We start from the raw sequence: 144,179 nt of genomic DNA, 5'->3' as shown, positions 1-144,179 counted from the left end.
GGGTGGATTATGTGGTGATGGCACCGCTGTCAGTAAGCATACCTTTTGGATAGCCATGGGCAGCAAACACAGGAGGGCACATATGCCAGGGCCATGTTGGGGAGGCATGGGGGGAGGGCTGAATGACCATGCAGGCGTCTGCAGTTTGTCATGGGGGGGTGGAGGGGAGGCCATGCAGGTGACTGCAGCTTGGCATGGAGCAGCTATGGCTTGCTGGGGTGGGGGGGATGTTTCGGGAGTGAGGGGATTACTGGTTTGCTAGCACCTCCTGCTGTAACTGAGTACCAAGGAGATCAGCAGGTTAGATTGTTATATGTCTTCCTCTGCTGGAAGTTACTGGGAGTTGCACACTGGGCTTAATTTGTTATAAAGGCTAATATGTGCAAACATTGATGCTACATTTTTTAAATAAACAACTTTACATTTTATAAACCTATTTAATTTCATGAGGATTAAACCCTGTGGTGTATACAAGCACCCTGAGAGTTTACCAAATGCTATCACTATGCTCAAAAAAGCTTGTTAGAGTAAGCAGGCCTAAAAATCTCTCTCTCAAAAATATAATTTCAGATAAATTAATTCTGTCTTTTACTACTGTAGCTAACGCCTTGTGCTGAAAAACGAGCTTCATCCAATCAAAGGAACAATAAAAACTGTGGACAAAGAAGGATTGTGCAAAGAAGAGGGATGGATGAAACATTTCACCAATGTTGCAAAACTTTTGTAAACAGGAGAATTTTTAGTGTTAAAGTGTCATGGTCCTTTATTATAAACACAAACATGAGACCTTTCAAGAAGGCATAAATTATATTTTAATCTGGACTAAGCAGTAGCTTTTGTTAATAATGTTGAATATAAAGGAAATGCTCAATATTTAAACTGTTATGTCATAGCATGTAGCACACAGTCATGCAATTAAATTATACCAAAATGTGCAGAATACTACACCTTAAAAATAATATAAAAATGAAATAAATTTTTAAACAAATTCTAAATTTTTCTGAAATAAATATTTTCCAAAATGACCAATTTTTCATTGCAAAATATACTCCCCCTAGCGACTGTCATCAAAATCTATATTATATTGGGAAAAATTCAGTAAAATCAAAAAATCTTATGAAAAATTTCTAGCTAGCTCTAATTCTGATGGGGTGTAGCTGCTTGTTTTTGTGAGTAATGAAAGAACCAGGTTTTGCTGCAACATCAAATAATAATGCTTCCCATTTTGGATTTTTAATTCAATTAAACAACTAGCTTATCTATTTTAGTAAATGCAAGATTTGAAAAATATAATTTGTGTTTCTTTTAGTCAATCTTGTATATCTAATACTCTGGATATTTATTTGTGTCAACCCAGTTTAAAGCTTCTAAAACCATACAACAAAGTACCTTCTCCTTCCCCTTTAGTAATTCATCAGTGTACATTCTGGCTTAACAGTCAGAATGTTTCATAGATTCATAGATTGTAAGGCTGGAAGGGACATTGGAAGATCATTGGGTCAAGCTCCCTCCACCAAGCAGGAAAGATAAGTGGGAGTCAGGTGACCCCAGCAAAGTGACTGTCTAGTCTCCTGTTGAAGATTTCCAGGGTAGGTGATTACACCACCTCTGGAGGGAGCTTATGCCACAGTCTGGATACCCTGACTATGAAGAAGTTTTTCCTAATGTTGAGCCTGATTTGGTCTTCCAGGAGTTTGTGGCCATTACTCCTAGTTTTCCCCTTGGGTGCCCTGGTGAACAGTTTGTTCACTGAGCCCTTGATGTACTCCCTTTGTGTACAGTAAGCTGCTACCAGGTCCCTTCTCAGCCTTCTTTTCTTCAGTCTGAAAAGTCCCAGATCCCTCAGCTTTTCCTTGTATGGCTTGCCATGTAAGACTCTGATCATACAAGTGGCTCTTCTTTGGACTCTCTCAAGCTTGTTGATGTCCTTGTTAAAGTGTGATGCCCAGAACTGGATGCAGTACTCCAGCTGCAGTCTCACCAGTGCTGAGTAGAGCAGAAGAATCACCTCCTTGGCTTTGCTGGAGATGCATCGATTGATGCATGCCAGAGTATTATTTGCCCTACTGGCTACAGCATCGCATTGCCAGCTCATATTCATACTGTGGTCTATTACCCCCAGCTCCCTTTAATTCATGGTGCTAGTCAGTTTGGTGCCACCAAGCCTGTAGGTGTGTTGGGGTTGCTTGTCCTGAGGTGGATCATTTCACATTTCTTGGCATTGAACTTCAACAGATTCTGATCTGCACAACTTGCTAGCCTGTCTAGATCTGTCTGTATCTCTAGCCTATCTTCAGGCATGACCACACTTCTCCATAACTTGGTGTCATCCATGAATTTGGCCAGTGAGCTCTTCACTCCCACATCCAAATCATTAACAAACATGTTGAAAAGTACTGGACTGAGCACCAACCCTTGTGGGACACCACTGCTCACTTTTCACCAGGATGACACAGATCTGTTCACTATGACTCTCTGGGTCCTATCCTGCAGTCAGTTTCTCACCCACCTAACTGTCTCAGAGTTAAGCCCACAATCCTCCAATTTTCTTGTGAGGACATCATGGGATACTAGATCAAAGGCCTTTTGGAAGTCTAGGTATCCAATGTCAACCTGCTCTCTCGTGTCCAGGTGGTGAGTTACCTGGTCATAGAAAATGAGGTTGATAAGGCAACACCTGCCTGCGATGAAGCCATGCTGGCTTATATTCAGAATCTTACCTTTTGCAAGCTTATCGCAGATGGACTCCTTGATGAACTTTTTTGGGCTTTTCCCTAGGATGCAAGTTAGGCTGATTGGCCTATAGTTATCCAGGTCCTCCCTCCTGCCCTTGTGGATAAGCACAACATTGGCCCTCTTCCAGTCCTCAGGGATTTATCCAGAGTGCCATAAGTTGTGGAAGAGTTTCACCAGGGGTTCTGCAATGACTTTGGTCAGCTCCTTCAGCACTCTCGGATGAAGATCATCCGGTCCCACTGACTTGTATATGTCTAATTTTTTTAATTGGTAATACACCAACACTACAGCAATAGTAGTGTTGCCCTGGGGGGTCAGGTCAACTCTCAAGATCTCAATATTATGCTGTTAGGAGGGTGTGACACAATTGCACATATACAAACACACAAATCAATTAGGTGCACACACACATGCACACTACGAGCTCAGGCACATACACATCCAAATCACCCTAGGCACATACATACTTATCACCAATTCAAGCACATACGCTATACACCCCCAAAAGTTAGACACAGATCACTAATTCGTATATCATGCAGACAATGCCGTGTATATATATATTTATATACACACACACAGACTCACACTAGCAACTCAGATACACACACGTGTATTCAAAATAACCAGTCTAGGTTCATGCACACCTATTACCATTTTAAGCCCATACACACTACATACACCTTATTTAGACAGAATTAGTTACCAGTTACCAACAGCTGCACATCTAATACACATATGTGGATTACTAATTCACATACCACACACACACACAATGATATCTATATATGTGTAGTCACTAATTCACACACATACCACCCACCTACACATATACACAGATGAGTTCCTAAGTTGGGTGTTGTGATGTGTATGTATGCATGTGCTTGGTGTACTTGGAATACCTGGGGAAAAGTTAAGGTAAGAAAGTAGAAGAGTAAGGAGTTAAAGTTACCAGGACCGGGATTAGAACCAATAGACTGCAGGGGCCTGGGCTGAAGAACTGAGGCTCAGGGTTAACTTTAGGTTAATTGATCTTAATTGATTAAAAGACAATGCCCAAAGCCTGCAGAACAGGGAAGCATGCTGGCACAGAGTCTGGGACTGGAGCCAGAGCTACAGGGGAGCTGAAAAGGTAGGTGCTGGAGAGGGAAACTGGGACTAAGGGAAAGTGTGGGTGTTAAAGAGGGGCTCTGGGTGTGGGGGAGCCAGAGGGTGGCTCTGGGGCAGCTAGAGGAGTTGCAGGGAGGGGCAGTAGGTGCTGGGAGCTGGAGAAAGGCTCCAGCTGCTGGAGAAAACCGCAGGAGCTGGGAAGCTGGGGGGGGGAGCCTGAAAACAGAGAGACGGACAGCAGAAAATCACAGAAAAAGCAGCAGGAGAGACTTAAAGGTGGCAGGGGCAGCAGGAAAGCAGAGAGAGGCAGCAGAAAGTCACAGGGAAAAGGCAGTAGGTGCGTGGGAAGCAGGGGGACAGCAGAAAATCACAGGAAAAGCAGCAGAAGAGACTGAGAGGCAGAAGGGGCAATGGGAAAGCAGAGAAAGGCAGCAGAAAGTCACAGGGAAAAGGTAGTAGGAGCGTGGGAAGCAGGGGGACAGCAGAAAATCACAGGAAAAGCGGCAGAAGAGACTGAGAGGCAGCAGGGGCAGTGGGAAAGCAGAGAAAGGCAGCAGAAAATCACAGGGAAAAGGCAGTAGGAATTGAGAGGAGATTGGGAAACTACTGGAGAGGGGTGGGGGCTGGAATTGAGAGAGAGAGAGAGAGTGTGAGGCTGGAATTTGAGATAAGGAAGGGACTGGGATTCAGAAAAACATGACCCAACTTGGGGTTGCAAATGACAGTGGTTTTACTGAACAGGGGAGATGGTGACACAATGCCAAATTGGTTCCCTTGTGCGCGCGCGCACACACACACACACACACACACACACACACACACACACACAATGGCAGCAGGGGCTCGAGAGGCTTGGTGCAGGGGCTGAAGTCCACTGAAGTCCAGGAGGAGAGAGAGACAGAGAGAGAGAGAGTCCAAATTGTAGGAGGAGGTGTGCAGGTAATATCTACCATCCAGGCTGGAAGGGGTCCTTGTCCAGCAGGTGTTGTCCAGAGAGGGGTTGCTGGCAGGGCGTCTGGGTGGATAGGTGGTGTGGCAGGGTGCTGGTCCAGATGGAAAATGACGTTCCCACTGGGTCTGTCTTCACTGCCCCTTTTTATAAGGGCAGACCTTGTGTGACCCTAGTGACAGGAGGCATGCCCAGGCAAAGGTCAGCCCCTGGTGTATTGAGCATGTGTGCTCCATGCAGGGATGTGCAGTTTCAGGTGTCTGTAATGGTGAGAGTTGCTAGTTTTGCAGGGTCCTTTGTTTTTCAAATGGTGGTCTTGTCTCTGTTCCTGGGTGAGGTCCGTGGTTCCTGAGTGAATCAATGCGAGGTGATGGCCCAGTCATTACAGGCCACATAGTAGAGGCCTGCTACCATTGTATTTCAATCATTCCCAATCACACTCATTCATCGGGGAACCAATATACATGGGAGGGGTACGTGACTCATACAGTTGCAACATGGGATGCCCAGGCAGAGGACAGAAGATAGAGACTTAACATATAAAATGGAAACTTGACATGACTTTGGTTCACTTACAAACACAGGCCTAAACCATACACTATCCATATGAAACAATAAAAATCAGTAAGAAAATTATAATAATACAGTATACAACAGTAAAAATCAATACAAACCTAATAATAATACAATATACAACAGTGGACATCCAAAACCAAAAACTTGCTACCAAAATAAAAATGTTTAAAGCTTATCCTACATCTTAGCTTCCTTATACTTATCTATAGGGAAAAGAGAGGGAGAGAAAAAGTCAGAAATGATTGGGGAAGGGGAGGGAATTCATTTTAAAATAAATAAATAAAAATGAAAAAAGAAACTGGGGATTTTGCTACAGTAGGAAGGCAAGTATTCCTACTATGCTCGTCCTGTACTCTACCTGGAGCTGTTTTCCCCTTGGTCTGGTGAAAGACCAAGTCGAAGTAGTCATTCAGGAGTTCAGCTTTCTCCTGGGTGCTGGTAACCAGCTCTCCTGAGTTGTTGAGCAATGACCCCACACTCCCATTTGTTTTCCTCCTATGTACCTAAAGAAGTTGTTGAGCAATGGCCCCACACTCCCATTTGTTTTCCTCCTGTGTACCTAAAGAAGGACTTCTTGTTGTCCTTGATTCCCATTGCTAATCTAAGTTGTTCAGGGGCTCATAGACAAAAGATTGCAACCACCAAGAAGAAATTTAGTCTTGTTTTGAAATTACCTTACTTTGCTCAATACTTTATAAAGTTTTTAATTTTCACAATAATATGAACATCAACTGGAGTTTGAGCTCTTTGTATAGAATTCTGATCAATGCAAAGGATGAAGTCTTTAAAATCCACCTAAGAAACAAGACCCACAAATCTAGACAGGGGGACCAAAACAAAGTAATTTAGAATGAGGTTTGGTCACAAAATATCTGTCTGTGAGGCAGAGTACTCGAGTAGGACCCAGAAGACCTGGTCTCCATTTCTATCTCTGTCACTAGCCTGCTTGTTGACTGTTTATGAGACATAACCTCTCTGTCTGCCTAAGTTTCTCCATCTGTAAAATGGAGGGTCTATCTTCCTTCATAACCTAGATCAGGATCTGTGGGTGAAAAGTACTATATAAGCCTAGGTGTTGTTATTGAATACCAGCCATCTTATTTTGCTGCATTCAGCATCAAAGAGCACTTACCTAACAAATGATTTTTAAAGATTCAATACAGACTTATGCTGGGGCTTCAATTTAGCAGCTGGTGTTTCTAAACATACAAAGTGTAATTGTTATCAAGTACTGGCCTGCTTTGAACAAAGCTGTTGGAGGTTCACAAGCCTGTAGAACAACATCTCCTATAACATTTGAAAGGAATAATGTCCAACCATGAGGAAAAATTAATCTTCCCTGCCAACTGAAATATTACCATACTGTAGCATGGTGGTGTATAGGGGTGTGCAAAACAGCCCCTATTTGATTAGGATTCAGATTTGGCCCAAATCAGGGACAGTGATTCGAGCTGTTGATTTGGATCACTATCCCCAATTTGTTTCAGCTGAATCCAAATCTGAAGATTCGATGCTGATTCAGACGTAGACGCAACTTTAAATGTTTCTTCTACATACCTCCAGGTACTGTGGCATGTTAAGGCTGTGATGCTAGGGCAGATGGAGTGTCCCACAGGAGTGGGGGGGTCGGGGGGAGGGGCACGTGCTCAGCAGCGAACCCGGAAGTGGACCAGAAGTACTTCCAGTCCACTTCTAGGTCTGCCGGGGAGCATGCAGGGGGCCCCCCCAGTGCCCCTTCCTGGCTCCGTGATTGGCCATGGGGGGACCCTGGATGCCTCCCCCAGACCCAGGAAGCACCAGTCGCTGAGCTGGGAGGGCATGGAGGGGCCCTCCGTGCGCTCCCTGGTGGACTGGGAAGTGGACCAGAAGTGCTTCTGGTCCACTTCTGGGTCTGCTGCCAAGTGCACCGGGGACCCCCCTGCACTCCTGTGAGATGCTCCATGTGCCCCAGCATCACAGAATTCACAAGCTGCACTAGTACCTTGAAGTATATAGAAAAAACATTTAAAGCTGTGTCTATATTCGAAATGCTGAATCTTTCCAAATCTCTCCAAATTGATTCGGAGGGTTCTGATTCGATTCAGAGAGATTGAAGAGTCTCCTGATTCAAATCAGATTCAGAGATTTGGCCACCAAATTGGGCTGAATCTCCGCCAAATTGAATCAGGGACCAAAGCTTTGCACAGCCCTAGTGCTGTACTACTTCCATTTCTACTTTGAGTAAGTGGTTCCACATAGCATCAAGTAGACAAAATGTGATCAATAGAATGAATATTTTGCATTGAACTATAATTTCTTAACTGTGTGGCTCAGCTCCTCAGGTTAAAAAGACTAACCGCAAGGTTAAAAAGACATGTCAGACAACCAATAACAGCGAGTTTGACCTGAATATCATAACATTTTTTCTTTAAAAAAAACAACAAATTATACTGTGTTTTTGATCTTTAAATTTCTTTTACCAATGCTCAGGGTGTGTGTGAATGCACAAATATGTTTGCACATGCCTATGTCTGTGTGAGAGAAGAAACAATATTCTGTTACCACCTGGCTCCTGCTCCAAGAGATCTAGCTGGTTGCCAGATGGGGCTGATCTTTCAGCCACTCTCTCCCAATATTTAAAAGATATATCTATGTTCCTCCAATCCTATATCCACCCAGCCCACATGCTAGCAATTTCATACATCCCACAGCCTCAGTACTCCAATCCAAAACGTGCCCCTTGGTTCCCCCAGGGCCTCTTCACCAGGTCTCTCATGTCTGAGAGAGAAGAGCTGCAGCAGGGTCCCCTTCTCCCTCTTTAAATGCCAGGCACTCTGGGGAAAGAAAAAGGAAGTAGAGAGTACAAAAGGCCAGGGAAGAACAGTCTTTCTGAGCTGCTGGACTCCTCTCCTCCTCCTGTCTTTAAATTCCTCTTGCCAATCAGCTCCTCCTTCCTCCTTACCCCTAACCCAAAAACTCTTTCCAGTTCTAAGGAGAGGGGCACAATTATGCCTGTCTTCTGTAGCACCTCTGATTCATTGTTCTTCCTTCTTTCTAGCTTCCAGCAACCAATCAGAGGGGATTTCTCCTGGACAAGGCAGAATACTGTACAAGGGCTGTAGCTTCTCAGTCACTGGGAGACTGGCTCCAGCAGCAACCAAAATAATATTACTGTCTATTAATTCATGATAGTTGGCAACACTGTCTGATCGAACCCCACTAATGCACTGTTCTAATTTAAATTTGTTCTACCTCATCCAGTTGTGCTATTCGTGTATAACAAAATTTGCACTGTTATGGAACTGGAGATATCTTCTTGCCTATGATCAGTGACTATCTTTAGAATTACACACCAGTGTTAATTTGTTAAAGCTCAACTGACGTCATATACATGTTAATGATTCGGGCCCCTATTTCTTTTTCTACTCTTCCAATGGCTCCCTCAATTATTCTGAAACTATTTTTAAGGGACTATAATGTCTTGTTGTGTTCCCTTCTTATGAGCACTCATTTCAGTATCCAGCATCCAAGTATTTGTTCAAAGACTAAGATCTGTTTTCTAGCATGGTTTCTAGTGAGCACTGACATCACATTTGGCCAGCTGAAATACCTGTAGCCTATGGGTTTGCCTGAGGCAAAACCATCTCCAGCACAAGTAGTCAAAGCAGGATTTTTTGTCCTTATTTAAAAATGTGTTTAATTCAAATACACCAAGCGGTTGCCATGACCAACAGCACAGAAGATAAATCAAGCAAAGCCGCAAAGTTTGAATTTTGGGCAAGAAATGGATTTCAAATACCTAAAAAGTGTTAGGAGGGATGGAATTTAGATTGGCCACAATGGAAGGTATTTAGAAATGTAAAACTATAAAATTTGCATCTGGATCATGGTTTGGATTCTGAAATACAAAAACAAAACCAATATTTAGAGGCCTTCTGAAACAAGATTGAATTTAGGTCTCCATCTACTTTACAAAAAATAAATGCATCAGAGACAGTGAAGTTTTGTTAAATATTTAGCTTTTAGGCCAATATTTTAAACCTGAAAGCACTCATTGGGCATGTCCACACATGCAGGCACATGCACTTGCAACAGCTGAAACAGAAGCAGTGCAAATTTGAGCCACGGCTTTTTCCCTTAGGGCACGTGCCTGGACATGCACTTTGGTGTGGTGCAAGTTGTGCCACTTGGGGCAAAATAACCCTGCCTGGCTCCTCCCGGATCTGCAGCTAGGAGGAGCTAGAGCCTGGGGCCAGCACCTGTGCTGGCCCCAACAGTGTAAAAAACTGCTCTGTCATGGCCCTATTGGTACAAAAAGCTGCCCTGGCAAGTAGCTCAGGTCTACTCACTCTCAGGAGCTTCTGGGGGGTATGTGAATGTTACAAATAGACAGGAGTTTCTGGGGTGAGGGATGCCTGAGTTCTACCAGGACACCCTCTGGGCCTGAAGGCTTGTCCCACCTCCAGGTCCCCTGTGACACTCGCTCAGGGTGCTGACCTGCTCGTTGAGCCCCTTCTCTGGAACCCCCAGCTGGGGGTGCTGACAGCAGAGGTGCCCCGGTTGCCACAGAAGTTGATCCTGGCTGGTGTCACCCTTATCAGAGACCTCCTAGACTATGATAGGCAGGAGTGGGTGGACCCCACTGCATTAGCCCAATGCATGGGTAACCTGCCCACATGTGCAACCTGCCATCTGGTCCAGAAGGTGAAATCTGCCCTACTTCCCAATGCCCTTGTCCTTGTCGACCAGGTCCTGCATTGTGGTGGTCCCCCCGTGTCCTCCAGCCCACTGGAGTTTGTCATGGTGCCAGCGCCTTGCCCAGCCTTACGGCGCTCCCTCCTCTACCACCTGAGACAGCTGGAGGACACCAGACTGGTCCACTTGTTCACCATCCATTATCACCACCTCTATATGATCATGTGCCACATGATCCATCATGCCTCCCTCACATCCCACCCACACATCAAGTGGCCCTCACCTGCTCGGTGAGGGCATGGCTGGGGCACCCCAGTGGCTGAGTCTGCACTCCACTTTCATCACACAAGCCACTAGAACCTCCGCTGGTGGTTCCTCCATGGAGCCGTTGCCACGGACATGTATGTGACGAGCTTCACAGACAACCCAGTCTCCTGCCTCTTCTGCAGGCAGAGGAAGACCCTGGTGCACATAACACTTGAGTGTGCCAGGCTGCAGCCTCTCCACCTCCATCTCCACCTCCAGAGCCTCCGGGGCAGTGATCGGGTAACTCGGGGGGGGCAGACAGGGAATGGGGCCAGTTGGGGCAGTGATGGGGAGGTTTGGGGCAAGGCAGGGGATGGGTTTGGGTGGGGCAGTGTTCCAGGAGGGCTCAGGGAGCGGGCAGGGGATGGGACTAGGTGGGGCACTGATCGGGGGGCTCAGGGGTGGCCGGGGATGGGTAGCAATTTGGTGGGTTCAGGGGGCAGGCTGGGGTTGGAGCCAGGTGAGCTGGCTACCAGAGCGTCTCTGTGGAGGACCCGAGCCTCTGGCTGCCTCAGGGCATTGTCCTGGACTGTGCCCAACCTTGCTTTTTTCACCCAGGGTATTTTTTGACCCCTGGATATCCAGGGGTCTAATTTTGTCCCATGCTGAAAAACTGCAGTGTGGGAAACTTTTTTTATTCCTGCACATGCCTCTTGCAGCATCTCAAAGGGCTGGACATGTCCATGGAAACCAGAGCAGAATTACAATACTCAGCATCTCAGAAAACCATGATAATGGGATATCTTATCTTGAGTCCCTAAGTTGGAAAACAATGGTTTTAGCATTCACAGAAGGCAATGCTTTCCCAGAGACCTGTCACAAAACAGAACAACGCCCTCCCCCCACAAGCAAATGCATGCCTAAATTGAAAGCATAAGAGCACATTCAGCTACGTGGTCCAGCCCATTCCTAACAGTAAGTGCGTGGCATCCCACTGACTTCAACAGGGCTGTTCAAATGTTTAAAGTGAGGGATGTGCTGATAATCCTTGTTGAACTGAGGCTTCAGGATTCGTACAGCCCTCTTTTCAGGGGCTGTGGGTTCAGGCAGCCTCTCTACCTTTGGTTCAGCAGCCCCACAGTGTACCTTACTGGGGCTGGGCTGATTCAGATAATCTTTTCCTACTTGGTACAAGAGTCCTACTTCTTACTAAGGCACATTGACTCCAGCCAGCTGCAGCCTTAAATCATTTTTTCCCCCAGCTAATACCTTTGTAACCATGAACACCTTGTGCCTCCTGAGGCTGGGTGGGGTGGTATGGCGACCACCCACAGGTGGTGTTGGTGGCAGAGGCATGGCAGCGGAAAGCAGGGACCACCCGCAGATGGCCGCAGTGACACTGGCCAAGCGGGGACCACCCGCAGGCAGCTGCAGCAATCTCAGCAGCGGGGGGTGGGTGGTGGCAAGTGCCGAGCAGCATTCAGCAACCACCCACAGGTGCTGCTGGCAGTGTCAACAGTGGCCAATCTTAGCGGGTCACAGCCAATCTCAGGGGGTGCGCATGCACCCCCTATGTGTCACCAATGTTTGTAACCTAGCAGGAGCTGGGACATCAGCCCTTTACCAAGCTGAATATATACAATCCAATTCCTCAGAGCTTATCTTGGCTGGCTAGCTGGAAGAGTAGGGACCCTTCACCTACCTTCTACTACAAGGCTTGTGGTTTTCAGTCCTTAAAAAGCCAAAGACAGGTTCTTTTCCCACACTAGCTTCATACACCAGTTATTTCCAAGATTACTTTCTCTGTTCGCCAGCACCTGCTTTTGCTCTTCCCTAGGTCTTCAGGCACCCCAGAGCTTCAGGGACCTTAGAGGACTGCACTACAGAACAAGAGTGAGCCTTAGGCCCTTCTAGCCTTGAAGGGGACAGTCTCCCTAAGACCTATCAGCTTGATTCATTTAAGTACTTTTTTGCCTGCAGGAAATCATAAAATCATAGGATAATAGGACTTGAAGGGACCTCCAGAAGTTATCTAATCCAACCCTCTGCTCAAGGCAGAATCAGCCATCCCATACAATTGTTTTGTCTAACCTAGTCTTAAAATTTTATGAACAACCCTCTCACACAACTACCAGACACAATACCTGAAAAATACCAAGAAAAATTTAACTCACCACAGGTAGTCTGGGGACCAGGGCACGCTCACTGTCCTGCCACTCCAAGGACAGGAAATAATTTGTTGAAATACACTTGAGCAGTCCAAAGATGAGGACTGTACCCCCCATTACAGAGGGAGGCAAACCCCCAGCTGTCCATACTGATCTGACTGTGGGATAAAATTCCTTCCCAAATAAAAATGTAGTGATCAGTCTCTGATCAGAGATGCAAGCCACGAATTTCCAGGTTTAAGTCATAGCAGGAGAATCAGCACAGTCCATATCCATGGCCTGGGCTGCAGCCAACATGCAATGCTTCTGAGGAAGGTGAAAAAAAAAAACCTGATACCCAAAGCAACAGGGTAAAAGAAAAGTCCTTCCTGGCCCAATATAGCAACCAGCAAAGCTCAAAAACATGGGGAAACTAAACAACCTGCACTCTGCACTGCAACCTATCCTTGACCAACACTTATCCAACATATCATCTTAAGCATCTTCACGGAAGGAGATTTTACAAACTTCCCAGGAAAGTCTATTCTAGTCCCTCATTGTTCTAACAGCAAAGACATTTCTCCTAAATCTAAACCTTCTTCACTGCAGTTTCAAGCCATTGCTGTGCATCCTACTCTCAACAGCAAGGGAGAAAAGATGTTTTCTGTCTACTTTATGACAGCACATTAGATCTTTGAAGACTGCTATCATGTCCCCTCTTAATCACCTTTTCTTCAAGCTGAACATGCTATTTTTCTCTACCTCTTCTCAAACGCCTTGCCTTACAGGCCCTTTATTATGAGGTATAGGGAGCAGAGATGAACATTTAAAAAGGCCTGAGAAGGACAGGAAAGTTTTTTAAATTGCTGAGTTATAAATTTTATCAGGCCAGATCCTTGGGTTGTATTGGAGCTACGACAATTTACAGGAGCTGAGAATCTGGCCCTCACTCTTAAACAAATCAGTGCGGTTGATTTAACAGTGGTTTAATATTCATATAATACAGAGTGACTAATGATCTTCTGCTGCAAGAAAAACAAGAAGCAGAGATAAATCTTGAGGAAAAATTAAACTGATTGATTCTAAAGCAGAAAATATTTATCTTGTGGCAATATTTTTATAGCAACTTTTTTCCCCCTATTATCCATAGTGACTAATACACTGTGGATATACCATTTAATCTGATGGCTACTGGTTCAGTACACAGTGAAAGCTACTCATCATGCTACTAATGAAAAGGGGCATGCGGATGAGCTTGCAGAAGGTAGTGTCCTGAAGCTCAAGCAACTCAAATCAGCTTCTCACAGAAAAATAGCTCAAATAACTGTGTGCTATCTACTTACGAATAAACTAGTTTATGATGATAAACTGAAATTGTAGCTAAGTTTTATAATAAATTGGTACCAAGCTGGTTTTATGTCTTGCAAGTTACAATTCAAATTAGAATTGTAATTCAATACCTTGGAAATCCACTACATACTAGGGCTGTGCGAAGCTTCGGTCTCTGATTTGATTTGGTGGAGATTTGGCCTGATTTGGTGGCCAAATCTCTGAATCCAAATCAAATCCAAGGACCCTTTAATCTCTCCGAATCAATTTGGAACCCTCTGAATCAATTCAGACAGTTTTGGATAGATTTGGCGATTCGGACGCAGATAATGATTAAATGATTTTTCTGCATACCTCTAGGTAGCAGGGGCTCTGAACCCTGTGGTGCTGGGGCAGATGCAGTGTCCCACAGAAACACAGGGGGCTCCCCAGTGTGCTTGGCATCAGACCTGGAAGTGGACCAGAAGCACTTTCAGTCCGCTGGGGAGTACACTGGGGTGCTCCCTCGTGCCCCCTGGCTCGGTGACTGGTGCCTCCTGGGTCTAGGTGGGGGACACCTGGGGTCCCCCTATGGCTGATTGCTGAGCTTGGGAGGGGCATGGGAAGGTTCCCCAGCTCACTCCCCAGTGGACCGGCTTCTGGGTTTGCTGCAGAGCATGCTGGAGAGCCCCCTGCACTGCTGTGGGATGCTCCATCCAACTCAGTACTGCGGCAATCACGAGCCGCATTGCTACCTCAAGGTATGTAGAAAAAACTTTTAAAGCTAGGCCTGTGTCCGAATTGCTGTTTCACCGAATCAGCATTGAATCATCAGATTCAGCCGAATTAAATCAGGGACAGTGATCTGAATCAATGGATCGAATCACTGTCCCCAATTTGGGCCAAATCAGAATCAGAATTGAATAGGGCACGTTTCACACAGCCCTACTACATACCATTTTCTCCAGCTGGGGCTGTGCTTCAGGTTTCCAGTCTCAACACTAGGAACAATTTTTCTTTTGTTCTTGTGCTTCTTGCAGTTAATATAGCCCTCTTTCTAAGAACAGTTTCTTTATTAAAGGGTACTGGGCTGGGTTCGGTTTCCTGGTTCCGCAATTCTTGAATTGGGGCCTAAATTATTACTGTACTGGTCAGCTTCACTCATCTGTTGCCCTGTTCTCCAATGCTAAGTACAGACAGTCAAAGAGCCAGAGGCTGAATTGATTCAGTCTTCGCAGGTTAGTCTGATAAGCAGGGATTCTGGTTTTCCATGATAAAAAAATCACAAATTCTCTGATAAAAACCTCAAAATCCGTGGTTAAAATTAAATGCCCCCCACAGCCCTGCTAGTGTCCGTCACTCCCCCACCACAGTCCCCCAGCCCTGCTTTTGCCCCTTGCCCCCCATCGACAGCCCCTGCCCCCCAGCCCTGCCAGAGGGGGCCCCAGATGCCAGGGCTATGGTCTGCAGCCCTCTGCCCCCAATGGAAGGCAGTGACTGCTGCAGCAGGAGCACAAGCTGGCCCTCCCCCTGTTGTCCCCAAGGACTGTGTGAGTTCGTGCCCGGTGCGCTTTTGCCAATAAACACACAGCGGTGGAGGATCCAATTTAATCTTTATTGTTTCAAGTCTGTGCAGAGAGGGGTGCTTGGCGATCGTTCACAAAGCAAGCACCACCCACTTTGGCTTGCTTCAGCCTTATATAGCTTTCTCCCACTTAACACGCTGTACCGTTACTATTGGCTGCCTTCTCTTAGCCCATGCTCATATTACCTTAGCCACAGAACATGTCCGTACTTGTCTGGGCTTGCCTACGTGGCATTTCTTTCCCAGCGGGCAAGCATTCCTTAACATACATATACCACACCCCTCCCAGCACCAGCAAGCTGCCTTAAGTATTCAGTAAGATATAATTTGCAAAAGCTAGATATACCATAAAAAAGACTACATCACCCCTGCTGGCGGGGCCAGTTCCCAGTGGCAGCATGCACTCCCAGGAGGTAGAGGGGACATGCACCCCACAGATCTGTAGGTGGGCAGGGCCAGGGTGGATGCACACTACAGGATCATGCTCCCCACCCTGCTGCCCTCCCCCAGGTCCTCCAGAGTACAGCATGTGCAACCCAGTGCAACAGCACACAAGGGGGACACACAGGAAAGCTGCCTGCCACTGCGAGCTCCACACTGCCCTGACCACACTTCCCCTGCAGGCAGGGGCAGCAGTGAGGGGCACAACCCTGCGCTGCCCCCATGCACACAAAGGAAGCATGGCCAGGGGGCAGTGCAGAGCTTGCACCGACGAGCAGCTTTCCTGTGTGGCGCTGCTGTGTCCTGCCACGAAAGTCATACACGCTGCACTCCAGAGTGCCTGGGGTAGGGCAGCAGGGCAGGGAGCGTAGTGCTTGCAATGCAGGGTTTGCAGCTGGCCAGGCACTCCAGCCAGGGTGAGGAGGGTTGCAATCTTCCCACTCCCAGCCCAAGTACCCAGCCAGCTGCAAACTCCACCCCCCAGCCCCTAGCCTCAGCCAGCTTGGGCAGTCTCCAGCTGGGAGCTGGGGAGGTTTGCAGTCCCTGGGCACTCCAGCCAGGAGGCAGGGGTTTGCAGCCCACCAGTCACTCTAGCTAGGAGCAGGGAGGCTGTAAACCCCCTCCTGGCCAGAGTGCCAGCTGGCTGCAAACCTCCCAGCTCCCTCAGCCCTGAGACAGCTCCCCCACCAGCCCTGCCCCCTCCCCCCTGCAACCCCAAAGCCCCACTTACCTCCCGCAAAAAGAGTGAGCCTGAAGGAGCCTCCAGTAAGTGTGAGCATCAGGCCCCACCCTTCCCTGTCTCCCTTCCCCTCCAGGCAGGACTGGAGGGTTTTCCACCTCTTTTGCAAACAGCGCTTGCAGGCTGGAACTCAGCCAGCCTGCAGAGCTCTTTGCAAAAGGGGGAAATCCGTGGATTTCTCTTCTAAAAGGGAAAATCCATGTTTTCTCTGAAAAAAATGGGAAATCTGTGGTTTTCTCTGTTTTTCCATGGGAAATGGAAAACCTGCTGATAAGCAACTGAACAGATATTCACTTCTGATTCTGGAAATGCAGCCACATGCCTGCAGTGACCTAGGCCAGAAGCCGAAGGGCACTACAGCACGCAACCCTGCTTGGCTAGAGCAGACAGCTTAAGTCAAGACTAGCCCAGGTGTATCTTAAACCAGTTTCAGCCACTTTGAGAGCAGTTTAAGTGTGCTGAACTTCTGCTGTATTACAGATTTGAACTGATTTCTGATCACTTATGCTGACTTATGTGTAATTTCTGACCGTAGCCCAGGGGTGGGCAAAATACAGCCCGTGGGCTGAATCCAGCCCATGAGACCATTCTATCCGACCCGCAAGGCCCGTAAAAAAATTTGGAAAATTAATATTTCTCTGCCCTTGGTTCCTGTCAAAAATGACAGGAACCAAGGGCAGTAAGACCCAGGAGAAGCCCAGCAGGCTCCAACAATAGCGGGGCCCACCCAGCCCTGCCCCCCAGCTGGAAACCCCTTCTGGGGTTTCTGGGCTGAGAGCACATGGCTGCCCTGGTGCGGGAAGCTCAGGTAAGTGGGGGGTGGACCCAGGGCAAAGAAAGAGTGCCGGGGGGGGGGGGGGAAGTGGCCCCTCCCCGCACACACCCAGTGCCCCGCTGCAGCTGCTTGAAGCCCATGTGGGGCTGCCTGTGCCTGCTCTCGACAGCCCCATGCAGGCTGCGAGTGCCTGCAGCATGGAGCACCAGGCGTGGGGTGGGGGAGGGGCTGCTTCCCCCCCCCCCCCCCCCCCCCCCCCCCCCCGTGCTCAGCTTTTCCCTGGGCTCCTTCCCTGTGCAGAGAAAAGTGGTCCCTCACCCGCCCCATGCCTGGCGCCCCATGCTGCAGGCACTTGCGGCCCACACGGGGCTGTCCGGAGCAGGCACAGGCAGCCCCAAGCAGGCTGTGAGTGCCTGCAGCGCGGGGCACCAGGCATGGGGTACGGAGGGGCTACTTTCTCCCCCCTACCGCACTCAGCACCACCTTGTAACTGAGCCCCACTGCCAGGCTGGCAACAGGGCCAGGTTACAAGCTGGTGCTGAGCTCAGGGAAAAGTGGCCTTTGGTCCATCCCATGGCCAGTGCCCCACACCGCAGGCACCCGCAACCTGCCTGGGGCTGCCTCTGCCTGTTCCAGACAGCCCCACACGGGCTGCGAGTGCCTGCAACACAGGGTGCCGGCCATGGGGCAGGTGAGGGGCCACTTTTTCCCACGCTCAGCACCAGCTTCTTCCCTGCTGGCAAGCAGGGTGTTGGGGCTGTGCGCTGCCCCCCACCTCTACCATGGGGCTGGGGAGCACTGGGAGTGAGCGGGTGGGGAGCCAGTGGGAACACAGGGCCCGCACCAGTGTCCCGGGGCAAGTGCCAACAGGGCCCAGAGCAGGGTGGTAGGAGCATGGGGTCCCAGCCAGCAGGGGCTCTAAGGAGCCGGTCCAGCTCCACTCTCCCTGCTGGTGTAGCCCAGTCCAGCTCCACGGACCCCTGCCAGCCTGTGCCCTGCTTTGGGCCCCACCGGTGTTGGCCCTGGGACATTGGGATGTTGGTCCCAAGATGGTGACCAGGGGGCGGGGCACTTGTCAAGGGGTGGGGCACCTGTCAAGGGGCGGGGCTACCCATGCGGCCCTCAACAGCCTGCCAAAACTGGGTAAGCAGCCCTCTGCTCAAAATAATTCCCCGCCCCTGCCCTAGCCCAACTGCAGACTAGAAATAGTCCTTCCTTTCTCTCTTGTCCAGTTAGATTATAAAATCTTGGGGCAAAAATTGTCTCTTACTATGGGTAATAGGACCTTGAATTTGGAGGCTAAATATTTCCCAGGAAAATTACAGTATTTCCTGCACCAAAAACTATCTAAGTAGTTGGATCTGTTAGCTTCTCCCTCTCACTCCTCTTGTTGATCTTACCAAATTCCTCTATGGACTGGGAGAAAGGGAAGGCCTATCAAGTGACAAGCAGCCATCCCATGCACAGGAGTCCAACTTCAACTCAGCTTCTTTTCACTTCTGCTTTGCTAGGACAAGCTGCTGCTGAAAGGAAGTTTTGGTACGAAGGGATAGGAAGAAATACGTTCAGTACAGAAAAAAAACTCCAGGTGGGTCTTAGAAGTGTCACAGCCAAGGCTCTGGAAGAAGATACACTGACCATATCACAAATCTTCTGTTTCAACCACAGCAAGTATAACAGCTAGAGAGTCAGAAGAGAGAACTAGACTAAAAGAAAAAAAATGGTGGGTTCTCTAGTTCTGGATGTCCTTCCCCAGACACTTTTGTGGAAGATACATTTTGGGCAAAATACAATTTGCGCTTCAGTCAGACACAATTTATTTGACTCAATATAAATGTAAGAGGATGAAATTTAATGGCCTGTGATAATGATCCCAGTCCTATTCAGCCTTGAACACCATGTTGCTAAGGTATAATAAATATGTGGGAAGGGGGAATAGTCTACCACAGTTTAACTCAATATTAACCTCCAGTTATCAAGCTAAACTGAGAATGAGCCTGAGTTCTAACATGTGGCATCTGTTACTAAATCAAATAACTGGTCAGGTAGTGAGGATCTCCTTGCCTTTCCAAGTATACTATTCTACTGGATTCAATCCTGACCTTGTTCTGTATGGGTCCCTCACATACCAACTAATTCTTTACTGCGTTGTAATATTGTCTTCAGTTTCACTTGGGATGGCGCAAAGTCACTGTGGGGGATGCTACTCCTCACTTCCTCCATAGTCTGGAGTCAAAGAGCCACTCAGTTTCCCTTTCCACTATGTATCTCTGGTGTATCTATGACCCTTGCCTGTCCCCACTATGCAGGAGCTATGGTGCTTCCTGCAGATTTCTCCAAGCTTGGGTCTGGCTCTAGCACTGGGTAACATGTTTGGAGGACCCTGTTTTTGTCTAGAGTTAGACTAACATGTCATTCAACCCTTAGGGTAATTTTTGAATGCTTGATGAGCTCCACACAAAACACTCAAAACAGGGCATTTGGACAGCTTGGTTCAGTCCCCACCCTTCACTGACCACAGGTCCCTTTATTCCTTTTTGCTTCCAACTCTTTCAGCAAGAGGGAGATTCCTTTCTTCCTCCCTCCCTCCCTCCCCTCCTCTCCCCCCCCCCCCCGCCCCACCCTTGTGATTAAATTGCTTCGACTACTAAAAGATCCCAAGGGTCAAGCTTCAAAGAAGATGACTTCCCTGCTGTGGGAAGAATTTATACTGGTATTTTTTATACTTGCAGCTAAACTGAAGAAGCAAATCTGGATACTGATGTCTTTCATTCCTCTACTGCAAATACAAATCAGATAGTTAGAGATGAAAATATCCTGATCTTCTGTTGTAGGGAGGTACAAACATATAGATACAATTGGAAAAGTTGTGTGTCAGTCTTTTTCAAATAGGTCAGTAAAGTTCCAGCTTTCAAACGGTTGCTACATTAATCTGCTTTACCCTGTGACTGACAGTGCAAATTCCACTAAGGACCAATTGCAATAGATAATCCTGTGTCCACCTATCAATCTGTGTTTAACAATGTGTCCAGTACTGCACAAAGAAAGACACAGCCCCTGTGAAGAAAGCCTTCCAATCTAAGGTACTTGTTCTGCAAGCTGCCACGTCTCACTGAATTTCTAAAGGGGTGTACTTGTGCAAGACAGGATTGCACTCTAAAAAACAGACCAAAAAAATACTTCTTATGGGCCTTCAGATATCTGAGTGAATGAGGTATGATTTTATATCCATAGCACCGTATCTTTCATTAGTTCTGCAGCTGCAAAATTGAAAAGCTGCTAAACCACAACTACCCTCAGTGTGAATGCTTCAGACTACCAAAAGAAGTTAATTTAGTCACATGATTGGGATCTGACAGATCCCCAAAACTGCACGACCTGCTATGCCAGACTTGCAAGGGATCTGGGATCAAATTTGGAAGATTCCATCACACACCACACAGGGAAGGCTGAAGTCAGGGACTAGCAATACAGGGCTGCAGAACAATGCTTTAAAAAGTGCCCAGCATGGGAAGCCAATGGGCTCCCCCACTTCTGGCAAGGAACACATCAGGAAATCCAGAGAATGAGTACAACAGAATTTTTTGATTGGAACAGTGTGCGTGGGATAGGTGCTCTTTCACCTAGTATATGACCTCATGACATTTTTTAAATGTAGAGACAGTGAAAACTAGCAAGGTGTGATACAGAGGCATTCATGTGCCTTAAAATCATAACATATTTTAGTAATTATCTAATTTGTCCTCGAGAGTATAAGGCAAAAAAATCTCACCCAAGAATTTCTACATCAAGTCAATACTGTCTGCTATAATGTTTGGAAAGATATCTAGTCTTGACTTGAAAACTGCAAGTGATGGTGAATGAACCATGTTTCATTTGAGAGAGTCATAAAAGAAGAAGCCAAGGCAGGTACGTAAGGAAGAAATGAAGGAAACAGTAGGGCTGTGTGAGTTGGCAGCGATACAATCTGGCTTTGGATCCAGCTGCTTCAGATGTCTGAGATCCGATCTGGAGCTCTGGACGAGGTTTCCGCCTCGATCCGGCCGAAGTGGCTCCGAAGCTTCGAAGCTGCCTTGGAGATCCAGCCATAGGGTATAACGGGGAATCAATGAAAGATCTATAACTTTGTTGTTTTTTGTATGGTTTGGATGAAACTTGCAGGGGACGTAGCCTCTGTGAAGAGCATGAAGCTTGCCAAGTTTCAGGAAGATCGGTGCAGGGGTTTGGGGGAAGCTGCACCCCAAATCCTCAAAAACAAAGCTCCTGTCATGTCTGTGTTACACCACAGGAGGCTGAAAACTGCAGGAATAGTGGCCCCTGGTGAGGCCACAAGGTCTGACAAGTTTCAAGAAGATCAGTGCAGGGGTTTGGGAGGAACTGCACCCCAAATTCCTGAAAGCAAAACTCCTGTCACGTCTATGTGTTACAACACAAGGGGGGGTGAAAACTGCAGCTCTTACTGAGGCCACAAAGCCTGCCAAGTTTCAAGAAGATAGGTGCAGGGGTTGGGGGGGAACTGCACCCCAAGCTGCTGACAGGCAAAACTCATGACACAAATGACCCTGTGTGTGTTAAGGCACAGCAGGCTGAAAACTGCAGGGGTGGTAGCTCTTGCTGAGGCCACAAAGCCTACCAGCTGTGAGTGTGTGTCCTAGAGCAGGCCTGAGTGAGTGCTGGGCCCTGCCAGGCCGCAAAGCCTGACAGCTGTGTGTGTCTCACTGGGGGAGTCTGTCATTTGGGGCCCTGCACTCCAAGCTGCTGACAAGCAAAACTTGTGATGTGGGTGGGTGACACTGTGTGTGTGTTAAGGTGCACCCTTCCTGGTGCTGGGGCCTCTGCACAACATGGCAGTGTGCCCCACTGAGGCCTCCCCTCCCCTACAGCCTCACGCCCGGTCTTCCACTTTACGTGACAACAGGTCCAATAACTTAGCTGGCCCAATGCCAGTAGCATCAGCATCAAAGGTAGCCACATGGAACTGTCGCAGAGCCTGACGTTTTATAAAGGAATTGACAGCAAGAAGTAAAGATGTTGTGTTGTGTTGGACATATGATGTTATTCATGGTGTCTGATGGCTTATCTTGTGTTTTTATGTCTATATGTGTATTATGAAAAAAAAGAGTACTTAAAAAAATGTATCTTTGGAAGCTTTAGGGTTGAAAACCCCTTTGTCAGGCTGAGGAAGTCCCTGCAGTTGGTCCTGGATGGAAGGAATAGTAAAGAAGCCAGAGGCTGCCCTGCCCCACAATGCAGGCAAGAAAGCCAGTCAGTGAAAATGGAAATGGAGGCCTCAGGGAGTGAGGGACAGGCTGGTCTGAAGGGCAGGGGGGAAAATGGGATGTAGGAGCGCTGGTAAAAGTGCAGAGGTGCCTGGGGTGTCAGATGTCCAGCCCGCCTCAGTGTGCCAGAACTCCACTGTGTATATTGAGTCCATGAGTTACTGTACCTACTACTTAGGAGGCTGATGAAGTGCAGTTCATAGGCCCAGCTCTGAAAAGTGGTTTGTACATTCAAACAAGCACCTAGCCTCATCACCAGAACTGAAGCCAACTTCCTACAGCTCAAAACACAAAACCTGCCAACTATCTCCAGTACCCCCACAAATTGCACACCAGAATCTATCAAAGACAACAAAACCCAACTACTGTAGTGGTACATTCCTCGTCAAAAAACACTCTGTCTCCAATCTCTCAGGCCTGATCCTGAGAGGGAACAAATTACAATTGAAACCACTTTTCAGAGCTGGGCCTATGAACTGCACTTCATCAGCCTCCTAGGTAGTAGGTACAGAAACTCATGGACTCAATATACACAGCGGAGTTCTGGCACACTGCGACCTGCCAGACACCTGATACCCCAGGCACTTCTGAACTTTTGCCTGAGCTGCTACATCCCATTTTCCCCCCTATTCCCCACCCCAGCCTGTCCCTCCGCCCCGACACCTCTATTTCCATTTTCACTGACTGGCTTTCTTGCCTGCATTGCGGGCCAGGCCAGCCTCTGGCTTCTTTACTATTCCTTCCATCCAGGACCAACTGCAGGGACTTCCTCAGCCTGACAAAGGGGTTTTCAACCCTAAAGCTGGCATCCTAGGTAGCTAAGCTGAGCTCACCGGGAACCTCACAACTGCACTGCAACCAGCAAGCTTCAGGCCTGTCAAAGACGTGACAGGTCTGGACGTTCCCCAGCCAGGATTTTGTGTGTGCATGTGTTAGGTGGAGGTTATGGTGCCTCCTACCCACCTTTCACCAGGGGATCATTGGTCCTGGCATTTACAGGGCTGCTGCGCTACCAGCAGTCCCACTAGGTCTCTCTACCTTGGCAGGGTGCAGTTTTAGTGGTCGTGCCCAGGACCTGGGGCCTTCTCCTTCCCATAGACCCAGTCCCATACCTCCAGGTTCGTCCTGGCAGGTGAATGAGCTCAGCAGGGACATGTTCTTCCCCTGCTGGCTGGTGATGCAGTTGGTGCCCCCTCCAGCTGACAGCAGGGCATTACTTGGCTTTTCAAAACCTCAAAAAAGGAAATTGGTGCAGACGGAGTGAGGAGGGTGGCACTCAGTCTGTCTGCAGGTGGAGCTTGGGGAACCCCAGCAGTGGGAGGTTCACCTTTAGGAACACCAGCTGCTCCACCAACGTAGGATCCAAGCAGGTGCGGTGGGGTGTCACAACGTCCCCAGCAATGCTGAACACCCTCTCACTTGGAACACTGGTCGGTGGACAGGACAGGTGTTGCCAGGCAACCGTGGCCAGATCCTGCCACATCTGGCTGTGGTTTGCCCAGTAGGCCAAAGGGTCGCAGTCCAATGGCTCCACATCCTCAGTGAGATAGGTAGCCACCGAAGCCTTGGCACTACCTGCCCAAGGCTGAGGGCTGGTGCGTTTGGACCCCAGCATTGAAGCCATGCCCATGGGTTCACATTGGCAGTGGCTGGCGTGGAGAAGACTGGCTGGCGCTGGGGCTGGGAGTGCTGGCACGGGAAAGTGCATCCCCCTCTTCCACATCCCCTCACCTCTGCACTTCGACCTCCCTGACTTTGTTCACCAGCACCAGCATCCAGTGATCAAGGGTTTTGGGGCTGCCAGTGCACATGCTCCCCTTCACCCTCGGGTTGCACATGTCCACCATCATGTGGACCATATTGGACTGCAAGGAATCCAGCCATCTCCTGATGCCCTCCTTCAGCCACCTCATCAGCAATGTTCCCTCTAAGGAGCAGTGGTTCATGAGCGCACCACCTCGGTCCATGAGCGCACCGCCTCAGTCCAGCGTGGGACACTTACTGAAGGGGGCTGAGGGCCGGAGGCTGGGGGCTGGGGCCAGGGACTGGAGGCTGGAGCTGGGGGCTGGAGGCTGGGGCCAGGGGCCAGAGCCGGAAGCTGTGAGCCAGGGGCTGAGACCAGGGGCCAGTGGCTGGATCCAGGGGCCAGTGGCTGGAGGCTGGGGGGCCAAGGGTTGGAGCTGGGAGCCGGTGGCTAGGGGGTGGAGTTGGGAGCTGGAGCCAGGGGCTGTAGCCGGGGGCCAGTGGCTGGAGGTTGGGGTTGGGGGCCAGGGGCTGGGGCCATGGGCTGGAACTGGGGGCCAAGGGCTAGGAGCCGGGGGGCCAGAGGCCAGGGGCTGGGAGCCGGAGGCTGGAGCCGGGGGCCGGTGGCTGGAAGCTAGGGCCAGGGGCCAGGGGCTGGAGCCAAGAGCCAGGGGTTGGGGCCAGAGCCTGGTGCAGGCTCCCCGGCTTCGGGGAAGTGCTCCACTCCCCCGCATCAGGGCTGGGGAGTGGAGCACTTTCCCAGAGCCGGTGGAGCCCACACCAGCTGCCTGCACCAGCCTCCATCCCTGCCTTGTTCCAGAGCAGTGTCCCGGAGCCGATGGAGCCTCACTCGGGGCAGGCAGCAGCTCCTCCCTGAGGTGAGGCAAGGCAGGGATGGAAGTTAGGGTGGGGGGCTGGCATGGGCTCCGCCAGCTCCAGGGAAGTGCTCCACTCCCCAGCCCTGATGCGGGACAGCAGAGACACTCTGCTCCCCCACATCAGGGCCAGGGGGTGGAGCACTTCCTGGGAGCCAGCAGAGCCCACACCAGGCTTCTGCCCCAGTCTCTCCTGGTGTGTGGCCTTGAAAGGCTGTGCGTGGCCACACTTTTAGTTGTGCATGGCTGCACATGCACACACCTTAGAGGGAACCTTGCTCACCAGTACCTGCACATCTGGTGACAGTGGCCTGCCCCAGCCAGGAACATTGATCCCCTGGAACTTCTCCATTTGGCTCTCCAATTCCCTCATTAGGGGGATCACCTGGCTGAGGAGGGCATCGCCAGCGCTAAGGGTCTTGGTGGCCTCGAGGAAGGGCTTGAGGACCACCAGCATCTGGGAGATGGTACCCCACTCAGCTCTGTTCAGGGGGGTGCTGATCCCTATCTCCCCAAGCAAGACCATCTCATGGATGGCCTTCTGTTACTCCACCAGCCTCTTGAGCATCAAGTATGTGTAGTTCCACTGAGTCTCCATATCCTGTATGATTCTGTGCTGCAGGATGCTGAGCTCTGCCTGTTTCTCCACCAGCATCTTGCCCCTCTTGATGCTGCGGTGGAAGTAGCCCACCACCTTCCTGCATTTCGAAATCAGCTGGCTTGTAGCAGTACTGGAGGCGGCACCATCACCGACAGTCCTGTCCCCCTCCAAGGCATCCCTCACTATTAGGTGCAGCCTGTGGGCCACACAGCAGATGCCAACAAAGTTGGCATCATGGACAGCCTTCACCATATTGGCCCCATTGGCGGTGACCATGAACCCATAGGTGAGTTCGGCCTGACCAACGAGCCACCCCTGCACCATGCGGTTCATGGCCCCCATGATCTCCCTTGCCATGTGGGACTCATCCAGCACCTCAGCTTGCAGTACAGCCCACCAACAGCCTGACTGAGTGCACCAGTGCCCCGTGAGGGAGAGGTAGGCGTGATCGCCACCCCAGCTGCTCCAGATGTCAGAGGTGAAGTGCAAGGCTACCTGCGGCCCTGCCTTGTGCTCCTCCCTCAAGTACCCCCTGCATGCCTAATACAGGGAGGGCACCACCACCCTGCTAAAGGTGGTGCATGCGGGCACTTTGTAAAATGGGGCCAGAAGTGCTATGAACCACCTGAACCCTGGTCATTCAACTAGGGAGAAGGGCTGGCTATCCAGAGCAAGCATCTCCCCAATGTTCTGGGTGATCTCATACACCTTGGGAATGCGCCCCACTTTCTGTCCACCTTTCCCCCCACTGGTCCAGGGTGACCTGCCTCTGCTTTGGGGGTAAGGGGGCTTTGGAGTGAGCAGAGGATTTCCCTTTCAGCACACTTGCACTGGTGCCAGGCTAAGTAGCAGGAAGAAGGGCAAGGGGGTGGTGCCTCCTCAGATGCAGCAGGATGGCAGTGGTTGAGAAGTGTCTCACGTCCTTGCCATGGCTCATATGCCTTTGGCAGTGCTGGCAGATGGCAAACCTGGGATCATCTGCCACCTCAAAATGATCCCACACTACACTACTCCCCCACTTCTGGGTTGAGGGCGAGGATCCTGCCTTTTCCCCCTTCTCAGCAGGCTGAGGTTCAACAGCAGGAGGAGCTCTCTCAGCTGAGCCACTTGCCTCCACAACCTCAGCCTCCTCCGAGGTGCTGCTTTCTGGAGCAGACCTGGGTCTAGGGGAAACTTGAGGGGTGTGGAGCACAAACGCTGATTCCCCCTCAGTCCCCAGAATTGCCTGAGCCAGCGTGCTCAGCATCCCTAGTTCCAGCTCTAGCTCCTCCTCTGGCAGTGGGAGGCTCACACTGAGAGCTGAAATTGGGGTGGAAGAGGCAGTGATTCCACTGCTGGTGCCTACTTCTGGACTGAGCGAAGGTGGTGCAGGTGCAGGGACGTTAGGCGCAGACACTGCTCCCACCGCCTGGCTTCCACTGGCAGCACTGATGTCATGGCTGCTCAGGAATAGAATGCATCTGTGTTTGGGACGGGGGGGGAGGGGGAAGCTTGCAGCTCTAGCTCTCCCTCTACCCCCTCTCCCTCCCCTGCCAGAAGACCTAGCACCTGCCTTTCCAGCACGCTTCATATTGATCTTTCCTGTACTGCAAAAGGTCTCTGTGTAAGTGTGAATCCTTTTGTATACCTGTCTGTCTTGTTCTCCTGTGAATATCTGTGTCTATCTTGTGCTGTGAATTAAATTATTTGTGTGCCTTCTTTCTGGCTCTCACTATATTGCCTCTCTTGTGGTGTGAATGAAATTATTTGCATGTCTTCCTGTGTCTCAATATATTATCTGTGTCTTGCTCTTCTGTAAATATCTGTCTGTCTTCTTCTGCTGTGATTTTTTTCCCTATATTCTGGGTCTCTGTGTATATGCGTGTGTGTGCGTGCATGTGTGTGTGCATGCATGCAAGCAAACTGTGCCTCCCTGCACAGTGTAGATAACACTGGCTGGGAAAACACAACTGTCTTTTTGCAAGGTTTCCAAAACAAATTCCCCAAAAAATAATTTAAAGAAATAAATTGAATTGTAATACTACTAATAATTGAATTGAATAGCTAAGCTAAACTAAGCAAAGCTAAGCTAAATCCTAACCACTCCTTTATAACACAAAAAAGCAGCAGGCAGGTCTCAGTCTCAGCGTTCCTCTCTCACACAGCTGCTAACAGGGAACAAACTGCAAAAGGCACAGAAGGGCTGAAAACTGGGGCTTTTATACTTTTTTTAGTCCCACCCCACAGATGCTGCCATTGGAAAGGTAGCCAGGGAGAAATCCTTTTCATTGGTTACCTACAGACATCAGTCTTCCCTCCCACGCTCCCACTCCCTCCCCCCCTCCCACTCTCCATCCCACCCCCCACCCTCTCCCTCTTCTAATTGTCTCAAAATGGCCGAAGTGGCTCCGAAGCATCCAAAGTGGATCCGAAGTGCTTCAGATGCCCCCAACCCACTCCGGACACCATTGCTGGGATCCCGCGTTGATTCAGAAGTGCCACTTTGGACCCTGAGTCATCTGAAGCAGGTCCGGATCCGAAGCAGGATCCGAAGACTCACACAGCCCTAGAAAACAGTGAGATTTGTATTTAATGATGGAATGAAGGAGGTTCAAAGAGATATGATAGGAAACAAGGACACTTGTAGAGAGAACTAGTGTGAATTTAGAAGTGCCCTACACTTCAAAATGTCTCTAAAATTTCAGTAAGTTCCAGCTTTTAAGTGGATCTGGTGCCTCAGTTGAGCTGTTGAGACAAGTTTTTAATGCACTTTCTAATTTCTGTAAAATATATAATACTCCAGAATACTACAGATTCCCTAACTGCATTATTTTAAACATAAGTGGCTAGCTATCACATGATTTTTTAAAGATCATGTTCTGTGGCAGTCATGCAACCATTCTGATTTCTCTCATGAAAGAATCTCTTTAGTTATTTTTCTAATAGCCTCTTGCCTTTATTGGTGGGTAATACGGCTCACCAGAGCAGCTTTAGTGTCATGGTACAGTGCTAAGATAATGCCCCATGTATAATAATTTACATTAAATCCTTTTGCTAAATACATATTGTTCCCATCAGTGAACAAACAGCCTATCCAAATGTCCAGATAATTTGTTTTAACAACATGTTACTGTTCCTTGGTAATGCAACAAAGCAGGCAATCACAGATGAGTGAGCAATACGTCAATAAAATTGAAAGAAATAAATTAGTATCATGGTAACACATGTGTCTTCACAATTAATAAATTCCACTCCATCAGTCCATGATTTAATTATGCATTATGTATAGGGGTACCATGAATCATTCATGTATTCTGTTAACTAAATGGTTAGATACAAAGCATGTGATGGGAATATTTACATAAAAACCTCATGAAGTGTAGCACATAAAATGATCTGAAATTAATTTCCAGTTCCCAGCATTTTAAAAAGTTGTTTTTAATGTAAAAGGGAGACTATTTTCTCTAAGTTACATGTAACTTCTTCTGTTGTTGGGAAATGAGATGTTGTGGTACAGTAGTAACCATGGCTTTAACTGTGGACAAGCTCCTGAACAATTTTGTAACACATTCCTTTTCAGATAACTGCCTACCCATAAAATTTTCATAGTGATACACTTCCTCAGCTCTGCCCCATTCCCTGCCAGGAGAACTCTACCGGTATATATTTATCCAGCAATGAATGCTAAATGCAAGATTGCTTAAAATAACTTTTTTCCAGTCCCCTTTATACCTTATCTATCCCCCTGGGAACTATTGCTCTCATGGACAAGGGATACATTGCTATGTCACTGTTTTCTATCCCTCAGCTGATAAATCCAGAATTAAAGACAACGATTCTTCAGGAAGAAACATACTATATGCTAGAATAGGAGCATAACACTTGACCATACTGTACTTTGTTACTTCACCTTTGGCACTACCTTCTTCTGTAAACTACACGTTAGTCATTGTGGCTCATTCTCAGGTCTAATAAAGATAGGATGGCTCTCTCAGGGTTTACTCCAAAGACCTCTAAAGTCAAAGGAGGTACCTGCATTGATGTCAATGAGTTGTGAATCTTGGCCATAGCTAGAAAATAGACTGAGAAAGATTACCTTTATTGTGCACAAGTTCCATCCTGGATTACTGAAGTAATGGGAATTTTACTGTGACTTCAAATACAGTGGTATCAGGTTCCCTGGCTATCTTTTTGGCTTCAATGGAAGTTTTCCTTGAGTATTTACTGCATGATTTGACCAAGTACAATTAATCAAGCTGAAGATATTGGAGGATTAAAGAAAGATCTGGCATGTTATGCTAGTGGAAGCCACTTACTGCAATTACTGATACAAACATCAGATGGTTCAGAGATTCCACTCAGATAATAAGCAGCTGGATAATTCTATATTACATTAAAAAGTTTTTCTAGACCTTTCCCCTTTAGTAAAATTGCACAATAAAGAGTTACCAAAAGAACTTCATCATTTCTTGATTTCAGAGAGGCTAGAAATAATATGAGAATCATAGCATTGCTCCCTGCTCTTCACTTTCCCCCTTAGCCAGATCATCAGATGCATGGGACATCTCCACATTGGTGGGACACTTCTGTTATGCTAGGACACCTTATACTGATGGGCTCCTTCCTGTTGGAGCCAGAATTTCCAACACGGGTGGATTACAGGGCTTTTCATGCAAGAGGTAATTTCCTCCCCCACAGTGAGTGGGGGAGGATAAAAGGAGGATATTTTTCACATGATTACTCTCCAGAAAGATTACCTGAATACCTTCCTGTCTCTAAGAAGGTCTTATGTAGCTATAGCAGGATAGGCCTCAAGGGCAGTCATGTCGCCCACTAGCATCTGCCTTGATCCTGCCCCAGTTGCCCACTCTGGCCTCTCAGGGTAGCACCCTGCTGTCTCTCCTGCCATGCCTTGATGTTAAAATAAAGTGTGGAGGCTGCCCTCAGAAGCCAGTGAGCTTGGGGGACTCTTCCTACCCTGACCACACAGTGCCACTGTCTGCAGGGCTCCAGCCCCACTGCCCTAAATTGCCTTAAGGGCTAGAATCATGACCTCTACCTCCCCTATAGCCAAACCCATACCTCAAAGATGTTACTTTGTATGAGTCAGAGGGGGACCCCTTAGCCCCAATATAGCACTTGGCCCCTCAGGCCTCAAATCTCTGTCTTGGCTTTGGTTGGCTCAGCATTGGCCCTTTACTCTGGCTGTGCCCCTTAGCCCAGGACCACTGCCATAGACCTTGGCTCCTGGGCCCCAGTCCTGTATCTCACCCTCTCAGGTGCCAGCTTCCAGTCTCACCCTGTCAGGCTCTGGTTTTGCACCCTTGAGCTTCAGACCCTTTAGCCCCAGTCTCACCTTCTCGGTCTTCAGTCTCTGATAATGCCTTCTTGGGCTCTAGGCCCCGCAGCCTTCAGGTCTCACCCTCTCAGACTCCAGTCTCTGGTCCCTCGATTCTAGCTCCCTGGGGTCGCTGACCCAGGCAGGCTTTATTGCTGGGTGCCCCTCAGGCTTCCCTGTGGCTTCCATGCCTCCCTTATCAGGCACACCTAGTCCTCTAGTATAAACTTAAACAAAGGTATAAGCTAGCTGCTTTCAAACTGAAATTCACCACCAACCTGGGTCTGTATCACACCTCAGGGATAACAAATAAGCATACAGCTAAAGGAAGATCATTTTGATGCCTTTTGCTGTTGAGCTTCCATGAGGCCTTCTCTAGTCTGGAGCTTCTTTTCCCTGGCAGGTCAGAGTCCGTCTGAGGCCTCAGTGATAGTCCTGGCATTAGGAAGCCTGTAACTATGTCCTCCTGCATCTCCCAACCCACCACTTTCCCACCAGCCCTGTCAATGGCAGCATTGATTGTGCTTTCTGCACCAGGACCAGCAGCCATTTTTCTTAAAGGCCTCTCTGCTCTTCACAGTTCTTCCAGATCCCTGGAGCTAGCTGGTGTTCTCTGGCTCCCTCTTATTCAGTAATGGGATAGGAGCCCCATTACAGTAGCTTTGAGTCCAGTTAGAATGACCATTTCTGTGTCTATGGTTGTAACAGCCACCATCTTGCTAAAAAGTGACCAAAAAGTGACATTGTCACCACTGCGTAAGATAATTATGACAGGCTCACTCAAGACCACCATTTTCAAATGAACTGCATAGTTTGTCCATGGTGAAAAATACTTCTTATGGGCCTTCAGATGTCTAAGTGAGCAAATGAGGTATGATTTTACATCCACAGCACCTTATCTTTAATTAGTTGTGCAGCTGCAAAATTGAAAAGCTGCTAAACCACAACTAACCTCAGTGTGAATGCTTCAGATCACCAAAATAAGTTAATTTAGTCACATGATTAGGATCTGACAGATCCCCAAAAATGCATGACCTGCTATGCCAGATTTGCAGGGGATCTGGGATCAAATTTGGAAGATCCCATCACATACCACACAGGGAAGCCTGATATCAGGGACCAGCAATGCAGGGCTTCAGAGTAAGCCTTTAACAAGTGCCCAGCATGGGAGGCCAATGGGTTCCCCCAATTCTGGCATGTCTCCAAACCTTGCCATGCAATCCTGAGTCAACATGAGCCATCTGATGCTTGCCTCTCCATTTCCAGCATTAGTAATGGGTATAGCCTGGCTGCTGCACAAAGCCTGGAGAAACAGGAGCCCTCTTGATCCCTCTGTGAAGAATTGATAGGTGGCATGAAAAATATGGTGATTATCAATGTTATTTTTATAAAAGCCACATACAGCTCTGCAGATTTAGAGATTATGATGTTATGTGGAGGAGACAAGGTTAAATGCAGCTCATCAGAACCAGAGGAAGCTTCAATATAATAGCCTGGCGTTTGCCCCTACCCACTCAACTGATTCTGTCAAATACAAAGCTACTGCTGATCTGGATCCCAAGTCTAACAACAGAACTTTGAAACCTTGACTGAAGGGTCTCTGTGTGCTAAGAGTTAATGCTGACTTAGGGAAGCCCAACTGTCAGAGAGGCAGAAGCTGCAGAAAGAAATCTGCCTTCCATAGCACCAGTGCTTAGGGCAGTGAGTCTCAACCAGGGTGTCACGCACTCTGCGATGTCTTGCGAACTTTTCAAGGGTGCTGCAATGTAAGCACTGTTAGGTATGCAAACATGATTCACAAGAGATTTCAAATAGGAATTCAAAGGTTTCATAGACAATAGGGCTGGAAGGGACCTCGGAAGATCACTGAGTCCAGCCCCCTGCCCCAGGGGCAGGAAGTCAGCTGGGGTCACAGGATCCCAGCAAGATAAACATCCAATTGACTCTTAAAAGAATCCAGAGTAGGTGCTTGTACAACCTCTGGCGGCAGTCTGTTCCAGGCCTTGGGGGCTCGGACTGTAAAAAAGTCCAGCCTGAAACGGTCTTAGAGAAGTTTGTGACTGTTTGACCTTGTCATCCCATGGGGCGCTCTGGTGAATAGGTGTTCCTCCAATCCTGAAATACACCCCTTATTTTCCAAGGGATGCCTCAAGTCTAACAAGACATGCCTCGAGTCTCAAAAGGCTGAGAACCACTGGCTTAGGGTCTCTGACTTTAGCAGAGCCTCCTTGCTAGGTTAAGAAAAGATAAGACAATATGCATATAGATTTTTCTTATTTTTAAGTCCCTTTTCCCTGCTAGTGATGGTTCCTCATAGATAAATAAAGCACACCCTATTAACAAGTTATTTTCTATCAATCTTTTTACCCCACTGTGTGATAGTTGCCGGAGAAGATTTCTCTGCAGAGTTCAAGTTTAGTTGGACCTGCTAGAGGTAAATGTCCTGGGGATGCGGTATGCTACTGATTCATCTTAATAATGGCATGAACTACAGGATTTCACTCTGAGAGAAAGGCAGGGGCAAGCCTGTCACTTGGAATAAAACCCAAGAGAGAGAAACCAGAAGACAAATCATAGGTACAAGCTTTTCTTTGAACCGTACCAGATAGTTCTCAACCCTTCTCAGATTGTGATCCCATTCACCTACCTACAATCAATCTCACACTCCATTCTTCTACTTGTACTTCCAAAGAAACAGCAAACTAGGGCCATATTTTTTATTATAGGATGCAACAGAAGACTACAGAAGGGCTCACACTTCCACAGAAAACTTCTGGCAACCCATTTGTGGGCAACAAGCAATAGGTTGAAAATTGTGGCTTTACAGAGCCAATATAATTTCTTTCCACTGATGCAGCAGTCATAGACTCCCACCCACTTTGGTGGCGGAGAAAGGTAGAATCAAATAGACCCGTTGATTCAGGCTACATTTTCCAAGTGGTCCAACAAGCAGTACGGTTGAACTGGTCCCCAGATGTTGGAATTCTGCAACCCAAGTACAAGAGACTGTTTTGTTTTTTTTACTCGTCTGCATTCCCTCATTTTCACTCTGAAATTTGGAACCACAAACTTGGGTCAAGTGGCTGTATTTAGCCTTTAGCTGGTCTTGTTCAGCGATGTATGAAGAACCTTTCCTGAGGAAGAGGTAAAATCGCAGCATTCTCTAAGTCATGCATAAGGAAAATAGCATAGGCTGGGACCAGAGGAATGCCCTACAGCCAGTCAAGGGATGGTAAGAAAATCAATGCATCAGATGAAAATATCTCCATCATTTTGCTAATAATTCTCCCTCCACTAAAGAAGAATGGATGTAGTTTATATAACAGTATATATATACTGTTTATATATAAAGTTATACCTCAATAAGGAATTATCTTACTAGGACAACAGTAAGAAATACCAATGGAATTAATTGTGGAACTCCACTGAAATAGGCTTAGGGATGTATTATTGGAGCGGGGTTGGGAGGGAGAAGAGGAGAGGGTTTGAAAATACAGTGCACTCACACTCTATTCTGGATCATCATCACACAATGATGGTGAATATTTTTGTCTTACCCAAAATTTTAATAAAATCTTTTATATATATATATATATATATATATATATATCCATTTCTAAACAGCTTTGGACAATTTCATTCCTGTGCACTGAGGCAAGAAAGATTTTTTTTCCTAGACCAGTTGAAAAGACTCAATAGATTAATCTTAAGGGAAACGTCTGTAGTCGTACCAGTTCAGAAACATGGGATCTCCAGCTTCCCGGGATGCCTTGAAGCATAAGAGCAATATGTCTTAGCTTATTAAAGAAGTGAAAATGGGGGAAAAAGCTTGACAGTTTGCTGGCTGGACCCAGCCTACGTGTATTATGCCAAGTCTATTCTAGAAAATCACTTTAGTAAAAGGCTGCTTTATGTTTCTGAACTAGTTTAGTTTCATGAAATATTAAAAACCAGCCGTCAAAAAGGGAGCATGTCACCATGAACATTTCTTCCCCATACAGAAGTGTTCTACAGTAAAATGACACTACATTAATGTTGCATTCTTACTCTGTTCTTTTCCCATCACGGCATGGCTCCTGTGTGCTCAGAGAAACTGCAGACTGGTTTGTGGTGTCCATTGTTTCACTGGCCTCAGTGTAACAGGGAGGAGGAGAAGGACAAGGACAGTGAGTTAGCAAAGTTTACTAAAAACAGTAAATTGGTTCAGGTGATGAGAGCTATGAAGACTGGTGAGATTCTCCAGTTGGACAGAAACATGTTGGGGGACCAGGCAACACGGTGGCAGATGAAATTTAGCCTGCACAAATGTAAGCTAATGCACACTGGCAAAACAATCTCAGTTTCTCATGTATGCTCGTGGGCTTGGGCCCAGTAACAAAGGCTTGGGAGCCATCTTGGATGACTCAGTGAAGCTATCTGCCCCGTTGCTATGCTGCAAGAGTTATAAAAACAAGTAGGATGCTTGAGGTTGTCAAACGAGGTTCACAAAATGATACCACATACGAGAGAGGATATTGGAACAAACAGTGATTCACCCTCACATAAAATACTGTGTTCAGTCTTGCTTGCCTTGTTTTAGGAATGGAAGAGAAAAACCTGGGAAGGTTAACAGGGCAACAGTGAAAATTATTAGAACCACAGCAGGATTTAAAGGCCAGGAGAGATTGCAAAAGTGATGATAATGTTACTTAGGTCCCTGGTAGATATTAATATAATCCCACAATTGGAGAATTTTATCTGCAGAATTTTATGCCCACCTGGAGATTTTTTGGATCAGACATAAAATTTCTTAGATCTAAATCACATGACACCCAGGGGCTAGGGTGCCAATGGACTCCCCACATGTCTGGCAGGTTTCTGGCCTTGCTCTGCAGCCCCTGGGGCTGCAGGGCAAGGCTGAATATGCCACACCTTCATATTAAATCATCCTACAAATGAGGCAAAGATGTCCTAATTCAAATGTGGAATATCTTGGCCTGGTTTGTTATTTTATGGTACCATGAATCTGTTAAACATGTGCCATGTTACAATTTATCGCATGATTAACACTTTAAGCATGTAATAAATATAACATCTGCCAGGGCCTTACTTTTAAAAGCTGTCAAATTGTGTTCCCCTCCCAACACAGAGAGGTTCAAAAAACCAACTCCATCCACTAAACACTATATGAAGGGACTGTAAGCAGGCATCCCCTGGCACAAAGACCATTCCCTTCTTATACTACTAAGGTCCTTGCATAGCAAGCCAACAGGGGTAAGCAGAAAATGAGACTATGATAGGAAGCAGGAGTATGAGGGAGCGGGTCCCATACCCACAACTCAACAGAACATCCCTTGAGGTAGAAAACATGATCCTGCTGTGGGTCCGAGGCACAAAAATTAGGCAGGCTTGCCACAGGTTTTTGTATCACTATGGAGCTGCAGAGTGCTTGTATTTATATATCACATTATTGGGACAGTGCATCTAGGAACAACTTTAAATAAACTGCTACATTTCAATGAACAGAGCCTTCTATTCAGGCTGGTGCTGATCCTGACTCAGATATGTCTGGGAGAGTAGTGAATGGTTTTGATAGCAATGTTTTGAAACAATAGCTAAACAGCTAAACAAACATGCAAGGAAATAATATGCACTCCTGGTTTACAACATAGGATCTGCCAGATAAATTAATCAACTTGCCCCACAATAAACAGACAAGTTAAAGTTTCTGGAACAATCAGTAAAAAAAGAAAATGGGGCTGGGGGACAGTGTCAAAAAACCTGGGTCCTGCTCCCTGGTTCTGACTGACTGGTTCCATGACCTTGGATTACTCACTTCACTTTGCCACCACTTTCCCTCCTGCTCCATTAGATATGTATATGGCAAGTCTTTTGGGACACAGACTGTCTCCCACTATGTACTTTTCCATCGTCTGGGATAATCATCTGCTGCTATAAAAAGTTACGCAATGACAATCAAAGATAACAGCTCATGCATGACCCCACATGCCCTAGACCCACACAGTAAAAAGAAAAGCTTGGCAACCATCAATACTGCACCTTTCTCAAGTGTTAAGTCATTTGAACATATTTGGTGGATGGTAGAAATAGGGCTTAGGTGGGGGACCAAAATTTCCTTGACTTCTCAAAGCTTAAAATTTGAAAGAGCTGAGAAAAGCTTCAGAGTATGACTGTATCTTAGGCATTACAGCTGAGTAAGTTACGGTAGGAAAGGTTCACTAATGAAATTAATGACAGATAATGCAATGATGATTAGACTGACAAATTCTTTTGATGTGGAGTGAAACCTGGGACTAGAAGCAGATTTCAGAGACGTAAATCAATTCAGTATTACTGATTGCCAATGTATTAAGAAATTAGAAGTTATTAAAATCATTCCAAAAAGGTACTTGGGGAATTGGTTATTTAAATGGCAGAAGTTCTACATCATTGTGTTCATGCAAGCCCAGATATCATTGGACCAAGCCTCTTCTATAGAGTAGAGGTCACCGGTACCCACCACATCCGGAGCGGCTGTCAGTTTTATAGTTAATCTGTGCTGCTGGATCTATTAATTGTCTCAGATAACAGTGCTTGTGCAATGTAGGTCACAGTGATCTCCATGATACTGGTACAAACGGGTCAATGTTTTAAATGACCTCATGCCATAACCGTGCCTTTTAGAGCAGGGCTGGATAACTCTAGCTACTCCCTTTTTTCCCACTGAAATCTCCTATCAGAGGAATGATCAAGCTAAGGGTGGAAGTGGGAGAAGTCATTTGCTATGCTGGTAAAATGTTAGAGGCAAACACTGTACTGTCAGTTGCAATTTGATTTTACAAACTGTTTCACTGGAATTTTTATGTCTAGCAATAAGATTTCCCTCTGCACCAAAAATAAATCTGCCCATCCAATTACCACTAAATTATCTCCCGTTAACTTCATTAGTGAACAGTAAATTTTTCCTATCCTGCAGGGATAGAAGAAGCCAGAAACATCATATCCCAGCTTGGGTCTAACTCAGTAAGTATAGCCACAGGCCAGCGCTTTCAACCCACCACATCTACTGGCCCCAAAAGCACTGTGTGCCTATAGTGCAGATGCTTTAAGAACACCCTAAAGCTATGCATGACTCTGAGTGGTAGCACAAGTTAGGAACAGGTTTAGCACTTTTCAGGTCACATGCCTGGCCTCCATTCAGCTGCCCCTATGCAGGCTTCACACACACCTTCTGGATAGGCCTTTTCCTTGGCAAATAGACCATGCCCAAGGGCACAATAGCAGATAAATGGCAAAGCTGGAGTGAACCCCAGGTTCTTTGACTCTCAGTCCAGAACTGTATCCACTTTGGCAGCTCTCTCTCAGCCTGGGAGCCATTCCTGAAAAGTGGAAGTGTTAGAATTAAGAGCCACAAGCTCACTCCAGCTGACTTCCTGATCTCCCCCTCAGAAGAGCTCCTTGAGGAAGGCAAACACAATCAACAGTGGATCTGGTATTTTGAAAAGGGGCCAGGTTGCAGTCAGGATTGGGCCCTTAGCCTCCAGGCATGACAGGAGCAGATAGTTACTGGTAAGCATCCTTCCAGCTTGGGAACGGACCTGGGCAAGCCCTGCTCTGGCAGTTTCTGCAGATGGTAGGAGTGATGAAAGACTAGAAAGTGGATGCATCTGCACCCTTCCTCATCCCTTGATGCATCCTGAATATAAATCAAAGATAGTTGCCATTTGTACCACCACAGGAAACTTGATCGAGCCAATGCAACCCTGAATCATGCAGCATGTACTCCTCCTGCTGGCATGATCTGCTAGTACATGATCTGCAGCAAAGCAGGAAATGGAAACTATGGCCCAGAGCCACGGAAGCATTTAGAAGCCTACGACCTATTTAGTCACCCAACTTCCTGTTGGGATCAATAAATCAGTGGGGGACTTGAATACCTCAGTATCTTGGGCATCTCTGCCTAAATATCCTTGGCCCACAAATAGTTCTGAGAATCTCAAATTTCAATCCACAGGGTAAATAATTTGCTACATTATTCTCCCTGTTGTCTGTGAATGCTGTGTAAAGAACTCAACTTAGTACACCTAGTGTGAGGTGCTCAGTTTAAAGCATTAAAATGAGGAACATAACTGGAGACATTACAGGATCTTGCTTATTTTTTTACTTCAGAAACTTCCCAAGCAAAGTTTGCTCATGATTTTCTAACTGTCATCCCTGCAGATTCTTCCCAAGAATCAGACCCCCTTCCCCCCCACAAAAAAAACAAAAAACCTAAGTCTTGTTCTTTCCATCTTTTCCATCAGGACAATTAAAAATTGTGTACTCAAAACTTAGTTGCTGAACCTGCTGAAAATACACAAAGCAGAAAAGCAGTGAATAGCTGCTGTATAGTGCTTTCTGATCAGTCTTGGGAGCAGAATCCTGCGTGGGGAAAGGGGGAAGAATTATCACCTCAAAGACATTTATAATTTGAGCTTCAAATTGACACTTCCTGGTATAATCTCAAAGGATTTTTTTTACAAAGATTGCCAGCATTATTATCCCCATTCCATAGATGGGAAAACTGAAGCATAAAAAGTCAGCCACCTATTCAAGGTCACCCATCACGCCAGTGGCAATGCTGGAAATAAAACTAGATCACCTGAGTCCCAGCCCAGTGCTTTGTCCAGTAGGCAACACTGCTTCTTATAAAGAATATCCAGCTCATTCTTCCAAGTTTGTGGTAGCAGAGGTGACAAACTGCTCCTTTTGTCACTAAATCCAGCATAAAGGATGTAAGCACATAGTTCCTCATTCAACAAACAATCTAAGCACGAACTTCACTCCCACTGCATGTACTTAATTTCTTTCTAAATTGGGCCCAGATGGTGCTTCATGCTGAGGAAGAAGCAATTGTTTCTACTGTGTGATCCTCTACTGATTATGAGCTCAATCCTGCAGGGTGCTGAGAACTTCAACTCCCAATCAAATCAGTGGGAGGCACTTTCCTTTGCCACAGGCAACCACACCTTACAAATTCATGTCCTATGGCCAAACTTCATAAACAAAACTTGACTTTTGAGATTCTGAGGTCAATGCCCTGCACTGTTTAGCTCCATCTTTTCAGACTCCTCACCTCTATCCCTCCTTTTATGAAGTGATAGAATGGCCTGTGGGGCTGTTCAAAATGCTTGCAATTAAACCAGAAACAAAATAAAATTCACCCCATTCTGCCAGCTGTTACAAACTCAATAACCTGTTCCCTGACAGGTCTTCCAGTGAGAGATGTGTATGTAGCATGACACTCTATTGAAACCACACAAAATTCCTGGTTTCGCTATGAAACCACATATACGCAGGGAGTTCAGCTGAGGTTGCCTTGAGATCTGGGTTCACTGAAAACACAACTCAAATGGGAAACTGTGAGGGTGAAAATACAGGAGACAAACCAAAGAAAATGTTTATAGTAATCAAGACCACCTAGTTTTACTCAGCTAAAAAAAATATTTTGGATGAATGGCTCAATGTAGGTGCCAAAGACCTCAACATGACCCATACACTAAACCCTGGGTCACCAGGTTCATTCCTAAATACCCTTATATAGATACCAAGGCCCATATGTTCATACTTGAATGCCAAGAGTTTGTAACTGAACTAGGGATTTAAAAACCTCAGTAATGTGATCTGATTTTCAAGACATGGCGCCTCTGAAACTTAGACCACCAACTGACCTACAATGTCATTTTTGAGTCCATGTTTTAACTTATCCATATGTCCTCAGGGGCCCCTTTTTGAACCGAACAATTCAACAACATACTGTGATGTTCACTTAGTTGTAAGAAGTGTACAGTCCCACTAATTATTTGTAATCTCCATTTACCTTTTTCTATATATACCATCAGTTAGATGCTAGAGCCAGAAAAGCAGAAAGGCAGACAGAATTTTCTGACTAGCACAAAGGTCCATTTATAGTGCTGTTCAAAACTGAAATCGGAAAAAGGGTTTAAAAAAATAAGTTTGCTGCCAGACAGTTTGAAAGCACTTTGAATTCTTTTAATATTGACTATTCAGTAAATAGAACTTTTTCAAATATCTTGTTTCCTGAATCCTGTGATAAATTGCCTGGTATATCAGACTGTGACTTACTGTATATCACATCAGGACACAGCGGGCGCATCCACACATGAAGGCACATGTACTTGCAGCAGCTCAAATAGCAGCACCACAAATTTGAGCCAGGGATTTTTGCCTCAGCGCACATGCCCAGACAAACGCTTTGGTGTGGGACAAGTTGTGCTACTTCGGGCAAAACAACCCTGCCCAGCTCCTCCCGAATCTGCAGCCAAGGGGAACTAGAGCCTGGGGCCAGCACCTGTACTGGCCCCAGCAGTATAAAAAGCTTCCCTGGCTATCAGCCCAGGGCTACTTGCCCTCAGGATCTTCTGAGGGAGGAGCCTCTGGGAGGAATTTGGCCATACCCCTTCCTGTCCCAAGCTGCTGCTGCTGTTCCTGGTTGCTGCAAAGCTTGGTCTCAGGAGCTTCTGTGGACCAAGTGTCAGGACCTGCTCAGCGGGGGCATGGCTGGGGCACCCCAGTTGATGAGTCTGTACTCCACCCTCTTCGTATGAGCCACTGGGGACCTCACCTGGTGGCTCCTCCATGGAGCCGTTGCCATGGGCATGTATGTGGCAAACTTCATGGACACCCTGGTCTCCTGCCCCTTCTGTGGGCAGAGGGAGACCCTGGCACACATGACCCTCGAGTACATCAGGCTGCAGCCCCTCCACCCCCAGAACCTCCTCTTGAGGTTCTGGTTGAATTTCACCCCACACCTTTTTGTTTTTGGGTACCCTATGCACAGCTCTACCAAGTCCCAGGACCTCCTGGTCAACCTCCTCCTGGCCCTGGCCAAGTAGGCCCTGTACTTGACCAAGAAGGAGGGTCTGGCCAGGAAGGTGCTCGGAGACTGCAGGGCTGATTTCCTCTCACTTGTCCATGCACATCTCCAGGCAGAGCACCAGTGGCCGGCGTCCACCGGCTCCTTGGATGCCTTTGAGGACCGGTGCTTGCAGCCCGGGGGACTCTGCTCAGTGTCCCACTCAGGTGCACTTATTTTCACATTTTGACCCTCCTATCCTGCTTTTTTCATTAGTTGTCCCAAGAATTTAGTTGTTCCATTTGTCCGTTAGCCCCCATAAAAAGGAGGCTACTAGGTAGCCAGGTGGGCCTTGCCCATAGTAATCAGATGGACAAATAGACAGGAGCTTCTGGGGAGAAGATGGCCAGGCCCTTTCCTGCCTCTGGCTACTACTAGCCGCTGGCTTGGTCTCAGAGCTTTTGGGACTGAGTTGGCCACACCCCTTCCTGTCTTGGGCTGCTGTTACTGGCCCCCGCATGGGAGGGGAACCTCTGCTGCATGCTGCTGCCCCCCCTCAGGGAGAGGCCCACTGCACTGCACTGTACTCCAGCTTCTGCACCCCTGTTCCGGCCTGCTGCCCAGCCCACCACCAAGCCGCGGTCGGGGGACAGCCTGGGGAGGGAACCAGCACTGTCTGTGGGCCCCTCCTCCCCCACCATCACTGCCAGAGCCTAAAGGTGCCTTGCTGGCCCCAGCTGCCTTGGCAAGCCAACCCCCACCTTCACCTCCACTTTCACCAGAAGCACAACCTGAGTGGCTGAACTGGATGGCTTCCACCATCACTGTTACTGTTGCTGCTGCTGCCCCTTCTCAGGAGAGAGGGAGACTCCCTGCTGCACCACCTTGCACCACCTGACACCACACCTGCTGTGGATTACATCCTAATTGACTGACTGCTCCTGCCTTCCCCCATAACTACCACACTGCATCTGATCCTGCTTTATCTTCCTGCCTACTGCTCTGCTTCTGAGCACCTGGTTGGAGGTCTGAGGGACTTCTGGACAGATCTTCAACAAAGCCCCTCCACCTGTCCAGCCATCTTTTACATCTGCCTCAGCAGTCTTCCCTGAGTGTTCTTGCCCTTGTGTGGCAAGTCCTGTGGTCCACTCCCCCTGTTGTGGTGTTTGTTGTGTGGCTGAGTAAGCCAGCTCGAGTTTCCCCAGCATGTGTGTGTATTCCCCGTCCCCCACATTCTCAAAGCATAGGCCTCCCATTTTTTTTCCTGTGGGGCTGTAGCTCAGTGAGCTTCAGCCCCCTTCCTCCCTACCCACTTCTGCCCCACAACCTCAGCCTGCCCCTACTAGATTCACCAGCCCCACTGGATATTTTGTTTTTCTTTATTGTCTTCCCTGCCCTCATGTGAAGCAATGGCAGGGAAGAAACCTTCTGTGACAGGCTAGCTGGCAGTGACTTAGCCCAGGGGTTTTGAAAGGGCAAAAGATGATTGGAGGATTTGGGATTCCCTTTCCTCACCAATCAGGCACCAGAGACTCACCCTCCATGTCCCCTGATTGGCCCCTTTTGTCACCTGGAGGGGGATAAAAGGGGCAGTGTGGCTGACTCGAGAGAGACCTATGAGGGACCACAAGGAAGGAGCTTCAAAGAGCTAGCAAGAGCTGGGCCAGTGGGGCAGGAACAGTTGCCCCAGAAGCACCTGAAGGAGCGAGACCTGCAGGCAGCAGGTGGACCCTCAGCACCATGGCGTGTGGCTGGTAGGAGAGGCTCCCTGCTGGACTCCAGGATCCCCTATGAGAGGCTGTGGCCAGCAGGAGAGGCTTCCCAGCTCCAGCAAGGATCTGAACAGTGACCTGATTGGTTCCCAGCTCTGCTTCCAGCTTCTCCAGTAAGAGGCCAGGCAGCTGGATGTGAGGCCAGGGCTTCTGGAAGGTCAAGACCCCTTGTAGCTTGGAGTAGTATTAGCACTGGTGGTTGTGTGATAGTGTTTCTGTCTACCATGTGGGAGATCTGAGTTCAAATCTCAGATGGGTTGAGTGACAGAGAGAAATTCTTGTTGCAGTGGAAAGGCATCATTGCATTTCCATCCCCCCCACCCCCCCCAATACCTAGAGCTGGAGAGGCACCTGGCCACCAACCCAACCAAGCTGTCCCTCTGCAGAGAGTGTCAGGAGAGGCGGGAAGAGCTTTGTGCTCTGGATGACCACCACGTCAGCAGTACGTTTGTCCGCTTGCACGTCCAGCTCCTTTGGGAGATGGACCATGGCTCCCGCTTCTTCTATGCCCTGCAGAGGAGGCAGGGGGCCAAGAAGTACATCACCTGCCTTCTGGGCGGTGATGGCACCCCCCTCCCGGATCCAGGTGGGATGCGCCAGTGCATGCCTTCTATGAAGAGCTCTTCTCCCTGAATCTGACTGAGACCGAAGCCTGTCAGACCCTGTGGGAGGGACTTCTGCAGGTCAGCACGGGCAACTGGGACTGGCTGGAGGCTCCTCTCATTCTGGCTGAGTTTTTGGCCACTCTCCACCTGATGCCTGGCAACAAGGCACCGGGCATTGATGGGCTGACCATGGAGTTGTACCGGGCCTTCTGGGATGTCCTCAGCCCAGACTTTGCTGTGATCTGGCCTGAATCCAAGGGCTCCCCCTGTGTTGTCAGAGGGCCATGCTGACCCTCCTGCTATAGAAGGGGTATCCCCACAAATTGAGGAACTAGCATCTTGTGTCCCTCCTCTGCACGGCCTACAAGGTGCACAGTGAGATGGCCTTTGCTGCCCTGCAGTCTGTGCTGATGGACAAGATACATCCCGACCAGACGTACGTGGTGCCCGGACATTCCATCTTCAATAACCTGTACCTGGTTCAGGACCTCCTGGAGCTAGCGTGCTGGGAGGCCCTGTCTTTCACCCCCCTATCCCTGGACCAGAAGACTGCATTTGACAAAGTGGATCATGGGTATCTGATGGGAAGGCTGCAGGCCTTTGGCTTCAGGCCTCACTTCATGTGGGCTCTCCAGATGTTGTATGCCTCTGCAGAGTGTTTGGTCAAGCTCAACTGGACCCTGACAGAGCCCATCCCATTCAGGAGAGGGGTGCGTCAAGGCTGCCCACTGTCGGGCCAGCTGTACGCCTTGGCCATGGAGCCCTTCCTCATTCTGTTGAGGAAGTGGGTGGCAGGGTTGATGCTCCAGGAGCCAGCACTGTGGCTGGTCCTGTCAGTGTATGCTCATGATGTACTCCTCATGGTCCAGGACTCAGGCAACCTGGCACAGGTGGAGGTCTGGCAGGCATTGTACTCAGTGGCCTCCTGATGGAGCAGCTCCAGGCATGGGTAGGGCTCCTGAGATGTCTCTGCCTGCATATGAGAGTGTTGGTGCTGAACCAGCTGGTCCTGTCCATGCTCTGACACTGCTTATACACCCTGCCTGTGCCCCCTGAGGTCCTGGTGGGACTCCAGAAACAGGCGCTGGAGTTTTTCTGGCTGGGACAGCACTGGGTCGCAGCAGAGGTCCTGAGTCTCCCCTTGTGGGAGGGAGGCCAGGGCCTGATTTGCCTGTGCGGCCAGGTCCTGGTGTTCTGCGTTCAGGCCCTGCAGCAACTGTTATACGGTGTCAGTAGCCATGCAGCATAGGGCCACCTGGGGTGCACTTTCCTCTGCCACTTCAGAAGGCTCTGATACAAGTGGCAGCTCTGCAGCCTGCAGGGCTTCTCCCTGTAGGATCTGCAAGGGCTGCCAGATTTCTACCAGGACCTCCTCTGGGCCTGGAGACTGGTCTCCACCTCCAGGTCCCCTGCAACAGTTGCCCAGGGTGCCAACCTGGTCATTGAGCCCCTCCTCTGGAACCCCCAGCTGGAGGTGCTGACAGCAGAGGTGCCTCAGTTGTGACAGAGGTTGATCCTGGCTAGTGTCACCCATATTGGAGACCTCCTAGGCTATGATAGGTAGGATTGGGTGGATCGTGCTGCACTGGCCCTGCACATGAATCTACCCATATCAAGTACTATCTGCCATCTGGTCCAGGAGGTAAAATCTGCCCTACCTCCCGACACCCTTGCCTTTGTTGACCAGGTCCTTGCAACCTTCCCTCCCCCCATGTCATCCAGTGCACTGGAGTTTGTCGTGGGGCCGGCATCTCGCCCGGCCTCATGGCACTCCCTGCTCCACCACCTAAGCCAGCTGGCGGATACAAGACCGGTCTGTTTTCCACCGTCCAGCACTACCACCTCTACATACTCACATGCTGCACTGTCCATCATGCCGCCCTCACATCCCGCCCAGACACTAAGGAGCAGGACCTGCTCAGTGAGGGTGTAGCTGGGGTGCCCCAGTGCCTGAGCCTGTACTCCACCTTTATCCCACAGGCCACTGGGGACTTCAGCTGGTGGATCCTCCAATGGAGCCATCGCCACAGGTGTGTATGTGGCAAGCTTTATCAACACCCCAGTCTCCTGCCCCTTCTACAGGCAGAGGGAGACCCTGGAGCACATTATGCTTGAGTACACCAGGCTGCAGCCCCTCCACCCCCACCTTATTTTGGGGCACCCCATCTGTGGTCCCACCAAGTCCTGGGGCCTCCTGGTCAACCTCCTCCTGGCCCTGGCCAAGTGGGCCTTGTACATGACCAGGAAGGAGGCTCTGGCCAGGGAGATGCCTGGGGCGTACAGGGTTGCTTCCCTCTCACTGGTTTGCACATGCCTCCAAGTGGAGAACCTCTGAGGAGCGTCTACCGGCTCCTCGGATGGCTTTGAAGACTGGTGGGTGTGGCCCAAGGGGGCTCTGCTCAGTGTCCCCCTCAGGAGCACTCATTCTTACTTTTTGACCCTTTGACCCTCATGTCACCCCTGTCCTGTTTTTTTGCTTTTGTTGTCCCAAGAATTCTGTTGTATCTTTCACCCATTGGCACCACACAGCAGAGGCTGTTAGTTACCTGGGTGGGCCTTTGGGCCCACCATACTTGAAAGATATGAATAGACAGAAGGTTCTGGGGCCAGGCCAATTGGTATCTGAGGACACTACCCCTTATGTCAGACTGCTGAAGCAGCATGCCAAATTCACTTTTTAAAATACCCCAAAATTCATGCTCTTCCATAATTAGAACAAAAGACCACTATAGATAAAGAGAGAGGGGGGTAGGAGAGAGATATCAGGTGGGCAATATTTTAATGCTATATTTACAATGTTAAAGCAATTTTGAAGCCTATGAGTGTCACTATCATCATAATAAAACAAATTCTAAATATCTGTATGTTTTCATTGCTTTTTGATATCACATGATGGGAGTGATATGGGGATGGGGGTTTGCAGGAGGGGTTGGAAAGGGGCATGGGGGGGATGTGTGTGGGTAGGTGTGGAGGGGTATGGGTCAGTGTGTGGGTAGGGGTGGGGGGGACTGTCTGGGGGGGGCTGCTTAGGAGGGTGGGTCCTCTGCCCCCTCACAGGGTGCAGCCCCCTGAATATAGCACATGGCCTGCCCCTCCCTGCATCCCTGTACCTGGCCTTGGCCCCCCTCCCTGCCCTGCAGCTCACCCACAGCAGCAGCAGTGATCAGGGCTCTTGGGGCTTCATGGCACAGCCCCCCCCATGCAGCAGGGGGCAGCATAGCTGCCTGGCACCTGTGCTGCCTCTGCCATATTGTATGGGTGCAGCTTTGCTCGGCACTGTATCACCCTGCACTTTTGGTCAGCTCAAGGCCGCTTGGGCTGTCACCTGGTGCCCCACAACAGTTGTGGGAACTGCCTGCTGCACTGGGCCAGGTCGTACACGCATGGGCCCCACATGCCATTGGGCCAGGCTGGTTCTGTGTATGCAGGATCCGGCTGTGCGGGCCGGGGGCGAGCCGGGCCCGTCTTTGCGCACGCGGGCTGTGGCCAGCAGCCCGGGCACGCGGGGCCGGAGGAAACCGCGCAGCGGCAAGGCACGCATGGGCTAGAATTAGTCACAGAGGCATAATGGTTGATTGAAAGATTATTTACTTACACCCAAGATGGTCGCGGTGTAGGCTGGACAGTTTCCAGGTGCAGCTCCGCTTAAATCCTCATTGGAGGACTACGACAAATTCGGTTCTTTGGCCCCGGAGTTGTTTAGGCTCCGCAGGTTCGGCAATTTCTTTCCCACGGAGTTGTCAAAGCTCCGTGGGTTTGGTTCAGCTCTCTGGCCCCGGAGTTGTTAAAGCTCCGTGGGTTCGAAACTTGAGTATATGGAAAAGGGATACGTCTAGGATTGCGCTCAGCGACGGGGAGAGGCCAGAGGCTATTTAGACCTCTGTTGCCTGCTTAAGAAATGCATTGGGTCCGTGAGGATCCACAGCGCTTAGAGATCTTCACGCTCTCTAAGTGATTTCTCTCCAACTTGGGCAGAAGCCACCCAAGCTCTTTATATGGCTAACAAGCCAATCGCTAGCCGTTATGTGTACGTATATTAGAATCGGCCAATAATGTGGCACGAATCTTCATACAAATGGCGGGAACTCCTTTGCACCGTGCATCTCTGAGATGCAAAAGAAATGCACCATGCAAAGAAAGCTACAAATTGGCGGGAAATTCCCCGTTTCACAGGAGTTCTCTTCTGCACCAGAGAACTCCACCGTGCAAGGAAGCTGCAATTTAGCAGGAACATAATTTAGCGATGCCGAAGCACACACAAACAAAAACTCACAACTTTGGGTTGTGACACCGGCCAGGTGTAACAGGCAGTCCCCATGAGTGGCACAGGGTCCCACGTGACAGCCTGAGAGACCCCAAGCTGCCCAAAAGCACACAGTGCCGCACCAAGCTGGGCTATACCCACGCAATGTGACAGAGGCGGTGAGGGTGCCAGGTGGCTGGAGATGAGCCACACTGCCCCCCACCCCGCTGTGGGGGGTGCTGTGTCACAAAGCCCCAAGCATCCCAATTGTCACTGCAGGTGAGCTGCTGGGGGCTGGGCTGGGACTATGCAGAGGAGTGGGCGGTGGTGCTGAGGCTATGTGGGGGGCATGTGGGCCCTACGGGGGGTGGGTCACCCCTCCCGAGCTGCCCCCGCCATGTACCTGGAACAGAGCCCAGGTCCAGGTCTCTGCATCCTGCACCGCTATTTGCCCTACATGGGCAGATGACATGCTTCAGGACAGGGGCAAGGGCCACCCATAAATATGCTCTGGCTGGCTTCCAGAGTGTCTCTGTAGAGGACCTGAGCCTCTGGTTTCCTCAAGGCATGCTCCAGGACTTTGTCCAGCCCCACTTTCCCCCCTCCCCCAGGGTATTTTTTGATACCTGGATCTCTAGGTATCAAATTTTGACCCCAAGCTGTAAATATGCAGTGCGGGGAATGGTTTTTTTGTTTGTTTGTTCTTGGGTTTTATTTGTTCCCAGTGTGCCTCTTGCAGCATCTCAAACTGGTTTGGGATGCTGCAAGAGGCACATGCATTCTCATCTGGACGTGCCCAGTAGATGCCACCAGAATTTGTGGAATCTTTTTCCCTAGAAATTTGCAAGACCACATTAGATAGACACTTGATTGGGATGGTTTAGTTAGCAATGATCTTTCTAGCTCTTCTTTTCTGTGATTCTATTGTCTTCACTATGCAAAAGCTAGATCCCAAGGAAGAATCCATCCAAATTATTACACCAACAAGGGGTTATTTTCCCTTTTTAATATGAAGGCAGATTATAGAAATATATGTTCCGTTTTTATTATATGCTTTCCAACCATTTGTTTTGAAACTTAAAGACTATATAGTATATTAAGGGAAACAGTGAGATAAAAAAGAACAGAAGTCCTCATGAGATCAGTGTGTTGCACACAGTAGCTGTATCTGACCTAAACTCAAAATGGCATCTGCCTCCAGCAGACAGACTCTTTGACACATAAGGCTGCAATACATATTCACAGTGGTTGCACAGCTAAATAATCCTCCTTGATGCCACTCACATGGGCCATGGAGAACAGATTTCAAATTTATTAAATGAACTAGAACAAAAATTATTAGAAATAGACCTACTTATTACATTCAGACTGAAACTTCCTCAAAGTTCAGGGTTCTACTTCCTTACTAGTCTGATAAGAGATATAGTGAATAGTTACTGGTAATTTTTCTAGTGTTAGTCTTTTTCTATTTCCCTTTTCAGTTGTTTGGTTTTTAACCTCACAAAATTCCCCTTCAGAACATCGTAGCTCAGGCTGCATTCTTTTGCCTGTCTTTCCCATCTAATAAGACAAGCTGATGTGTGGTACTTGAAAGCTCTCCCATACATTTGGATCTGAATGTGAACCAATTTATTTTTAGAGTCTTAGGATGGAACATTCCTATATAGCCACTCTGTTTTGGAATATAGGAACAACCAACCCCTGTTGGTCTAAGCCTTGGACTGATACCACCACTCCCACTAAATATTTTGTTGTTTAATGCACTCTATGCAACTATATTCTTTTGCAGTGAACAAGCAGCATGAAGAATTTAACTGAGTCTTGTATAGAACTTACACAGGCTCAGGCTGAACTTTAGAATCCAGTCAATAGATGCAAAGCTCCATTTTTCTCTCAGGCTACTCTGCATGGAAGGCTTCCATAAGCTATGAATGTTCAAATGTTCCAGCTGCAAAATTGCTTTCATGCTACACAAGGAGGAAAATGCAATGGCAAATGGAGTCAAAGATTTGAGTCAAAGAGTCAAACTTACTAGATCCACTTGCAAATTAGGTGTTTAAAAGACAGTAAAATGTGTCCCCTATAATTACCTATTATACAAGTGCCTGAATGAAATTCCCAGGCATAAGTGATGGTCAATTCCCACACCCCTGTACATACGTACACTTCTCATGCCATTTTTGCAAAATCCTGCCACTTGCACCCCACTGGGCTCCATCCGGTCTCCAGTAGGTGACCCCATGGCAATCCTGATGCCAAGACATGTGCATCATCCGCTCCCCTCCCCCCATGATAGGAAGTAATGTAAATGAATATATGATTTTTTTTAATTGTATATATCATATCAGAAATATACAGGGATGAGAGTAGCGGGTGCTGCCCTGGGTGATTAGCAATTGCAGCTGCTGGTGGTGATGGTGAGGTGGACTAGTGGGTGGGAGGTTGGTTGCGTTGCCAAAACAGATGTGTACCATGAATGCTTATTACAAAATTGATGGTGTAGTAATAGTATAGCGGGGGGGGGGGGAGGGATTGCCATATCCGAAAGCTGTTAGTTTTCTGGTGTTTAGGACTACATTTCCCAGCATTCCCTAGCTGCCAGGGCTTGGAACAGTTTCCATGGGGACCCCTCACAGGAGCCACTTCCCCTGCTCCCCTTCCCTGCCCACGTGACACCATGAATACCTGCAGCCTTGTGTGTATGCCTGTTTATCGTGGCATACGGCTTTGTGAAATGTTGGGGTGTTGGTGGGGTTGCGGTTGAATATTGACTTCACTTCCCCCGCACCCTCCCAATCTTTCCGCGTCTAGCGGTGCAGTAAACAGAGACCATTTCTTTACTTCGAAAAGTGTTCTTTGCCATTTCATATGGAATTTGGGAATAAAGCGGCTGGATACAGTAGAGCACTGTAGGATTTCAGTCCTCCCTCCCAACAACCTAGGCAAGCAAACCCCATTCCCCCCTCCCGCCCCGCACCTGCACATACATATAAACTGCACTCCTGAAGAACGCTCATACCACTCACTCCTCGTCCATCTGCCCACCCCCCCAGGCCAATGACAGGTGTAATTAACCCTTTCACAGGACATGATTCAGGCTGACTAGGTGGTGTTGTGTAATAAACCGCACCCCCCCCACCTCAGACCAATGCCAGCCTCCAACCAACAACCCCCCGACCCCAATCCACCTCCCCCATGCCCTGCTCATCCTCCAGCCCCTGTCCGCTCCCCCCACACACCCCTGCAAACAAACACAGATGTTTATGTTGTAAATAGTAAAAGAATTTATTTTAAATCAAGAACAACCACTGCTAGTTGCAGACAGCATCCATAATATGTGCTGCCAGGCAATCCCACACAAGGGCCATGTGGCTTCTGCTTGTAGATATGTCCTCCATCTCTGCGCTTCTGCCTGCTGCTTTTTCTGGGCGCCTTTTGCATGGGGTGCTGGGAACTCATCCATGCAGAGCTACCCAAAGTGGCTAGCTGCCTGCCCCCCTGGCTTGCTAGCATTCCTGGGTGTTGGCATCGGGAATACCAAAGACATTGCAGCTACCATTCCCACAGCAGCCAAGTGCCTTGCAAAGCCACCCAAAGGGGCTGCCCCACCCAGCCAAGTCTTTTCCTGCACTTCTGCCTGCCACTTTTTCTGGGTGCCCTGTGCACAGGGTGCTGGGGGTGGCAGGGCAGGGGAAACTCATCCATGCAGAGCTACCCAAAGCGGCTGGCTCCCTACCCCCTCACAAATCTGACTTGCCAGCATCCTCGGGCATTGGCATCAGGGATAGGTACCACAAGCATTGCAGGTCCTTCCCCCACATCACCCATGCACTTTGCAAAGCCCCCTGACAAGTCTATTCCTGCATTTCTGCCTGCTGCTTTTTCTGGGCGCCTTTTATATGGGGTGGGCGGGGGACTCATCCATGCAAAGCTGCCCAAAGTGGCTGTCTCCCTACCCCCTCACAAGTCTGGCTTGCCAGCATCCCCAGGCATTGGTATCTGGGATAAATACCACAAGCATTGCAGCTCCCTCCCCCCCACAACACCCATGCACTTTGCAAAGTCACCCAAGGGGTAGCCTGCCAAGTCTTTTCTCACAGTTTTTTTCACGGCGTTTTAGGACTCTTTTTGGACAGGGTTTTTGTGCTCTTTTCCAGCCTGGTGCCAACCTGTCTGGAGTTTTTTTTACATCAAAACGTAGGCAGGGAAGGGGCTGTCCTGCCCTGGTCAAGACCTATAAATTGTGGGAGAAGCAGTCAGGGTGTACTGACAAGAGAGGTTTGAGGTAGATGAGAGACAACAGCACACCAGAGGCAGAAGAATTCAGCCCAGTGGGGATAGTTGCCCCTGGGGGGCACAGGAATGTGAATGTAGTGGTTGACAAGAGTGCAGACTGAAATTGGGTGCAGTGTAGCAGTCGTGTGCAAGATGAGAACTGCTTTGTGATTTGGGAGTTGAAAGAGGACATCAAAGCAAAAATTGCAAACACACAAACACAAGTATAGGAAGCATGAAAACAAAGACACACAAAAATACAAGAAAACACAAACACAATAACACAAAGACAAAGATCGGGATTGGGGCAGCAGCAGGTCCCCGCATGAGCTGATTTTCCCTGGGCCTCGCACCAGAGTCGATCTAAGGAGGGTGTGGGGCCTGGGGCAAATCAGCTCATGCAGGGACCTGCCCCCGCCCTGGGATCCACAGTCCAAACACTGCACTCTTCATCTCCTTCCGACATTACCTATGTATCACCTGGGATGCTGCATATCCTGGGGAGTGTGTCTGGCACGTAGCATCTGCTGGCACTATTCATTATGTTTCTGGAATGGCAATGATAAGAAATAGGAAAGGTACCCCCCAAATATTAAAGTGTTAAGAAGAGAGGGAAGTGCCACACTCCCTCATTTGCAAACTTACCATTTTCGTGCTACTGCCACTGTGCTCTGCATTGGGCGTGGGGGAAGGGGGGGAGCCCATACCAGACCACTAGTGATGATGATACCATGAGTACGACCACTACCAGGGAGCAGTACACCACAGTGTGCATTGGGAGTGTATTGGGTCGCTCCTCCATTTTTTTTTTCTTTTTATATGTACTAACTACTGCTCCACTAAAGGACAGAGGGATGAGATGCCCCCTGCACCATGCCCCGCCTGCACTCAGCTGTGGGAGCAGGAGGAGGGAGGGATGAGCAGGGGCCAAAAAAAAATAAATTAAATAACAGCAGCAATGGAAAGGGCACCTAGTGGGCAAAGGACTGAACTACAGAAATAGCACATCGCCACCTGGTGGAAAAAGAAGGTAATGACAAGTTTTTGAGTGCCTTTGTGTTTGCATGCAATGAGTCCACAGATATGATGAAGTAATTGGCGGTGACCCAAACTAAACTGTGTCCCAGCAGTTTTACTTTAATGCACTGAAAAGACTTTTAAAATGGTGGGAAATCCTGCTCATGCAAACAGAAACACAGCTGCAGTGCCTGAAAGGGCAAATCTTATGGCATGTACATGCGCCCTAGGCCTCCAGTGGGGAAACATACAAGCAGGAAATTAAGCATGCTCTGTTTCTCTTAGCTACAGTGTAGTGTGTGTCACTCCAGACTCATGGCATGCAAACTCCACCAGAGAAGAACAGATTTATCAATCATAGAGAACCACAAATAAATTAAACACATTAGGCCATGTTCAATTCTGGTGCAACTTCAATCGCTTCTGAGGGTGCTGGGGTGAATATGGCCTATCTATAATGCACAACAGCTGTTCAGAAACTGAGGCTTAGAGCTAAGCATTGCAGATCAAATACAGAAGGCCTGATTCTTCTCAGACATACACTATTTCTGTACCTGTAATACTCTATTTATTAGTGAAGCTACTTCTGTTTTACAGCACTGCAAGCAAGAGCAGTAGGGAGAACTGAGCCCTTTGTCTTCCCAAGGCAGAACCCTAGATAAATCTTTAGCTGGTAGAAATATACAGTTCATATCAATGTAACTATACCTATCAACACCACCTGAGCACCTGGTCCAACAGAATTAGCTCAACTACTCTTCTCCACCCCAGCCTAGGAGCCCTGCAAGGGTGTGTCCAAATACACACATATGAATGTAACCATTCCAACTAATATTGAAAAGCTTAATCAAATGGGAGGTTCTTCTAGCCTGTTCTAAAAGCAACTAAAGATTGCTTTGGTTTGTCATTCAGTTGTAATCTGTTCCATAGCCATGGGGTAAGGGAAGGGCTCTCCTATTTTGCATTGCTGTGGTATCCAGAAGCCTCACCTAAAATACAGGCACTTGTGCTACATGCTAAATCCTGCTAAGTTCTAAACTTAGTGGCATTATAGAATCATAATTCAGAAAAAAAAAAATATTGCAACTGATGAGAAACTAAAGTTACCTAACTGTGGGTTAGGAACTAACCAGGGAATTAATGTTTGCCTTCAGTTGTATGGGTAAGTGAGCTGGTACATGGAAGTTTTGCAGGTAGGCTGGGAAATGGATGGAAAGCATTGGGAGCGGGGAATTTGCTGCAAATCCAAGTTTTGGAATTAAGGTTCTCATTCAGTAAGTAGAGAGCCTGGAAAAGCAGAGAAGCATTGGACAGGTTGGCTTCTAAATCTAAATGATTTCACATTGGCAACTGACAGTATTTTCAATGAAGAAGCACCTGAGTACTTAATAACAGAGAATTAACGATCTGACAATAGGCAAGGCACTTGCTCAGGCATTAGTAAGGAAACAGAGTGACACCTTACATAAAAAGCTCCTTGAATGCCATTTAAACTTGTCAAATTGCAGAAAATAGAGCTGCAAATTGATAAAATCAGGGTTATTCATTATGTGAACTAATGTCTAATTTTCTTAAATTGCATCCATTTTCTAAAGTTAAAACAAGAGCAGTTCTCTGACTGAAATACTAATAAAAGGGAACGATTGTGAATACTGCAGGGTACCCAGTGCTACCAATTAACTCCTGTGGTTTGTCCATCAATTCCTAGATTCCGGGACCAGGGGTCATCACTGAGATTATCTGGTCTGACCTGTTGTATATCACAGGCTATGGAATCTATCAGAATTAATTCTTTCATGAACCACAGAATACTTCTACAAAACTTCTAGTCATGATTTCAAAATCGACAATGATGGAGAATCCACCAAACATTTGACAAATTTTAACGTGGTTAATTACTAGGGGTGTGCAAAGTGGACCTTATTCAATTTGGATTTGGCCTGAATTGGGGACAGTGATTGGATACATTGATTTGGATCACTGTTCCTGATTCGATTCGGCCAAATCCAAATCTGAAGACTTAATGCTGATTCAGAGAATCAGTGATTCGGACATAGACACAGCTTTAAATGTTTTTTCTACATACCTTGAGGTACCAGCGCAGCTCGTGAACACTGCGATGTTGGGGTGTGTAAAGTGTCCCACGGGGGGAGCACCCCCCCATGTGCTCGGCAGCAAATCCGGAAGTGGGCGAGAACTACTTCTGTTCCACCTCTGGGTCTGCTGGAGAGCACGCTGGGGGGCGGGGCCTGTGCCTCCCCAGCTCGGCAATCAGCCACGGAGGGACACCGGGTGCCCCCCCAGACCCAGGAGGCACCAGTCACCAAGCCAGGGTCTGGGGGGAGGCCCCCCCATGCACTCTCCAGAGGACCCGGACATGGACCGGAAGTGCTTCTGGTCCACTACTGGGTCTGCTGCTGAGTGCACTGGGGACACCCTCACACTTCTGTGGGACACTCCATGCACCCCAGCATCGCAGCATTCACAAGCCACCTGCTACCTAGAGGTATGTAGAAAAAATATTTAAAGGTATGTCTATGTCTGAATCACCATATCTTTCCAAATCTCTCCAAATCAATTCAGAGGGTTCTGATTCAATTCGGAGAGATTAAAGGGTCCTCTGATTCAAGTCAGATTTGGAGATTTGGCCACCAAATTGGGCCAAATCTCCACCAAATCTAATCAGGGACCAAACCTACTAAGAATTTTCCAGCACTGCCTCACTGTCACATGCATTAAACCCCTGAGTGGTGGCCTCAAGGGCACTTCATCTAAACCTCATCGAATGAGCTTTAGATAGTGTCCTGTAGCCATTTTGAAATGTGCAGGGGCTTAATACACGTGACAGTGAGCTCTTTTAATTAGAGTGGCTGTACAGGAACTTCTGTAATTAAAATGGCACCCCCACCCCTAAGCACATGTAAAGGCAGCCAAAATACCTGTTTCCCACAAAGATATACTTAGAGATTTTGATCATCTGCTGACCTTCTGTTGATAAACTAAATAAATTAAGCTCCTGGAGACTCTCAGTATGAGTCAAGTTTTTCCTTTAATCATTCTCACAACTCTTCCCTGAACCCTTTCCAGTTTATCAACATCCTTCCTGAACTAGACACTGTACAGCAGAAGCAATTGCACCCATGCCAAACACTGAGGTAATATTACCTTTCTCCTCATTCATGATATTGCCCTGTTTACATATCCAAGGATATGGCTACAAGATCACACTGGGAACTCATATTCAGCTGCTTGTTCACTAGGAACCCCACATCCTTTACAGAGACACTGCTTCCCAAGCTTGAATCCTCTCTCTCATAAACCTGTCCTACATATTGTGCAGGCTGGGAGCGGTCCGAGGTCCTCGGGGGCACGTGGCAGGCTGTGGCCAGCAGCCCTGGCACGTGGGTCGGGGAATGCAGGCCGGCGGACTAGAATTAGGCACGGACGTGTAGCGGTTGATTAAAGATTATTTTACTTACACCGTAGATGGTCGCGGTGCAGTCAGGAAAACTTGCTTGAGTTGCAGTTACAGACAGGAAAGAAGAGCGGACAAGAGTTCTAAACTCACGAACTCTAGCCCAATCCGGCTGAAGGCTCTAAAAACGCGAGCCCGTCATGTCAACCGAAGAAAACAACTCAAAGAAAGAGCTCTGGATACACTCACACGAAGTTTGCTAGGCTCCGTGGAACTTGCGCGCAGGGAAGGGGTTCGTCGAGGGATCGTTCGGCGACGGGGAGAGGCCAGAGGTTGATCAGACCCCTATAGCCTTCTTAAGGTACACGCTGAGTCCGTTAGGCTCCACAGCGCTTAGAGTTCTTCACAAGACGTGAAGTCCTCCTCCTCCAGATGGTTGTGGAGTCCTCCCTTGCGGGGTTCTCCTTGGAGTTCTCCAATTTGGGCGGAAACTGCTCAAGCCTCTTATACGGCTAGCAAGCCAATCACTAGCTGCCACGTGGGAATAATTTAGAACTGGCCAATAGTGGGACACAAATTTGCACGCGGGTGGCGGGAACTTCTTTGCACCGGGGTTTTCTCTTTGCAACTGAGAAACGCACCTTGCAAAGAAAGCTCCTCGTGGCGGAAAATAATTTAGCAGTGCCGAAGCGCGCACACACAAAATCACACCCTTGGGTTGTGACGCATATATGACTTTTCATTTGCCCATGTTCCATTTGCTTGTGTTCAGTTTACTAAAAGATGCAGACTGCCCTGGATTAATTCCCTATTACTTTTCCAATGTTTTCATCATCTGCAAGTATAGTTATATGTTTTCTTCAAGATCACTGTTAATAATCTTAAACAGGGCCAAGGACCCTGCTAAAAAGACATCTAACTTCATGATGATGCCCCACGTACAATTACACTTTGAAACCTTTCAGTTAGCATTTTTAAATACATTTAAAGGTGTCCCTTGTTATATTTGTATCATTCATACTACATCAAAATGTGCTGTGGTGCCAAGCCAACTGGTTTACAGATGTCTTAAGTAGCAACATCGACACTATTATCTTTATCAAATCACCTTGTAAACTCATCAAAAAAGACAGTTTGTTTAACAAGATCTATTTTCCATAAACCAACATTGATTGACACTAGTTACATTACCCTCTTTTAATGCCTTATTAATTGAGTTCCATCTCAGCCACTTCATTCCTGTGCCCAGGACTGATGTCGGACTGACAGGTCTATAATTACCTGGGTTGTCTTATTTACCCTTTTCAAATGTTGCCACACTATTAGTGTAACCCTTCTGCTGAGCACCTGTCAGCAGCAACAAGGACCAGGTTCAATTTTGGGGTGTATATATATATTTCACCTTGGCTTGAGCCCCAACCCAGACCATCTGGGAAACACCAAATGAATCACTAGGGTGTCCAATAAAGCCAAGAACCCTTCCCTCGCAAGCAGTATGAACACAAACCCCTAATTTCTTACAGAGGCAAACACCAGAACACAACATCCAGTCAAGAAAAACAAAAACACTGTCCTGGTTCAAAGTATACCCTGTATCACTGCTACCCCATTGGAGAGCCTTTGACTCCAGACTCAGCAGCCCGAGAGTGAGGAGTCTTGACCCAAAAGAGGTTAGTCCCTGGAAATGTGGGTGCGTCGTCTTCTTCACTGACACTGTCCGCTGTGGGTGCTGGTTCCCTCTGCATTACAAAGGGCCCTTTGGTGAGTTGATTTTACTCTGCCAAGCTGCTGGGAAGCATTGATCTCTGCTCCTGCCTGTCTGTTTGTCTATCCGATTACCATGGGCAAGGCCCACCTGGCTAACTAGTAGCCCCTTTTTATGGGAGCTAACAGACAAACGGAAGAATTACATTCCTGGGACAACTAATGAAAAAAGTAGGATAGGAGTGTCGTGTAGTCAAAGGGTCAAAACATGAAAATAAGTGTGCCTGAGAGCCACACCAAGCAGAGCCCCCTGGGCCACACCCACCAGTCCTCAAAGGCATCCAAGGAGCCAATGGATGACGCCCACTGGTGCTCTGCCCAGAAATGTGCATGGACAAGTGAGAGGAAAGTGGCCCCAGAGTCTCTGGGCACCTTCCCAGCCAGAGCCTCCTTCCTGGTCATGTACAGGGCCCACTTGGCCAGGGCCAGGAGGAGGTTGACCAGGAGGTCCTGGGACTTGGTGGGGCCACAAATAGGGTACCAAAAACAAAGAAGTGGAAAGGGGGGGGGGGTGAAATTCAACCAGAACCTTGGGAGGAGGTTCTGCAGGGGAAGGGGCTGCAGCCTGGCGCAATCGAGGGCCTCCCTCTGCCCGCAGAAGGGGCAGGAGACCAGGGTGTCCATGAAGCTTGTCACATACACACCTATGGCTCTGCTCCTGCCTGAGGGGCTGTGGAGGTGAGCTACCAGCTCCTGCCCTGGATTCCCAGTCCAAACCCCACATGGCTACTTGACTTGAAACTCTGACTCTCTCTACCACCTGGCCTCAGGCTCTAGCAAGCATTCCAGCATTCCTCCTCCCCTCCACAGGGGAAAAACAAAGAGAGAACCTCCTAGCCCAGGTGGTCTGAACCTTAAATAACTTTTCTGACCTCATCACAGCATCACTGGAACACTGCTAATGCAGACCAATCAATTCAAAGGTGGTCACTAAACTGGTTTTACAGGTTCTGCTGAGGAATTTTAAGGCAATGGTCTGGACACAATGAGGGGGATAGGAGGTGGCCCTCTCTAGTCCTAGAGGAGGCACAATATACAACAATTATGTCACACATGAAAACTTTACCATCTTTTACAGCCAAACAAGATACACAGCACCATGAAACACATTTTATAGCACAAAATGACTTGTACATTTTGGGCATGCTACATTAGCTTTCTTAGACTCTTCTGGTACTTCCCCAGTGTTCCAAGAATTATTGAAAATCAACATTAAAGCACCCAAGAGCTTCTCATCCAGATTTTAAAAATTGTTTACAAGTGCTTGGGGTAAACCCTTATAGTGCCATCTTACCAGGTATGGGGGAATACGTTATACATCTTACAAAGAACAATCAATCATGTGGGAATCCTGAGTGGAGAAAATGCAATGCCATTAAAGACTGGCTAATTCAAGGCATTGGAGGATGGGTGTTGCCTTAACATTGCCTGAATCTCAAATACTTATATTGCATCTTTCACCTCAAACACTGGAATCCGTTTACCCCTCACTGAAAAATAGCTGCCTCTGGGGTGGAAGCAAGAGAAAAAGACTATATAACATTAAAGTGAACAAAGCCATATGTAGCAAAAGCTGTTATGAAGAGAAGCATCAGCAACATCACTCTTTCTTAAAGGAAGGTGTAGGTGAGGAAGGAGACACAGATGACCACGAGCGATCCAGACTGGAATGTTACGTCTTTGAAAAAGACAGTACTTGAAGCAGTACAATGGCCTTTTACACCAGTCAGTGGGTCAGTGCACTAAATTTGGAGGAAAAGAGACCATATACTGAATCTACACTACTATGTACTACAGTATTCTCACTTGTTTGGACATACCTTGTTTGCAAGATGCAGGCAAATCAGTCCACAGGGACTGTAGGTTTCTGATAAAATGGACATGAGTCAAAGGAAGTTTGTTAGCCATTGGTTTGTCAGGTGTGGACCCTAATTAAAATCAGCGTAGGATTCTCAAAGTCAGGAGGAAAAAACTATGCCAACAAAATAATACTAATAAAAAAAGACTAGGCAAGTGGGAATCAGGCCAAAGGGAAGCCAGAGGGCCTGGAGAGAAGTGATAATTGATGTAAGAGATGCATGTCAAACAGCATGTCAAACAATGTCATCACAGAAAGGCAGCAGAAGAGAAAGAAGCAGTTAGAGAATGAGGAACAGGAAGAAACTTTGGGGATTGTACCACCATGAACTACCTGTTATTAGGGCTGTGAGAAGCTTTGGGTGGTGATTCGATTTGGAGGAGATTCGGCCCGATTTGGTGGCCAAATCTCCAAATCCGAATCAAATCAGGGGACCAATTTAAAGGTCCGAATTGATTCAAAGCTCTCTGACTCTTCAGAAAATATTCAGAGAACTTTGATAATTTGGGCAATCCCCGGTTGCTGCAGCAGGAAGAAGCAGCTGGACTCCAAGCTGGTAAGTACTAGCAGGGGAGGGAGGGCTGGGGGAGGGGAGAGGAGACCATGGGGGGACCCCTGCCAGCCTCCCCGACCTCCGCCAGCTCCCCTAGCCCCCCAATGGCTGCCCCTGCCTGCCCCAGCTTGGTACTGTAAAGAAAAGCTCCAGTGCTCACTGGGTGCTGCTGAGTGGGGGGGGCAATCCCCGCTGCCCCTCCACTGTCCCACGCTGCATAGGGCCCCCCAATCCCCACCACGGGTGCCCTGCCCAGGCCCGCTCTGGATTGCCCCTGCTGGCAGGAGCAGTGAGTCGGGGGGGGAAGGGGGATATTTTTTTCTTAAAGAGCCAGAGCTGGCCCAGGCAGTGTACCCATAGGGAGGCTGGGGGGCTCGTGTAGAGCCCCCCATGCAGCATGGGGCAGTGAGGGGCAGCAGGGATCACCCCCTGCCTGGCAGCACCCACTGAGTCAAGGTTTTTTTTTTTTTAAACAAGCGCTTGGAGCTGGGGCGAGTGAGGCTGCCGTTGCCAGGCTAGGAGAGTGGGTAAGAGATGGGCCTGGCCTGATTCGGAGATTTGGCAGCAGCTGAATCTCCAAATCAGATTCAGCAGAATCAAACTGGGACAGTTATTTGAATCATCAAATTGAATCACTGTCCCCTGAATTGGCCAAATCCGAAGAGAATACTAGCTGCTTCACACAGGCCTACCTGTTATTATAAGGCAGCACTGTCCAACTGGCAGCCTGCAAGGGTTAACATGCAGTCTGGGGTCTCCCACCTGGCCACCACTCCCTCAATGCTCCTGCTGCAACAGTGGCTCTGGTTTCTGGGGCAGGGCAGGAGGGAGCCTGGTGAGTCCACTGCCTGTGCAGAAGTAATGGGGGGGAGGGGCTGGGGGGGCTCGCACTACACATACGGCAGCACCACCAACAGAGTGTGGAGGTCACAGAGCTCACACGGTATGTGACCCCTGCAGTGTGTGGCCTACACGGTGTCCAACTCATGGGGGCCCCACAACCAGTGTGGCATACAGTCCACAGCCACTCAGAATTTGGACAGCCCTGTTGTAAGGCATGCATGGTCTTGCCTTACCATGGCCTTGCCTTTATTAGACCGTCCTGAGGCTATTACGTAGTACTTGCTTGGTACTAAGGTAACAAAGTTGTAGGAACTGAAATGCCAGACAGAGTCCCTGGTGCTTCACAGATCCAAGACCCACTGCAGAACTATACAGTGAAAATAGTCTAGGTGGAAACAGAAATAGCGTGACACTGTAGGCAGGCTAACTAGAATCCAAAAAGGCAGAGCTAATAAACATAGGTGCAGCACCATGTGAACTTGGCTACACCACTTCTAATATAGATAATTAGCACATGGCAGACCTAATTACCCTGCCCTGAGCAGCAGAGCCATTCAGAGCAACACTACCTGATACAAAGGAAGCATTTACTTGTGGGTGAGGGCAGACATGGACAGAAGAGGTTTGCAGAGTGTTACTTAAATGTGGAACAGAAAACTCTCTTACCTCAAGAACTTATTGGGAACACAGGGCATGTCCTAAGAGGTTCAGGAGGGTTGGTTCTCTTACCAAATGCTTCCTTACCTAGTCCTGCCACACATCGGTAAGCACTTCACAAAGGTGAACAAGCATTCGAGGTGGGAAAAAATGAGGCAAGGGAGAAATTAAGTCCTACGCCTAAGATCAGCATCAACTAGGAATAGAGTCCAGGCTTTCTGACTCCAAGCTAGAGTTTGTAGAAAACAGCTGCAAGGCTAGCCAATATTGTAAGAGGATCCTTACTGAGTTTGGGCTGAGGCCCGCAATAGTTGCTCTGGAGAAGAAGAAAAAGATCTCTTTGATGCAAGTCAAATTAACTATTAACATGAAACAAGGGGATAGGGAGTATAAGAGAAGGGAGTCAACATGAGAAATATATTACTTTAAAATGTCTATTTGTTCCCTTCATCCCTATTGATAACAATAGGATAGAAGGATAAATAGAGAGCAAGAGCCATTTTGGAGTGGAGATGGGGATGGCATTGCATTGCATGATATGCTCCAGGGAAGGAGCCATTTTGAGGATGGAAGGGTAATGTCACAAAAGAGATGCAAGACACTAATCAGTGGGAAACTGGGGCTGCTTCAGAAGAGAAGAGAAGAGAAGAAAGCAGTGATATATTCTTAAAGCATGACAAAAAGTTATATATTTTTTAAGTGTTATAAATCCTTCATGCCTGTAACCTGAATGCATGAGCACTGTGAATGCCAGAATGATGCTGTCAGCAGGACAGTGAATTTCACAGCTATTTCATGGTAACAGACAGATGGAAATAAATAATCTATTTAGCAGGTTTTGTAAAATTGTATTGCACCTATATTCAAAAAATTATTTGTCTGTGTATAAAACAATATTGAAGCTGCTGAAAGCTGGCCAATTTGTACGATAACATGGATGAGGTGGCATGGTTGACAGTGATCAGACTAAAACATTGGGACTGAACCGATTTGACAGTGTCCCTATAAGGGAACAAACCCAACCAAACAAGTCTATTTTTAAACCACTTTTGTAGAACATTGCTGCTGCTTCTGATGTTACCAGCAGCCAAACCAGCAGCCAAGACAGCATCTGTGGCAGGAACTTCTGGGAGACAGTACAAGTGGAGGGTTCTTTCTTTCTTCAGGGGAGGGAAAAAGAGCAGTGAAAGGATTTTAATGAATTTTGTTCCCAGCCCACTTAGAGCAAAGCAACCAGCATATGGTACATTCATCACATGGAACAGCAATGGCTGTGGCTATGCATACTCAGTGCTTTGATCTTTCATTCTTTGTAAGCTATTGTTTGTCAGACCACTTGCAGCAAACCACTCCAGAGAAGGGCAGTTTACATACACAGTAACTAGATCTAATTTTGATTTACTACTGGAATCACAGTGCCAGGGACTCTTGAATGGAAAGGGGTCCCCCTTTCACAGGCTGAACAGGTCTCAAAAAATCCATTAGGATTAGAGTTCTTTGATCTTTTTGCAGAGAGGAAAGCTGTGCTCCCCAGCAGATGGGTCTGGAGGAAACTGCAGAGTACCTGCACAGCATTTGCCTTTTTCCTCAAGCCCACTGGGACTTTTCCTGTGAAAGACACAGAAATCAAGGCCAGTGTTATGAATCAGAAGGATGACAGTGAGATTTATTAACTACAGAAGGGTCTGAAGGCAAAAGGTCCAAGCTCCATTGCATAAGACAATGGAAATTAGACTGGACAAACACTATTAAGATTATATTAATAAAATATGAAGCAATGCTGCACTCGTTCCTGAGGAATGGACAAGGTGACTTAAAAAGTGTTTCCAACCTCTAACCTCCATCAGTACAATAATTAGTATAACTGACATGTAAATGGGATCTAAACGATTCATTCAGATACAATAATCTAAAAAGGTGCTACTTACAGGAGGAAAGCTGCATTTTTAAACTAAAACTTTCATTGACCATGGCCCTTTTAAAACAGTGTTGGTGCCTGTGCAGCCCATCTCCTGATACAGCGATGTCAGAAAGCTGGTAATAATTTTCCATCTTGGCAGACTGTATGCTACAAACAAATGATTAAGACTTTGCTGTTTCTTGGTTAATAATTCAGAGTTAGAGCCTCAGCTAACTGATGTAAATTCATCAAGCCTGACTCCAAGCTCACAGAAGTGGGGAAACTACCCAGTGGCTTCAGTGGGTGCTGGATCAGGCTCACAATGCACTAGATAACCTGCCCGCAGTTCATGCCACATTCCCTTGAATGAGGACCTGGAATGTTGCAAATATCAAGTAAGATGATGGAGTTCTCAACAGTTCTTAAACTTACTTTATAGCACAGACTATAACTTATTATAGAGATATTTCGCCTGACATCTTCCTCTTCCCCCACCCTACAGCAACAATCTTGCAACATCCCTGTGGCAACTAGAGCAATTGCTTACACAGAAACGTAGTAGAAGGGAAGCATTTGAAGCATTTTAGCTGTCTTTCATATGGTTTAGCAGTGCCATGTGATCAGCAAGTGCTTTGCAGACTACCAGTGATCCATAGATCATAAGTGAATTATCTAAGACAAAACTGAAAAGTTTATAAGGGTGGTAACAGGGTACTGCAGACCTAATAAAGTGTCCTCTGTTAACCTTAAAAAGTGTTATTTCCACAGTAGAAAGTGCTCTCTTATTCATTAACATCAAAGTGTCACTAATGGTGCCACTAGACATCAAGAAGCATACTTTCAAGAACCTGGCATATTCTTCACTCTCCCTGCTTTCAGATGACTGCGGCATTCATCTGAATAGCTTTTTCAACAAATGACATGTCACAGCCTTGACACAAAAATACTTGCACCTTGTCAATCATTCACTCACCATCAAGTCCAAATGCTCATCTTCACAGAGATGGATTTGATCTGCACTGCAGTTAAGGAATGTTAAACACAGACCTTCACAGGGGAAGATGAATGCAAGTGAAGTACCGACCAAATGCGGCAAATCACAGAAAATACAATGCCATTTCTACAGTGACTAGACAGTGTGACTTCTGTAGTATGTGGAAATTCAGGCATTAGTTACAGAGAACAAGCAGTGCACCCAAAGACAACGACATAACCTGGCATGAAATGGTTCCCGATTGAAGAATGGTGACCTAAATGTCCAAGCCCAGAGGTTAGATACTATTTTAAATAACATTTTTTTTAATACTACAGCCAACACTAATGATGTACAGCATCAAGATCTTTATTGGCAGAAAGGATAGCAAACCATGTGTCCTTTGCAATACCAAAGATATTTCTTTGATAGACATGTGCAACTAATACTGTTTGTGCGGTAGTTTGCCTGTGCTGGCCATTGCACTGCTCATACCTTTTTTTCCAGCAAATTCCTTTTGGGCTGAAGTCATGATCAAAATCAGTTTAGTCACTTTTGAAGTATTCAAGGAAAACAACAGTCTGTTGCATTTGCACTGGCTGGAAATATTTCAGCAGGATAATTCCAGAAATACCAGATGTACCAAAGAACTAGAAGTTTAGCTAAACCACTAAAAGCTTAAAGATGGAGTATCCAAAGGGACCAACATTAATGGACATCAGGGGCCTTGTGTAGGTCCCTTTAAGAAATCCTAGTCTGACATGAAAAGATCAGTTAAGGAAAATCTTAGTTTAGTAAAACTAGACTGTAACCATCATTGGTTCAAGATGAGCAACTACAGATGCTCTTCTTTGGGCCAAGACTAGGATGCATGGGAACAATGGATACTTGCTCCCTCGTCTTCAGAGCAATAAGATGGGGAAGCCTTGGGAACAAGAAAGAAAATAGGTTTCTGTGGACTTTCTGAGAATCAAAAACAAAAAGTCTATTCACTTTTTTCACTAATAAACTCTATACATTCTAATAAGCTCTATACATTTATGGTGTCATATTTATCAGTCTGCATTGGATTTGCCTATACTAACTTCTACAGAACTTTTCCATAGGGTGAGAGGGAAGAGGCATGCTTTTGATTATAGGTAGACAAGATTCTTTGCATAAATGTGATCTCTTTATTACATCAACTAAATAGTTGGAAAATTTGCTGTTTGCAAGCTTTCAGGGACAAAGACCCTTCTTCAGACATAAGGAAAGTCTGCTGGTGTTTTGTGTTCTCCTGGGTATAACAGAAGCCAATGAATTAAAGGAACAATTGAAAGTGAACAGGGGATGTCATATCCTCCTGGTTCAACCACCATGCTATCAGAGGAAAGGATACAGACTTTTATGAAGGATCAGAGGGAGATTCAGGATCGGACTCAAAGAGTTCCAAGCCAAACACCTTGGAGAGCTCCCAAAAGCTAGGAGTCACTGTCACTAAGGCTCGCAAGTCATTGGCACCCATGGACCGCACTAGGACCAAGTGGATTAAGACATTGAGAGGACCAGCTCGGGTAGAAAGAACTACTGTGTCCTTTAATGCCGATGAGCTTCAAGCTCTTAGCAAACAGTTGGGACCACTTTCAAAAGACAGTTTGGTCAATTGGCTAATGGAAGTAGAACTAAGTGGAAAGAGTCGCCAGTACAGTCTTACCTACTTGGTTGACTTGGTAGAGGCCTGCATGGGATACAAAGATTTTGCAGCCCTTCCTGTCAAGGTGCGAGAGAGATCTCTGGCTGATGAACATGAGTTGAGAGATGCTCTTTTCGAATTATTTTTCCCCTGACTCTCCCTTAGAGGTTATTTATTTCAGAGAACAACAAATGAAAGACGAAAGGCCAGAAATGTATATGCCAAGAAAGAAGATGCTCTATGCAGCAATGATGCAAAAGAAAAACAGAGTTGTTAATTACGACAACCCTGAATTTTTGAAACAGCTAGTTAGGGGATTTGTTAAGAACGTTAGGGATTTATCTTAGTATGACCTGGCGCCATTCATCCTGTGATGAAATCTAGCAGAATTGATACAGACATGGACCAAGAACCTTTAGCGAAAAAACCTCAAAGACCCAAGATCGCCAAGGTTTTGTTTATGGAGAAGGTGGAACAAGCCAAACAGTCAAGCTCAGGTAAGGAGTCAGATGCTTCCAAGTCTAATAGGAAGTGGAGCTCCTGCAGGAGTTTCTCATCAGGAAATAGTTAACATGGCTCCAAAGGAGGGGACCATTCCTGGGGTCTTCCAGAGCCAACTTTAAGATCGCTCCTATTTAAAGAGGCTCTGAAGTATTATGACTTCAAGACTATTGACAGCGCTAGCAACACTTGTTTGCTAGAAGTATTCATGGAATTGGAACGGGAGTGTGAGTTGAGTAAGCCACGATGAGAGCGCTCCCTGTGCCCCCAGCGATCATTTGCTGCTGTTAGTCAGATTAGGGCAGTCTGGTATTCTCTGGTCTCCACTTCGGCACCCTGAATTCGGCTGATCAGGACCCTTCAAATTTGGATAAATTGGTTTCTTTGAAGTTTGATGAGTGGAGCCGACCTGTCATTAAGGCTCAGTTCCTTGAAGGGAAGAAAATGCTCAGGCATGAAGCCACCATGTTGGTGGATATGGGTGCCACATTTTCCCTGGTTTTGGCAGAATTTTTCCCGTTCCATGATTGGGAAGTGAGGACGTGGAAAGCAATCGAGGGGTTTAATGGAGAAAACATGAGAATTGGCTTCACTAAACCTGTTCAATTTTGAATTTGTTCTAAATTGGGTAGGGCATCATTTGGACTCACTAAATTATCTGGGGTAGGGATAATTGGCAGTGACATCCTCACCAAACTTGGGACCTTGAATGACTACCCAAACTGTTGTCTGTGAATAATCCAGAATATCATGTCTCTTGAAACATCTGCTGGACAAATGGAAATCATCCCTGCTCGACATAGATGTGCAGCTATCAAGGCACAAGAGAAGCTAGAGCTGCCAACACATCTAGAAGAAGAAATTTGCCAGATGACTTTGGAATGTCCATTAGTCTGGGCATCACACAAGTTACTATGTGGGTTGGTGCCTGCCAACATCCATGTTCCAGGTCCCGATCCACCGCCCCAGCATCAGTACGAGTATCCTCAAGAGGCTGAGTTGAGTATATGGAAAACTATTGAATTCCTCCTGGAACAAGATGTGATCACTACAGTGTGGTCTACACGTAATTCACCAGTTTGGCCCATAGTAAAATCTGATGGTGTTACCTGGAGACTTACAATACATTACTGAGCCTTAAATAAGGTTACCCTTATGCTGGCTCCTGTAATTGCAAAGTATCCTGAAGTTATGGCGCAAATTGACTATGGAGCATCATGGTTTATGGTATTAGATTTGTCAAATGCATTTTTTGCTTTGACCTTGAACCCATCTTGCTGGTATAAGTTTGTGTTCACTGTCCAGAACACTCAGTACATGCATAAACAGTTGCCTCAGGGCTTCCATAATGCTCCAATGTTATGCCATTGACATGTCTGTAACATGTTGAAATCACTGAGTGAAAAAGACAACCCCGCAGAAATTTCTTATGTGGATAATGTGCTGATTATAGCAATTATGAAGGAACAGTGTCTGGAATGCACAAGAACTGTGCTGCTTATTGTGGAAAGAACTGGGTTCGAAATCAACCCTGGAAAGGCTCAGTTGTGCCAGACTGAAGTTAAAAATTTGGGTCTGAATCTGAGCACAAAGGGAAGATGTCCTGACGCTCAGCATGTAGAGCTCATCTGAAAGATCCCTACACCATGGGATGTAACAACATGAAGAAGTTTCTTGGGCTTGGTAGGGTTTCTCCAAGATTTCATAGAAGATTTTGCTGTGAAAACTGCACCATTATATTGACTCTTAAAGAAAGGAGTTCCTTGGGTGTGGACTTCAACAGAAACCGAAGACATGAACCAGTTGAAAGCAATTGTAGAAAAGATACTGATATTGCTCTTCCCCACTATGACCAGACCTTTTTGGTTAGATCTTGCATAAACAGACAGTGGGATTAGCTCTGTGCTTTCTCAAGATCTATCAACTAGTTGTAGACCTGTAGCTTATGGGTCTCAAGTGTTAACTAAAGTTGAGAAGCAATATAGCTCCTAGCCTTAGTCTGGGCTTTAGCTAAATGTGAGTATCTAGTGGGATTATCTCTAATCACCCTAAGGACTTGCCACTTCCCACTAAAATATGTAATTAATGGAAAGATCAAAGACTTGGTAGTATCATCACCCTGGATAGCCCAATGGATATTGGCATTACTGAACCATAAAATTAAGGTTGAAAATATGAACACACCACTGGTTATGCCTTATGGAAACATTGTAAATAAACTTGATTCGGATTCATATATTGTTACCAATCACAAGTGTCTGCTTGAATGCACCAAGCCTCAGAACATTGGAATCTTTATGGCAGGTCTTGATTATGTGCCCAAGGAGTTGCAGAAATCAGATATAATATGGTTCATTGATGGCAGCTCCTACTATGTGGACAGAGTCCAAAAAACAGGCTACGTGGCTATACAAGTCGACACTGACCGGGAACATGAGATCACCTGGGTGGTCAATGGTGGATGTAACTTTACGTCTGCTCAGACAGCTGAATTAGTGGCCATTATAATACTCCTGCTGCTGCCAGCTTGGGAATATTTTCTGATAGTGACTGGGTTGTACGGGCTTTGTCAGATTGGTTACCTGTATGGCAAAGTTAAGGTTATTGCACCTCAGATGGTAAGGCAGTGAAATATGCTGACATTCTTGCATATTGCAGCATGATAGCCACTAGCAGAAGCTTGCTGGTGTGCTGAGGTAAAGTGAAGGCCAATCAGAAGAGTGGCATTGTGGCAGTTTTGAATGGACAAGCTGACAGATATGCTAAGCAAGGGACACTCTTAAATCATGAATGGAAACTGCCTTGCACAGCTAACATTTGCCCTGTGTCAAAGGTCTCACCTGATCCTGTTTCAGTTGATTTGATTGAGCTTCAGAGATAGGACTCTTCTATCGCTAAATTAGTCGACACAGAAAATGGCGAGTTTGGCAGGAAACTTCGGGTTTAGTGATGGCTCAGTGATCAGACTTGTCACCAGCGTGGGTCTCCCCGGAGGCAGTCTGGATTGATTTTATCAACCTAACACAAAGCATGGGTCATTTTGGACTATACTAGACTGAGTCGACTTTTATGGGTCGTGTGGTGGCCTAGTTTTGAGTATGATACACAAATGTTAATCAATAATTGCCTGGCGTGCGTGGTCAATATTGCTGATCCACAGGTTAAAAAGGGACCATTATGTCACCAATGAATCATAAGTCCTTGGTACACAATTCAAATTGATTTCATAGGTCGCTGCCTACCACCCAGCATGGAAATAAATACTGCTTAGTAATTATTGATACTTTTACAAAATGTGTGGAAGCCTTCCCCTTGAAGACTTGTATGGCTTTGGCTACCACAAAAGTCTTAGTCACTAAAGTATTTACCAGATAGGGAATGCCAGTGGTAACTGAGTCAGACCAAGGCCCTCATTTTGTGGGGGACATTACGAAACAGATGTACAAAGGATTTAACATAGAACAATGTTTGCACATAGCATACCATCCAGAGTCCTCAGGTTTGGTTGAGTGTATGAACCGTATGATAAAAGTGGCTCTAAGAAAAGTGAGAAACAACAATGGCAAAGACTGGGGCACCTGTTTGCTACTTATGCTAATGGCATTATGTGGCATGGAATCATTGCGTAGCCACACACCACACTTGGCTAATACCAGTAGAGAGATGCAAATGCCAGAATCATGGTTTTTAACTAATGATTTACCCATGGATTTTGTTCCAATGGTGTGCAGTCACCAATGGGTCAACTCTATGCTTAAAATGATTAAAGAAGTACAAATGCAAGTAGCCCATAATCTGAGAAGAAACCAGCAAGTTACAAATAAGTGTTTTAGCCCATTAAAAATTATTGAGTGGGACATAGGAATGAAGGTTATGGTCTGTAATTTTAAACAGCAACATCATTGCTTATCTCCACTTTGGGAGGAACCATATATCATCGTAGACAAGGCCAGTCCCACCGTATATGGTCTAGAGATGAAGAGAAACGAGAAGAGAGTATTAAACTGGTATCACTCCTCACAACTTAAAGAGTGGAAAGGTGCTTGAAACATCTATGCCATGTGGGACAAATATTGCAGAGTTATCAGCTTGAAAATGTTATATATATCTTTTACTTATAGAATAATGAAGGTCTTGATCACTGTACTGCTGATGGTACTGTCAACCGCAATTAACTCTGGGAGCATTGCAGACTTCACCACTGAAATGCTGACTGAGACATCTGTACCTTTGTCGACAGTTGACACTAACATGTCAACCTTGGCAAAGATTTTATAAGAAGTATCACAGAAAGGAATTATTAATGGACTATTCAAAAATTGGACTTCTGATGAAGTTCCTGTACTAACACTCTCAAACAGTATATCTGCTGTCATCACATGTCAATTTGACAATACTGGGGAAAGATCTGGAGTATATCTAGGTGTCACTCAATATCAATATAAATGGTTCTAAAAGGTTGCCTACAGTAAACACAGCCAGGTGCCTGAATAACTATGTTTGTACATGGTCTTCCCATGTAACTAAGCCTATGGTAATGATATGTGGTAATGTTAAGCATGGTACTATAGCCGTAATCACTATTAGGGTAGTTGCAGAAGTGGAAAGCAAGAATGTCCCTGCTCTTATACCTAACTGTGTACAATGGGTGGTACCAAAGCAGGTAGTGGATCAACAACCCAGTATGATATTTGTGAAATATCAAAAAAGAGAGGACTCAGATGTACCTGAACTAGTCGATCCTTTAAATCATTGTCACGGCGGAGCCCTATAGGGGGGCCGTGATCTCCTTAAGGCCCCTTCCTCCGTGTCAAGTCGGCCCAAGGGCACCCTCTGATTCTCGCCCGCCACGTCTTTGATGTTCTAATATAGATTAGGGAGGCTGCCTCACGTCTTCTTGGACATGGTCTGTTGTAACCTCTGGTCCTGTAGACTCCCGGACCCCTCGTGGGTCTTGTCCTGCAAACGGGTGCTTCGGGGCACCCTAGCCTTATGGGCTATGCGTGGCTCCAACCACCCCTTATACCACGCCCCAAGCCTCACAGTTGGAATGAACGTTGGTCTGTCGAATACACTCGCCCGCTCTCTGGGGCCTCCTCTGTACTGTTGCCCGCTCTCTGGGGCCTCCTCTGTACTGGCGCCCGCTCTTAGGGCTCTCTGTGCCCGTTCTGGGTCTCTCTAGAATACTGCCCCTCTCTTGGGGCTCTCTCTCCAATGCTGCCCTTTCCCTAGGGCTCTCTGCGCCCCCTCTGGGCCTTCTCTGTAGTGTTGCCCCCCTCTGGGGCCTTCCCTATCAAGCCGCCCCTTTCCTGGGGACTTCTGTGCCCACTTTGGGACTTCTTGGTTAAGCCACCTGTCTCTCGGGCCCACCGCACTGCTACCCCCTTTCTCCAGGGCTCACCGTACTACTAACCCCTCTCTCCAGGGTTTACCGCAGTACTATGCCCTTCTTCAGGGTTTACCGCAGTACCACGCCCTTCCTCAGGGGCTCACCATGCCCGCACTGGGACTTCTCAATAGTGTCCCCTCTCTGGGGCTTGCCACGCCCCCACTGGGGCTTCTCAATAACACCCCCTCTCTGGGGCTTGCCGTGCCCAACTTGGGCTCTCTGATAATGTTGCCCCCTTTCTGGGGCTCTCCGTGCCCACACTTGGGCTTCTCAAATGCCCCTCTTCGGGGCTGAGGGCACCCTGGGTGCTGCGCCCGCTGGCACTGGGATCCCCACACCACTGCGGGTCCCTTATGAGGCCTCCTCCAACCTCTAACAGCCTCACCCAAACCACCGGTGTAACAACAACACAAACTCAAGCCTCTTGGCTACAACTGAAACATAAGCCACCTGGCTGTAACAACACTGCTCTTGGAGCTGCTCCCCTTTACTTTGCTAGCGGTACCTCCAGTCAGGCTTCTCCTCGCATCATGGTTCCAGGAGCTCCTTTCTCTCTGGCTGCTGGCAGGGAACTACTCTGGACTCAGCTCCTGGGCTTTATAAGAGCCAGGCCTTGCTGCTTACAGCCAGCTGACCGCTGGCAGGTGTGGGTCGTTTGGTGACTCCCATTGCCCTGGCAACCACCAGGTGGGCTCCTTGTTCACTGCTAGAGCTTTTCCTCTAGCAGTTTCTCCTTTTTAGGAGCAGGGCACCTCAGTGCTCTGCGACAATCGTCAACACCCAGTTACTGTATAAGACAAGGGGGAGAATATGTCATTTACCAGCATAAACGGTACAGAATGTTGGCTCAGTTATGCTTCCGACAAACCCTGCAACTTAAGTAATGATCCTGAACATGTTAATTATGGCAAATCGGATATAGAGGCCAACCTAACTCAAACAGGATGGTGGTGGGTGTTACTACCCAACCACCTTGCCTAATTCTTTTAGGTGACGGTAAATCCAGTACCAACTGTTTTTGAGGCCAATTTTTTTTACGTCCAGTCAAATAGACCCCAATTGTTAATCTCAGAAATGGTGTATACTGCCCCACATATAGGGTTTAAGTTAGATTTTTGCTGACGCGATCACTGTAAGAGACGATTGCAAACCTTTTGTACCTTTGCTCACGAAGCGTGGCTTCACTGGGCCTCCACAATAACAGAACCTTGGAGGGCGCATAGGAATAAAAGAGACACTGGAAGCCCCCTGGGTGGCATAGGTACCGGATTAGGTGTAATGAATTCAGTTAATACAGAAATTATAATGAACAAGCTCTCACATGCCAATAAGCAATTGAGGGAGGTTGAGCGACCAATTACAACATCAACATCAGACATGGGACACCAGGTGGCCACTACTGCAGACTTACTACCTGTGTGGCACCAAATACGCCAATTGGAAGGACTACTAGTCATACGTGCTATGGAAAAGACAGAATGACACGGGGCTTGCTCTGTCATGTGGTCAAGCCCAAGTATGGATACAGATGGTAGTCAGTGGTATAAGAAGACAGAGGTATTCAGGGATTTGGGCAATTGATACTAGAAGTCACTACTGAGAAAGAATTAATATTAAGAAACTGGTGGGAGTTGGTACATTTTGAATATGATCACAAAAGAAATGCACTGTTGGCAACTGTTCACACAATCATTGATGCAAAAATTGAGACCATTTATCCGATCATAGGACTAGAAAGACGGGTAAAGTAATCATTATTTGTGCCAGATATAATAACCAGCTGGATTAAGCCACATAAACGGTCTGGCAATGGTAGTGTTCAAGAACAAATTTGTCTGGAGGGCATAAGCCATTGTTCCATCCAAGAAGGACAAGGTTACATATGTGAAGAAGTGCATCATCCCAGAAAGGATCCATGCTTAAACTCTATCAATAGATTCAAAGTGTGCCAGTTCATGATAAACCCAAATAATGAGTCAAGTACCGCTGTCTATTCAGTTAATGAACAATGCATCTGTATATGTACCTGGTGACAACATGTAATTGTAAATCATTGGTTCAGACTCAGTATATCTTGGCATAACAGAACATTTTGCATGTGCCACACCACTCACATCTTAGGATGTGATGTGGACTTTAAAATGCCATATATGTATAACCTGACAATAATTAGAAATTTTACAGTATATGAAAGGATTATACCAGTCACATTGGCATGGAATTGTCCATATTAAAACAATTAATTCTACACGATGGAATACAGGAAATATTGAATGCAAATGCTGAAAAGACTGAACAATTATACGGAAAGGTGATTCATAATAATAATATCACCCAAATTATGAATAATTTTGCCAAAAAAGCAAATCACCCATAGTGGGAGACATTGTCTGGGTGGAGTCCAACAGCCACTGGTATTCTAAATTTGATGCTTCATCCAATTGTTGTGGTCATGGCTTGTCAGGTATGTTTGGGACTGTTCGATATGATGACTCTGATTTGGATGTGTCAGTTAAGGAAGCAGATTGGGTACATTACAGTGTGGTTAAAAGGGCTAACCCCAAAATACAATTGGCTGAGTTGTTGAATGAAGGATATATGAAAGTGAATCGAGAAAATGTGTATGAAGACATGAATGCGGAGACCACCAGTATGTATGATAACATTTCACTGATACAAGTAATAGAGGGTTAGCAACAGTTTTCCTGTTTCCTGATTCCCCCTAGTTCATGCTGAGTTATAGTTTATCCATGTAACAAGTTGGAATCTGACAAGTAAATCTCCTCAATGAAGTCCTTATCCATAGTGAGGTGTGAGGTTGCCATAATGATTGGGCATGGTGTCTTCCGAGGAAGAAACAGAAACTATGACTCAGCCCCTCATATCTTCGTGTTGATACCCTGAAGATTACCCATATGAAAGGTATCAAGGAGGGGACTGTTGGAGGTGAAAATCAGGCCTGAGATTATGGCAGATGAGCCTAGGAACTTCACTTCATAAATCTACTGGATACAAAAAATCATGGACTAAATATAGACACTGGCTTTATGGCACATTGTAACCTGCCATCTGATAACCCCAGGTAATCTCTCTACATTTTACCAGCTACATTCTATCACTAGGTTAACATTCCCCCTTTGCCCTCAACCCTCACCTACCTGACTCATACCTGTTGTCTCCCATCACCTCTGATCCTCGCTGCCACATATTTGCATATTCACAGAGCTACATTTTGTATATTGACTTCTATTTCACCCAAGAGAAAACAAAACACCAGCTGACTCTCCCTAAGCCTGAAGAAGGGTGCTTGTGCCTGAAAGCTTGCAAGGAACAATTTTTTCAACTATTTAGTTGGTTTAATAAAAGATATCACATTTACCTAAAGAACCTTGTCTGCCTATATCCTTAGACCAACATGGCTACAACCAGCACCCCTGAAACATGGAAGATATGCTTTTGATTATGTCATTTGTTTTATTTTTATTTTTTAAAAGTTTTGGGAGAACTTTAAAAACAAAACAAAAAAACCCATTTTGCATCTAATAGTTAGAAAAGCAAAACCAGAAGTTTTGGCCCAAAATAGACTGAAGTAACCTATTAGATTTGCCTGCAGCTGTTCATTCACATGATTATTTTTTTCTATGATTCTGAAGTACCCACATCTAGAAATATGCTTTCATTAGAAAGCATTTTCTTAAGGCACTTGCAGAAATGCTGCATTGGCCACATTTACAACCAGGCATGTTTACTCTGTCAAAGCTCTCAGAGACAGATCAAGTTTCTGATGAGGAAACTCTTTAGCACGCTCAAGCCTCCTTCCCCCCGTTCCACTGTGGGATATGCTGCTGCAGGAGGAGGTGTTGACATAGCCAGCATCCATGGATAAACACTGCTAGATTTAAGGTGCAAACAGAAATGATAATTTTTGCCTGATCTGGTCCCTGAAAGCACTCTACAGCTGTGACCAAACAGAAGTATACAGCTGCAGAGCACTTTCAAAAGGCCCAGTCCCATGAGAATCTGAACCCTTGTTATATGAGGATCCAGATGAAGAATCTGCAAAATGGAGCACCTGCAGTTACTTGTGTCTGTCTCCACTCCCTTTCTCCCATCCCATTCTGAAAACAGTGCTGAAGCTAGGAGGGGGGAGGGGCATCACTAGGGGACACTGACTGCAGGCTCATAGACAGCAGCTGAATTCCCCAACCCCCAGGACCCAACAGTAAACTTCTGTTGGCTCTGGTGGATCACTGTAATTCATGATGCTTCAAGCAAAGCACCATGAGTTACAACAGGGAGCTGCTCTTCTATCTGCACCTTTACAGACCCTCTCACATCCCTACAATCACTTTTCTTGCCACTAAATTGACACTTTGGAAGGTACTCAGAAGCAGTGGCTATGGCAAGGGCGTGCAAGTGGGTTCTTTTACCCAGCTGTATCAACCCTGTAACTACTGGCCACACCAACACCTCCCCTTGCAGCAGTGACTCTTCCCTCCTGGCTAAGGGCACAAACCCTACCCATTATCCCTCTGTTGATGGCTTAAAGGTCCAATCAGTTCTTCCCTGGGGAACCTCTAACATCCTATAGTCCAACTATTTTTCCTTTTGACTTCTTCCAGTTTCAAAAATCTTTGTTGTGACATCTGTCCTTCTGTCTGAGACGGTTGTATACAGAACAAGTCAGGAAATGCAGATTTTTGGAGGATTTTTTGAGGAATATAGAGGAAATTGTCTGAATATCCCAGGAAAATTAAAAATGTCAGTGAAAAATCAAAATTCATCCTGGTATCTCATCACAGTTGTAGTTTCAATGCTAGATGATGCCTTTCTTATGAGCGAAGCTCCTGTGGAGAAAACTTACCTAAGGCAGGAGAGAGGTGGTGGGTTGCCACACTGGCAGCTGGCAGCAGCGAAAATGAAACCACGGTGGTGGGAGCTGCCGCAGTTCAAGATCAAAGGGAAAATCCATGGTGGAGCCAGGAGAAGCCGGGAATGGCTCCCGCGTGTGTTTGGGTGTATTTTGTAAAAGCATGCCAAGGGCGATTGGCCAGGCAGCCAACAAGCACCAGGATAAAAGGCCTGGCAGGAAGGAAGCCAGCGGGACCAGAATTGGTGTCCCCAACCGGCTCGGAGAGGTCAGAGAGGACCGAGGAGCCAACGACAGAGGAGACATGGTAGCTCGCTAGAGGGGGCACCACAGGAGGCAAGTTGGGCCAGCAAGGGCCCAATGAGTCACTTACAAGGCCAGTGTGGGCAGAGACCAGCAGCAGCAGTGACTAGGACACTGGCGGAGACAACAAAGCCAGATCCCGGACGCAGACGACGGGCAATAGGTACTGAACCCGGGGAGGAAGTAACCTGCCAAGGGGACCTGAAGCCTGGACAGAGTCAGGCACCCTGTGAACCAGGGGGGAGCACCAAAGGGCGGCGGTGGGCGCTCAGTGCCAGTACCATCTGTAGCCCACAGCCACAGCCCTTAAGCAAACTGAGTGTCAGTCAAAACACCAGCCCCGATGGATAACATCACGGTTGGTGTTAGGCAGGGTGTAGGGGAGGTGGAGCCCTGAGAAGCAATAGTCACAAGGACGACCAAGGGGGAGTACCAGGGGAGATGGGTCAAACATCTTCCTTTCACTAGAAGACCAATCACCATCAAAGATGTGGCAGGAGAGACCCCTGGGGCGCTGACCCAAGGCCGCTCCCAATAGCCTGCCCGTGCAACCCAGAAGGCAACGGCAAGGTTCGAAGGAGACCCAGACATGTGACACTTGGGTGGGGGACAGGCACGAAAACCTACAGCTCCCAAGTGAAAGTATTTCTCCCATAATGCAACCTGGTCTCCTCTCTTTGGTGAGATGAGGCAGGGCATCCTGACAGTTAGTTGCTTAATTGTGGTACTTCCTTATAGAATAACCTTGGTTGGGAGACCTGCTGGAAGAGAACAGGACCAGCATAAACTTCTGTGAGACAACAGAGAAGCATTTCAAAATCACAATGTCTTGATGGCCGGCTGTAATGTTTCAGATTTTAGAGGTTCAACTTTTCTGTAAAAATATGTTCTATGGAAAGCAAACCCTTTTATTTCATTTTGTTGAAAATCCTTATTTCTGTTGTGACAGGTTTGATAGCATATTTTTGATTAGCCTTAGCTGGATCCATTTCCCCCTGCTCCCAAATCACCCAGGGACATCATTTCACTAGAATAAAAGGTTTCCCTCCCACTTGCACACACTTTCTTGCATGGAGAGACTGGGCATGAGATTTAACTGTGTTGTTGTCATTTTACTTAAGACCTCAGCTATATCATTGTCTACTTTTAATATTTTGTTTACTTCTGTTACCTTGTTATCAGCCATCTTAGGCAATGTGGGAGTTCATAAATAAGTCAGAACAGAATTGGCATCTGAACTGGTATACAAAGTCTCTTGGTTATTGATTCCTGTAGATTTTAATATCCCACGGAACAATCCAATCTGCTTAACTCAACTGAAACAGTCATTTAATTTAACACCGCTCATTCATTACCTTGTACATTCTTAACAGCCACATGCTAAGTTAGCTATTTTTCACCATGTCTTGTTACATTTTTCTGTTCACCTCCTGTCATGGAACAGGCACCTTTACACTGTATTTGCTTGCAGTCAGGGACAAGACCTCACTACAATCTTCAACCAAATAAGCTCTCTCAATTAAAGCAGGGCCCAGTTAATCAGCTCCTTAAATCATGACACACTGGCTCAGATGAGACAAGATCCAGCACACTGCAATCAAAAGGCCCTTAACACGGGATAAATGATGCACCAAGTTGTAAATGTTGGTTTAAATGATACAACTAGTGGCTGCCCATAAGTTTAGGAATAGGCACAAGCCTATGCTAGTCAAAATATTTTCCATTTGCCACTAGAACTGTTAGGTGCTATATTTTTCTTTTCATAACAGCTTGTAAATGCATGGAATCATCAGCATTCCTGTCCCAGAGCAATGTGAACAAATTCCCTTTTCTTAGTCTCCATAGCTAAGAAGAGTTGCTTAGAAATAGATGTTAGCCAAGGTGAGGAATAATATGGCTCATCCCAGAGCTCTGGGCAATGGTATTTTGCTCTTAGACTCTAAATGACTTTATTGCAGCTCAGATTTTCATCATATTATCTCATATGGTAGTAACTGGCCCATTGCTCATTTTCACACTTTTGTCATTATTGCAAAGCATTGTTTTAATGGTGCCAATGTTAGTCACTCCAGAAAGAAAAAAGGATTATGGTAAGGTGCCCACTTACTCACTGCTTCCTCATTTAATCAGCCATTTACCAACACATTCTTCATTTAGAGAAATAAAGTCAATGGTAGGCAGAGCTCTCTCAGTACATTTAACTTCCCTGGCATGACACAGGTGGTAACACAGCTGAGATCAAACACTTGTGCCTTTCCTCCAGGGCCAGCTTGGCTATGGGAAAGCTGGCTTTCAATTAGAGATTTAAATATTTCTGGCAAGGGGTGAGCATGTCTTTTCTAGCTGGGATTTGTCTAGCTGTACCTTTCTTACTTAAAGAACATTCACCCTCTTGCTAACTTGCCATATTTTTAACCAGAGTTCAAAAAGCATGAGCCTAATTGATTCAATCTTTGCAGGTTAGTCTAACCTGCATAAATTGAACCATTTTGTAAGTGAATAGACTTTCACTTTTGATTCTGGAAGTGCTGCCACATGCCTGCAGCAGCTCAGGCTAGAAGCCAGGGGTGCTAGAATGAGTCCCCAGTTGGAGGGAACCTGAGTTGGGGGGTCATGGTCAGGCCCTGGCAGACCTGAGTAGGAAGGGGGAGGGGTTTAAACCCCCACCCTGGCCTGCAGGGACCCCAGCAAGGTTGTGCCTGGAGGGGAGAGGGGAAGCAGCCCCTTCCCCAGCCCCCTACCCTGCTCACTTGCTTGCTGCTTCAGCAGCAGGAGCAGGAACACAGCTAGATCCCAGTAGCCTAATCACAGAGCCCAACTCACTGCTGCCTCCTGCTGTGGCAGCACAGCCCAGGCTGGGGAGGCTCAGTGCCCACAATGAGTGTCCCACAGAAGCACGGGGGACTCCCCAGCGTGCTTGGCAGCAGACCCAGAGTGGACCAGAAGCACTCTGGTCCACTTCTAGGTCCACCGGGGAGCATGCTGGGGGGGTCCCCCCACATTCCGCCAACTCAGCAACTGGTGTCTCCTGGGTCTGGGGAGGGCACCCGGGGTCCCCCTGCAGCTGATCGCCGAGCTGGGGAGGTACCTCCAGCACGCTCCCTGGCAGACCCAGAAGTGGACCGGAAGTACTCTGACCCACTTCTGGGATCACCACCAAGCATGTGGAGGGTCCCCCGCACTCCTGTGGGATGCTCCACGCGCCCCAGTATTGCAGCGATCACGAGCTACGCCTGCTACCTCTAGGTATGAAGAAAAATGTTAATGCTGTGTCTACGTCCGAATTGCTGATTCTCTGAACCAGCATCGAATCTTCAGATTCGGATTTGGCCAAATTAAATCAGGGCGGCGATCTGAATCAATTAATTGAATCACTGTCCCTGATTCGGGCCAAATCCAAATCCAAATCGAATAGGGTCCACTTCGCACACCCCTAGTTAATACATCCTTTGGAGAGCCTCTGCTGAAAGGCTTATAAGGGGGTACAAAACATCCTGAAGTTTTGCTTGTGGGAGATGGAGATCATACCAGTCTCATTCCACTGTATGAAATAATATGTTTAATCTATTCATTTATTCTATATTAATATGTAACTATAAATATAAATTAAGTGGGGCCCTCACATCTCTAGAAAAGTTGGACATCCCCATTTCAGCAAGTCAGTTGACTTCATAGACTACTAGAAGTTTCATTTGTCTAATCCTGTAATCTACAGTTTAAGAAGAATTCCTGATTTAGGAAACCAGAATTAGGACAGACTACATAAGACACAAGCCTTCCTCACCAATGCTACTTTTTTTTTTTATAAAGGGAAGTAATATTCACTGCTGAGGGCAGAAGACTGGGGGGCATGACTTCTAAGTTTAATAGTGTGTTTTGGCACAGATTTCCCTTGTGAGTTTAAGGAAACTAGTTCATTAATGTAAAATCAGATTCAATGTCATATATTCTTAGAACTAATTATTGTTTGTCTCCAGACTCTCCCTAACCTCCATCCTATCAGATCCCACATTAAGCCCACTAGATGGCACTCTGACACTCTTAGCTCCCCTACTCCCCGCTTCCAACTTACACGTTGTTCTTTGCTTTGGGAGGCCCTTCTAGGCTCAAATGTTTTCACATCTTTGTGAACTGTGATTTCTAAAGAACTCAGAAGTCTGATTTTCAGTTTAAAGCCAAATGACAGGCAGCATTGCTCTTTGTATAAAGATCAGCAGCACTTGGCTGACAGGTAACACATTGATTTTTCAGACTCTATAACTAGCATTTAAAAAACACTACCCATTGAAGCCCTTTCAGATGCAGGCAAGCTTCTCATTCCCTAATGTCTTTGTTACGTTTTGGATTCCACAGATTGCTAATACATAAGTAACTGTCTAAATCAGTAGATGCCAGAGACTATTTGAGTAGTGCCCACAGCTCGGGAGTTCTTTGCCAGCAGAGGTTTGAGATACTGGGTCTGCAGATCCATTTAGATCAATATTAAATGTGCGGCTGTTTAATCTGTATTGCTGAATATTAGGTCTGATCCATCAGCCTTTCAGAGGCTACCTGTACAAACGGCCAGGATAGTTTTCCAAAGCACTTAGCATTGGTTTGACTGTTTCCACTGATATCAGTGGTGCTAGGAGTAGAAACCTACATCCTTGTAAGCATATGTAAGGCCAGCAAAGTACAGACCAAAAGCATTTTAAGGCTTTATTAAAGTGCAACCTAGTGGCATCACCTTAGAAAAAAAATGTAACTATGTAACATGATCTAGAGCAAGTTTGGCTAGTTAGGACTGTTCCTTTACGTCTTTCATTTTGGTAAAACTTGCACAAACCTTGGCCTTTCTCCAGATAAGGGGACAGGGTCATTACCTGCTTTAGAAAACTAATGAACACTGTTGATCACTGCTCCAGTCTCTCCCATGGCATTCATAACCTCCAGGACTCTCAGGGTAGATCCATACTGCTTCCATGCTGCTCCTGGGGATCTCAAGCATACACTTGCTCACAAACACACTCTTCACTTGTCAATGAGGAGAAACTAGACATGCTTTGAGGTACTTCCTTCTGCTCTTGAAATCTATCTCCAGCACATTTGTGAGTAGCACTGGGGTTCTGGCAAATCCTCAGCTCTACCACCTTTCAGCAACATTAAATTTGATTGGGGTCATACTCCTCGACCCTTAACCTCTTAGGGCATCTATATATGTGCTCTGGGGGCAATGGGAGAGCTTTAATTAGAACGGCTGCAAGAGCCACTCTAAAGTGCTTGGAGCATCTCATGTATCAGCATCCCCACACTTCAAAATGGTGGGGCCACTTTATCTAAAGCTCATTCAATAAGCTTTAGGTAAAGCACCCCCACCACCATTTCGAAGCATGGGGACACTGATACACAAGACACAGAGGCTGCTGGAGTGCGATAATTACCATGATCCAGCAGACTCAATAAATCAAGTTTGCTTCAATACACTGTCATTACAGCATATCAGAGTGGCCTCTGCACTTGTATAGGCACGCTTACAGTATTAAACAGTGCCTTGCTTAGGAATCAAGCAAATAATGGATTTCCAAATAAGTAAAGAGTGACAATCAGGCCAGTAAGTAGCACTGCACAAACATCACATTTGAGGGAATAGCACATCACTTGTTATGACAGGGGTGGCCAACTTGTGGCACACATGCCACAAGTGGCCCAGGCAGCCTTTTAATGTGAGCCATGGCAGATCAGGAAGAGGTAGGATGGGGAACAGAAAAGGCAACAGATCAGGCAGAGGAAGGAGATCAGAGTGGCCCTCAGAAAGGGTACAGGGCTTACCTTATGGCATACCTGCCAAGACTGTTGATATAAACAGAAGGAAGACTAGGGTACAGTGCAGGGTAATTTCCTGGTTAGATCAGGGAACATGTCTCATAACTCTTGGATTCTGTTTCATCTCTGCCACTGCCTTGAGGCAAAACCCTGTGTATATTACTTGACTTTCATCAGCCTCAGATATTATTAGATCCACTAGCCAATTGCCCATCAAGAATGACTGGGGGTGGGAGGGAGGGGGCTAGGATGGAGTGCCCCATGCTAACGCCCCATGCTAACGCCCCATGCTGCCACTGTTCTGCCTCTTGCAAGGAACTGTTTCCGTCAGCCAATCAGAGTGCGAATAAAGCATTATGGACAGACAGACAGACATAGGCTTTTATAATATTAGAATTTTACAGATGACCAGCTATCTCATAGGGTCATGTTGGATTTTAATGTTGGTGAAATGCTTTACTTCCAAAAAAAGCTTAGCTGTTTAATTTGCATTGCTGAATATTAGCATAGCAGCACTTGTGGGTGGTGTATAAAGCAAATTCCACATCCTCTCCAGGCCAGAATAAAGAAAGGTTGTTTAATAAAGAAGCTGTTCCTTCAGGGATTTTCCCGGGTAGCACATTTAACAGCGACTCCAACAGTATCACAGAAACTCTGCCCCCGGAGATCTTTGCCTGTCACTCCAGTTATTAAATCGCAGACTCTTTAGCTTCCTTTAGGTTTGCTTCTTAGCAAACAGGAAGAAAATGGCCATGTTCTAGAAATAGCCAATACACCTGGATGAAATAGCCAATGCACCTGGGGATGGCTGCTTGTCAACAGAAAAACAAAAAAGGCACTCAACAGCTTTGCTGTGAGTTGGACAAGGGGAGATGACTAATTCCAGAAGGATATGAAAAACATCATTGGTTAGCCCTCATCTAGACTAGACTGGGAACCATCTCCAGTCACTACACTACTGCACATCTCTAGCTTAAACAAGAGATGGCTACAATTGGTTTGGTGGCACTAACACCCATCTGACCTTGTGGGCAAGGCCTGAGATGAAGAGCACTGGCTGTCTCTCAAAGAGCCTAAACTCTCTGTGTGTGTGCAGATTAAAATAGATTCAAAGTGTGAAAAAGGAGCAATCTGCTTAAGCAACTCTGACAGTAACAATAATAATATATCACAGTCAGGCAAAGGGCTTCACAAAAGTGACCTAACACGTAAGCCAGGTAAAAGCATCACTGGCTTCACCCCTAAAAAGCAGACTCCCCTGTGGTGATTTACTAGCACCCTTGAACTCTGTGCTGTAGTTAGACCAACAAGGAAAGAACAATGCCATGTGCAACTGAAAAGGTAGTGAAACTTCAGGGAGACAGAATATAAAGTTAAGCTTGAATTAGTCAAGACTGAAAGTGACCCTACTCCTGCAAAGTTATAAGAAGCAAAACTATGTTTCCATTAACAATTCACTGAGAAAGAGTAGCCTGGTTCTGGGGCAGTTGGATCTCTGCTGAGCCAGAAGGAAAGGAAGTCATCTACTAAACAGCCATACCAAGTTCCTGCAACAGTTAGGTTTTCCTCATTCAAGTACTCATCCAAACAGACCTCTAGCATGTGAGACCTGACAGCATTCCTACACAAGGTGCTATCAATCATAAAATGGCACTTTTTTTTTTTAGTGAGGGGGGATGTGGGGGGGGTCTTAGGTAAGTCAGGGGAAGCTCCAGATCATCATTAAAAGAGACAAGACTTTGATGTAAAGTCATTAGGTGTTGTGAATACTGGAGCAGGATGAAACCTTGTTCTGCACCAAGGGCAACCTTTATAATCCCCACCAGTATGAAATATGCAGGCTATTACATTTACATACTGCCTTCACGTTCCAGCTGCTTCAGGAACAAGACAATAGTCCAAGGAGAATGTCTCTGCGTGCTTTCCTCTTGTTCTTTTGCATACCCTTGAGCTACACTTCTCTCCACCAAATGCCAAGCAAACTGGGCTTTCATCCTCCATGGCAGCATTGCTCCCAAAGGAAAGCGCATCAAAGCTGTCAGTCCAGCTCACACATCATCATTCACTCAGAAGTCGCTCCCTCCCCTCATCCACCTACCCCACAACAGATGAGCAATTTTGTCACATCTGTGTCAGCATCAGATACAAAATGGAAAATCTACAGCCAAAGCAACAGCTGCCACAGCTGCTGAATCCATTGGTAAAATAAGAAGGGAGGGGCAGAGGAGAAGACTATCTCAGCCCTCCCTCCCCCAACTCTATTATCCACTATTATTCATTATTTGTGTTCTGATAGTGCTCAGGAATCCTCACCCAAAAGCTGTGCTGGGTACTGTACACACAGATAACAGATAATAGGAGCCAGTGGCTGTGCCACTGTGCTTGCAATCTATATACAGTCAGTAATTAAAGGAAAAAAAGAGACTGGCATCTCCATTTCACATGTGGGGAACAGTGGCACAGAGACTGAACAATGTGATCAAGGTCACACAAATTAGTGGTAGAGCCTAGTAACTGAGCTGCCATCTCCCAAATTCCAGCCAGTGCCTTAACCATTGAATCAGCCTCTCTCATGGCATAAGTACTATGTCTTCCCAAGAAGAACTCATGGAAAGAGGCTATAGATTGTATAGAAAGGACAGGTAAGGGAAGAAAGGGGGGGGGGGGCTGCACTTTATGTCAGTGAGCAATACACATCAACCCTCATCAAGACAGAATCCGAGGTTGAGGAAGTAGAAGGATTGTGGGTTAGGCTACATGGGGGGCAAGGAGAAAGGGATTTGGTGGTAGGGGTCTGTTACAGACCCCCACACCAAGGGGAAGAAATAGATGCGGGGCTCCTGAGGCAACTCTCGGAGACCATAAAAGCTAAAGAGGCGGTAGTCATGGGGGACCTAAACTACCCAGACATCTGCTGGGAGACACAGACAGCAAGGTCCCATCGCTCACGCAGGTTTCTAACCTGTGTACAGGACCTCCACCTGACACAGGAGGTGCATGGTCCCACTAGGGGGAATGCCATACTGGATCTGGTATTGGCAACGGGAGATGACATGATAGGGGACCTCCAGATCGGTAGCTATCTGGGAGACAGTGATCACCTTATAATAGAATTCAACATAAGACGGCGAGTGGGTAAGGTAACTAGTAGGGTGAAAGTGCTAGACTTTAGGAAAGCTGATCTCAATGCACTCAGGCGATTAGTCAAGGAAGCACTGCAGAATAGGAGTTTTGATGGGATGGGTGCCCAAGAAGGGTGGCTGTGCGTAAAGGAAACGATCCTTCGGGCACAAAGCAAGACGATCCCCGAGTGAGGCAAAAGAGGGAAAGGGGCCAGGAGGCTTCCATGGCTGACCAGAGAAATCCAGGGCAGCCTAAGGGCCAAAAGGGGAGCACATAAAAAGTGGAAACGGAGTGAGATCACTAAAGATGAATATACCTCCTCTGCTCGTGCTTGTAGGGAGGCAGTTAGGCAGGCCAAAGCTACCATGGAGCTGAGGATGGCAACCCAAGTAAAGGACAACAAGAAATTGTTTTTTAGATATATTGGGAGTAAAAGGAAGGCCCAGGGAGGAATAGGACCGCTGCTAAATGGGCAGAAACAATTGGTGACAGATAGGGGGGACAAGGCTGAACTCCTCAACGAGTTCTTTGCCTCAGTGTTCCTAAGTGAGGGACACGACAAGTCTCTCACTGGGGTTGTAGAGAGGCAGCAGCAAGGCGCCAGACTTCCATACGTAGATCCTGAGGTGGTGCAGAGTCACTTGGAAGAACTGGATGCCTTTAAGTCGGCAGGCCCGGATGGGCTCCATCCGAGGGTGCTGAAGGCACTGGCCGACATCATTGCAGAGCCACTGGCGGGAATATTCGAATTCTCGTGGCGCACGGGCCAAGTCCCGGAGGACTGGAAAAGGGCTAACGTGGTCCCCATTTTCAAAAAGGGGAGGAAGGAGGACCCGGGCAACTATAGGCCAGTCAGTCTCACCTCCATCCTTGGTAAAGTATTTGAAAAAATTATCAAGGCTCACATTTGTGAGAGCCCGGCAGGGCAAATTATGCTGAGGGGAAACCAGCATGGGTTTGTGGCGGGCAGATCGTGCCTGACCAACCTAGTCTCTTTCTATGACCAGGTTACGAAACGCCTGGACACAGGAGGAGGGGTGGATGTCGTATACTTAGACTTCAGGAAGGCCTTCGATACGGTATCCCACCCCATACTGGTGAACAAGTTAAGAGGCTGTGATGTGGATGACTGCACAGTCCGGTGGGTGGCGAATTGGCTAGAGGGTCGCACCCAAAGAGTCGTGGTAGATGGGTCGGTCTCGACCTGGAAGGGTGTGGGCAGTGGGGTCCCGCAGGGTTCGGTCCTTGGACCGATACTCTTTAATGTCTTCATCAGCGACTTGGACGTGGGAGTGAAATGTACTCTGTCCAAGTTTGCAGATGACACAAAGCTATGGGGAGAAGTGGACACGCCGGAGGGCAGGGAACAGCTGCAGGCAGACCTGGATAGGTTGGACAAGTGGGCAGAAAACAACAGGATGCAGTTCAACAAGGAGAAATGCAAAGTGCTGCACCTAGGGAGGAAAAATGTCCAGCACACCTACAGCCTAGGGAATGACCTGCTGGGTGGCACAGAGGTGGAAAGGGATCTTGGAGTCCTAGTGGACTCCAAGATGAACATGAGCCGGCAGTGTGACGAAGCCATCAGAAAAGCCAATGGCACTTTATCGTGCATCAGCAGATGCATGACGAATAGGTCCAGGGAGGTGATACTTCCCCTCTATAGGGCGTTGGTCAGACCGCAGTTGGAGTACTGCGTGCAATTCTGGGCGCCACACTTCAAGAAGGATGCGGATAACCTGGAGAGGGTACAGCGAAGGGCAACTCGTATGGTCAAGGGCCTGCAGACCAAGCCCTACAAGGAGAGACTAGAGAAACTGGACCTTTTCAGCCTCCGCAAGAAAAGGTTGAGAGGCGACCTTGTGGCTGCCTATAAGTTCATCACGGGGGCACAGAAGGGAATTGGTGAGGATTTATTCACCAAGGCACCCCCGGGGGTTACAAGAAACAATGGCCACAAGCTAGTAGAGAGCAGATTTAGACTGGACATTAGGAAGAACTTCTTCACAGTTCGAGTGGCCAAGGTCTGGAACGGGCTCCCAAGGGAGGTGGTGCTCTCCCCTACCCTGGGGGTCTTCAAGAGGAGGTTAGATGAGTATCTAGCTGGGGTCATCTAGACCCAGCACTCTTTCCTGCTTATGCAGGGGGTCGGACTTGATGATCTATTGAGGTCCCTGCCGACCCTAACATCTATGAATCTATGAATCCATGAATCTATGGAAGGGAAGCCTGAGAGGGAAAAGCCTAGATCTGCAGTCTGTCCTAATAGCAATTGTGACCCCTCTAATGTAAAAGGTGAGCAGATGAGCAGCATCCAACTGTTATTTGCAATTAGATTTAGAATTCAGACATTTAGGGCTCCTGCTCTAACTCAGTACTTTTCGAAAAGCAACATTAGTTAGAGCCCCCCTGACCCAACTGACATTCGTCTGTTGAGTTGGCAGTGGGAGGGGGAGACTTGAGCCTGCCTGTGCTGGCCCAAGCTAGGAGGCAAGGGTGATCCCTCTGCCTCCAAAGAGGCTGCTGAACTGCCACTCTCCCCAGCCTGCCCCCCGCAGCTCTGGGGCTGCCAATGAGGAAAGGTAAGGGAGGGAACAGCAGGCAGCTGATGGTTGGGCTTTGCCTGGGTGGAACTGGAGAGGGGGAAGGCAGCATGGAATGGAGCCCCCACATCACTCCAGCTGGGATACTGGGGAGAGGTAGGCCAAGCTTGCAAAGTGAAGGGGAGCTCCCTTCCCCCACTCCCTGCCTGGGCCTCTTGACAGTGGCCAGCAGCTGCCAGCTCAGCTTAGTCTGGCAAGAGCTGGGGGAGGGGAGGGGGGGGAGAGAGGGAGGGAACACAGGGTGGAACAGAGCTCCATTGCCTTATGGACCTAGCCCAGCTCCCCCCATTATCCCAGCTGGGGTAGCTTTGGGGGACCTAGAAGGTGAGGGGGCTCCATTCCACCCCACCCTTTGCTCACCAGCTCTAGCCAGGTAAGCAGCTCCCTCCTGCTCCTTCCCCCTTCCTCTCCCCCTGCCCGTCCTTCCCCTGCTGATTGCCCCTAGCACCAACCCAGCCTGCAAAGTGGGAAAAATTAACCCTGGAGGCAACACAAGTCCCCTAAGGTCCTCAGTTTTAGAGCACCTTCAGCTAATACCTGATTTGACGAGGGCTAATTTTTCATTCAATCAGCCATTTTAAAAGCACCATGCATGTGTGCACTATACATGGTGGTATAGTGCTTTCAGTGCCCTGGTCACATAAAAAAATGTAACTTGTATAAACGCCCTAAAGTGGGACTGAAGGCAAAAGTTGTGCATGAAGAGTGATTGTTCCTTAAGGACATGATCCTTGAAGCAAAAAGGAAGTCCATTCTCATGCAGAGAAAAGGTAACAGAAGGACTGGGAAGCCCTCTTGGCTAAACAGGGAAATCACAATCCTCTTAAGAAAGAAGAAAAAGGCTTATAAACAATGAAAGCTTGGGGCAGGCCCCAAGAAGGACTATTCCATGAAGACCTGCATTTGCAGGGAACAGATAAGAAAGGCTAGAGTGGCAAAGGAACTTAGATTAGCAATGAGAAGCAAGGACAAGTCCTTCTTTAGGTATATAGGGAAGAGGAGGAAAACAAATGGGAGTGTGGGGCGATTGCTTAACAACTCAGGACAGCTGATTACAGGCACCCAGGAGAAAGCTGATCTCCTGAATGACTACTTCACCTTGGTCTTTCCCCAAGGGGAAATACATGCCAGGTAGAGTAGAGGATGAACACAGTAGGAATATTTGCCTTCCTACTATTGCTGTAGAATTGGTGTATGACCAATTAATAAAATTAGATATACAAGTCAGCAGGACCGGAAGATCATCCAAGAATGCTAAAGGAGCTGACTGAAGTCATTGTGGAACCCCTAGTGAAACTCTTCTACAACTTGTGGTGCTCTGGAGAAGTCCCTGAGGACTGGAAGAGGGCCAATGTTGTGCCCATCCACAAGAAGGACAGGAAGGAGAACCCAGGTAACTATACGCCTAACTTCCATCCTAAAGAAAATCCTAGGAAAGTTCATCAAGGAGTCTATCTGCAATAAGCTTGCAGAAGGTAAGATTCTGAATGACAGCCGGCATGGCTTCATTGGGGGCAGGTGTGGCCTTACCAACCTCATCTCCTTCTATGACCAGGTAACTCGCCACCTAGACATGAGAGACCAGGTTGACACTGTATACCTAGACTTGTCAGTGAGGCCCTAAGGGACCATGACCACAGGGAGAGGGAAGTTCAAGAAGAGTGGTTGCTCCTCAAGGGAGCGATCCTCAATGCACAAACTAAGTCTATTCCATCTCGGAGGAAAGGCAGCAAGAGGGCACAGCAGCCCCCCTGGCTCTCCAGGGACCTAGCAGACCACCTGAGGCTAAAAAGAAAGGCCTACAAAGGATGGAAGATGGGAGTCACCTCCAAGGAGGATTATTCTGCACTGGTCCGGTCCTGTAGGGAGCAGACCAGGAAAGTCAAGGCTGCAACTGAACTCCAACTAGCTTTGAGCATCAAGGACAATAAAAAGTCCTTTTTCAAATATGTGGGGAGCTGGAGTAAAAGCAGGGGCAACGTTGGACCCCTGCTGAACCAGATGGGGCAACTGACAACTGACGCCCAGGAAAAAGCCAACTTATTAAATAGGTACTTTGTGTCGGTCTTTCATCAGCCCCATGGGACGCCCGTGCCCGCTACGGGACAGGGAAGTCCAGATGAGAGTGATCCCCTGCCCTCCATTGATGCTGACTTCGTGAAGGAATATCTTGAGAAGCTGGATACCTTCAAGTCAGCCGGCCCTGACAATCTTCACCCCAGGGTACTCAAGGAGCTGGCGAGCATCATAGCCCAGCCTCTAGCGCGGATCTTTGAAAACTCTTGGCGCTCTGGTGTAGTGCCCAAAGACTGGAAGAAGGCCAATGTGATGCCTATCTTCAAGAAAGGGAGGAAAGTGGATCCGGCTAACTATAGGCCCGTTAGCCTGACTTCTATCCCGGGGAAGATCTTAGAAAAGTTTATCAAAGAGGCCATCCTTAATGGACTGGCCGACGCCAACATCTTAAGGGATAGCCAGCATGGGTTTGTTGCGGGTAGGTCTTGCTTGACCAATCTCATTTCCTTCTATGACCAGGTGACCTATCACCTGGACAAGGGAGAAGAGATAGATGTCATATATCTTGACTTCAAAAAAGCCTTTGACCTGGTTTCCCATAATCACCTCTTAGAGAAACTGGCCAATTGTCGCCTTGGGTCCTCCACGATCCACTGGCTGGAAAACTGGCTCCGGGGTCCGACCCAGAGGGTAGTAATTGATGGAAGTCACTCATCGTGGTGTCCTGTGACCAGTGGTGTCCCCCAAGGCTCTGTCCTTGGACCCATACTGTTCAACATCTTCATTAATGATGTGGACACTGGAGTCAGAAGCGGACTGGCCAAGTTCGCTGATGACACCAAACTTTGGGGAAAAGCATCCACACCAGAAGACAGGCGGGTGATCCAGGCTGACCTGGACAGGCTCAGCAAGTGGGCGGACGAGAATCTGATGGTGTTCAACGCCGATAAATGCAAGGTTCTCCACCTTGGGAAGAAAAACCCGCAGCATCCTTATAGGCTCGGCAGTGCTATGTTGGCCAACACTATGCAAGAAAGAGACTTGGGGGTCATCATTGCCCACAAGATGAACATGAGCCTGCAGTGCGATGCTGCGGCTAGTAAAGCAACCAAAACACTGGCTTGCATCCATAGATGCTTCTCAAGCAAATCCCGGGACGTCATTGTCCCCTTGTACTCGGCCTTAGTGAGGCCGCAGCTGGAGTACTGCGTCCAGTTTTGGGCTCCACAATTCAAAAAGGATGTGGAGAAGCTTGAGAGAGTCCAGAGAAGAGCCACGCGCATGATCAGAGCTCAGGGAAGCAGACCCTACGATGACAGGCTGAGAGCCCTGGGGCTCTTTAGCCTGGAAAAGCTCAGGCTCAGGGGTGATCTGATGGCCACCTATAAGTTTATCAGGGATGACCACCAGTATCTGGGGGAACATTTGTTCACCAGAGTGCCCCAAGGGATGACAACTAGGTTGAATGGTCATAAACTACTACAAGACCGTTTCAGGCTGGACATAAAGAAGAATTTCTTTACTGTCCGAGCCCCCAAGGTCTGGAACAGCCTGCCACCGGAGGTGGTTCAAGCGCCCACATTGAACACCTTCAAGAGCAAACTGGATGCTCATCTTGCTGGGATCCTATAAACCCGGCTGACTTCCTGCCCTTTGGGCAGGGGGCTGGACTCGATGATCTTCCGAGGTCCTTTCCAGCCCTAATGTCTATGAAATCTATGAAACTTCCAAAAGGCCTTTGATCTAGTATTCCACAATGTCCTCACAAGAAAATTGGAGGATTGTGGGCTTAACTCCAAGACAGTCAGGTGAGTGAGAAACTGGCGGCAGGATAGGACCCAGAGAGTCATAGTGAACAGATCGGTGTTATCCTGGTGAGAAGTGGGCAGCGGTGTCCTGCAGGGGTCAGTGCTCGGTCCAGTACTTTTCAACATCTTTATTAACGATTTGGATGTGGGGGTGAAAAGCTCACTGGCCAAGTTCACGGATGACACCAAGTTATGGGGAAGTGTGGTCATGCTTGAAGATAAGCTACAGTTACAGGCAGACCTAGACAGGTGAGCAAGTTGGCAGATCAGAACCTGATGAAGTTCAACAGTGAGAAAGGTAAAGTGCTCTACTTCGGGAAGAGCAACCCCCAACACACTTACAGGCTTGGGCTTAGCAGCACCAAACTGACTAGCACCATGAATGAAAGGGATCTAGGGGTAATAATAGACCACAGTATGAATATGAGCCAGCAGTGTGATGCTGTAGCCAGCAAGGCAAACAATACTCTGGCATGTATCAATTGATACATCTCCAGCAAAACCAAGGAGGTGATTCTTCCACTCTACTTGGCACTGGTAAGACCACAGCTGGAGTACTGTTTCCAGTTCTGGGCACCACACTTCAACAAGGACGTGGACAAGCTTGAGCGAGTCCAAAGAACAGGCACCCGTATGGTCAGAGTCTTACACGGCAAGCCATACAAGGACAGGCCGAGGGATCTGGGACTCTTCAGCCTGAGGAAAAGGCGGCTATGAGGTGGCCTGGTAGCAGCTTACCACTACGCTAGGGGAGTACATCAAGGGCTCGGTGAGCAACTGTTTACCAGGGCACCCAAGGGGAAAACAAGGAGTAATGGCCACAGACACCTGGAAGATCAATTCAGGCTCAACATTAGAAAAAACTTCTTCACAGTTAAGATGGCCAGACTGTGGAATAAGATCCCTCCAGAGGTGGTGTAAAAACCTACCCTGGAAATATTCAAGAGGAGACTAGACAGTCACCTTGTTTGGGTCACCTGACCCCCAGTTATCCTTCCTGCTTGGTGCAGGGGGATGAACCTGATGATCTTCCAAGGTCCCTTCTGGCCTTACAATCTATGAATCTATAAAATGTTTAACATTTAGCTTTAGTGTCATGTTGCCTTATTACAGGCATTATTTCTCTCTCTTTGGCTTCTGCTGCTATGGCAGCTCCTTAACTTCACTTGGCATCTTTAACCAATACTGTCACAGAGCCTGAACCATTGCTCAAGGATTTCTTGGGGTACCAGGTAAGAAGTAAATGGGGACTCATACAAGTCACTCACACAAAATCAGTGTGCATGTGGCTTTTTTGCAGTTATTTCTCCTCCATACTCTGCTCCATAATCCCAGCTATTTCCTTCTAATACCCTCTGGGGTTCTCCAGTTTTCTCTGCCCAGGCTTCTACTCTTCTTCAACCATATTATGCATGAAGGACAAATGCTATCAGCATGGCACTGAACAAAAATCCTTGACCTACCCGAGTCTGGCAAAGATCCACAATCGGCAGTAAACTATCAACCAATCTCCCTACTGAGTGTCTGCTACAAGACACTTAAGAGACTAGTTCTGCAACATATTTCTCCAGTAACTGATTCTTCCCTAAGCCCAGACCAAGCTGGATTCTGCCATTGCTGGAGCAATTGCAATCAAGTTCTAGCCTTAACCACCTTCATTAAAAATGGCTTTCAGAAAAACCTGAAGTCTGCTGTTGTCTTCCTTGATTTAACACAAGCATATGACACTATCCTGTATACCAGTCTTCTGGTGAAAATATTAGGAATTCTGCCACACTGGGCATCTAGTTAAACTATCACTACATGGTCAACACCTAAGAGTCCACCTGTCCAACCGAACTAGCTCTTGGAGACATCAAACCAATGGCCTCCCTCAGGGATCAGTACTGGCCTCTCCTTTTCAACCTGTACATTAATGACCTGCCTGCAACTGGCTCACAAAAAATTGTTTGTACTGATAACAGTGCCTTTGCTACCTAAGCTCATGACTTTTCAAATGTGGAATTCATACTTCATGGAGACATGAGACTGATGTCAGAGTACTACCTAAAATGGCAACTCAAACCAAATACATCAAAGATTGTCTCAAGTGTTTTCCATTTGCATAATGCCAGCGCTAATCATGAACTCACTATCAACTTAAAACAGGGGTGGGCCTCGCCTCCTGCTTCCCTGCAGAGTCCAGCATGGGGCTTCCCTGCTGAGAGTGTGGAGCTGCAGAAGCGTGGTGTGGAGCCCCTGTGATAGAAGTGGCTGAGCAGGCTGCACGGGGGTCCACTCCTCACTCCCAGTGCAGCACTGGCCGTTTCTATCCCTGGGGCTCCATGCCTGCAGCTCCACTCTCACAGCGGGGAAGACCTGCGCTGGAGTCCATGAGGAAGTAAGGGGCTGAGCTCCCTCCACTTCTGGCAGAGTGCAGGGACCTGAGCAGCAGGAAGCAGGGGAAGCAGATGTCTCCAGTGCAGGACTTCCCCCGCTGCAAGTACTGGAGCTGCAGGCATATGGTGTGGAGCCGGGGGCAGGATCCGCTCCCTCCCCCCACGCAGCACTGGCCAGATCTGCACCTCACCGAGCACCTGCATCAGGCACAAGCACCCTGACCTCCCTGCCTGCTGCTGCTCCAGCAGCATAGGCTGCATGCCATGGAGGGAGTGTGTAGAAGGTTCCTACACTCCTCCACCCTCACACCCATACCACTGCCACTGCCCCTCTGGGTGCAGGCTCCGCACTACGTTCCTGGTTCCGTCCAGCTGCAACTCCACCCCTCCCACCAGCCCCTCCACTTCCCTACCTGCTGCCCTGAGCCAGCCAGTTTTGGCTGCAGCAGGAGCCTTGCCCAAAAGATGCTGGCTGGGCAGAGCCCTTCCACTGGGTGGGGTGCAATTCGTTGCGGGCTCCGGTGCGCTGGATGAAAGTGCCTGGTGGGCCAGATGCGGCCCGTGGGCCATATTTTGCCCACCCTGACTTAAACAGTCAGCCTCTCAAATTTGAAATCCACCCAGTTTATCTTGGAGTTGTCCATGACTGGACTTTAACTTATAAATCACATCTCCAGAAAACTGCTTTAAAAATCAAAACAAAGAATACCCTACTGGCCAAACTTGCAGGCTCTACTTGGGATACCAATGCCTCCATGCAGACAAGGCTCATTGGGTAAATGTGGTATCTTTTATTAGACAAACTAAATAGTTGGAAAAACTATTCTTTGCAAGCTTTGGGGCACAAACACCCTTCTTCAGGCATATTGAGAGTCTGCTGGCAAATTGTGAGCTCTCCTGGGTAGAACAGAAGCCAAAATGCAAAATGCAGGTCTGTAAAAATCCAAATGCTTGGCACTAAGGATCAACCAACAACCCTAATGCCTCCATGCTACATTCATCTGCTCTCGCACTGTGTTATTCAGTTGCAGAATACTGTGCCTCTGTATAGTCTGGTTCATCACACAGCAGACTAGTAGATATCAAACTGCTTGCTACAACGCATCTTGTGTCAGGTATGGTTCATGGTTACCAACGCTCAGTAACATTGCTCCCCCTCATCTCCACCACACAAATGCTGAAGTAACTTACCAGCCAGACTCTGTGATAATCAGGGATCCGAGTCTTCTGTTTCCCATGGAAAATGGATTTTCCCTCTTTCCCATGAAAAAGATGAATTTCCCATTTTAACAGAGAAACGTGGATTTTTCCACTCTGCCAACCTGCTAGAGAGCTCTTTGTAAGAGTGCCAGCTTTCAAGGGGCTGGGGGGAGTGAGAAGATGGCGGTCAGGAAGGGGGTACCATGTGCATGTACGTGCTCACCAGGGATCCAGGGATTAAAAAAATTGCAAACTCTCTGACCAAAACCCCCAAATCTGTTATTAAAATTAAAAGCCCCCTGCAGCACCCCCCAACCCTGCTGGTGCCTCTCACTGCCCTAAAAGCCTCCCCCCCCAATATTGCTGGTGCCTCTCACTGCCCCCAAAGGCCGCCCCCCAGCCCTGCTGGTGACTCTTACTGCCTCCAACCCTGCCCAGCCCTGCTGATGCCTCTCACTGACCCCACAACAGCCCCTCTGCCCTACTCGTGCCTCTTGCCCCCCACCCACAGCCCTTGCCCCCCAGCCCTGCCAGAGGGGCCCCCAGCTGCCAGGGCTATGGGACCAGGGCCCCAAGTCTGCAGCTCCCTGCCCCCAACAGCAGGCAGCTGCAACAGAAGCAGCATAGAGCCAGCTCCCCCACTGCTGCTGCCTGCTCAGGTGGAGCTGGGGCTGGGGCCAGCTCCTGGCTCCCCCCAAGGCCTGCCAGTGCCCCCAGCCATGAACTGCAAGCCCCCAGCCCTGCCAGAGGGGCCCCCAGCTCCCTGCAAGCCCCACTTACTTCACAGGCTCCAGGAGAAAAGTGAGGCTGAGCTGAGCTGAGCTGAGTGGAGCCATCCATGGCTGACTGAGAGTCTCAGGCCCTGCCCTCCCCCTCTGGGCAGGGCTGGGGTTTCCCACCCTGTTTGCAAACAACTTTTGAAGGCTGAAGCTCAGCCAGTCTGCAGAGCTGTTTGCAAAAGTAGGGAATCTGCGGGTTTCTCTACTAAAAGGAGAAATCCACGTTTTCTCTGATAAAAAGGGGAAATCCATGTTTTTTTCTGCTTTTTCCATGGGAAACAGAAAACCCTGATCCCTGGTACTCACATATGCACATGGCTGCCAAGCAGCTTAGAAAGCAGCTCCCACAGGTAAGTCGGAAGGAGGGGAGGGGGCCAGGAATTGAAGCCCCCATACAGAGTGAGGGAAGAAGGGAGGGAGTGGGAGTGGGGCTGGGGCTGCTGCTGCCCAGCTGGGTAGTGAGTGGGTCTTGGGGCCTGAGGCTGGAATGCGCGGCTACAGGGTCCCAGTGGGGAGGAGGATGGAACCTCAGGCAGCTCATCCAGGAATCGGGGGTGGCTGGCTCCCTGCTGCTGTGTATGCTCCCAGGGAGGTATGGGGGTATGTGATTCCCAGATCTGTGTGTGGAGTGGGAGCAGGCTGCCAGCTGTGGGCTTGTCCTCCCATGTGGCCTCTGCAGTCCAGAGGGCAGGCCAGGTGGGGAAGTTCCTTGCCATTGCAAGTCCTGCACTGCTCTGTTGAGGTGCCCTCTGCCTGCCCAGCAGCAGTGTGGGTGGCAACATGGAACTGTGCCCCCCTGCTGCTGCTCTGCAAGCACTGGGTGTTTCTCAAGAGCGGCAGAGCTCACAGCTGCAGCAATGGGCTTCACCACCTGGCCTCGCTCTGCCCTGCTGCACTGGGTCCCACCCACTGGGCTGCCGAGACCCCGGGGGGAGGGTAGCAGGGTGGGGAGCCCAAGCCCACAGCAGGCAGCCCATGCCTGCTCCCCCCTCCCCTTCATGGGCTCCACTCCCACCATGTTGCATGCAGGAGAAGGGGAGCAAGGCTCTGCGCTCTGCTCCCTGCTCAGGCCACAGTAGCTGCCACCTCCTGTGGGTGGCAGGCAGGACTCAGGCACTGATCGGGGGGCAGGGGGCTATGGGTGGTGAGTGGGGGTACTCACTGGGGGGCCTGTGGGTGGGGGCACCAGCAGGACTGAGGGGCTGTGGGTGGGGGGCACAAGGCACCAACAGGGCTAGGGAGCTGTGGCTCAGGAATGAGGGGCCTGGACCCATGTCTTGGTGAGTTAAAGGGCCATGGGGAGCTCTGATTTTCCATGATAAAAAACCAAAATCAAATGCCAAAATTTATAGGTATTTAGAATTTATTTTATTACAGCGATTGAGGCACTGGTAGGCTTCCAAATGGCTTTTAAATTGTAAATATATCAATAAAACATTGTGTTCAACTGATACCTATATACAGAGTGACATTTCATTTTAATTAAGGGTTTGGGGAGGTTTATAGGAGAATTTGCAATTTTTTTTTTTAATCAGAGAAAACCAGGATCCCTGGCGATAAACCTACGCTGCCACCAGTGCATTGGGACATACTCCACACACCAAGAGCTCAGCTCCCCTCAACACATCCAATATGGTCCACCCTTTCAAAACCCCATGATTTTTCCGTACTTATTTGATGGAACAAAGAATGGCCAGCACAAGGCATCAATCAATCACCACATCATCTCTGACCCTATAGTCAGTCAACCAGGATTTAACTGGCCACACAGTTATTGGGCACTTACCATTTTCGAACTGGACAGGGTCACTGTGCCTCAAACCTTTACCAGTGGGGCCTTTCCAAGGACAACAAATGCCCTTGTGGACAAGTTCAAACCATGTCCCACATTGTTGACTTTTGTCCATTTACTGTGCTACCTAATGGCCTTCAAACTCTTCATACCAGTGATGACATCAGTTTAAGATGGCTGAAATAATATGCCATAACCGCACATGGTAAATAAATCTGCCTAGCCTTCATCAGGTCACTCAAGCTTGCACCCTATCTCACACAAAGAAGCAGGCTTTGATTTCTGGGTTTGGCTGAACTTCTCTTGGCAGAGAATCTGAGGGGCAGGAGAAAGGTATGCCCTCTTTATTATAGGGCTACTCACAGCTAGAATGACCCCAGCATGGGCTTGCTATTTATACAATGTAGCATCTAAAGCTCACAGCCAGATCAAAGCCCCTAATTAATAACAAAGAGCTCCTGCTCACAAGACCAGTCTGTTTAAATGTAGAGATAATGAGGGGAAACAAACACAGAGGGCAAGGAGAAATGATGGGAAAACTGCTGTATGAACAGGCAATTTCATGGACCCCTGCTCATCACTTCCTCTAAACAGTAAAAGCATCACAGTGGAGTTGTACTGACTCCTAGGAATCTGAATCCTGTTCTTGTGTCTAGAAGAGAGTAGAAGTATAGCATGAAGCCTGACTGTCCAAGGAAGCACGGCAGCTTCTCAGGGCACTGTGAAGTGGGCAGCTCTTAGCAGTGGGGAAGTTACTCCACAGTGGGGGTGTTAGAGGTGGCAGAGATATAAAAGGCAGCTTTGAATTTTACAACAGGTGGAAGTACTTATCTGCCTGAGGCTAGCCCCACTGCATGTGGTCCTGGCTTCTTTCATCTGCAGATGCCTAGAAAATGCTAGAAAGTGAGAGAGTGAGCATCCCTGCTCCTCTTTCCATGCCTGCCTCTTGCAGATGCATATCATTTATATTAGGTGCACCACACACCCCTTTAAAACTTGCAGCAATCAAAGGCCACACCAGAAGGACATGACATTTCCTCCAGATTGCAGTGTAGCTATTCATTTTCAGATGCCGGTGCAACTGCTCAAGATGACTAGTGCACACCAGGTAATTACAGCTAAAAAAATAGCCCTGCGTGCCAAGAGCAAGGGAGAAGTGCATGCCAAGCTATGTTCCAAGAAGATTATGTTAGAAAACCGGGCAGTAATCTGAGGATAACTTCAGATGAATAGGCTCATATGCAGCCCGTGTACTTAATCTGAACGCCAACAAGTAATATGGCCCAGATCTGCAATTTATCCCATCTGACTTCAGAAGGGTGGGAGCTGGAAGCTTTCCTCTGCCAAAATGCCCTTCCACTGGCCAAAAGCTACATTTGGTTGCTTGTCAGAGCAGCAGATGTGATATGGGCATCCTTTCCCTGCTCTGACCTCCTCAAGGACAGCAAGAACAGATTCAGAGAAGACACAGGGAACAGCTGAAGCACATCTCATCTATTTAAAAATAAGTTTTGCTTCTTGCAACTTTTCTTTTTTTTCTATCAGTTCTTTCCACCACAGCATGTCAGACATTTTATTCCTTTATTGGTTTTTTTTTCCTATAGAAAAAGCCAGGGAGTTCAGGAGTCCAGCTCTCTCACATGCCTGCTTGAAGTGCCAGTTGGAGACCTAAAATGTGTAAAGTGACATCCCAAACTTAGGGTCCAGTACTTTAATGTAATGCTTTTGTCCTGTGAAAGGCCTTGCTGCCTACACAGAAGCAGAAAGCTGAGGGTATAGGGAGAGTAGAGGCTTACTTCCACAAGTAAGCCTTCACTCTCCCCCTGGCCTCCACAAAGCCTCTGTTCTGGGCAGGTAGATAATGTAGTCAATGTAAAGGAAAGGGGCAAAATAAGTTACAATGCAAAAAAAACCATGTTGCCCTGGCCAATAGTCAAACAACCTCTGTGACCTTTCTATTCTCTAGAAGTAGTGAAAAGGGGTGGGGTAGGTTGTACATGCCATTGAGCAAGCTCCAGATACATGTGAAAATACAAAGAAGACAGGTGAGCCTGTCTACTTAGCCTATAAAGGCTTCTGCTACCCTGAAAATGTTACACTGTATTTGCTTTGTGGCTTGTTCACCATTTCATGGAAAACCCATCAATCAAAATCCCTGTTTTTCTCATACCTGCCCTAGAGACATTCAGTTAATGTTTCATAAATTATAACCTTCTTACAGCTGACTTCAAAAATGGCATGTATATGTTTACCAAAGCCAATTGTTAAATAGGTTGGTGATGGGTTTTTTCAAGTTACTTCTTTAAGTCAGCAGCTGTAATTTCCAATGATTAATAGTGTTTAAAACCACTGGGACACCAACATGATTAAGAGTGGAACTTATTTACTGAACCATTTTTTAAAATGGAATATTTATTTAATGAAATGGATGTAAATCATATGTGCCTAATGAACTCATTAAATTGATGCCAAATCCTGGCCATCCTTCAGTTTCCTGCTCCTTTAATCATTTCCATTTCTTAAAGAGTAACAGAGTACAGGCCAATTTGGCCCACTGTATCCATTCAGAAAATGAGAAATTTTTCCAAGGAGGATTTTTAGCCTAGACACTCAATTCAGCCAGTGTAAAAGCTGTGGGTTCAAATTCTGCTCTCATTTACACCCTGGCATAAATCCAGCTGATGGATCTGTACTGATGCCATAAGGGCAGAATTTCATGCAGTACAATAGCTAGGATCTGTTTGTACATTCAGAATATCCATCTCCTCATAATATGCTGCTAACATCAAAAAGTCCTGTTGCAAATGCTTGAGTTGCTTAACACTGTATCAAGTGCAAGAGGCAAGGAATTTGGGGGTGAGATCTTTTATTGGACCAACTGCATGGTGGGTGTAATATTAAACAAGCTTTCAAATGCAAGATATTCTTCATCAGGTCTGATGTTGGTTTTTCCAGTTTACTAAGGTCCTCACAAATCACATCTGTCATGTTATCTACCTGTTTTATATATACTTACAGGAAATACTTAATGACCTCCCAGATATTCAAAAACTGAATCAACAGCATTCTCTATCTTCTTATCCACCTTTCAAGACTCTAGGAAACGCAGCTTCTTTAGTTTTGGGGTTATCTTTGTGAGAGTAAAGAAGTATAAGTATAAAGAATTTTAAAATGAGGAAAAGCCAAGAGATGTGTTTTGCACTGGGCACCAACAGGGAGGAAAGCACTTCTTATCTCTTGCTGTAATTAGATCCACAGCCCTGGACCATTTATTCTCGCAGATCTGACTTTTTGGGTTTACTAAGCTTTCCATTATTGTATAACAGTTTCATGGTTTCAGTAAGAAAGGCTGTCACAACTAGCTAGGCCCAGTACCATGAAGGGCTTACAACAGCAGCACAGTGACCATCAGCTGGATTCTGTGTTTAACAAGGAAGTCAATCCAGACCACAGAGCAACTATAGCCATTAGGTAAATGAGCTGTTCTGTCAGCTTATACCTAGAGCTTTTTCATGGTGTCTGGCTTCTTCCATAGATATCACAAGTTGCGATACTTAATTCTGGAAGCCAAGAACCCTACTTCTGGACACTAACCAAGCTGCTGTGTTTGGATCCCTCCATACAGGACTCAAATGCTTTTAGCTTTCCTGGGTAGGCTCCAGAATCTGCGGCTTACTTTCCTGGCATAGATTCTGTTTGCTAAGTCCTTGTGGAAGTGGAACCCTGTGACCCAGGCGCTGTAGGAGCTCAACACCCAACTGGTGAGAGACCCTTCCTTTTATGACTTCTAGTCTGCTTTGTCAGCTCCTCCTCTGATTAGAGTCATCAAGTGACCAAAGCCCTCTACAAGGGCTCTGCTGCTTAGTTATCTCCACCCCAGGAGTTCAGTCTTAAAAAGTGATTTTCCCTGTCAGTACCCATCCTTTTGTCCAAGGCTGCCCCATTTGAATAGATGAATCATCAAATGTTTAATCACCCTATGCTCTTAGCTCTGCGTCAAGTACAAAATTTTTCCTGTCACACTTTTTGATTTTACCTTAATGCATAAGTAAGGAGAGTTCTGTGCCCAGGGTGGAGGATTGCCAAACGCAGAAAAGCTGGTGGGAGTGGGAGGAAGAAGAAGGGTGATCTTACCTACTTAGGGTCTCAGCATGTGGGCTCCGTCAGCCAGGCAGTACAGCACTTCTCTCACAGACTGGTAGGTCTGTCATTCTAAGTCAGCACCCTAGACTAATGCCCCACTCATCCTCAACTAGTTACACAACTGCAGTAATGTGGATGTGAAAGGCAGCAAAGGGGGCAAATTCCAGGGGGAAGTATATATTCAAAATAGAGGTCATGGTCTGACACAGACATAGTGGAGAGTACCCACCATCATGCACAAATCATAGGCTGAACATATAGCTTCTCCAAAGCACTGCAGTCAGCCACAGATAGAAATGAATATGTTTTGCTACTATCAGGATTTTGACATTTAAGAACAGAGGAACCGATCAACACGGAGGCTGTGAACTGACTTAAACTGGTGGAGGTGGCAAGTTATTCAAAGGACTTCATTTTTCCTAGCAACGCATCTTGCTTGTATTTTGCTTTCTCCCGCCATTCATCATTCAGGAACAAAGTCTGCTAGGCACTGAGCAATGTCAGAGATGGTGCAGCTCATGTCTGATGGACTTGCAAGCAAGACATGAACGATCCTCAGCTTCACTCATACAGGATCAGCAGGCAGTGGTCTGGGCCATATTTTTCTGAGAGGTTAGGGGAGACCATTTTTTTAAATGTCCCATATAAACAAGCATTTTGTACATCAGAGACACTGGATGTCCTTTGTGTTGCACCAAGCTTTCTGAGGTTCTGTAGGATTTCTCTCTGCTATCAGATTTCCAAAGCATCGTTCAAAATCTGCTTGGTGATACACAGAGCTATTCTTTCATGTTTATATCCTCTCCTTGTAACCAAAATTCCACTTGGAATTGGATTTGGATGAAAAGGGGGAACTTCCTTCAACCTGTCCATTAATATCATGTGTCCTCTCTCCCTTTTTTGACTTCACCTGTCCAGTAAGAATAGGAAACACTTACGGTGTCTATACTTTAAAACTGGAAATAGTTCTGTTCTACAGTGTTTGAAACAAGATCCAAACTTTCCTGAAGAGGTGGGGGAGGAGGAGGTATTTCAATCTGGGGGTTTGATCCAGCCCCAATTTGCATTCATCATTTTGCAGAGAATGGGTCCACACAGAAATCCATGGAAGGTTTGTAGGGCCATGAAAGGAGCAGCCAGCTCCATATTTAGGAGAATTCTAATGGACCATGCGTTAATGACATATAATGTCTCTTGTCCTTTTACATCTGAGCTGATTGTGCAGTAAACATTGTTTCCACATTTCATGACCCATTTTAGGTATACAACAATTCTGTGGCTACATAACCATCAAGAAGCTAAACATTTCATGAACAAGGCTGCAGCTCAGCTCAGAGTTACTGAACCCCATTTGGTCAGAGAAACTGTCTCTACCTTGGAACCAAACAAATAGCTTTGATTTTCCAAAAGGCATTTCATCAGGAAGGTGTATGGTGCACAATAATTGCCTATGTTCTCTAAAGCTGTGAGACAGATGACCAGCTGCATACCTATCCACCTCCTGGCGTATCTCCCAAGCACTCTGGCATTTTCCACTGCTGTCTGGGTGAATTAGACAAAAGACAAAAACAGCATGCCTCAACGTTTGTGCCAGCTGGGTGGCGTTTTGGGTTTTAAGAACCTTAGTCTAGGCGTCAGTTGCAATAGTTACTGTTTACAACAGACTACAAATATCCTGTTAGGAAACATAATGACTTCCAACTATAGAATTACTCTGCACCATGAAATATGTTGAAAAGGTTTCTCCAGAACAAAGCTTAGTTAAATATTCTGCATGTCCTTGAAATCCAAATATGAGCAAAACCAAGTCCTGCTGGCTTGCCATATACACACCATGGATAGGGAATTATGGCCCAGTGTTTACAACATAAGACTTCATGAGACTTAGATTCTATTCCCAAATCCACCTGAGACCAGACAAGTCACTGCACTGCCATGCCTCCTTACCCAATGATAAATTGGAACAGTAATGCTGTGTCCACTCCGCTTTACATGGTCCAGAGCAACACCATCACCTTGTCTTCAGGGAACTCATGAGATGACTGCTTCAATTTTTTTCTGCTCTTTGTGTTCATCTTCTTCAAATGACAAACTCTCCTGGACACTCAGTCAGAAGCATTTGGGATGAAGAACATTTCATAAGCAAGCTGCTGCTGATACAGTGGGAGATGCTGTGTAATAGACTGTGGGCTTGTCTACATGTGCCCCTGACTGTGAAGTTGACACTGCACAGTCATTTCATACTTGCTATATGGAGCTAAAGCTAAAGCAAGTACTAAATAACTGAGCAGTCCCAGCAGCTCACGGGTTGTTTACGACTCTGCATCATTGTAGCTCATTGCTATGGTGACGCAGAGGCCACATCACAGTTAGTGCCTGCTGATGCTATGTTGCCGCGTCCTGTGTAAGCTAAATGTAATGCACTGTAATGTAGATCTGTGACAGCAGAGGGAGCAGCCCTGCTAATTGAATGTGAACTGCCAATCTGTACTAACTGCAGGTAACTACAACTCCCAGAGACCAGGGCTTGGGAGACAAAAGACAGAGGAACCAGGAGCTGAATGCAGGAAGCAGCAGCAGAGCATAGACACAGCAGCAGAGCCAAATGCATGGCTGGAAACTCCAGAAGAGTGACAGAACCAGGACTGTTGGTCTGTAGCAGCAAGACACAGATGTGTGGACAGCAACTGAGCGCTCTCAGGGCTAGAGGCAGGTTTGAGACACCTGTGGAGGTGTGGGAAGGTACAAGGTTCTTTGAGTATCTGTACGCTGGTACTAATGCATGTTATTAGTTACTTATTCTTGAGTGAATATACCACACTGTTACTGCTTGATATTCAGCTTCTAAGTGAATGTACTTTAATGTTAATATTTATCTTCTTGTATGTGTTTATTTCTCCCTAACCTGTTGGCTGTGACCCTTATCCCTAACATTTAAAATTGGGAACCTTCCTATTGGCTTCCTCTGCCAGTTCCTGGGTTTGCAGGGTTTATTACAGCTGTAATGGAGCAGCCATGGTATAAGGCCCAAAGTTTTATTTCTGCAATGCAAAGGTGAGTCTGAACTTTATCTGCTAAAAATGGTTAGTCCAGACAGTAAAATTAATCTCTTTCAGATTAAGGAAAACAAGAAATAACAATGTAAAGTCCCCCAGGAAAAATGTGTCCACACGAGTGTTTGTGTATGTGTGCATGTCTCCACTAAAACAGGCTGCAGAAGGGGTGCAGACACAATGGAAGTTGGATTAGGAAACAGATTAACAATGTAAAGATAGAAAAGACAAGAAAAAACCTTAACAGGTTTGCAGCTACATTTGCCAAAGATTCCACTATGTTGAACTGACACACAAAATGAAAGTGGCACTTCATGCAAATATACTTGAGGGGGAAAATTGTAAAGATTTAGAGAGACAGTGTTAAGTTACTGGGCAGTACATTTTTCCCAGACGTTTTTTCAAAGAGGTTGGCAAATTCAGGACAAGATTCCATACCGACTACACAATGAACCCCGAAAAAGCCAAATGCTGTCCAGAAATATTTATGATGTTTTATACAGACAGACTATTATCCCTTGGAATAGACTACAGAAGGATCATTTTGTTACTTCATCGGTCCAAGGTTCTAAAAAAATCTGTGTTACACTTAGAAGAGTAAAAGTGAAGTATGCAGAAGTGATCAAAGGAAAACGGCCTGGTTTTATAGCCTGCAGGGGAAACAACTGATCATATATTCTTCCTATGACAAACAACTGAGAAAGTAATTGAGAGCCTAGAAGAAACCAATGTTGTTACCTCAGCATTATTGATTTTAGGCAGACATCTTAATCTAGCACATGACAAAACTTTGGCCATTGCAATAAGATATGGCTTTCAAGGAAAAATGATATTTATAAAGGTAGTTTATGGTTCAGTTAGAGATTCTTATGAAGTCAAGCCCAGGCTATAAATGAATGGAGGGAAAAGGACTTTTTAATCAAACTTTCTATCTATTTTGTTTTTTAAAAAGCTAAAATATGGTTCAAGTGAACTACAGAGAAGTAGTCGGGGGGAAAAGGACCTAATGGTGGGGGTCTACTATAGGTTACCTAACCAAGGGGAAGAGCTGGACCGGGAATTCTCTGGTCAGCTCACAGAGGCAGTTAAGTCAAGGGATGTGGTCATCATGGGTAACCTAAACTATCCGGACATCTGCTGGGAAGAGCAGTTAGCCAGGTCTGACTGCTCACATAGGTTCCTAACCAAGTTACAGGACCTCCATCCAGCCCAGGAGGTGCACAGTCCCACCAGGAGAAATGCCATGTTGGACCTGGTCCTGGCTATAGGCGACGACCTGGTGAGGGGACTGTGGGTGCTCGACCACCTGGGCGATAGCAATCATTGCCTACTGGAATTCACCATCCAGCGCATGGTGTCAAAGGCCTGCAGCAAGGCAGCAGCCCTGGACTTCAGGAGGGCAGATTTCAATGAGGTAAGGAGACTAGTTGGGGAGGCACTGAGGTCCAGGAGGGGAGGGAAGTTGGGAGTCCAAGAGGAGTGGATATTCCTTAAGGAGACAATCGCCCAAGCCCAAGACGATGCTCCAAGATATTTTAGTTCTTTTGTTTTCTTTAGTGACACTGAGCTCAATTGATATGTAGATGTAGTTTCTAGGTCTCTCCTACAGGAAGCCACTTAAGCTTTCTGGCTTGCTCTGAGCCTTGCCACACCCATGCAATGAGTGTCCGAGGTGTCTGCCAATACTGAGAAGGAAAAGAAATGCACAGAATGGGGGGGATGCAGGCAAGAAGGGGCTTCTGTTATATCCATGTCCAGAAGGGAAATGTACAAAGGGGCTTTCTTCTACAAAACCAGCTCAACAAGGTGCTTGTCCAGCCTCCTCTTAAACACCTCCAAGGATGGCGACTGCACCACCTCTGCTGGGAGTGTTCCGTGTTCTAGTTACCCTTACGGAGAACAAGTTCTTCCTTATGTCCAGCCTAAATCTTCCCTCTATTAGTTCATGACCATTGGTCCTCATCCTCCCAAGGGGTGCCTTCCTGAAGAGTTGCTCCCCCAGATCTTGGTGCTCACACCTGACATACTTGTAGGTGGCTATCAAGTCACCTCACAGCCTCCTCTTGCTGATACTGAACAAGCCCAGGTCCTGGAGTCTCTCCTCATAGGGTCCATCTTCCAGGCCTCTAATCATGCGGGTGGTCCTTCTCTGCACCCTCTCAAGTTTATCCACCCCTTCTTGAAGCGTGGTGCCCAGAACTGGGCACAGTACTACAGCTGCAGCCTCACCAGTGCCGAGTAGGGTGGGAGGAGGCAGCTGAGTGGACCGAGGAGGGTCTCGCCCCACCCCGGTCCCTACTTGGCCCAGCCCCTCAGGGAGCCACGTGACCAGTGCCTCGCGAACAGGCCGCGCAAACAGGCGCACTTGTCTGCCCGGTGCATGAGTTAGCGTGGAGTTTCTGCAGGAGGGTGAGCGGGAGGGCCCAAGTCCCTGCCTGTGTGCCCTAGGGTAGGCAGTCCAAGCCATAGCCGGCCTACCAGCGGCAAGCCATGGATGGGCATGTGGCAACCCGAGGGTCCCCTCAGGGTCTGCGGCCCCCCGCTCTGGTGCCTCAGAGGCCTCTACCCACATGGAGCCCATAGTTTTGGGCTCCACGCAGACGAGGCCTCTGGCTCTTGGCTGCGGGGGCTGCCTGTCACTCTTTCAGGCTCTGGTGTCTGGGAGCATGGCCACCTCCCCTTGTGAGGTCTTTTCCCTTTTGGGGTCTCTGGTGCGCCAGTTGGAGGAGCTCCGGGCCACAGTCCAGAGACTGCGTGCCATCAGGGACTGTGAGCAGGAGATCGATTCCTACTACCAGGCCCTTCTCCCCCCAGGAGATGGAGGGTAGACCATGGTCTCCCTCCAGGACAACGGAGGACTTGGGGACCTCCCATTCTGTCCAGCCAAGGGGGTCAAGGGCCCCAAGGCCCGCTGCAACAAGGTCCCCCCACCGCTGGAGCTTTGCAACAGGTACAAACCTCTTGCAGCCCCAGCAGAGCCTGCTAAGTTGCCAGCTCCCGCAGACAACATGGGCTCTACTGCAGCTACTGCCCCCACTCTCCCCAAGATAAAATGCAAAGTGTTTGTCGTGGGAGACTCCATCCTGAGGCGGACTGCGGGGGCAATCTGCCACCCCAACCCCTTAGCCCTGGAAGTCTGGTGCTTCCCAGGAGCCTGTATCTGAGACATTGTGGAGAAGATCCCTAAGCTTCTCCAGCCCACTGACCACTATCCCATGCTCCTTATCCATGTGGGCACCAATGACACGACTCGGAGTGCTCCCTGCTGGGTCATGAAGCGCTACAGGGATTTGGGAGCGGGGCTAAAGGGTCTGGGGGGTGCAGGTGGTGTTTTCTTCGATCCTCCCAGTCTCAGACTACGGGCTGAGGAGGGAGAGGAGGATCCAGGTAGTGAACCAAAGACTGAGGCCCTGGTGTCATCAGGGAGGCTTTGGCTTTCATGACCACAGTCCACTCTTTGGTGAGAGAGGCAGAGACCTGCTGGGAAGGGACAGCCTCCACCTCTCTCCGCTGGGGAGGAGGCTCTTCTCAGCCAGACTGGCTGACCTGCTCCACCGGGCTTTAAACGAAGTCCACTGGGGGACGGGGGGACTACCACCACTGCTGGCCCACTGACCAAGCCTTGCAAAGCTAGCAGGCCAAGGCACTTATGGGAGCCCACCCCTGCCCCAGCCCTGGAATGATCTATAGGCAAGGGCCCCCAAAGGGACACTTGCGTGCCTGTACACAAATGCCAGGAGCTTGGGGAATAAACAGGAGGAACTTGTCCTCCTGCTTAACACAAATAATTACGATGTCATAGGGATAACAGAGACCTGGTGGGACTCCACCCATGACTGGGCCACAGGTATAGATGGCTATACCCTATACAGGAGAGACCAAGTGGACAAAAGGGGCGGGGGTGTAGCTCTCTATGTCAAGGACAGCTACGCGTCCCTGCAAGCTGATATTAGCACCCAGGGTGGACTGGAGCCCCTCTGGGTTAAAATCCTTGGGGAACACAGCACAGGGGACACAGCGGTGGGAGTCTATTACAGACCTCCTACCCAATGTTACCCGATGGCAACATCCTGAAGGATAGCCAGCATGAATTTGTTACAGGTAGGTCTTGCTTGACCAATCTTATTTCCTTTTACAACCAGGTAACCTATCACCTGGACAAGGGAGAGGAGATTGATGTTGTATATCTTGACTTCAGAAAAGCCTTCATTCTGGTATCCCATGATCACCTCTTGGCAAAACTGGCGAACTGCAGCCTCAGGTCCACCATGATCTGCTGGCTGTGGAATTGGCTCTGTGGTCGGACCCAGAGGGTGGTGGCTGACAGAAGTCAATTGTCATGGTGCCCTGTGACCAGTGGGGTCCCCCAAGGCTCTGTCCTTGGACCTATATTGTTGAACATCTTCATTAATGATGTGGACATTGGAGTCAGAAGCGGACTGGCTGAGTTCGCCGATGATACTAAACTGGGGTAAAGCATCCACACCTGAAGACAGGAGGAAGATCCAGGCTGACCTTGACAGGCTCAGGAAATGGGCGGATGAAAATCTGATGGTGTTTAACACCAAAAAATGCAAGGTTCTCCACCTTGGGAGGAAAAACCTGCAGCATCCTTATAGGCTCGGCAGCGCTATGCTGGCTAGCACTACAGATGAAAGGGACTTGGGGGTCATCATTGACCACAAGATGAACATGAGCCTTCAATGTGATGCTGCCACTAGTAAAGCGAGCAAAACACTGGCTTGCATCCATAGATGCTTCTCAAGCAAATCCCAGGACATCATTCTCCCATTGTACTCAGCCTTGGTGAGACCGCAGCTGTAGTACTGCATCCAGTTTTGGGCTCCACAATTCAAAAAGGATGTGGAGAAGCTTGAGAGAGTCCAAAGAAGAGCCACACGCATGATCAGAGGTCAGGAAAACAGACCTTACGACGACAGGCTGAGAGCTATGGGATTCTTCAGCCTGGAAAAGCACAGGCTCAGGGGCAATCTGATGGCCACCTATAAGTTTATCAGGGGTGTTCACCAGGATCTGGGGGAATGATTGTTTACCAGAGCGCCCCAGGGGATGACAAGGTTGAATGGTTATAAACTCCTGCAAGACCATTTCAGGCTGGACATAAGGAAGAATTTCTTTACTGTCCGAGCCCCCAAGGTCTGGAATAGCCTGCCATCGGAGGTGGTTCAAGCACCTACTTTGAACGCCTTCAAGAGAAAATTGGATGTTTATCTTGCTGAGATCCTATGACTCCAGCTGACTTCGTGCCCCTGGGGCAGGAGGCTGGACTCGATGATCTTCCGACGTACCTTCCAGCTCTAATGTCTATGAAATCTATGAGTAGTATGGTCACTTGCTGGAGACCTCCCCAGAAAGAAGCCATATCCTGACATTTTGTTGCAACAAGATGGTTGCGGCAGGCTGGGGGAAGCATTCTCCAGCCAGCACCAAAAGTCTAGCAGCCCAGGGGAGGGGGAAAGGGCTCAGAAAAGTGACAGGGGGAAGAGAGAATGCGGGGATGGGGAGGGGAGGGGATGTTTGCTCCTCTGGGCAGGAAAACTGGGGTACTGGGGGCTGGAGGCACCTGGGGGCTGCCTTGGCAACAGGTAGGAGATGGACTGTTTGCTCCTCTGGGTGGGAAAACTGGGGTGCCAGGGATTGTGGGTATGAAGGATAGCACACATGCACAGAGGAATAAACAGCCCCTCCCCCAACCAGTACCAGGGCCATCTGCCAAGGCAGCCCCTAGGTGCCCCCAACCCCCCATGCCCCAGTTTTCCCACCTGGAGGATCAAACAGCACCTCCACCCAACACCAGAGCTTTCCACCCAAGGCAGCCAGTAGCTCCAAGCCCAGGAAAAAGCTTCTTACCTTCAATAGATAGTAGCAGCAGCCCAACCGCGTGGAGAAACTAAGCATGGGAAGCCAGCATACACGTGGACACGAGCAGCCAGTCAGGGAAGCAGGAGGCTTTTTGTGCGATTATTCAAGCAGCTACAGCATTGCCTGGCTGCTCCCCTACTCCAATTATCCTGCTCTCTGCCTTCAATAAAAAGAAATCAGGGCAAGCCAAGAACATCCCAGTCCAGATCTAGGTAAAGCAGTACCCTACAGGAACCCTCCATGCAGATGGTGGCAAGTTCTTCTGCTCATCCTGTAACGTGTAACTGGACTTGAAAAGAAAGAACTGCATTGATTGGCATTTGGAGTCTGAATCCTACAAAAACTTGAAGGCAGATGATTGAGCTCAGTGTCAGATTCACTGCCGATTGGCCGGGAGCACAGCAGCGGCAGTTTTTAAAAGGGAATTTCCTCCCTGCCTGTCAGAAACAACATGGGGCAGACAGCCACTACCGCTGTTCCTGCCTCTTCCAGTGAGGTGGGCAAGGACTTTTCAGCAGTGATCATAGATATTGGGAGCAAGGCCTCTGCTGCTGCAATTAAACCTGGCCTTAAGCCTGTCTTCTTAGCCAATCGGGGGGGTGTGGGGGCACCACAATCTGGGTACAAAAACAGTGGCCCCACCACAAATTGGGCCATGATATTAGTGAGCTATGGCCAAAATTTAAACTAGGCCCTAATTATAAGTAAACAGGTAAAATTAAAACAATTTCCTTTTTCTATCCAAATTAAGAAAAATGGAAAAAGCAACTAAACAATATTAATATTAAAAAGAAAAACAGCATTCTAAAGTTATCTTAGGATTTCAAGGATATAGGCAACATAAGCATAGGCAACAGGAAAAACTATACTAAGCACAATTTTCAAATTTACAGTAGATCTATAAAATTGGAAGAGTGAATGAGGCATCAGACACTACTTGAGTTTTTCTTGCATCATTATTAATACTATTACCCTGGATGAAGCAGAAAAAGGAGTGGCTCTGGCGCTCTCCCTTGCCTGCATCAACTGGGGACAGTGGCAGCAGTGGCTGGGGGCAGGTGCCAATGCCTGCTCCAGCCAGCAGGAATCATGGTGAGGGAGTGGCAGGTAGCAGGTGCAGGAGGAAGAAACCAACCTATAGCCATCACTGCCTTCTGATGAACCTCGTACCCGGTGCAGCTTCTCCCTGCACCTGGATCAGCTGGAGACAGTGGCAGTGGTATTGGAAGAGGGGAGTTACTGCACCTCCCTACCCCCTTAGATCTGCCCCTGCACAGACCCTTACAAAGGCACTAACAAGACTGTTACTTCTTTACTGCAAATAGTTCCTGTAAATATTGAAGTGTTGTCTCCATACCACAAGCCTCATCAAAATACTACAGACTGTATTCAGCAGCTCAATCACCCTTAACTAATTAACCTTAGTGGCTCCTCAGCCCAAAACTACTGCCTTACCAGCAGCTGTGAGAGGGTTAACACTGGATTCCAACCCTGCTGTTCGGAGTCAGAATGGAATAAAGCAAGCAGACACGATGACCCATGGCCAGAAAATTGGCTACCACTTTTCTGGCCATGACTCACAGTATCTGCTTCCTTTATTCCATTCTGCCTGTATTCTAGCAAAGAAAAATCAGTATCCCTGACTAGGATACATACCCCAGTTTTGAAGGGATGATTTTGGGAGAAAGGTTGCATTTGGTATGAAAATAAATGTGGTAATTACTAGGTAGGACTTCATGAGGGATAGACTTGAAAAGATGCACACACAACCTTCTACCCACCCCCAAAATCTAAAGTTAATATTTCAAACCTGAGGAAATGGAGCAGAAATCCAACCTGAATATTTATAACAGGCTAATGCAGAACCCTAAATTCAAATGCCAGAGTCTTTTGGGTATTTAGAATTTACATCTGAATTTTTAAGACCTAAAATTTCTCTAATAATTTAAGTGGACATTAGAAACAGCAGACTGGAGAGGACCTCCTGGGCCATTGAGGCCTGACCCCTGTTATAGATTCATAGATTGTTAGGGGCTGGAAGGGACCCCGCAAGATCATCAGGTCCAGCCCCCTGCACTAGGCAGGAAAGACAGCTGGGGTCAGGTGACCCCCAGCGAGGTGACCGTCCAGTCTCCTCTTGAAGATTTCCAGGGCAGGTGATTGCACCACGTCTGGAGAGAGTTTATTCCACAGTCTGGACACCCTGAATCTGAAGAAGTCTTTCCTAGCGTTAAGCCTGAAATGGTCTTCCAGAAGTTTGTGGCCATTTCCCCTGGTTTTCCCCCAGGGTGACCTGGTGAACAGTTGTTCACCAAGCCCTTGATGTATTCCCCTGATGTAGCGGTAAGATGCTACCAAGTCCCCTCTCAGCCTTCTCTTTTTTAGGCTGAAGAGGCCCAAGTCCCTCAGCCTTTGCTCATATGGCTGGCCTTGCAAGTCTCTGATCATACGAGCAGCTATTCTCTTATCATCATCATATCTCTGTTTTAAACTGATTAAGCTCCACCTTGAAACAAGTAAGGGTTTTGCCAGTACTTCTATTTGAATCTCATTTCACTGACAACTGAAAGCCTGCCTCTATTTAAGCCATGCTAAACTTCACTAGTAGCACCTCTAATTTCCAATCTAATTTTATTCATGGTCAGTTTAAGCATATTTGCTTTTATGTCAACATTGTCCTTTAACTTAAACATCTTCTCTCCCTTCCTGCTGCTTATCCCTGACCTCTGATGTATTGAAAATGCAATCATATCCTCTTCTCAGTCCTCATTTTGCTAAACTTAACAAGCCAAGCTCTCCTACCTCTTATATAAGATAGACTGTCCATTCTCCTGATCATCCAAGTTGCCATATACTAAAATAATTCCAGTTGAAGGCTTTTTTCTTGAACTGTACATACTATTTCAGATGAGGTTGTCACAACCCAAAGTTGTGGTTTTTGTTTGTGTGTGCTTCAGCACTGCTAAATTATTGTTCCTACCCAAACTATAGCTTTCTTTGCACAATAGAGTTCTCTGCTGCGGGAGAGAACTCTGGTGCAATGGGGGATTTCCCGCCAATTTGCAGCTTCTTTGCAGGGTGCATTTCTTTTGCATACTAGTGATGCACGTTGCAAAGGAGTTCCCACCATTTGTATTTGGATTCGCGCCACATTATTGGCCGATTCTAAATGTAGGCACATGTGGCGGCTAGCTATTGGCTTACTAGCCGTACAAAAGGCTTGGGTAGCTTCCGCCCAACTCGGAGAGAGAGAGAGAGAGAGAAAAACTGGAGGACTCCACAAACACCAGGAGGAGGAGACTTCACGCTGTGTGAAGATCTCTAAGCGCTGCGGATCCTTACGGACCCAACGCTTTTCTCAAGCAGGCAATAGAGGCTTAACAACCAAACCCATGGAGCTTTAACTACTCCGGAGGGGAAACAAAAGAACGAACCTCCTCTAGCCTCTCCCCGTCGCCGATCACAATCCAAGACGTATCCCTTTCCTGTAAACCCAATTTTCGAACCCACGGAGCCTAAACAACTCCGGGGGACCAGGGAACCGAACTGGACCCGAGGAGCCTAAACAACTCCGTGGGAAAGAATTGCCGAACCCGCGGAGCCTAAACAACTCCGTGGAAAGGAATTTGTCATAATCCTCCAGCGAGGATTTAAGCGGAGCTGCACCTGGAAGACTGTCCAGCCTACACCACTACCATCTTTGGGTGTAAGTAAATAATCTTTTCAATCAACCACTATGCGTTTGTGACTAATTCTAGCTCGCCACCGGTTTTCTCCGACCCCGCGTGCCCAGGCTGCTGGCCACAGCCCGCATGCGCAAAGATGGGCCACGGATCGCCCCTCCCGACTCGCACTTGGCGGCGGGATCGGGGCCCGGCCCGCACAGAGGTCTCACCAGTGCTTTGTACAAAGGTATTAATATTTCCTTTTCCCAACTGGAAATCCCTCTAATATATCCCAGGGATTGTATTTGCCTTTTTACAACTATATCATATTCATTGCTCATAGTAATTGTGTGATCAAATCATATACTCAAGTCTTTCTTCTCTATCATTTCCAACTGATAAGCTCCTAGCTTGCAGCAGAAATTCTTCTGATGAACACCAAAGTTGTGACCTTTCGTGACACTTACATTTTTTAAACAGATGCTTACAGGCTTAAAGGCTGATATGAGCCAAAACTCCATAGAGACATGAAGCAGTCCACCACGAGTACTACACATTTTTCAATGTCTGATTGGTCTTAGAGAATTAAAAATCTTCCTCTCACACTCCTCTCCTGCACTTGCCATCAATGGAGATTTTCCATCTGGAAACTCCTGCTCAAGAGGGCATCTCCAATGATTGGCATCACTTTTGGAATTTACTCCCTTTCTTGGTGTAAAAGAGTTACAGTCTACTGGGCTTTAAAGCTTTGTGCAAAATGCTTGTATTTTTCCGAGCACTGGAATAGAGGCAAAAGGAAATAGCATAGGTATAGAGATTAGTGGCAATGAGTTATTATTGTTCATATGTTTGGTTTACCGGCTGCTTACATACAAGATGCAGGGGGCTGGGTTTTTCATGCTTGCTTATGCCAGAGGCATTCTAAAGATTCAGCTAGAACATCTAGAACATCTGTGGGCAAGATACAGCCCACCAACTGATCCTATCCGGCCCGCTGGCCACTGCCAGGAGCCTGAGGAGGGAGGGCTGAGCCCTGCACCACTCTGGCACAGCCGGGGCTGAGCCAGGCAGTGCAGTGTGCAGACTCCTCTGCCCCCCACACCTCCACAACCATCCCCCCTCTCTCCTTCCCAGTTTCCTGTTGGCTTTGCAGCTCCACAGTCCTGGCATCATGGGTGTTGGCAGCTGGGCCTACATGGGACAGGTGAGATGCAATGCACTAAGGAGCCATCCCACTTACCCACATGCCCACTGCAAATTGTCCCTCCCCCACCAGCCCTCAACAGCTCACCAAAACTCCTTAAGTGGCACTACAGCCCAAATAATTGCCCACCCCTGTGGAAAAAGCTTCTAAATAAGGCTCTAAAAAGTTTTCATCTGCTTCTGCAAGACCCGAGTTGGGCACTGTCAGTGCTGCACTTGCTGCTCTGTGCTAAGCAACAGTAGAATAATCAGGTCTGCAATTGCTCCACTGCCCTAGCACAGGCCATTGCCTGGATGGTGATCACTCATGACAATCCTTGTCAGCCACTCCAAGAAATTAAAAATCCTTTCAAACCACATCCTTCAGCCACAAGCCCCCGCTGTCAGAGGACCTGCATTTATCATTGGACTTGTCAAGGTGAGCCACTGAATTAACTGTCTACCTGGTCTCCACAGTCAAGCTCAATTTGAGCTTTTCAGCTCCCAGTATTTGACACAGATGAAAATACCCTACATTAGCTTATTTTGTACTGGAAATCATGCAGGTGGCAGCAGCTCTCGCTTCTCACTGTACTCGCGCATCCAAAGCTGAAGTAAGTCCTGTAATGAGATGGCAAGCAGTAGTCATATATATTCAAAATGTTGGCCTGTAAGCCAAGAAGACCTGAGAGTATTTACCAATATGTCAAAATACTTCCACCTGAAAACCATTTCTGAGGCATTCACTGTTTGCAAGTTTAATGGCTTATGGCTTATGGGTTCATGAATCACCAGCTTTCTCAGCAGCAGCATTTGAAATGTTGATACCTTAGCCTTGAAATAGATGTGAAGGTACAACTGCCTTTACAAGCTGTTATCAGAAAACATACTTTAAAAGCACCTATCGAAGAGGAAATGCAACAGAGGTGGCTGGACAGCATGGAAGTAACAACCACCTTAGTCTGAGTCATTGTTCATATCCAAGTTCCATTTTAGTGATTACATTTTGGATGGGCAATAAATCATATTAAAAGGAAGCTATGTTACTTAGTTTGTCTGATAAAACTCCAGATGGCTCTATGAGCAGTGATGAGTATTTGGGGAAAATACTGGCCTTCATCTAATTAGTGAATTCAACCATCATATGGAAACTTTGTCAACAATTCTATGTAAATCTTTTCTATAACAAAGATTATAATAGTCTTCCTGTGCTTAAATCTTCAGATGAAAAGACCTGCACCCAGAAATAAGCAGCCACTTGCTAAAAATTTACATTACAAACCATACAACAAGTATTTTTAAGGTGAAGGTGATAATATGTGGACACCAGCAGGTGGCTGGTAAATGTATTTCATACCAGCATAAAATTAAAAAATAAAATGTTCATATCACCCACCACTGAAACAGAAGAACTGGTAAATGTATTTCATACCAGCAGCAATAATGCAGATGAAGTAGCTGAATACAATGGCAAGACAAGTTGGAGTGAAGATATATGTGTTTTTTTAAGGGGGAAGGAAAAAAGTGAGAATACTGATTTCATGTACTGTCTTAATGCACCCTGCTTATTTATGTAAAGTTTCCAAAGGAGTGTATAAAGTGTATTTTCCATGCACAGATATATGCAAGAAGAGAGACATACTACACGGACAAAACGTACAACATAGAGACGAACACACGTAAAACAAGCAATAAAAACAGTGTTTTAACCTCTCATGCTTTCTCATGAAACCCATCATGGTAAGTACAGCATAGGACAGAAAATTTAAAAAAAACAAACCCCAAAACCTTAACCATTCTGACACACATTATATCCCTGCCTTAAATGATATGAAGAAGGCAGGGAAGGGTGGCACGTAGGGTGGCCATCATAGAGGACATTCCAGTTTTCTGCTACTCTATCCTCTATTGATATGAAACCCGACACCTTAATGCCCTTAATGCACCTTAATGCTGACATAAAGGCATCTGGTTTTGTATCAATAAAGGACAGAGGACAACCGGACTGTCCTCTATGATGGCCACACTAGTAGCACCTTAAAGACTAACATGTTCAAAATGGCATAATATGCTATAGCCTACTTTGTGAACTCATGATTTTCTTGGTCCTCTTCTCTTCTTTTTCTGCACCTTATCTGAGTAACCTCATCTGCTAACATACGTTCAAGGACCATTTCTCAGTTGACGGCTCAAATCTATCTACTCCAGGTCTGTGATTTCCTAGCCATTCTAAAAATCTCTGCCTCTCTCTCTGACATCTCTTTGTAGGCATGCAGCCATCAGCTGAAGTTTAGCATGGTTTAAATAAACCCATGCTGCCTGCCTCATATGTTTTGGGGAACCTCCTTGTAAATATCCCCAAGGCTATATCCTTCTCCACACTCCACACTCATCACAAAACTCCTTTGCCATGATGCCTATGAAAAACTTGACGATAGTCAGGCCACTCTAATATGCCAACTAATATTGCCTTATTGTTTCCTTTCACTTCTTTGTCCATCTCTTCATCAGTTGGCTCTTGTCTAATACTTTGATCATTAGATCTTTGCAGCAGAGATAATCTTTTAGTTTCATATAGTTTTGTGTATTTTTATTCAATCAGGTCTTGCTTTAAGACTAGGGCTCCTGGCCATTATGACTGTAACTCCTCCCCCCACCTACCCACAGGGTGTATACTGTGGTTTTTTTGTGCATGTTCTTTTTTTTTTATTATGTGGGCAAGACAGCCCTTGTGTTTTGGCCATGTGCTCAGTACATGGAAAACTGGGGTCTGTACGTGGGGAAAATATGTAAAACCCTCTGGCCTCATGGCTAGAGGAAGCAGGGGATTCTTCAGACCAATTGGTTGGGAGAGGAACTGGCATGTGGTACTCCCTGGCTGGACAAGTACAGGGGGATGTCATGCAAGGGATATAAGGGCAGCTAGACTGGCTTGTGGGGAGAGAAGCTGCTAGCAGCTGCTGAAGAGTGAAATCTCCACCAAGGGAGAAGCAAAGCAGATAGCAAAAAGCTCAAGTAGAGGGGAGAGATAGGGAGAATTGTCCTAGTGTCTGGGAACTCCTTTCCCCTCCTTTTCTTCCCCTTTTTCTTTTTTGGGGTTTTAGGGGATTAATACTGGGGGAAGGAGTATTGGTTCCTTGGGTTTGCTGGCCAGGATTTAGGCCTGGCAGTTTAAACAGGGTTGGAACCTGCGTGTTTCTAATCCTGCCAGTTTGGGACTGGCTGTAATCATTAATCAACCTGGTTCTTTTGGAGTTTTCCTGCGGTTTTCATTTTAGCAGATGATATAATCCAGCCCAGAAGTGCTGGGTGCATGCATGCTGTCTGGGTCTGCAGTCATTCCCTACACATATATACAGTCTTTCTGTGGGAGCAAAGATTGCCACGCCACTATCCCTTTGAAAGCACAAAGAGGCCCCTTGCAGTGCCAAAGGACCCGTGCTCTCAAGAAGCTTCCCTGGGCACAGCACAACCTGTACACTATGTTGTGTAGTTAGTAGTGTTTCATATTGCATTTGGTGTTTTTTCCTGTTTTCTGTATTAAATCTGTTTTTTCATTTACACTACTTGTGAGGAGGGGGGAGGGGGGTTTGTTTATGCAGGACACACTAGTAATTAATATAGTGTTCCCAGATTTCTGGGTGGGGGCTCAAGCCATGGGTATAAATTTATGCGGTACCCCAAAATGTGAACTCAGCCCTTGTGCTGGTGACCGGTGCCCAGCAGAAGGGTTACATGATAATATAAAATATCACCAATAATAACTACCACATTTCCACACCTGTAAACTGTAGGGTTATTTCATATAGAAATCATCACCAGTTTTGTGTATATCTATTATTTACATCTGTTTCTGAAACCATTATTTAAGTGTCGATATATTATCACCATGTTTATCGGCAATCCTTGAGGATGACTGTCTTCCATGACTGTCTTATCTGTGGCTCCAAAGGTGGCTGATAAGGCCTATCTGGGATCAACAGACTTTGTTGTAGCTCAGACACATGTTTCCGTGTGGGGTGGGTGGTTTCAGATTCTTGATTTGGTCCGTGACACACTGTTTCTGCTACTCTCGTTTTTCCATCTTCTGTTATTGTCTAGTGCCACCCCTGCAGCTGGCTGATGGGCAGGCTCCAAGCTAGGGCCTTGGCAGGCTGCACTGCAACCTAGGGGCCAGCTCCCTGGGGAAGCACAAGGGCTGCGGCAAGCCCAGGGCATCATTGGGTCGGTCTTTGTCCTGAAGCCCATAAATCTGGCTGCATGTGCACCTATCTGTGTGTGTCTGTGCTTGCATGCGTGTGTGTGCATGTCTGCATGCATGTATGCGCACATGCACGTGTGGTTCTGTGTACATCTGTGGCTGTGTATGTGTGCATGTGTGTATGCGTCTGGTTGTGTGTTTCTGTCTGCACGCATGCACGTGTCTGGTTCTGGGCCTGTGTGTATACACGTGTGTCTGTTCTGTGTGTGTGTATTTGTGTGTGTGTCTGGTTCTCTCTCCTTTTTTCTCTCAGTGTTGGCAGCAGGGGGCCAGCGGTGTCTGCTTTTTGTAAGGGGTACACCGCCACGCTCAGGGGTTACACGTGCACCCGCATGCACCCCCACGCATTGTCCCTGCCTTTTACACATAGCTAGCTTCCAACCTTCTTTGGAAGTTCTACTGAAGTCTTCACGTGACTGGGGTCCTATCTAGCCCTCCTTTTCTGCCTCAGACTTCAGAAAGATAGACTTTTCAAGGTTTCCAATCTCAAAGCCTCCTCACACTTTGAGAACAAAACCCAGGAACAGGTTTCCTCTCAGAGAGCAGTTACATGTATGAAAATCCTTTACATTCCCTGAACAGAACATATGGGCTAGGGACAGAAGTTACACATAAACTGGTTTAAGTGATCAGAAACTAGTTTAAACCTGAAACAGAACATAAGTTCAGTGCACATAAACCAGTTTCAAAATGGCTGAAACCGGTTTAAGAGAAACCTGACTGAATGTAGTATTAGACTCAACTGATTTGAGTCAAAGCGGTTTATGAAACTTCTGTCCCAGACCCCTTCCTGATTCAAGATAAATCACAGTCCCCCAGCAAGCTTTCCACCCCTGGGTTGGGCTGGGCTGGGCTGTCTGCTTCAGAGAGCAGGGCTGGCGCTGCCCCTCTGCTCCCTAACTGAAGCAATGGCCTAGCTGACAAACTGAGGGTGGGGGAAACAAGCCCAGCTGGGAATGCAGCCCAGTTGGCGGGGGGGTGGGAGTGGGGACAGGGATGGACAATTGCCCCTCCCACGCAAACCCTGGCTGGGGCCAGGGACAGGGGTTAAACAACCCTTCCCCTGCTCAAACTTCCTGCTTTCTGCAACTGTGGACTACAATTCCCAAGGTACCTGGAAGCAGGAAGAAGTGATGTGCAACCCTGCAGAGTCATGTCATTGTAATTCTGGATTGCAAATCCCAGAGACCTCGGGGGCAGCAGAAGAGGAAGTGAACACACAGCCAGACAGCCATGCTCTAGCGCTCTCTGGCTTCTGTCCAGAACCACTGCAGGCATGTGGCTGTATTTCCTGAATCAAAAGGTGTCTGTTGACTTTTGTTTCAATTTAATCTGTGCAGTTTAGACTGACGGGCAAAAACTGAATTGATTCAGCCTCAGACTTTTTGACTGTCTGTACCTAGCCATAGGAAACACTCTTGACCTTGCTTATAAGTGTATGCAACCCTACCAACGTTACAGAACGAGGTCAGATTATCCATGCCTAGTTCAAAGTAGAGTTTATCTCTGAACAAAATAGCTTGTCTTAGTTCAGCCGAATATTTCCTATGCTACCATCCCTCTTGATTTCCACCAGAATGTTTGAGTGGTCAAATAACTGCAGGCATATTGCATGCCTGTGTCTGAGCTAATTCACCAGACAGCCAAAGTTTCCTGTTCAGTTAGCATAACTATGCTGTAACTATGTAAAATGGAAATTATGATGCATCTGAAAAGAGTAGCTGACTCCCTTCTATTCATCTTGGAGAAGTTTAACCCTTTGGCAATTCTGAGCTATACTCAAAACCTCGATAATCCACAGAAAACTGTTTTCTTGCCAACTCAGATGGATGTACATTAGCTTCTTAAACCACAGTGACTATTCACTTACTGACAGATTTCAAAATTTTTACCTGCCTTAATTAAGTAGTTACTGTCCAACGTGAGCATTCAGGCCTCAAAACTGCAGAGTACTTAAGCACATGCCTAACTTTAAGCAAAAGCAGTCCCATTATGTTTAATAGTTCCACTGACTGTTAGAATATGATTAAGTACCTTGCTAAGTGGCAGCCCAAGTCCAACATAAAGCACGGTTGTAACATAGGAATTTACTGTATGAGCTGGAATTTGCAAACCGTTCCTTGTAAATTCAAGTATTTCCGGCAGTAAAATCTCTCTCTGGAATTACAATGAATAACCACTAGATGGAACTAAGCAGCCACAAACCTGATTTATGGTCTTAAAAAGAGTTTGTTGCTCTGGGATTATTGTCTCAGGCAGGTTTGAAATTGACAAGCGACCTTCCCCAATTTCCTAATAACTTGTCCATTTGCAAGACAGGCAGAAATGCTCCATTTACAAAGCAAAAGAACACAAAGTGGCAAGACTCCAAATCAAAAATTGCACTCTTCATAACCTTCAAAAAAGCAAGTATATTTCAGAAGTGAACTGAAAGATATTCTATCAGCCAAGATTTAGGATCTGGTTTTGTGTGCTGCTCCTGCCACTGGTGAAACAGAGCAGGCCGCTGGGGACTCAAGTTTATGATTTACAAGCATATCAGCCACACCTCTGAGCGAAGGCACAGCTTTTGCTTTTGCCAATATAATTACAGCAATTCCCCGAACAGAATAAGCTATGCTGGCAAAGAAGTACTTTTTCAGGTATAAAAAAAACACTGTATTTAAAAACCCAATCACACTGCTAACCTACATTTTTTGTGCTGAAAAAAAAATCCTGCCCTAAAGAAGTAATTGTCAGTTATTTTGTTTTTGCATGTGACTTAAAGATGTGCCAGAAACCAGACTTATAAGTGATTTCTTTCTTATCCCTGCCTCATTTTTCAGGCTGCAAGTTCCATATTAGGAGACTCTTGGCATGTGTAAAGGCCTCTAGATTCAGTCCCTGGCACAGATCCACTGAGTAAAGCAATGTATCCAACCCTCCTTTTGGGTTCTGTGAAATCACACACTGACAGTATTTTGTTCCTAGACTCTACCAGGCCCTGTGGCTTCCTGTGAAGCCTACTCATGCCTTCCATATTGAAATGGAAATGCATTCAGATTTTTAAATACTATCAGCTCCCTTTTAAAGGCAACCCATTCCAGTAACAAAATTCTCCTTTAGGAGTCACGTGTAATGCAGGATGAGATTCACATTGGCTCGTGCTCCTTGTTATAACAGCAAAGCTTGCTGCACTTGGTGGAGAATGGTGCCCCAGGGTAAGAGGGGGACACAGGCTGTGTGTTACAAGTGTTGCTCCGGTTCTGGGGATAAATAGGCCAGGGGAGGGCAGCTTTCATTTCCACAAAGGAAAGCCAGGGAGCACACCTCCAGCAGAGGTTACAAGGATACACATAATCTGTATACACACAACAAAACCATACACCTCACATACAAGTGTTTGGTTGTTTGCCTGATCAGAGGACAAGAGAGAAAACAAACCAAATGTGACAGATGTCAGTTAGTAAAGTCTCTAATGCCAGGGATAAGACCATTTCACTATCTCCTTAGCCAGCCACACACTGCCTGCCCAACCCCAGCTTGTTTTCAGGCAGAACACCCCTCCACCCTGAGAATGTGACATCAATAACCTTCACCACAGACATACACCTTATACACACACAAGACAGGGATAAATTTGGCCCTCAGACTCTCAGGCTCAGATCCACAGGGGTATTCAGGCACCCAACTCCTACTGATTTTCCAGCCCTATTGACTGCAATGAGAGCTAAGAAACAGCCAGTACTGGTGTTAAATAATAGCATAAGACTGTCCCTCATAACCAATGTAGCTGGAAAAAAATCAATAGAAGAACAACGTTTAAATGTCTCTGCGGATCTGGATCTCAGCAATACCTGTTCTTTCCTTTCTTCTGCTGAAATCTCCTCCTAGAAGCAAACCCTTTGCATTGTAAACCTGTTGCTGAGAAATGGATTCACACTATTGCTTAATAATAACCCTGGCCTCTTCTCTCCTCTGGGTTTCTCAAAAGAAAGTAATCTTCCCCTTCTACAAAGGAAAAGGGCTTGCCCCTTCCCCCAAGCTTTTGAAGTACCCACCTGCTTTATAAACGGTGAGAGAATGTTTATAAAGGCCCTGGAGAATTTCATGAACACAGTGGTGGGAGCAAAGGACTGGGAACCAGAAGATCCCTGTTCCGCATCTGACTCAACACCTAACTCACTGCGTGTCCTTAGAAAAGTCATTTTCTCTGTGCCTCCGTTTTCTTGTCTTTAAAATGGGATGTGGGCAGTTACTTTCTCATGGTCCTTGTAGCTCTTCAAAGGAAACACTACTAATAATTAGTGGCACTTATTTATTGCATTATCACCTGCAGCTTCCAAATGAGATTGTAGTTCCACTAGAGCACAGGAACATAGTAGGGGACAGCCCTGTTGTGTCATGTTTGCAGTAAAAGCAGACAAGACACAATGGGCAAGAGGGGCAAAAACTTGTCAAGCCCCAGGTCATTGCTATAAACACTACCCTTAACAAAGAGCAAGCCATTGCACCACAGCTAGCACAGGGCATGGCCTACAGACCTTGAAAACATATCCCCCTCTCCATCATGGCATCCTGCAGATGCCAAGTTATTTAATCCTCACAGCAGAAACAAGTCCTCCCACCTATTCCAAGAAAAATCAATCTGTCAGCCCTTTCCAGATACACAGCAAACGATTTTTTACGCCTCAGAGCTCCAAGGTAGAGATTTTCCAGCCATTGCAGACATTAGACTCTGCTGGTACACATGTGATTGCCTTAGATTTCCTGAGACCATTTAAATGCTAATTTTGTGAGCCCTTTCTTGTAACCTGTGCTTATTACTGTTTCATGCCTTTCTCTTTCAGATGGTGGGAAAGCTCATCCATAAACAATAACTCTCTCTGGCCTTTTATTTTTATTTTTTTCCCCTTCGCCTCTAGATGCTGCTCTTGCCCCACTGATAAGCACAGTTCCCACGTGGTGGATATGCTGGCCCAGGCCTAGGGTGGAAGCATGTGACATGCACTAGATAAGGAAATCTAATGTGCTCAGGGAAGTAGTGTCATTGTGCTGAACGCTGCAGCAGCCAGGAACAGCCCTTCTTCTCTGCATTGTACAAAATGCCCTGGTTCAGTGTCACTAAAGAAGTGGCCATGGGCACTGCGATGCTGGGGGTTGCTTTTGCTACCGGAGTCCTAGCAGGTAAGTGCTGCTTTCTTCTCTGATCGGTTGCAAGCTGCCCGCCCCAGCCCCAACCACACGGACTCAAGATGGCTCTGATGGAAGCAGGGGGCTCCTGACTGCACTTTGTCATGGAGTGAGAGCTTGGGAGAACCCTGGGAGAGGAGGGTTGGAATGACCCTGCAGGAGACTGGCATCTTCCCCTGTGCAAAGAGCTGGGGAGGATGGTGGGTGACACCTGATCTGCACAGCAGCAGAGTACCCTGCAATGGATCCCTAAGGGAAGGCTAATGGACCAGCAGGCTTCTCAGCATTGTCCCTACAGTATCAAGAAAGAATTCCCTCCACCCCTGCCCCAACCTAACTCCACCCCATATGGCATTGTACAAACTGGGCAAGTACCTGCCTGCCTGATTGCAGAAACTGGCTCTTACCCAAGGCAGGATAGCAGAACTCAGGCCCAATTCTGCCCTGAAATCTGCTTCTGTGGACTCATTGGTCTATTGTGGGAGTGCACTTGGGTGCAGGGGTTTGCATGAACAGATCTGGCTGTAGGATGAGGGACTGTGTGAATCCATAGCAGTCCTGTGCTCACTGAGTTAGGTTCTGCATTGTTCCTCCTACAGTACTGCCAACTCCCAGCATTCAGAAGTCACTGCCCAGACCATCAGTCTTGAGTGGTCTGTAAAAAGCACAAGACCTCATTCACTGCCCACAAAATGTGGCACACATATACAGCACTGTTCATTTGTGTTCTGGATTCTGATCTTAGGGTTCACATTTCTAAAACATTTTTCTACCACCATGAAGGCAACAAAATCGATCTCTCTCAAACATTTAAAATCAACAAAGCTGAAATTTTCATGTAATTTTCTAGCTGTCATTTGGGGCTTAAAGAGAGAGCCTCACTACAAAACCCTCAATTAAATTTTGAGACTTAACAGTGTGAAACTTCCATTTCCCTAACAAACTTGACTAGTCAAGGAACAAACAACCCATAATGACACAGGAGAGTCTGGATCTGGGCATTTAACTTTTAAGCTCTTGTTCTGTCTATTCTTAAAGTTGCATCAAAGCAACCTATGCACCGTTGGGTACATTTTTTTGTGCTTAAAATTGGTAAATATATATGAAGGGAATTTGAGTATATCGTGAGACAGATTATCACCTCTGACGACTGGACCACTCTTAAGAAGAGGTAAATGCAAGGAACAGGTCTGACTGAGCTTTGGCAGGAAATATATTAATGCTATTAAGGTCCAAGTCTGTCTGTATAATCCACTATGCCACAGTACTTTAATAGGCTGAAAAGTGCACCTACCAACAGGATTAAAAGGCCAAGGTCTTAAAGGTGTTGCATGCTTTCCTAGTGCTCCCCTTGCTGGGTAACTGCAGACATACACGTATCTTCCTAAGCATTTAAAAAGGCTTCTTAACAGTAAAAATATGATATTGAGAGGTAGAACTGCTATACCATTTCCACAGCTTTCTGCAGATTGTTTTACACCTTGACTAACAGCAGAAGAATTGGGGGTCATGTCTAGAGTAGCTCTGCACACCAAAAGACACGTTAAACTCCAGCTGTTAAGGCTAGCTTGACTCCATACTAGAAAATCTGCTGAACTATGGGAAGGAACCACTTGTGACAGCAGAGTCCATTATCTCTTTAGGTGAGTTTTTATTTTAATGAAAGTCACCATCAGACTGAGACCTCTAGTGACCTGCACCCCTGTGTTTATCTGCAGGGTAAGTATATCAGAGTACAGTACCAGTGCAGATTGTTCAAGCTAACAAGGCAATATAGCCAACCCCATTCTAGAAAGACCTCCTAAAGGGGGAGAGTCATTCATTTCGTTTCCATGTCTTTCAGCACTAATTCCTGTGTAACCACTTATTCTGTAAGAACATGATACCCAGTATCCTCCATCAGTTACTGATGTAGCCTTTAGCTACTTCGGCATTTTTCTTGGTCTTGTATTTACTCTGGATTTCATGAAGCTTTGCAAGCTTCTTCTATTGAGGCACAGAGGCCTATTAATATCTTTTGTTTTTATAGGCAAGCGATATCCTTCTATATTTTTTGGAGCGTCCAAGTCATCTAAGACTGTTATTGGAAAAGACAGCCCACTCTGGCAGTACATATTGGATCATTCTTTAAGGGAACACCCACTTCTAAAGAAGCTGCGACTGGTCAGTATTTTTTTAAGGTACTCTCATCTAGGGTTGGACATCTGGTGCTGCTGTTAATGTTCCAAAAACATTCATTTCTGTATTGTCCATGCCTCATAAAGATGTGCTATCCCACAAGAATTTCCTATTCTCTATCTACCCATTTGTGCCTAGCTCTATAGAAACCACTATCTGCGCTGTATATACCAAGTGCCAGACAGATAACTTGTCTCAATGATCCTTGAAGGACCATACATGCAGGCTGTATTCTACAGTTCTAACCCCTTTGGGGAAGGCACATATGAGCATGACAGAAGAACTCTTCCTAAGTGCCTCCAAATACCCGCACTTGTCTCTTGGTGACTGGCAGGACTGTGACTAACACAATTGATTAGAACCCTGTTTTGTATAGAGGGAAGTCCAGTTCTGCTGGGAAAACTTTGAACATGTTCACAGTCAAGGCTCAACTTTAGAAACTGATGTCTTTCTGGTGGCTGAGTCACTTCACTTCTGCTGCTAAGTGGTATGTGTGGACATCCACATGTCTTCAGCTGGCTGTTGTAGTCCTTCTAGCAGCTGATGCTTTCCCAGCGTGCATTTTGTGCTCTTGCAGCACAGGTACTGACTGGAACCATTCAAAGCTACTAGGAACGTGTCAACGTGCACGTGCGCTGGTAGTAGCAGCTGCTTTCTGCCCCCAAAAGTTCTGGCAGCAGAGCAAAGTGACTATAGACAAGGCCAAGATGGGGTATTCATATGCACCACTTAAGCATGAGGCTACTCTTTCAAGGCTAAAAACAGCTGAGGAACTAGTCCACACACCATTGTTAAATGAAACAAAGACAGGCAGGGCCCTCTGTTGTGAAGTTTGCTTACATCCTTTAACTTCCATAATGATCTCTTCTGCAGTGGAATTGGACATGGTGCTGGCCCTTCTAATAGATAACTACATTAATAATTTACCATTAATAAGAGCAACAAAAACAAGGTAAAAAGGATATAAAATAGATAGGGGAGATCTTCCAAGACAGGAACCTCATCACTAGGAGGTCTAAAAGCATTAGATCACTTAAGACAAAGCATTAGGAAGTGTCCTAGGGAGAACAGTTGTTCTTTTGCATGGAGATAGGCTTGAATGGCTAAGTCTGCATATTCTGACTCTAGTATGTATTATGATAGTTGAAGGAGGACATCACAGAGGCTTGCTTCTTATTAGAGATGAACTCAAAGGAAAACCCCAGATACAAAACATGTGCAAAAAGTATAAATGTTTGATATCCCAGATCCAGATTCCATGGCTTATGTCTATCTCTAGATCATAAAGACCTGAATCCAGATCTTCAGCTGATACTGAAGTTTTATACCACCTCTACACCTCCTTATCCTAACCTCGTGCTGGAGCTCTATGGGTGTCTCTGTGGTTCCTCCCAGGCTGTCCTCTACTTACCTTTGCTGACATTGACCTCTGGCTATAAAGAAGTGTGTGATCATGCTCCTTCCCTAGGTCACACCCCTACACCAGTGAAGCTGTGTGAAGCTGCCCTGATGTATCAGAAAACAGACTGTGAGCTGTGCAATGAGTACAAGAGTATACTGTGCAGGTAGAGTAGTGTTACCCATCCTTTGCAACACTGATGACTACATCCCACTTGTATGTAATTATACCACCTACCCTTTCTATAAATCTTCTCATCCATAGTCTTCAAACTATGAGGCAAAGTCCCTATTAACATTTAAAATACACACACACACACACACACACACACACACACACACACACACACACACACACACACACACACACACACAAACTGAAACACTGAGAGGTAAAATATCTTGGCCTGCTCACCTGGCAGGACAGTGGTAGAGTTCAGAAAAGGGACAAGATCTTCTGAAGCCCAGTTCAAAGCTCTTTCTACTGGGCCAAACTAGTTCAGCTTTGTTTTCTATGCTGGTGTCCAAGTACAAAATATCTTATGGCTGGAAAAGGCCATGAATGTCCTCTAGTCTGACCTCCTTCCATAAACTTTCACACAGCAATTCCTGTGTCAAGCCTGTATCTTCTGGCTGAATGAGGGTACTGATTTTAGAAATTTACCCAAGCTTATTGCCTATTCTTTAAAGCTCCACAATCTCCTGTGCTATTGAAAAATGTATCCAGTAGTTTATTACCCAAATTGTTAGTTTACCCACACCAATCCTTGAAAGAATTTCTTTTTCCTTTCAGAATTACTGTTGAATTTAAAACCATCTTTCCCTCATGCGCACAGTCCTGATATCTTTGTCCCTAGAGCTTGTCTGCATGAGAAGTCACTTTTATTTTCCTGGGTTTTTTTTCCAACGTTGCACTTTGTTTCCTTTTCTAGCTCACCTTGGATCACCCCTGGGGCAGAATAATGGTGTCCTGTGACCAGGCTCAGTTTATGGCAAATTTGGCTAAACTCATCAAAGCAAAGAAAGTTATTGAAATTGGTAAGAATGCATATTATTAGGGTAATGTCCAGTACCACCCATTCTGGAGCTGTATAAAATAATTGAGCTCCTTGCTTTGGCCCTTGCTTTTTAATCCAACATGGTTCAGTTAGATCTACCAAACATCAAAGGTGATGGGAGAAGGGGAAGGTCTAACAGGGCAGAATCCTGCCTTTCACCCCAGCAGTCTCTGTGATGTTGGCAAGCAGAAGGTTCCAGGTGGCCACCAATTCAGGGTTTTTCAAGTTAACCCCTTTTTTGTGCCTGATTTTCTGCATTTGTTATGGATAGTATGAACAGTTTGTGAAGGACAGGTAGGGAAATACAGGGGGAGGAGTTGCTGTTTATGTAAAAGAGCTGTATGACTGCTCAGTGCTCAAGTACAAAACTGGAGATAAGGGCCTGTAGAAAGTCTCTGGGTTAGGGTCAAAGGGGAGAACAACAAGGGTGATGTCATGGTGGGTGTCTTCTGTAGACCACCAGACCAAGAGGATGAGATAGCTGTTTAAAGAAAGCTTCATCTAGCAGGAGTTTCCTGATCACAAGCCCTGGTTCTCATGGGGAACATCAATCACCCTTACATCTGGTGGGAGGGCAATACAGCATTGCACAGGCAATCCAGGAAGTTTTTGGAGAATGCTGGGAACAGCTTTCTGGTACAAGTGTTGGAGAGGCCAACTAGGTGCTTTTCTTGACCTGCTGCTCAGAAATTGGTGGATTGGGCCAAAAGGAATCTCATGAGGTTCAACAAGGACAAGTGCAAAGTCCTGCACTTAAGACAGAACAATCCTGTACTGGTACAGGCTGGGGTCTGACTGGCTAAGCAGCAGCTCTGCAGAAAAGGACCTGGGGGTTACAGTGTACAATAAGCTGATTATGAGCCAGCAGTGTACCCTGGTTGCCAAGAAGGCTAACAGCATACTGGGCTGCTTTAGTATGAGAGTTGCCAGCAGATCCAGGGAAGTGATTCTTCCTCTCTATTTGGCACTGGCGAGGCCACATCTGGAGTACTGTGGCCAGTTTTGAACGCCCCCCACCCCTCACACACTACAGAAAGGATCTGGACAAATTGGAGAGAGTCCAGTGGAAGGCAACAAAAATGGTTAGTAGGCTGGGGTATATAATTTCTGAGAGGCTGGGGCAACAGGGCTTGTTTAGTTTGGAGAAGAACAGACTGAGAAGGGATTTAATAATATCCTTCAACTACCTGAAGGGTGGTTCCAAAGACGATGGAGCTAGACTGTTCTCAGTGATGGAAGATGATACAACAAGGAGCAATGGGCTCAAGCTACAGCAAGGAAGTTTTTAAGTTAGATATTAGGAAAAAACTCTCTCACTGGGAAGGTAGTAAAGCACTAGAACAAGCTACTGCTACTGAGAGAGGTGGTAGAATTTTCATTCTTAGTGGTTTTTAAGATCCAGGTATTCAAAAGCCTTGGCTGGGATGAGATAGTTGGGGATGGTCCTGCTTTGCATAGGGAGTTGGACTAGATGACCTCCTGAGGTCTCTTCCAACCCTAATATTCTACAATTCTGTGATTAAGCTGCAGTGTTTGCATGGCTCTGCAGGAAGTCAAGCCTGAGATGTCACAGTTTAGGCACCTGAAAAAGCTGGTCCTTAGCCTCTGCTATCCCTTGGATACAATAAGAAGAGTGCTGACCTTTGAGTCAGTATCAACTTAAGTAAGGTTAGAAATTAGAGATGAACAGCCCAAATGGATATAATCTGAAGAGAAGGAAACCCAAGTAAAAAAGAACTGTGGTGAGAAAGAGTTCAACAACACACTGCATCTTGAAGAGAGGGATCTTCATTCTCATGCTCTTTTGGACATGTAAATCTACAGTGTTAAACAACCATTGCACAGTGAGTCAGAGTTGTGGCCCACCTGCCTAATTCAGGCAAGGACAGTTCAGTGGCCCCAAGCCCCGTTTCCTTTCCCTGATCCCACATTGAGAGGTGCCTGAAAGGCAACTCATGCCATGCATGATTGTTTTGAGCTTCTAAGCTTGACTTCTCCTCTAGGTTCAACCCCTACATGGCCACCATGCAGCTCTTCACTATGTTTGCCCCTAATGTTCTTGTGTATGTCACCTTATGACTTAGCTGTACTTCAGAGCCAAGCAATACTGGTGGTTGCCCAAAATTCCTTGGAGAGGCTAGGACAGAATTTTGCCTTCTGAGTTTAGGAAACCATTAGGGAAACTATGCTAAAACTGTAGTTAGAGGAGGGGTAACAGTAAGATGAAGCTGCATGCTATTTAACTTTTGTAGCTGTGCAATTCCACTCCTGTTAATGGGCACTATAAACCCTTCAGATTCTGTTAATGATTTGCTGATTTCAACTATTCTAATTTTTTATTCTTTAACAAAAGGCATCCTTGCTTACTGTTAATCAGTTTTCTTAGCAGGGTAAGCCTTCCTCAACTTTTTTTTTCCTGTCGTCTTGCACAGGTGTTTTTACAGGTTACAATACTTTGAACATGGCACTCATCTTGCCAGATAATGGCAGAGTTGTTGCTTGTGATATAAATGAAGATTATGTCAATATTGGGAAGCCACTGTGGAAAGAGGTTAGTATCATCTGCTGTGTGCCTCTCAATAAGGACACCCAAAATGGTATGTCTATCTTTTACTGCACCACCTATGGAGTTAGAGCAGAGCTTGATGAGCCCTCAAATGGAAAACATTGTCAGGCCTGACCAGAACAAGCCAGGCACAGCATATGACAGGTTTGCGCAGGCACCATCCCACCTGCACATGCCCTGTCTGGTTCCTCTTGAGCAGTGGCTGGAAGCAGAGGCGGGTTGGGCTGGGCACAGCTCCTTCTGCCTGGGGCAGGGATCAGCTGGTCCAGGGCAGAACAGGAGGGGGAAAGTGCTGCTGTGAGCTCAAGCTGCTCACACTTGTGTGTGCATGTGACATTCCCCTGACCACAACACCCTTGGCAGTCGCCCATGTCGCCGACCTGTAAAGCTGGCCCTGATCAAATCTGTTTCCTTTTTTATTTTAGGCGGGAGTGGAGCATAAAATTGACTTGCGGATTAAACCAGCAAGTGAAACACTTGGTAGGTAAGAACAGAAATGCATATTAAAAGTAAAGGATGGAGATCCAGGGTGTGGGAGGAGTCTATTATCTGAAGTCTTCCTTACCTAGCAGTGAAGAACATGGTTTAGATCAATCATAATATTGACTTGAAGATTTCAACAATTCTAATTCTTCCAGATATTGTTATGGAGAAATCAGAGGTGGAAAAAACTGTCCCTACACTGTCCATGGGTATACTGAAAACTTAACTGCCTTGTTCATTGCTTTGCTTAATCTAATAAGTAGTATTGTCAGCTGGTTCTCCCATGAGGAAAGCTGCTTAAGTAAATTAGTTGGACAAAGCCCAGCTTCTCTTACTCCAAGTGGACATCTGTTTGTCTTAGGCAGGAAGTGTTTTCTTAAGGGAGTGGAGGATGCAGAAGCAGCCAAGAAACTAAAGTATAATCTCCAAAGGCAGAAAGTCCTTCAGCTAGGGGAATACATTTTAATATTCGTTTTCAGGAAAACGCAAAGCCAAGAGCATGGGAAAGGCAGATGCATTTGACTCTGTCCAGAAGAAAAAAAAACACTGAAGAGGGACATGGTATTTACCTTCTACAATTTAAAAGATGGCTTAAGTGTGATCAATTCTTTTCCATAACCAGGGAGCATGGGATGAAAAAGCCTGGCTGATTTGCAATAAAGTTGAGGCAAAACATTTTAACTATGTGAGTAGTGAACAGTTGCAGCTGGCCTTCTAAGAGGTTAAAGATCCATTTATTGGAGGCTGTAAGAACAGGCAAGGTAAACTCATGTTGTTCTACATACTCCCAATCCTGCATCAGTAGAGGGGGTCTTGCTGTATGATACCTCAATGTCCCTTCCAGCCTCTACATTTCTATGATTCAATGCAGTCTTCCGTAACACCAGACTGCCCAACGGGTAGCTGAGGAAGGACATTTTGCTGTTTGGCTCTTTATTCCCTAAAACCAACCCCACTGATTCCTCTCCCCTGGCTTATCCCATTCTCCTGCTGCCTTAATCATGCAGTCTACCTTGCAGAAGAAATATCTTTAGGAAAAAACACTTTCTAGCAGCAGTCAACCACAGCCACTGAGGAATGCTCATAGTACCCTTTCCTCTTAGTTTGACAGTTGCCCTGCTGACCTAAGTAGAAAAATCTAGGACTAGCTACTCTTTCCCCTCTATTATAAGAATTAACCATACCTGGGCCTCATTCTGTCCTTTGAAGGGTTTCTTCAGACCTGTCAACAGTCCTCCAGTTCCTTCTGGCAATGCCTCCGATCACTACAGAGCAGATGGAATAGGAAGCAAAGCTTCAAGCTGGGGGTCCTCCTACAATATGTGGTACTGACAGACAGGGCTTTAGATAGCAAGGTACTGTCTTGGGGAGGGTGTGAAGACTGACTAATGGATCCAGCTCTTTGTAGCTCATGGCTCACAGCTGTAACTTTCAGCAGAAAACAGTTTAAAAGGGCTTAAATGGATCCAAATCCTGCCTGTTTTGGCCCAGGGAGGGAAAAAGGAAGGGAAAGAATCCTGAGAAGAGACCACATGGTAAACATGTCACTGTCATTTGTGATCATGCCTGAGCAGGAATGCCCTTACTAATGCTGCCCAAATGCTTTTCAGCCAAGAATTGTGTGTGATCTGGGATATGGCATTTTGCATATCAGCTGGTTTACCTGAAAAACAAAAATCCTTTAACATCTAGAGTCTTTCTACAGTGGAAACTTTTTCTAATCAGCTTTAAAAGAAATCCAGCTACATCAAGTTCTAAAACAAGTTAGAGATGGAGCATAAATCCAATTTAAAACTGCCTGGCTTGTTATGATTGAACCAAATTCAGGCTCCATGCCTCTAGGCAGTTTTAAAACCACCTAGTAAACTTCCTTGAAGCAGACAGACCTTGTAGAACATGAGCTTTTGATTGGTTGAACAAGAGAGAAGTTTTCCAGTAGGTAGCCATACAAGTCCAGACTATATCTGTAAGGCTGTCGGAACACTAAATAATAATAGTGAAACCTTCAACATGACTGGATTATCTCATCCCTTTCTGCAATATTAAAGTAAGGCATAACAACATACCTTGTTTCCTATCTAGAAGAACTGCTGGCTGCTGGCGAAGCTGAGACCTATGACTTTGCTTTCATTGATGCTGATAAAGAAAGTTCCAATGAGTACTATGAAAAATGTTTGCGTCTTGTAAGGAAAGGAGGAATAATAGCCATTGATAACGTAAGTACTAAAGTGGCGGTGGCAGTGACAATGCAAGTTAGTGCTTCTGCCTCCGAGAATCTCATCAGAATTAAGGGGGTTAATGAAATATCTAATCCGTGAGTTATGGTTACATTTCAATTGCTAAACTACAAAGGGGGCTAAACACTGTAATTGTTTGTTTAAGTACATTGTTTAAGTATATTGTTCCCAAATATCTGCAGAGAGTATTTGTTAACTGCATTAGTGTGAAGTCAGGTAGAAGATAGAGCAGGGCAGCACCTTAAAGACTAACTCATTACATGAACAATTAGTTATGTGCCACTCTGCCCTGCCTAATATCTGCTGTTATTGCAGCAAACTGCAAAAACAAACTCCAAGCTCAGCTATGAATATACCCATTCTTTTTTAGAATACCAATACCTTGGCAAATTGTAAGGATATCCTTACACAATCATATCCTCTTATAATGCATCATACATAATATAAACCATGTATATGTAGAATTGATTTTGCTTAGGTCTCTGCTAATCAGTTAGTTTTGTTATTGAACAGTATGGCACAATGCAATCAGGGTTTATGCGGTTGTAGAAATACCTGATGTAGACTTTCAAATGTCTGCCTAATTTCTGAACATACCACTCTTACTCTGAAGGACTGGTTGAAAGCTTAATATATGCAAAAAGCTTTGAGATTCTGTATACTCTTAGCATTCTGTATTAAGACAGTAAAGACAGCTATAAAACTATATAGGTATTGTTATCCCTATGATATGCAAAAACTGGGACACACAAGGCTGGTGTCAAAGTGTTTAAGCACGTACAACAAGCAAGAACAATATTTTTAAATTTGAATGTTATTGTAGCACTTAAAAGACCTATCCATAGATCAGGATCCCATTGTTCTTAGAACAAAAGGTGATCTCTGCTGCAAAAAGTTTACGATAGAAGTCTGAGAGACTACTTATTCTTCTAGCATGGTGGTTAAGATACCCCCTTTTGGGAGGTAGGAAACGTAGATCTGAATACTCTCAGCAGGGAAGGGCACTGAACTCTAGACTCACAGATCTTTTGGGCTTGACACAACATTGACCATATCATGCTAGTGTCAGTAGTCAATAACATAACACATGTGCCTTAACCATACTAGTGCAATGAGCTGCCTACGTTCAGAATAGGCTTTGGATTGGATTTAACTGAGCACCCACAGTCTTTAGTTATGATTTGAACTGTTTAAAACAGCATTTTTATGAAAATGCACAGCTGCACACAAATAAGTGTATAGTCTTGCAATGCAGCAGGATTGTTTTTCAGCATTCTCAGGAGGCACAAACAGTAGCATCAATAGCTTAGTCCAGGGGTTGGCAATCGGTTGCCACTATGGGCCACACCCCTGCACCCTTTGGCAATCAGTAGATGTTGTAAAGGGACCTGATAGGAAAAGGCAGACAACAGGACCTTGGGGACACCTTCTCCACTATTGTGAGTTGCTGCTAATTACACGAGCTGCCATGGGTTAGACCAGATCCAGCCTGCAGGCCCCCAGTTGCCAAGTTCTGGCCTATTCAGATATAGCATGTGTTTTACATACAATCATCTTTGAGCCTGGGAATTGCTTCTTTCAATAGGTTTTGTGGAGCGGGAAAGTATTAAATCCAAGGAAGGATGACCTAGCCACCCAAAGCATCCACCTCCTCAATGAGAAACTTCTCCGAGATGCACGAGTCAATATCAGTATGATCCCAATGGGGGATGGTGTGACATTTGCATTCAAGCTATAGTGGGAGGAAGATGCTAAGCAGCAGAAGTAGGACTGAGAAGCACCCCATCATCAAGCAAAATGAAGGTGGAACACTGCCAAAAATAACTGTTTGAACCCGTGTCATGGCAAGATTGCACAGAGCTGGGAAAGCAAAGCAATGAATGGTATCCAAAAATAAGTTAGGATGGGAAATTAAGATTTAGTGTGGAGTTTCTCTCTTTGTCTTTTTCTTTTATCTTAATAAAAAGGAAGATCCCGCTTGAAGTTGTCATTGTCAGACCATTGGTGGGGGAAAGGAATCACCTGAAAAGGCTAATCTTTGGAGATCCTGAATGGCTGTTGGCAATGGGGCCCTCCTTCAGCAGAGATGGTCACTATCTTAAACTACTTAAAGACTACATCTGCAGAACAAAGACTGGGGATAGGAGCCAGGGAAGCTGGGACTTGAGCAGGGTCTGCCTAGAGAATCCATACACCAGCAAGAGCAAGTCCTCATCTCTTAAATCCCAGTCCAGTCTCTGAGCCATAAAATGGTCATTCCTCTACATCTGTGCTTCCTGCTTCCACTGCCTTGAAGGGGAATTAACTACTCTCAGCCATTCAGGGGTGAACCTCATTCATTGGTCTAGAAAATACTAGAGCGCGACCGAAAAGCAGCACTGAATAAGGAGAGGAAAGCACGTAACCCAGAACAGTGCAACTTCTGTATCACAAAGCATGCAAAGGGCAGCACACCTGTGTAGCTGAGGACGAAGGATGGCAAAACATTTGTTTTATGAGAATGGAGCGAGGTGGTGAAAGATACAAAATCTGGCAGGTCTACCACCATACTCGTTCCACAGTGGCATTCCTTCTGGTTTCATGCATGAAGAGGACATGGCAAGATGCATGTTGCTGCCCAACTTGATCTTAGACACCAACTGAGATGGGGTGGGAGGGGCACAGTTTGGAGGGAACCTATTGCTGCAAAATGACTGTCAAGATCGAAGGGGAAAATGAGAGATGGGTGCTGTGTAACTGGGCTCCAAAATGCAGTAGTAAAGAGCTGTTAGGGCATGCATCATACCCAGTGTTTAATATTGCTCCTCCTTGTGCTTTCTGACATGCTAAAAAGGAATGTAGGCAAGTACTGTATGTGTGTTGTGGTAGAAATTGTTCTGAGCAGATGGGTACAAAATGAAACACCTGTCTCAGTTTGTGACTATGGCAAGTACCATAAGAGGCAGATAGAGAACAGGGCTGTCCTTTTTCCCCTTAAATGTGTTTTGTTTTGTTTTTTAATTTAAGGTACATGTTTCCAGTGAGGTTCTCAGTATTAGTGCAACTGCCAAGATTCATTTGATTTGTCATGTGCTAATCAAATGAAAGGCTTTTGGGGTAGTTATTAACAGACTAAATTTTGCTGAGCAGAAAAATCCAAGCAAAACATGGTTGGAAAGTGTTAATTTTGTGGTGCTACTGCTCCAAATTAAAATTGTGCTCTAGAAAAGTACTTTGCATGAATGAGATGGGAAGATACTTGCCAGGTGGTATGAAGAACTTTACATTTCTCTAGGTCTAACCACAAAAGAAAATCCAAAAGGAAAACTTAAGTTTCTAAGGCAATTAAAAAGTTACTTAGAAATTCACACTGCATAGTCACCCACTGTAAGAAGTGCAGGTCTCAGAAACCCTAGCTCTATAGAGGGTGCCAGCTGTTGATTGAATTAGACTGCACAACCGAATCAGCTCCACCATTTCCAAAAATTGGCAGAGGGGCTAAATTTACCTATCAAAACAACACCCAAATGCCTTTAGTGAGATGGGTAGCTCCTTCCCACATTTATTCCTCCAAAACAAATGAAAGTGATTAAAGGGGTGTAGGTTGTAGCCCTGTTTGTCTAAGGATATAGGCAAACAAGGTTCTTTGGGTAACTCTGATATCTTTTATTAGAACTCTGATATCTTTTAAATAGTCAGGGGTAAAAAATTAAACCCGAAAGCTTACTAAGATTTTTTTTTTCCAACTGTTTAAGTTGGTCTAATAAAAGATATCAGATTCACCCAAAGAACCTTGTCTGCCTATGAAAGTGACTAGTCATTCTGAATACCAGCCTGTGACAGCTGAACATGCCCTGATAGTGAGCACTTGCCATCTCAAAAATAATCTTCATAGGAAAAAAAAAACTCCACCGAAAGGGAATGCCCTTAAATCGCTCTATTAAAAAACTTTGCCTACCCTTCCTTGTGCTTTGCAGTGCAAATCATGAGCTGGCCAGTGGGGATTCCAGCACCTCAATTCAGCAGTACTGGAACAATTGTATGCACAATGCAATTTGAAAACTTGGCATTGAAATCAATGACCTGAAACAATCATTAAAAGATACATTGAAGGCCAGGTACAGACACTACACTTTTACTGGTATAAGTGATCAGAAACCGGTCTATACCCATAACAAAAGTTCAGCACACACAGACAGGTTTAAAAATAGTGAAACCTAGTCTAAAATTTACCACCCTCCCCCTCACCCCTGCTCAAAGGGCAAATGTGCGTTCTGTTTGCTACCCATCTAAACTGCGGTGCTTCCAGAAAACTGCCTAAAACTTGGATCAATTCCACCTCAGGTTTTCTGAATGTCTGTACATATCTCAAGCATAGGAAAATCCTGGCTATAGATAAGTAATAAGAGTATGTCAAAAAGAAGAACCAGGACAAGCTATAAAAAATGGTTTCCTTCTCCCTAAAAAGCAATTTGTCTGGGGACTGCTGTGGGGGTGATTTGGCTAAGAGCTAGTAGCACATCAGATTGAAAGGGTCAGATCCACAGCTGAATGATGATGCCATTGCCTGTACTGGACGGTATAAATAACCTACTGGACTGCAGAGGTAGGACCCTGGACCATGCTGGGATCATCTACTAGCTATGAATACAAACACATTCAGATAGATTTGTAATATCAGTGGGCCCTTTACTTCCTATAAAGGCCATGCATTTACTGAGTAATTTCCTGGTAATTGCAAGGGAACAGGCTTAGAGAAAGCACACAGCATGACAAGAAAATCTGAAAAAGAACAGCAATTACATAAGGATGGAATACAGCTGTTAATAAGTTACTGTCTATTCAAGTAATTACTGTAAATGGGGATTCCTTTCTCTAGAAAAAACGTACCACTCTGTATGTATATTTCCATGCCTTGTTCTATAGCGCTTTAATTAGCATTTCATTTCACATGTTGCTGCCTTATCGCTTTCCTTGTTTTCCATCCTATGCTTTTAGTTTTCCAAACATCAGGCTATGGGACACAAGTCTCCTGCTGCTGCTGACTGAAGTATTCTAGTGCTAGGGTCCCCATGAGGAATCTGGAAGGTCTGATGCTACACCCACACATTTATGTACTCCTTACAACTAATCTTTAAACATTGCTAAGTGTTTGAATACCTTGCTGAACTGGGACCCAACATTTTGTCACAACCACAGAGATTCAGTACTTGGAGCAGATCTTGGGAGCTGAGTGAACGCTGCAAGAAGTTAGATGCTGCAGTAATGATCAATAAAGTTCATAGCAATATAGCTAGGTCCTCTATTTCATTGCACTGGTTATAAGCAGCATTTCTGAAACTTTTATGGTTGGCAACTCTGTACTTGCAGGCAAGAAATTTTGAACACTTCTCTCCATCCCTGTCCTCCCCCCCCCCCAGTTACCTTTCCTCTAAGAGGAGAAAAAAGTGCAGCAGTGATAAACCTGTACAATTTGAATTTGAATGAGGAGAGGAGTGTAATCTAACAGCGCCTCACTAATTCTCTCACCACCATTCCCAGTGGCATCCTCTGACTTGATTACGGGTACTCACTGCTTAGAGAAAACAGCTTAAAGCATTCTCCATATACCCAGGCTGTCAACAATGCTTAGACTATGGCCTCCTGAGGTCCCTTCCAATGCTAATTTTCTATGATTCGACGTGGAGGAACAGTTTTTATTTTTTAATTATGCCTGAAAGATTTTTTTATTATTATTTTCCTAACTATGCAATATCAGTAAAGTTGATATGTAGGTCACTCCGCTCCTGTGTCAAGGTCTGGAAACACCCAGCAAAACTTCACATACAGGAAGTGCAGCCCTATCACTGCCAAAACTAGCAAAGAGAAGCCATCCCTTCCCTTCCCTCCCCCTCCCTCCCCTCCCACAAAAAAGTCCGCAAATAAAAGTTCTACCCACAACTGACCTACAAGGGTGCTAACACTTGTTGAACTCCAGATAAAAGAGTGTCAGAGGAAGGAGGTCATCTCAGATTTGCTAATGCTCAGCAAAGGCCACATCAGGGGTGGGCAAAATGCAGCCCGGGGGTCAGATGCGGCCTGCCAAGCCATTCTATCTGGCCCGTGGGTCTCCTAAAAAATTTAGAATATTAATATTAATCTGCCCTGGGCTGCCTGTCATGTGGCCCTCGATGGCTTGTTGAAACTCAGTAAGCGGCCCTCTGCCCAAAATAATTGCCCGCCCCTGGGCCACATGATAGCAAGCAAACAGCAATTCTATTTGTGCTGAAATATTTCCATGGAGTCCAGTTAATTCAGGAGCTGGGGACTAAATTTTCTTCAGCATTAGATAATGAAATAAATGATCTCTGTTACTTTCTGCCAACTCAGAGCGCATAAAAAAGCAGAAGCATTGTCTGGTGGTCTGACTAACAAAATATGAGTCAGGAGATTTCACTTCTATTCTTGGCAATGCTAGTAAAAACCCTGATTCAGCAAAGGACTTAAGGATGTGCTTAAGTGCTTTGTTGAACTGAGAACTGTCTGATGAGAAGTGAAGTCCAGGTCTGTGAGGAAATGAGGTAGATAGACCATTTCAATGGGATTTAAATACTGCACATATTAACCCTTTCACAGGTGTGTGTCTGGCCTTTCAGGTAGAGAAATTGTCAGTTTCTTTACCTACAAAGAGGAAATAATACCATCCCCCTCATAGGTAAATTGTGAGGCCTTTGAAACCCCCAGATGAAGAATATTATTAAGGTCAATGGTTATATATTTGAATGCAAAGCTGTTCTGCCCATGCTCTGCATCGGAAAGGTTCTATTAATAAAAATAGTCAAGTGGAATGTTAACCCCCTCCCCCACCCCCAAAGAAACCCCCCCAAAAACCCAGC

General features: G+C 46.6%; 1 protein-coding gene and 1 long non-coding RNA gene across 4 annotated transcripts; one reads left to right on the top strand and one right to left on the bottom strand.

Annotated features, from left to right (window-relative positions):
• Positions 1-74,632: 74,632 nt before the first annotated feature.
• LOC132251251 (uncharacterized) lies at positions 74,633-98,389 on the bottom strand. 2 transcript variants are annotated; one of them, XR_009463205.1, is made up of 3 exons: positions 98,256-98,389; positions 97,467-97,638; positions 74,633-76,377 (listed from the first exon to the last, which is right to left on the bottom strand). It is a non-coding gene; the product is annotated as an uncharacterized LOC132251251 (long non-coding RNA). The 2 variants fall into 2 exon arrangements; XR_009463206.1 differs by having other exon boundaries at positions 97,467-97,531.
• A 28,840-nt stretch (positions 98,390-127,229) lies between these two features.
• COMTD1 (catechol-O-methyltransferase domain containing 1) lies at positions 127,230-139,308 on the top strand. 2 transcript variants are annotated; one of them, XM_019497208.2, is made up of 7 exons: positions 127,230-127,399; positions 129,435-129,568; positions 131,914-132,019; positions 134,472-134,590; positions 135,031-135,085; positions 137,174-137,304; positions 138,911-139,308. In XM_019497208.2, the coding sequence occupies exons 1-7, from the start codon at positions 127,318-127,320 to the stop codon at positions 139,061-139,063; spliced, it is 780 nt and encodes a 259-aa protein (XP_019352753.1). In that variant the 5' UTR covers positions 127,230-127,317; the 3' UTR covers positions 139,064-139,308. The 2 variants fall into 2 exon arrangements, with proteins under 2 accessions (XP_019352753.1, XP_006267452.1); XM_006267390.4 differs by having other exon boundaries at positions 127,232-127,399; positions 137,171-137,304.
• The last annotated feature ends 4,871 nt before the right edge of the window (positions 139,309-144,179 follow it).

The sequence above is a fragment of the Alligator mississippiensis genome, chromosome 6 (genome assembly GCF_030867095.1).
Source record: "Alligator mississippiensis isolate rAllMis1 chromosome 6, rAllMis1, whole genome shotgun sequence".
Classification (NCBI taxonomy): Eukaryota; Metazoa; Chordata; order Crocodylia; family Alligatoridae; genus Alligator; species Alligator mississippiensis.
This window is presented reverse-complemented; position numbering and strand designations above follow the sequence as displayed.

Coding starts and splice junctions, on each gene's coding strand:
- COMTD1 (XM_006267390.4), top strand. CDS start 127,318: ATGCCCTGGTTCAGTGTCACTAAAGAAGTGGCCATGGGCACTGCGATG. Junction 127,400..129,434: donor TGCTACCGGAGTCCTAGCAG/GTAAGTGCTGCT, acceptor TTGTTTTTATAG/GCAAGCGATATCCTTCTATA. Junction 132,020..134,471: donor AAAGAAAGTTATTGAAATTG/GTAAGAATGCAT, acceptor CGTCTTGCACAG/GTGTTTTTACAGGTTACAAT.